Source organism: Hypanus sabinus, chromosome X1 (assembly GCF_030144855.1).
Source record: "Hypanus sabinus isolate sHypSab1 chromosome X1, sHypSab1.hap1, whole genome shotgun sequence".
Taxonomy (NCBI): domain Eukaryota; kingdom Metazoa; phylum Chordata; class Chondrichthyes; order Myliobatiformes; family Dasyatidae; genus Hypanus; species Hypanus sabinus.
Window position 1 is genome coordinate 34,010,495 of NC_082738.1, and position 121,896 is coordinate 34,132,390.

Below are 121,896 nucleotides of genomic sequence, written 5' to 3' on the forward strand. Positions count from 1 at the left end.
CTCCCACCACCCCTGGCTGGGCATTCCACGCATGCATTGTGTAAACAAAAAGACTTGCCTCTGACATCCTGCTGATACTTTTCTCCAATCAACGTATAGTTATGACCAGTCGTATCAGCAACTTCCAGCTTGAGGACAAGTCTCTGGCATCCACTATGCCTCTTTATTATAAAACCATAAAACATTACAGCACAAAAACAAGCCTTTTGGCCCTTCTTGTCTGTGCCGAACTAATTTTCTGCCTAGTCCCACTGACCTGCACCTGGACCATATCCCTCCATACACCTCTCATTCATGCACCTGTCCAAGTTTTTCTTAAATGTTAAAAGTGAGCCTGCATTTCTGGCAGCTCATTCCACACTCCCACCACACTCTGTGTGAAGATGACCCCCACTAATGTTCCCCTTAAACTTTTCCCCTTTCACCCTTAACCCATGACCTCTGTTTTTTTTTCTCCCCTAGCCTCAGTGGAAAAAGCCTGCTTGCATTCACTCTATCTATACCCATCATAATTTTATATACCTCTATTAAATCTCCCCCCATGCTTCTATGCAACAGGGAATAAAGTCCTAACCTATTCAACCTTTCTCTGTAACTCAGTTTCTCAAGTCCCAGCAAAATCCTTTTAAACCTTCTCTGCACTCTTTCAACCTTATTAATACCCTTCCTGTAATCTGGTGACCAAAACTGCACACAATACTCCAAATTCGGTCTCACCAATGTCTTATACAACCTCACCATAACATTCCAACTCTTATACTCAATACTTTGATTTATAAAGGCCAATGTACCAAAAGCTCTCTTTACTACCCTATCTACCTGTGATGCCACTTTTAGGGAATTTTGTATCTGTATTCCCAGATCCCTCTGTTATACTGCACTTCTCAGTGCCCTACCATTTACCTTGTATGTTCTACCTTGGTTTTTCCTTCCAAAGTGCAATACCTCACATTTGTCTGTATTAAACTCCATCTGCCATTTTTCACCCCATTTTCCAGCTGGTCCAAATCCCTCTGCAAACTTTGAAAACCTTCCTCACTGTCCACTACACCTCCAATCTTTGTATCATCAGCAAATTTGCTGATCAAATTTACCACATTATCATCCAGATCATTGATATAGATGACAAATAACCCAGCATTGATCCCTGTGGCACACCACTAGTCACAGGCCTCCACTCAGAGAAGCAATCCTCCACTGTCACTCTCTGACTTCTCCCATTGAGCCAATGTCTAATCCAATTTACTACCTCACCATGTATACCTAGTGACTGAACCTTCCTCACTAACCTCCCTTGCAGGACTTTGTCAAAGGCCTTACTGAAGTCCATGTAGATAACATCCACTGCCTTCCCTTCATCCATTATCTTAAAGACCTCCAAGTTACATTTTATCCACCTTCACTCCAAAGAGAAAAGCCTGAACTCTCTCTATAATTTTGTTCTATTTTCAATCATTTTGGAGCAGTCTCTTTCAAAATGATTGTGTGCAACTATATATGAACTGTTGAAACACAATGACATCATTGAAAGTTGTGCATCTGGTTGCCAGAGGCTGATTATCCTGTTATATCCACTTCTCTTTGGAGAATGAGTTTACAAGTCTGATTGTTCTGGACTTCACCTTTACTTTGCCAGGATTCCTCTGAAGCAGTGATATGAGGCAGCTGTGACCATAAGATCCACAGGAAAACTACACCACCACAGCAAATTACTGCAACTAACTTGCTCAATGGTGCATGTTAATATCAACGTCTGCTTCATCCTCAAAAGCTTACAGCAAATGCAGTGCTGTAGGGGAGGCAGAAGTTGATGGCAAGCATAGCATAGTCAAAGGAGAGGAACTGAGGAGCTTTAGTACAGGGCCAGGGTAGACGTAAGGGGCTGTGGTACGGGGGTGGGCAGTAACACGGGGGAGGGCAGTGACAAGGTCTTCATTCTGCATTGGACTCCGTCTTGCACACAGATTGAGCCTTTGCCATCCCCAGCGGAGTTGCAGAGATTGTCAGACTTGTGGAACCGACCATCAGTCCTCAACTTCCAGAGTTCTGCTTGAATTTTGTGCTTTGATCTTTGATGTCAACTGCAGCACACACTGAGAAATGTGGACCCTCGATGTCGAGGCTTCAAACCCCCATACCTAGTGATGTATTGAACTTTATGCACCTTGCCCACACAGAGTTCAATTTTGGAGTTTGCCGTCGACTCACCAATCTGAGATGGCGGGGGGTGGGGGGGCATCAGCCTTCAACGTCACCGGTTGGCCTGCCCATCACCCACTATCCATTGTCACACATCCACCTCAGTGGCCTGACCTTAACATCTTCATATCCCTGTCCTGAAAATAACTTGACCTCTAACTCCACTCTCTGTATCCAAAATCATCCCTGCAAAGCTAAAATCAACTAAAAAACAACTGAGTCTGGTTCTTGACCGAGACCACAGCTCAACGCCATCTTGACCAGATATCCAGGTTTTTGAGACAGGGCAGAGGTGTTTCACCAGGTTGATTCCAGAAATGATGAATTTGCCCATGAGAAGAGATTGAGTCACCTGGGACTGTACTCACTGGAAATCAGAAGAATGAGTGGAGATCTGATATAAACATCGAACTATAAAAGAGGATAGCTAAGATTGAGGCAGGGAAATTATTTGTACTGGTAAGTGTGACTAGGCAGATATAGCCTCAAGATTCGGGGGAATAGATTTAGGATGGAGATGAGGAAAAATGGGTTTCCCAGAGAGTAGTCAATCTGTGGAATTCTCTGCCCAGGGAAGCAGTAGAGACTAACCTCATTAAATATATTTAAGACACAGTTAGATAGATTTTTGTAGAGATGGTTAATTAATAGTTATGGGGAAAAGACAGGGTGGTGAAGCTGATCTTACTGAATCATGTCAGATCAGCATTGATCCTATTGAACGGAGGAGCAGACTTGACAGGCCAGATGGCCAACTCTTGCTCCTGTTACTGATGTTCTTGCATGTAGAATATAGTGCAATAGCTATAGAGAAATTGCAGTGCAGGCATACAATAAGGTCCAAGATCATAACAAGGCACTGTAATTGTGAGATCAAGTGTCCATCTCATGGCAGAGCTGGTACAATAATAGGAAGGTTTTGAAGGATGTGGGCCAAACACAGACAATGGGACTAGCTCAGGAGAACAATTTGTTCAGTATGATTCGTTGGGCCAAAGTGCCTCTTTCTGGGCTGTATAACTCTATAACACACACACACTATATCCATCCTCGGGGTTCCTCATGGAAGTGGTTAGACAGCTGTGAACCCAGACCACAAGGAAGAGAAGGATAACCATCAGAGAGGGAGGTGTCAATATTCACCAGGTGGGTTTAGAGCTGGACACAGCCCGAACTGCTTACCAAAGCATCCACATCAAACTGAGTGGCAGATAGCAAAATACCGGCAAAGCAAAAATAAGAATCAAATCAAGTTTAAATGTTATTATTGGGAATCATACACATTAAACAGCAGATCAAATTTCTTTGGAGAGCATATCAATCAGTTGAACACAAGATCATTGATTAATAATTTTTTTTGTAATTTCTTACACATCTATCCAAGCATGTTACAATAAGAGGAACAAAAGTGATATTATGAATAATTGTGTACCACATCCCTTTGAATTTGCACTTAATATCACAGTGAGATACACTGATCACAGAGTGTATCAGAGAGTTACAGTGTTGGGTGTGTCAGTGTTACAGTGTGGGGTGTATCAGTGAGGGATGTCGGGTGTGTAGGTGTTACAGGTAGGAGTGTAGGGTGTCAGTGGGGTGTGCAGGGTGTACCAGTGCGGATTGGGTACAGTGTTGGAAGCTGATAAGGGAATTGTTTCAAACTACAGTCCTTCCTTTGGTGGAGAATTTTGGATAGTTCACCTGCGCGCCACAGTTCCTGAAGAGACGTTGGATTGCATAGCAGGAGAGAAAGTTCAAAAGAAGTGATTTGGGAAAGCGTGAACACATTCTGTGTGCCACAGTTCCCAAGGAGGCACTGGATTGTGCATAATTAAGTCATTGTGTGAGTGGGCCAGTGTTAGAGGGGGGAGTCCAGGCCTTGGTGAATAGAGGTGAAGGCCAAAGGAAGATTATTTTTGTTTACTTTTTCTTTCATTATTGCACAGATAGAGCATAAGGAGTGCCAGGCAGGATAGCTGAATGCTGCTCTTGTGGGATTTGGGAAGGCCTCTGACGACTATACCTGCAAGAAGTGCATCTATCTGCAGCTTCTAACAGACTGTGTTAAGGAATTGGAGCTCGGGCTGGATAAACTCCAGATTGGGAGACTGAGTGGTTGATAGATAGAGAAGTATTTACCCCAGTGTGCAGGACACAGGTAACTGGGTGACCATCAAGAGGGGCAAAGGGGATAGGCAGCCAGTACAGAGTACCTCTGTGGCCATTCCCCTCAACAACAGGTTTACTGGTGTGGGGAGGGGATGACCTAGCAGAGGAAAGCCACAGCAGTCAGGTTTCAAGCACTGTCTGGCTCTGTGGCTCAGAAGGGAAGGAGGGAGAAGAGATGAGCTGTAGTGACAGGGGATTCATTGGTTATGGGAACAGCCAGGAGGTTCTGTGGATGAGAACGAGATTCCCGGATGGTATATTGCCTCTCAGGTGCCAAGGTCTGAGACATCTCAGACTGTTTACGGCATTCTTAAGTGGGAGGGTGAGCAGCCAGAGGTCGTGGTCCATGTCGGTACCAATGACAGAGGTAAGAAAGGTGACGAGATTCTGTAAAGTGAATTCAGGGTGTTAAGGACTAACTTAAAGGACAGGACCTCCAGGGTTGTGATCTCAGAATTGCCACGAGCTTGGCCAAAAATAGGAAGATCATACAGTTTAGCACATAACTAAGGAGATGGTGAGGGAGGGAGGGCTTCAGATTGTGGAATGGTTGTGGGGAAAGATGTTGTTAAGCCTTCATTCAAAGTTGGGAATCAAAAGGTTAAGCATGGTAGGACTGAAATTCTCAGCTGTCTATGTTTCAAGGCAAGGAGTATTGTAGGAAAGGCAGATGAGCTTAGGACATGGGTCGGAATTATGATATTGTAGCCATTAGTGAGACTTGGTTTCAGGAGGGACAGGACTGACAGCTCAATATTCCGGGGTTTCGTTGTTTTAGATGTGATAGAGTGGGACAGATTAAAGAGGGAAGGATGGCATTACTAGTCAAGACAGACTGGATAGCTCATCTACTGAGGCTTTATGGGTTTGACTGAAGAATAAGAAAGGTATGACCACGTTAATGGGATTATATTATAGGCCACCCAACAGTCCATGGGATTTTGAGGAGCAAATTTGTTGAGAGATCACAGACTGTTGCAAGAAACATAAGGGTGTGGTAGTAGGTGATTTTAACTTCGCACATATTGACTGGGATTCCCATACTGCAAAAGGACTAGATGGGAAAGAGTTTGTCAAATGTGTTCAGGAAAGTTTCCTTAATCAGTACATAAAAGTCCCAACTAGAAAGAGTGCGATACGAGATCTGTTAGGGAATGAGACAGGGCAGGTGACAGAAGTTTGTGTAGGGGAACACTTTGCATCTAGTGATCATAATGCCATTAGTTTCAGGGTAATTATGGAAAAGGATAGGTCTAGTCCATGGGTTGAGATTGTAAATTGGAGGAAAAACAATTTGATGGTATCAAAAAGGATCTGGCAAGTGTGGATTGGGATAGTTTGCTTTCTGGCACAGGTGTACCTAGTAGGTGGGAGACCTTCAAGAGTGAAATTTAGAGAATACTGTACATAGTTTGTATGTGCCTGTCAGAGTAAAAGGCAAGGATGACAGGTTTAGGAAACAACCTTGTTTTTGAAGATATATTGAGGCCCTGGTTAAGAAAAAGGTGGTACAGACAGGAAGGAACAAATGAGGTACTTGAGGAGTAAAGGAATTGCAAGAGGACACATAATAAGGGCTAAAAGAAGACAGGTTGCTCTAGCAGACAAGGTGAAGGAGAATCTCAAGACCTTCTACAGATATATCAAGAGCAAAAGGATTGTAAGGCACAAAATTGGCTCTCTGAAAAATTAGTGTGGTTACTATTCATGCCGAAAGAGATAGGGGAGATCTTAAATGGATTTTTTGCATCTGTATTTACTCATGAAATGGACACAAAGACTGTAGAACTGAGGCAAAGCAGCAGTGAGGTCATGGACCTCATATAGATTACACAGGAGGAGGAGTTTGCTGTCTTGAGGCAAATTAGCTGGATAAATCCCCAGGACCTGACGAGATGGACTTGCATGGTGAGCGGTAGGGCACTGAGGAGTGTGGTAGAACAGAGGGACCTGGGAATACAGATCAATAATTCTTTGAAGGTGGCATCACAGGTAGATAGGGTCATAAAGAAAGCTTTTAGCAAATTGATTTTCATATATCAAAGGATGCAGTACAAGAGTTCGGATGCTATGTTCAAGTTGTATAAGATGTTGGTGAGGTCTAATTTGGAGTATTGGTCTATTGGAGTATTGCAATTTTGGTCACCTATCTTTAGGAAAGATATAAATAAGATTGAAAGAATGTGGAGAACATTTACAAGGATGTTGTCAGGACTTGAGGATCTGTGTTTATAAGGGAAGTTTGAATAGGTTAGGACTTTACTCCCTAGAACATAAGAGAATGAGGGGAGATTTGACAGAAGAATACAGAATTATGAAGGGTATAGATAGGCTTTTTCCACTGAGATTGGGTGAGACTACAACTACAGGTCATGGGTTAAGGGTGAAAGGTAAAATGTTTAAGGGGAACATGAGGGGGAATTTCATCACTGAGAGGGTGTGAGAGTGTGGAACAAGCTGCCAGCACAAGTGGTACATCTAGGTTGTGATTTTAACATTTAAGAGAAATTTGGATGGATGCATGGATGGGAGGGATATGGAGGGCTATGGTCCAAGTCTGGGTTGATGGACTAGGCAGATTACCAGTTTGGCATGGACTAGATGGGCCATAGGATCTGTTTCTGTGCTATACCTCATGTGTGAATGTTTCAAGAAATCCAGAAGAGACCGTAGTGGGTGTTAGTATTTTTTGATCCTGTATTACAATTCCTCAGTCATTATCAGGGGCAGACCTTCCCATGTCCACACCAAGGTTTTGGAGTAACAACAACTCAACAGAGGGTATGCTGCATCTTTGAAACAAGTACTGCTGGAGTTTAGCTGGAGAAACATGAAAATCTGTCCAAAGTATATAGCTGCGATACTCTACTTGTAAGAAACAGCTCGAAGACATTCTGTTTGTTTTTGAACCTCATTTCCATGCCTGTTGACTGTAAACTATTAAGAACCGATGTTGATGAGAAGTCGGTCCTCAAACAAAGCAATGCACAGCATGACTCCAGCTCCCAGCAGGAAGCCCAGGTTCTGTCTGACAAAATGTGTGAGATAACTGTATTGTCTTGTGTTCGATTGTCCATGCAGTATTTCAGGAAGCTGAAAGAAAGATGGAGTGATCATCAGCAGAGCTGCAATCTACACCCCACGGGGGTCACAAAGGAACAGGAGGGAGTCACAAACTATGGGGAGCAAAATCGGGCAATTTGGCCTATCAAGTCTACTCTGCCACTCAGTCATGGCTGACTGGAATGTGTCACCATAAACGGGATTTGAACCTGTGTGGGGAGTCCCCACTGGATTTTGAGCACAACACACTAATCACTGGGCCACATTGACAGACTCAACAGGCCATCCAATCAAAACTGCCCCCAAACAGGTCGTCGGCCTGAAACGTTCATTCAGTTTCTCCCCCTCATGGAGGCTGGTTGACCTGTTGAGCATTCCCTGCCATCCTTGTATTTGTTCTGGATTTCTAGCATCTGCAGTAGTATCCATGCACAGGCAGTCCTGGGTTATGCAAGGATTTTGCTGCTGAGGACTGCCTGTAAACTGATATCTCTGCAAGTCTACCACCCTTCCACCTATCGCCTCCCAGCCCCTGACATCATCCCCATTCTCCATCTACCTATCACCCTACTCCATCACCTGGATCCACCTCTTACTTCCAAACTCCTGACATCATTCTCATTCTTCACTCCTCTCTTATCTGCCTATTGCACCTCACCTGGATCGATCCATCACCTCATAGCTCCTGACATTATTCCAACTCTATCCCCTCCCTTATCTGCCTATGATTCTCCACGTGCATCACCTGGATCCACCTATCACCTTCCCTCCATCTTTTAATACCGGCTACCTCCATCTACTCTTTCAGTCCAAATGAAGGGTTTTGGCCCGAAACGTCAACTGGCCATTTCCCTCCACAGTTGCTGTATTCCATGCCTGATCATTTTGTCAACCCCATTCTCCTGCCTTCTCCTTATAACCCCTCACCAGTCAAGGACCTATCAATCTCTGCCTTAAATACACCATTCAGTACTGATGCACCATCAATAACTTTGAGACGTGGTTTAAGGTAGGCTTTTATTGGCTGGAAGAAAGTACAAGCAGCAAGTGACCATCACACAACATCCTGGAGACTGAGGAAGGGTCTGTGGCTCCAATCGTCTTTATACCGGGGTCTGTGGGAGGAGCCACAGGAGCAGTCAGCCGGGGGGGGGGGGGGGGGCGTGTCCAGACAGGTATATGTAGTTCACCACAAGTACATTATTATTACTAACTTGAAAAATGCTTTAAAGATGTATGGGAGAATTTGTGAAAGTTCAGGTTTCCATAAGTCAGGCCATTCATAACCCAGGGTGCACCTTATTACACATTCACTAATGAGGCCAAACTATCCTGAGGCACCTCAGAGGAGTGTTTCAAACAAACTTCAGCATTTAGACACCTAGGACAAAAGACCAAAGGAGCCGACCCCTCTGCTAGTCTCAAGGATCTTGATCTGAAACATGGACTGTTCATTTCCCTCATGAAACACAGCTTGACCCACTATGTTGCTCCAGCAGTTACTGGTCAGTTACTGCACTGTCTGTGGGAGCTTGCTGTATTTACTCATCCAATAACAGTGACAACTCCTCAAAAGTTCTTCCATTCCTTTGGTTTCAAGGATCTAGATGGCATTGCTTAAACAGAAAGTTGTACTTTTACATTCCCCGTAGATATTTTAGTTAGAAAGGAGAGTGACTCACCATGTCAACCAAAGCAACATAAAGGAACATCCCTGCGGTGCTTGCGAAGATCCAGGGGGTTACATTGTCTGTGTACTGTCCAGCAGCAATTCCAAGCACCATGCCCAAGTAACTGAGGACAGCAGATACCAGGTTAAATTTCACTGCCTGTCTCATTTTAACCCCTGCCTTCATTAACACAGCAAAGTCACCTGCAATAGACAAACAGGTTCAACAGTGGATGGAGGGGAACTTCCACAGAAATCTAAACAGTCTATTTGTCTTTAACCATTTGTCAGAAACATAACAGTACTACTGTATAAAACTTTGGTTAGGTCACATTTGGAATGTTGTGTGCAGTTTTGGTCACCCCATTACAAGAAAAAGGTGTGGGGGCTTTGGAGAGGGTGCAGAAGAGATTCACCAGGATGCTGCCAGGATTAGAGGGCATGAGCTAGAAGGAGAGGTTGGACAAACTTGAGTTGTTTTCTCTGGAGCAGCGAAGGCTGAGAGGAGACCTGAGAGAGGTTTATAAGATTATGAGAAGCACAGATAAAGTAGACAGATTCTTTTCCCAGGGACAAAATGTCTAATACTAGAAGCCACAGCTCTCATAATCTTATAAAGCAGGAAGATTATGAACATCTTTGCCAACAGGAGAAACATCCAAACTTTTAGATTGGAGTAATGGAGGAAGGTACTGCATTTATGGAAAGAGGTTAAACAAGTTGTGACATTTTTCATTGGCGTGTAGGAGAATGAGGGAGATGGACAGAAAAAGGCAAAGGATGGAGAACAGGCAAAGATGGGTGTGCACAGCCAGACAGCAGGGCAAAGGAAGAAGGGATATCAATATTTCACGAGAGCCACCCACAGACATCAACTCACCCAGCTCATGGGGTAGTTCATGGCAGAACACAGCAATGGTGGTACTGAATCCGCCTGGAATTCCTGTGGAAAATGCTGCCCCTGTTGGTGAGAATGAATCAAGTTAACGTTGCTGATACTCCTAGTCAGCACCTTGCCTCCTCACTGGAAGGAGTGCAAGGGAGACTAATGAGGATGCTGCCAGGCTTTGAGGAGGCCGGGATTTTATTTCTTGGAGCGTAGGAGGCTGAGGAGTGACCTTACAGAGGTGTATAAAATCAGAGATGGGCCACAAACAGTCCTTTGTCCTCCCAGGGTAGGGGGAAATAAAAACTGGAAGACTTATGTTTAGGGTGAGGGGAAAGATTTAATAGGATGGTCCATATATGGAACAAGCAGCCAGAGGAAGTAGATGAGGCAGGTATGTTAACAATAGTTAAAAGACACTGGGACAACTACATATATTTATTTATTAGAAATACAGCACAGTAAAAGGCCCTACTGGCCAATTACACCCATGTGATCAATTAACCTACTAAACCGAATGCCTTTAGAATGTGGGACAAAACCCACGTAGTCATGGGGTGAACATACAAACACCTTACAGACAGCACCAGAATTGAACCCAGGTTGCTGGTACTGCAATAGTGTTATTGCCAATTGCTATGCTAGCATAGGCCCCAATGAATTGGAAGGGTGCAGACAGATACAGCCTCTTTCAGTGCTGTGTGACTCTATGATAAATACAAGGATAGGAAAGATTTAAAGGGATATGGGCCAAACATGGGCAAATGGGAATCTTGGCTGGCATGGATCAGTTGGGCTCTTTCCATGCTGTATTACTTTATGACTATTTTAGTACCTAAATTACCAGCAACTGCTCTCATCATCTCAGAAGAGTAGGTGTTAGAAAGTAAAGAAGTACAGTTACCTGTTGATGGGTATCACAAAGAGTCAGTTGGTGTGACCCACACTTGGTGCTGATGGGTGTCAGTGTTGCAATGTAAGAGGGACAGTGCTGGGTAAAGTACTGAGGGTGAGTGGCAGTGTCAGAGTGACACCCTCTCACAGGAGAAGTACTTTTATTACCTTGTTCATGTCTGTTTTTTCTTGGGGCACAGCCTTACATAAGCATTGTGAATCACAAGGTTTCCTAGCTCCCACCAGAGCTTCATCACTTACCAATCGCCAGTCCGTCAGTGAAGTTGTGCATGCCATCTCCCATCATCACCATCCAAGCAATATCCACTATGCCAGAGCTCCGTAGGCCTTCCAGATGATGGGAATGTCCGTGCTCATGTTCCCGCTCAGGTTCCAGCTCCTCTGATCCCCATGTTTCAGCCGAAGGATCGTCAGAGAGCTCACTGCAGGGCTCTTTGTCGATTTTACTGGTAGGTTGGTGAGTGAAGGGTCCACTGGATGCATTTTCCACCTGATCCAGTTCAGTTCTTTTGCAAGACTCTGAATATTCAAAGTCACTTAATGAATCTTTCAGTTAGTATAAGTTCAACTATACCACAAGGGCAGCTTACACACATGACAAACCAGCACACCCCACCCCCAACTCTGAACCAAATGAACAAGTAGGCAACCAGCTTGCCAGGTATTAAGATAAATTTAAATCTGAAACTGTATGAATTTTATCATCCAAAGGCTATCAGGGGATATAGAGTTTAGCCATGTGACTGGTAAAGCATGATTAAGGTGGTGAACATCCTCCTCCAGTTCCTCGGGCCTTGTGCAGTTTAAAAGAAAAGATTTTTAAGAATAGCTTTATTTGTCACATGTACATCAAAAGTTACAAAGAAATGTGTCTTTGTGCCAACAATCAACACCCAGTCTGCTGGAGGGGCTCAGTGTGAGGTGGGGGAGGAACTGTCAATATTGGGTCAAGAACCTGCCTCTGGACTGAGAGTGGAGAGGGAAGATAGCTAGCAAAAAGCAGAGAGGGGTTGTCGTGGGACAGGGGCCTGATGTGATTGGTGGAATAGAGAGGGGAGCAGAAACCTACTTGTCATCTCTGACTCCCCTTGTCCATCAATTATGTCAGACCCCTATCCCAGCACTGCTCCTCTCCTCTTTACACCAGCCATCTCCCTTCTGCAGCCTACATCCCGATACAGGGTCTTGACCCGAAGCATTGACAGTTTCTCTCTCCCTCGTTCCTTCAGAAGACTGGGTGTTGCTCCCAAGATAATCAGGGAGGTTTCCACCCCTGAGGAGGGCCCCCTCTCATCCTTCTGCCTTCTCCCACAAAGGTGTCCCCATCCATGTGGCCGCCAGCTTTGATCTTCAGCCTGTGTCCTGCGGCTTTAATGGGTGGACAGCCTCCTGACAGATCTCCTTCATCCAGGTTGGTCCATGAGCTCTGGCTAGGCTTGCAGGACAATTAATCCCTTTCTTCTTGTGTGGGGAGGTACCTCTACCCCCTTCCCCAAACAATAGTGCCCAGTAGAAGCCAAAGTCTGCGAGCCTAATTACCTTGGGCAGGTCTTAAGCAACGAAGTTCAATGTTGGTTGGAACGTCCATCTCGAGGCCAGCCTGTTCCTTCTGCCGCCCTTTGCCTGGTGGCTGAGGGATGGAAAGATTAAGTTGATATAAAATGGAAAGATAGCAGAGTCTGATTACAATTGGCACTGCTGCCAATCTGCGATCAGTTCCAGTCTCATATACAACATAGAACATAGAGCAGTACAGCACAGGACAGGTCCTTCACCTCACAATGTTGTAATTCAGCCCCTCAGAATCAGAATCAGGTTTAATATCACTGGCATATGCTGTGAAAGTTGTTGTTTTGAGGCAGCAGTGCACTGCAATATATAATTATTTTAAAACTATAAATTACGTCAAGAAGTATATGTATAAAATTAAGTTTAAAAAGCAGTGCAAAAAGAGGAAAAAGTAGTGAAGTCGTGTTCATGGGTTCAATGTCCATTCAGAAATCTGGTGGTGGAGGGGAAGAAGCTGTTCCTGAATCATTGAGTGCATGTCTTCATGCTCCTGTACCTCCTCCTTGATGGTAGCAATGAGAAGAGGGCGTGTCCTTTGTGATGTGGGTTAATGATGGAAGCCACCTTTTGACGGTGTGCTGGATGCTGGGAAGGCTAGTGCCCATGATGTAACTGGCTGAGTTTACAAGTTTCTGCAGCTGTTTCTGATCCTGTGCAGTGGCCCCTCCACAGAACGCTTTCCACAGTACACCTGTAGGTCTTTGTGAGTGCTGTTGGTGACCTCTCCTCAAACTCCTAATGAAGTATAGCTGCTGTCTCTTTGTAAATGCAATTACTTTGTAATTGCATCAAGATGTTGGGCCCAGGATAGATCGTCAGAGATGTTGACACCCAGGAACTTGAAACTGCTCACCCTTTCCACTATGTGTTCCTTCAACTCTTCCTGAAGTCCACAATCAATTGCTTGGTCTTACTGACAGTGAGTGCAAGGTTGTTGCTGTGACACTAATTAAACTAATCCCTTCTGCCTACGCAAAGTTCACATCACATCCTTCCATTTTCTGCACATTCATGTGCTTATCTGCTAAACACCTCTCTCGTATCTGCCTCCATCACCATTCCTGGCAGCACATTCCAGATACCCACCTCTCACTGTGTGTGTGTGGGGGGAAGGGGTGAACTTGCCTTGCACATCTCCTTTGAATTTACCCCTCTAAACCTAAATTTATGTCCTCTAGTACTAGACATTTTGACCCTGGGGTAAAGATACCAGTTGTTTGCTCCGTCTAAGCTTCTCATAATCTTAAGCACCTCAACCAGATCTCCCCTCAGCCTCCGCTGCTCCAGAGAAAACAGCCCAAGTTTGTCCAGCCTCTCCTTGTAGCTCACGCTCTCTAATCCAGGCAGCATCCTGGTGAGTCTCTTAAGCATTCTCTGCAAAGCCTCAACATCCTTCCAATAATGGGTGACTGAAATTGAATATGATGCTCTAAATGTAGCCTAAATAGAGTTTTATAAAGCTGCAACATAACTTCTTGGCTCTTGAGCTCTGCCTCAACTAATAAGGGCAAGAATGTTGTATGCTGCAGGAGGTGATCTCCCAGGTCCCTTCCAAGTGTGAGCAGCTAGACTTTTAGGTTGGAGAAAGGAGGGGGTAATATATCCAAATATTGGTTCCATGATGAGCTGAAGGGCTTGCATTGTGCTGGCAATATTGTTCTATGTATCCAGTCTATCATTAGTGCTACTTTAAAAATTCTATCATTAGCTGGCACCCAAATAATCCCTCCTCACTGCCAGGGTTCTGACCTGACCAAGAGCCCCAACCCTCATAGCACTGACCTCACCATGACTACAGGCACCAGGAGAGTGGAGAAGCATGGAGTAGGCAACTGTTTATGTTGGATTACAAAGTGGACCGAGCGCAGGAGCCGAAGCAGAACCAGACCTTGCTGATATTTATACTCTGTTTAAATAACTCTAGTAGCTCACAAGATTAAATAACAACACCTAGATAACAGTACAGTGCTGGACAGGGCATTCACCCTATAATGTGATGCCAATTTGTACTAAATGTCCTCCTGGGTATCATCTACAGTACATCCCTCCATTCCTTTCATATATCAAACTCCACCTCACTGCCTGATTCCACTGCCGCCTTGGTAACACATCCAGGTACCTACCACTCTCTACTTAAAAAAAACAAACTGTCAAATTTCCTGATTCCACTCCCACCCCTGGTGACCTAATCCAGGTCCCGACCACTCCCTACTTAAAAAAAAATTGCCCTTCCCATCTAACCTTAAAAGCATTTCCATCTGGTGTTTGCGATTTCTACCTTGTGGAAAAGATTCTGTCTGACTACTCGATCTATGCCTCACATAATTTTAAATTTTCCCCTCAGCTTTTGCATCTCCAGAGAAAATAACCTCTCCTTATCGCTCACGCCCTCTAATCCAGGCCAAATCCCAGTGAACCTCTTCTGCACGCTCTCCAAAGCCTCCATGTCCTAAAAATACCTCTTTAAAAGGCATTTGGACAGTAATGTGAATTGGAAAGGTAAGAGGAATATGGGCTGAGTTAGTTGGGCTGAAGGACTTGTTTCCATGTTGTAGTATCCATGTCATTTCAGTTGCTAAGATAACCAAGATTAGTACTTTTGCAACTGGCTAATTTTCTTTCTGTTTCGTTAGCTTTAGATGCTTTAAACTATGTTGAAAATCTTGTTGGCTTCTGAGCAGAAGGAAGAAAGGCAGCTGTTCAGCTACTTCCCAATATTACCATAGAAGAGAAAAGAAACAAATTCCTAAAAACTGTCAGAGGGAAGGACACCAAGACTAACAGATGGCCAGTTGGCTAGATAATGGAGTACAGTAAGTGCGATAACGTGGAGCACAGAATCAGAACTGGGTTTGTTATCACCGTTTTGTATGATGTGAAATGTGTTGTTTTGTGGCATCCTTTCTTTCAACAGCAAGCAAAAACCTAAAAATCAGTAGGTAGTGTTGTAGGTATTGAAGATGGTTATCAGAATTTAAGTGGGCCCTTGACCAGCTGGGTAAGTGGGCTAAGAAATGGCAACTGAAGTTTAATTTGGTTAAGAGCAAGGTGTTGCATTTTGGGATGATAAACCAGAGTTGGACCTTCATGGTGAATAGTAGGTCCCCAGGGAGTGTTATAGAACAGAAGAATCGAGGAATACAGGCATATGATTCTCTGAAAGTGGAGTCACAGACAGACAGGGTGGTGAAGGAGACGTTTGGCATGTTGGCTTTCCTCATTCAGGGCATTGAATCCAGAAGTTGGCTGTTACATTGCAGTTGTTCAAGATATTATAACACTGAACAGTACAACACAGGCCCTTTGGCCCACAAAGTTATGCCAACCTACAGTATATAAACCTACTCTGTGATCAATCTAACACCTTGCCCATTACCCTCCATTTTTCTTGCATCTATTAACTGTTTCTAATGTATCAGCCTCAACCACCATTCCCAGCAGTGCACTCTAGACATTTGGTGCTCTCTGTGTTTATATTAAAAAAAAACTACCTCTGACATGTCCCCTAAAACTTTCCTCCACTCACCTTAAATCAGTATTCTCTAGTAATAGCCATTGCTGCCCTGGGAAAAGGGCATGGACTATCCACTCTATCTATGCCTTTTATACACATCTATCAAGTTGCCCCTCATCCTCCTTTGCTCCAAAGAGACTAGCACTAGCTCACTCAACCTTTCCACATAAGTCATTAGTGTGGACACATCTAGAGTATTGTATTTAGGTTTGGTCACCTGGAGGAAAGATGGCATTAAGCTGGAAAAAGTGCAGAGAAAAATAATGAGCTGCCAGGAATTAAGGATCTGAATTATGGAAATAGGTTGAGCAGTTTGGAACTTTGCTCATTTGTTTAGGAATATGAAGGAATAGAATCACGGGGGAGAATGTGCACAGTCTTTTTACCCAGTTTGGCAATCAAGAACTAGAGGATAAATGCTTATGGTGAGAGGGGAAGAAAGTAAATAAGAACCTTTTCACCCAGAGAGTGGCCAATATATAGAACAAGCTGCCACAAGAAGTGGTTGAGGCAGGTACATTTAAAAGACACTTGGATAAGTACATAGACAGGAAAGGTTTAGTAAGTTGCAGTAAATAAATAGTGCAAAAGGAGGAATAATGAGGTAGTGTTCATGGGTTCGTGGACCATTCAGAAATCTGATGGCAGAGGGGAAGAAGCTGTTCCTAAAATATTCAGTGTGGGCATTCAGGCTCCTGTAGCATTTCCCCAGCAATAGTAATGAGAAGAGGGCATGTCCTGGACAGTGAGGGTCCCTGTTGATGGATGCCACCTTCTTGAGGTACGACCTCTTGAGGATGTCCTCGATGTTGGGGAGGTTTGTGCCTGTGATGGAGCTGACTGGGTCTACAACCCTCTGCAGTCTCTTGCAATCCTCTGCATTGGAGACTCCACACCAGACGGTGATGCACCCAGTCAGAATGCTCTCCATCATACTTCTAGAGAAATGAAGTACAGCCACTGGCATGCTCTCTTAGTGAGTGTATCAATGGGCCGGGCCCAGGATAGATCCTCTGAGAAGTTGATGCATCCACAGATGCTTTCCCAGGCAGAAAGTCACTGATCAGAATTTTCACTCCAGGCACTTTGTCCTCTTGTAGTACCACAACTAGAGATGTCCCATGGAGATAATCTGAACCTGGGTCTGCACCTCTGTGGCACAAGGAGGAGTTTCACTAATGCCGAGAGCAAAAGGTATAGAGTTTTACTAAAGCAATGAGCTATTTTTTCCTTTTTAAAATATATTCATAGAGCAATAGACATGGATACAGGCTCTTTGACACGAGTCGATTTTCTGTGTGCGTGCAAGCCTTTCGTTGAACCACACATGTGGAGGGATAGGTTAGTAGATTTGCTGATAACACAAAGGTTGGGTGTGTTGTGGATAGTGTGGAACACTGTCAGAGGTTACAGCGGGATATTGATAGTATGCAAAACTGGGCTGAGAAGTGGAAGATGGAGTTCAACCCAGATAAGTGTGAGGTGGTTCATTTTGGTAGGTCAAATATGATGGCAGAATATCGTATTAATGGTAAAACTCTTGGCAGTGTGGAGGATCAGAGGGATCTTGGGGTCCGAGTCCATAGGACACTCAAAGCAGCTGCGCCGGTTGACTCTGTGGTTAAAAAAGCATATGGTGTATTGGCCTTCATCAAATGTGGGATTGAGTTTAGGAGCAGAGAGGTAATGTTGCAGCTATATAGGACCCTGGTCAGACCCCACTGTGCTCAGTTCTGGTCGCCTCACTACAGGAAGGATGTGTAAACCACAGAAAGGGTGCAGAGGAGATTTACAAGGATGTTGCCTGGATTGGGGAGCATGCCTTATGAGAATAGGTTGAGTGAACGGCCTTTTCTCCTTGGAGTTGGGGAGGATGAGAGGTGACCTGATAGAGGTGTGTAAGATGATGACAGGCATTGACTGTGTGGATAGTCAGAGGCTTTTTCCCAGGGCTGAAATGGCTAGCACAAGAGGGCACTGTTTTAAGGTGCTTAGAAGTAGGTAGAGGAGATGTCAGGGGTAAGTTTTTTTCTGCAGAAAGTGGTGAGTGTGTGGAATGGGCTGCCGGCGACAGTGGTGGAAGCAGATACAATAGGGTCTTTTAAGAGACTCCTGGATATGTATGTTGAGCTCAGAAAAACAGAGGTCTATGGGTAACCCTAGGTAATTTCTAAGGCAAGGACATGATCGGCATAGCATTGTGGGCCGAAGGGCTTGTATTGTGCTGTAGGTTTTCTATGTTTCTACACGCTTGTGAAGTGTTTGCAATATGTCAGGTAGAATTTCTCCTAGCCTGGTTATTTTGCCACTTACCTTCACCCGTCTGCTGCAGTTCCTGGACAAACGCAGGAGGCTCTCAATGAGGAAGAGAAGGTAGATGCCCCCCAATGCAGAGAGACCTTTCCAGAGAGAGTCCTTACCATCCAGGAGTGGGTGGCTGTCTGCGTTATGCGAGCCCTTGTGCCTGTGATCCTGAGCCTGAACAGAAAGACAAGGGAGGGACAGGTCTTCACACTTGGCTCGAGTGGCAACACTCAGCTCCTTTGCATTACCAATACAGACCTTGAAGGGCTACACAATGATTGCCCTCCTCCTCTTTAGCTCCTTTTGAGGACACATAGTTATCACGTCACAGGCCCTTCAAGTCCATCCACCCATTTACACTCATCCTACACCTATTGCATTTTATTCTCTCACTATCCCATACCTCACCTACACACCAGAGCAATTTCCAGTGGCCAATTAAGCCACAAACATCTGCTCCCCACCCGTTAGAAGGAAGACCTTCTTCTGGTTGAACAAGATACTTGGGAGTACTGTACTCAGTTCTGGTCGCCCTGCTATGGGAAATATGCCGTTAAACTGGAAGGAGTGCAGACGAGATTTACAAAGATGTGGATGGGACTCGAGAAACTGAGTTACAGAGAGAGGTTGGCTAGGTTGGGATTTTATTCACTGGATCACAAGAGATTGAGTGGTGATCTTATAGAGGAGCATAAAACCATGAGGGCACAAATAGGGAGGGTGAATGTGCACAGACTTTTCGCCAGGATTAGGGAATCAAGAACTAAAGAGTACCGGTTTAAGGTGAGAGGGGAGAGTGAATAGGAACTTGAGAGGCAACTTTTTCACCCAGAGGGAGGTCAGTGTTTGGAAACAGTATATTGCCAGAGGAAGTAGTTGAGGCAGATACATTAACAACAGTTAAAAGATACATGGATAGGAAAGGATTGGGAGGGATATGGGACTGGCTGAGGTGGAGTTTTGTTTGGTTGTAGGACCTGAGAAACAGAATGTCTTCCTCTATCCCTGTGTCATGGGTTGAAGGGGGCTGCATGTCTTCCACCCAGGATGAATGAATCACAGCCAGTCAGTCATACTTACATGAGGTATCAGGTGAAGCAGAGCATCTGCAGAGAGTGTGCCAACTGCCAGCGCCACCAGGAAGGGGAGGAGTGCTTTGTAGAAGGAGTGGCTGAGAAAGGGAATAATAGCAATGGCCACAAGTGACATCAGGCTGATCAGAGTAATGGCAACAAAGCCCCAGAGCCACACTGTAAGAAGGGGGAAAACAGAAGTCAACACCTTTCAAACTACACCAACTGCATTGCTAAGTTGCTGAGACTCGAAGGACTGAGCTACGGAGAGAGGTTGAGCAGGTTGGGACTCTATTCACTAGAGTGTAGGAGACTGAGGGGGTGACCTCACAGAGGTGTATAAAATCACAAGGGGCATCGATAGGGTGAATATGCACAGTCTTTATCCTCAAGGTTAGGGCATCAGAAACTTGAGGGCACTAGATTTAAGGTGAGAGCAGAGAGATTTAATAGGAACCTGAGGGGCAACTTTTCACCCAGAAGATGGTGGATGTATGGAAGTGATTGCGCAAGGTACATTAACAACGTTAAAAGGCACATGGACAAGTACATGGATAGGAAAAGTCTAGAGGGCCAAATACAGGCAAACAGGAACAGATGGGAATGTGTTATGCTTGTACCGGAGTAAGAGGGGCATGGGTCCTGCACACACACAAACTGAGCCTCGCTTAGGGACAGCCTCCCTGTACTGTCCTTTCTCTCTAACTGTAACTCTTCATTCTCTACTCTGTTATGTGGTGAAATGATCTGTATGGAAGACAAGTTTTTCACTGTACCTCTACAATTGTGACAATGATAAACTAATTTACTAAAGTACTTGAATGGGAAATGCATAACAACAGTATGTAAAGGTGTGGACACTAAGTATTTTTGGGAACATTTGTTGAAGACGACACTGGTTTAATCTCCTGGTGTGGTCCTGGGTTTGTGCTTCACACCAGTTTGTTTTCTCTGAGCCCTCAAAAGTTCATTTGAGGGCAGGATTACACGACAGTGTCTGGTAAAATGTGAACACAAGTGGGTACACAAATCCAGGTCTTTTCTCCTGCTCAGGGGTATGTGAGATTTCTAAGCTCAACTACACCTGAGGAATCAATTACACATTTAAGGGGAGCTGGTCACGCGAGATCCAGAAGTATGCGGGGAGGGAAATAGAACACAAGGAGGAAAGGGTCTAGAATGGGAACACAGATGTGGCACATGCTCACCTGATTTAGAGAGCTTGCCATCCTGCTGAATCTCCAGCGAATCGTGATGGTGGATGCAGACTCGACTCTCGATCTGGTAGAGCAGGGCTGGGCAGATGTAAGAGAACTGCTTTGGAGTGATTTCATGAATGGTGCTCATCCCAAAGTTGACCAGGAGCTGGCTCACATTCAAACACTACCACATCAAAATAAATATTGCCCATCAGAATTCAACCCACAGCATTTCATTTGCACAGTGTCCCGTTGCCAACAAGCTTGGGCTCAGAATCAGATGAAGGGTTCTGACCTGAAACATTGACTGTCCATTTCACTCTGCAGCTGCTGCCTGACCCACTGAGTTTCTCCAGCACCTTTTGTATTGCTAATGGACATCTAAGTACATCCACCATCTCCAAGTCATTATCGACAGCATGTGATACTTCTTCATAGAAGAAATTGGTCAAACATGAATTCCCATTCACATTGCCCATGTTGACTCAGCCTCATTGCCTTTATCTTCCCTAAATATCCTGCATTAATGATAGTTTCTAACATTTATCCCTACAGTAGGTGTATGATGTTTAACAAGTTAGTTAAGAAAACAACTGAAGTTGGGCTTCTGACAGAAATTGTGGGGCAGGTGACCAAACAATTGGTCAATAAAGGGAATTCCAGAATGCAGAGCCTAAACAACTGAAGACACAGGGACAATATAGGAATCACAGGAAGGGTTTTAAGGCTTTGGAGAAGGAGCAGAAGAGGTTCACCAGGATACTGCCTGAAATAAAGGAGAGGTTGGACAAACTGAATCATTTTCTCTGGGGAGATCTGGTAGAAGTTTATAAGATTATGGGAGGCATAGATAAGAGAAGATAACTGGAATCTTTGTCCCCAGGTTGAAATATCTAATCTGTGCGTCTCTGTGTTCTGTTACAAAAAAAAAATGGGGATAACCAAGAGACAGGAACTCACAGGTCATAGAGGGTTTTAGCGTCTTACAAAGATTACAAGAGACCAAGAGGTGGGGGGAATCAAAAACATATTAAGCTCTGCCTTAAATAATTTGCTGTCCACAACCCTCCATGCCAAAGAATTCCATGGGTTCACCACCCTCTGGCTGAATAAATTCTTCCTCCTCACAGTTCTAAAGGGACATTCCTTCATTCTGAGGTTCTGCTCTCTCTTCCTAGACTCTCTCACTATTAAAAACATCCATTTGGACAGTAATGTGCAGTTTTGGTCATCCTGTTATAGGAACAACATGGTTAAACTGGAAAAAGTGCAGAGAAGATCGATGAGGATGTTGCCAGGACTAGAGGATCTGAGTTATAGGGAGAGGTTGGCCAGGCTAGATAACATAGTTTCCTTGGAATGTAGGAGAATGAGGGGGAAACCTTGTAGAAATGGTTAAAATTATGAATAAGGCAGTGGAGACCAAAATCAGAGGTAATAGGTTTAGGGTGAGAGGCAAAAGATTTAAAGGGAACCTGAGGAGAAATTTTTTTCCCCTACTCAGAGTGTGGTGAGTATATGGAACAAGCTGCCAGAGTAAGTGGCTAAAGGAAGTATAATACCATCATTTGAGAAGCATTTAAAATAGTAGATGGAGGGATATGAGCCCAATGCAGGAAATTGAGACCAGCTGCATGGTCAGTATGGACTGGTTGGACCGAAGAGCCTGTATCTGTACTGTATTGCTCCGTTACTCTCTGTGACATTGACAATACCTGTAGGAATTCAGATGTTAAACATTGAATATTGAGCATCTTGAGACTCACATTTCCATGTAGGTGGTTGTACTTTGAGTGATTAAAGATGCTGTCCTTGACAGATGAGGAGGGGGGCCCTGTCACATCTGCCAGGCTCCTTGATACTTTCCCTCTGCGCCGCTCCAGTCTCTCCCCTCTGTGCCTGCCTTCCCATGGGTTTCGCAGTGCATGGTGTCTACCTGGAGCAGGAAGCAAGCCCTTGTTCTGCGTTCTGTCCGCTGACCTGCAGCGTAGAGGTCAAAGGGAAAACAAAGCCAAGTCAGCCATATGCGTTCTGTCCAGAGAATTCGAAGAGGTTTGTGTACTCCCCAGTGCTGGGTGGAAAACTTTGGCTCAAGGTCAAATTTGGTTGACTTTATTGTAATGTGCACAGGTCCATATATGTACATGCCCAATGAAAAACTTACTTAGAACAGCACCATAGGCACAGAGCATCAGATAAACAGAGTTCATGAAAAACATAAATTAAACATAAATTGTTCACAATTTTTTACAAGAAAGAACACAATTAGAACAAAACAAATCAAAGTCCAATCTAGTGCAAAGTGATCAAAATGGTGTTTGGTGTTGATGTGGTGATCAGGGTTGTGCCGGTCGGTTCAGGAACCGAATGGTTGAAGGGAAGTAGCTGTTCCTGAACCTGGTGATGTGGGACTTCAGGCTCCTGTACCTCCTGCCCGATGGGAGCTGTGAGAAGATGGGATGGCCCAGATGGTGGGGATCTCTGATGATGGGCGTTGCCTTCTTGAGGCAGCACCTCCTGTAGACACTACCCATGGTGGGGAGGGATGTGTCTATGATGTATTGGGCAGAGTCCACAACTCTCTGCAGCTTCTTGCATTCCTGTGCATCACAGGTTCCATCAAATCTCCCAGCTGACTTAAAACTGGGGTAGCAAAGCTGCTGTTACAGCTGCTAAGGATATCCCCTGGCCCTGTGGAAGAAACAGCAGCTGTTTCCAGCTGTGGTTGCTACAATAAGATCACCACCCACTCCCTGCCAGTGGGACATGCACAGCTGTCAATGGCAGTCAAGGGTTCTGCTCAAGCCCATTGGCTGCCCTTCCTCTGGGGTTATGTTCATGCCCATGTGCCCCTTGGAGAACTATTGTCACTTCAGCAACTCTTCTTGCACAACTTCCGACTGCACTATAATCTTTGCACCATTTGTGCTTGGTGCAGTATTTATTGTTTTTATTTTATTACTACGATCATGTTGTTTTCTCTGGGAGCTGCATGTGATCAGGGAATTTCATTGCAACCTGGTGTGTAGGCCAATAAACTAATCTGAAACTGAGACTAATCTCACATTAATCCCTTTTTGTTCTCCCCACACTCCCAGCAACCCATCACAAATTCTACCACAAATCTGCATTTTACAGAAACCAAATACGCACCAACCCACACGCCTTTTGGATGTGGGAGGAAACCCAAATGTGGGCCTAACAGATTGATGCACACCAACGGCTCTACTTCATGATGAGTTTGAGGAGATTTGGTCCATTACCAAAGACTCTTGCAAATTTCTACAGATGTAGGCTCCCATCACAAGAGACTGCAGAGTGTTGTAGACTCAGCCAGCTCCATCACAGGCACAAACCTCCCCAACATCGAGGACATCCTCAAGACGCGGTGCCTCAAGAAGGCAGCATCAATGGTGAAGTACCCTCACCATCCTCTTTGCAGGACTACCATCACAGAATAGGTACAGGAGCCTGAAGACCCATACTCAATGATCTAGGAACAGCTTCTTCCCCTCCACCATCAGATTTCTGAACAGTCCATGAACACGTGAACACTAGCTCATCATTCCTATTTTTTTGCACTATTTATTTATTTTGTAATTTATAGCAATTGTCTTTGCACTGTACTGCTGCTGCAAAAACAACAAATTTAATGTCATCCAGCCTCACCTTAAATGTGCTCTCTGGTTTTGGACACCTATGTTATGGGCAAAATATTACCTATACTAACAATATCTCTCAAAATCTTGTGTTCATCCATCAGGTTCCCCCTCAGCCTCTTCTGCTTCGAGGAACACAAACCAAGCTTATCCAGTCTCTCCTCATAACTGAAACAATCCATTCTAGGCAACACCCTGAAGAATCTGTACTGCACCCTCTCCCCAGCTGCAATGTCCTTCCTATCGTGGGGCGACCAGAACTTTATGCAATACTCCAGATATGTCCTAACCAGAGTTTTATAAAGTTGCAACATAACCTCCTGACTTTTGAACTCAGTGCCTCGACTAATAAAAGCAAGTATTCCGTAAGCCTTCTTAACCACCTTGTTGACCCGTGTAGCCACTTCAAGGAGCTATGAACTTGAATCTCATAAACTATAAACTTTATCAGGATTAAATTAGATGAACAGTAGGGTGGGGGGGATAAGTTTGCAGATGCCACAAAGATTGGTGGCATTGTGTATAGTGAAAATTGCCAAAGGATACAGCAAGATATAGATTAGTTGCAAGTGTGAGTTGAGTTTAATCTGGTTGAGTGTGAGGTGTTTAACTTCAGAAGGTCAAATGTAAAGGTAAAACACACACTTAACAGTAGACCCTAAACAGCATTGATGAACAGAGGGATCTTGGAGTCCAGGTTCATGGCTCTATGAGAGTGGCTGAACAGGTTGATAGGGTGCAAAAGAAGGTGTGTGGCATGCTTACCTTCATTAGTCAAGGCACTGAGTTCGAGAGCCAGGCGGTTATGTTGCAACTTTATAAAACTCTGTTTAGGTCACACTTAGAGTATCAAATCCAAATCTGGTTGCTTCATTACAGGAAGGGTGTGGGGGCTTTGGAGAGGGTGCAGAAGAAGTTTACCAGGATGCTGCCTGGATTAGAGGGTGTGAGTGATAAGGAGATGTTAGACAAACTGGGAATGTTTCCTCTAGAGTGGCAGAGGCTGAGAGTAGGCATACGCGAGGTATAGAGTAGACAGCCTTTATCTACTGACCAGGGTTGAAATGTGAAGTACTAGAGGGCGTGTGTTTAAGGTGAGAAGGTGAATGTTCAAAGGAGATGTGGGGGTCAAGTTTTTTGTTTTTTTTACACAGAGAGTGGTGGGTGCCTGGAATGCACAGCCAGGGATGGTGGTGGAGGCGGATAGCATAGGAGTGTCTAAGGGACTCCTAGGTAAACACATGAATATGCAGAAAAGGGAGGGAGATGATTAATGTGTGGGGGTGAGGGATTAGATCAATTAGTAGTCATTTTGGTTTAATTAGTTTGGCACAACATTGTGTGCCAAAGGTCAAATTCATGTGCTGTACTGTACTGTTCTCAGTTCTGAAGTCCATCTTCCCATTTTACCAACTCATCAATATTGTCTAGTAACTTCAGGCTAACCTGATCACTATCAATATAGCCTCTAATTTCCTGTTGGCAGCAGAAAGCAAACACAATAAGCAGAAATTGCACAATAAAAAAAAACAAAACACAGTAACTATAAATATAAAAGCAATCCTAAAAGTACTATGTACAAGCAACTGTTCTATACATGTATATAAAGTAATGCTAGCTGATGTGTATGTAGTGGTGGTGAGGTTACTGGGTGGAGGTGTTGATCAGCCTGACAGCTTGGGGGAGATAACAGTTTTTGAGTCTGGTGGTCCCAGCGTGGATGTGACGCACCCTCCTCCCTGATCGGAGTGGGACAGACAGTTCATGAGCAAGGTGGGTGGATCCTTCATGATATCGCTGACTTTTTCCCGGCACCTTTCTGTATACATGTCCTTGATGGCAGGTAGGGTGGTGCCGGTGATACATTGGGGGGGTTTCACTACCCATTGTAGAGCCCTCCTGTCGGCTGCACTACTGTTTCCATACCATGCAGTGATACAGCTTGTTAGGATGCTCTCCACTGCACATCTGGAGAAGGTCTGGAGTACTTATGTGCATAGTCCAGCTCTCTTCAGCCTCCTCAGAAGATCAATGTACTGTGCACAACAAACAGGGAAGGTCCCAGCATTGATCTCTGTGGAACTTCCCCTTTCCCTCCATGGATGCTGCATGGCCTGTTGAGTCCCTGCAGTAGCTCATTGTTTGCTTTATAAGTCCCACCCTTCAAGTCAAAGTCAAAGTAATTTGTTATCAAAATACTTATGTTACCATATACTACCTTGAGATTCATTTTCTTGCAGGCATTCATAGGAAAATTAAGAAATATAATAGTATTTATAAAAAACTATACACAAATACAAACAACCAACATGCAAAAGATGACAAATTGTGAAAATAATTAAATTAATAATACTGAGAACATGAGTTGTGGAGTCTTTGAAAGTGAGTCCGCAGGCTATGGAATCAGGTCAGAGTTGTGCAGGTGCAGTTATCCACGCTGGTTCAGGAGCCTGATGGTTGAAGGGTAGCAACTGTTCCTGAACCTGGTGGTGTGGGACCTAAGGCTCCTGTACCTTCTCCTGCCCGATGGTAGTAGCAAGAAGAGAGCATGGCCTGGATGGTGAGGGTCCTTGATGATGGATGCTGCTTTTCTGTGGCACCACTCCTTGATGTACTCAATGGTGGTAACACTGGTAACACTAAGGAATTTAAAGTTACTGACCTTCTCACCTCCAATCCCCTAATGAGGACTGGCTCATGGACCTCTGGCTTCTTTCTCCTGTAGTTGATAAACAGCTCTTTGGTTTTGCTGACGTTGAGTGACTTTAACACTGATGTGACCCCAGCTGGGGAAGTTGCAATTCCAAAATATTATAACCATACCACTCTGTTATTTATGTACACCTCTGCTCCTGCATCTCCAGTTATCATTAGACTCATAGTAGATCCCCAGCAAATACATTGCCTTTGCTTTGTTTCTAAGCTCTACCTATACAGCCTCATTGAAAGACCATTGACCCATTCCTGTAGTAACATACTTCCTGATCGATATTCAAAGTCTATTACATGCAAAGTACACGTATGCACAGGCACACAACATTCACAAGTAGAAACTAAGCATAAATTATAAGCAATTTTTACAAGAAAGAACATGATTAAAACAAAAAAAAACATGAAATCCCATTTTAGTGCAAAATGACTAGAGTGGTTGTAATGTTGCTGTACTGAGGTGGTGATCAGGGTTGTGCCGGTTGGTTCAGGAACTGAATGTTTGAAGGGAAGTAGCTGTTCCTGAACCTGGTGGTGTGGGACTTCAGGCTTCTGTACCTCCTGCCCGATGGGAGCTGTGAGAAGATGGGATGGCCCGGATGGTGGGGATCTCTGATGATGGACGTTGCCTTCTTGAGGCAGCACCTCCATTAGACACTACCCATGGTGGGGAGGGAATATGCCCAAAACATATTTGCAATGCCATCTCCTACTTCATAACCCCCCCACTTTCATGTAGCCTGAAACATGGACAGTTGATGTTTTGGGTTGAGATCCTTTATCTGGACTGGAAAGAAAGAGGGGGAGATAGCCGATATAGAATGCTGGGAAAACTTGCCCCAATAACCCCAGGTCTTTCTCCTTCCCCAAACTGCTGCATCTGCCCATCACTCCCACACTCCTCCCACTGTTTCCCATCCCTACTTCCCTCCTCTAAATTCCATAGTCCACTGTCCCCTATCAGATTCCATCTTCTTCAGCCCTTTGTCATTTCCACCTGTCACCTCACAACTTCTGACATCAATCCCACACTCCCTCTCCCTGAGCAGCCTACTGCCCCTCTCATCTGGATTTACACATCATCTCTCTGCTTCTCACAACCTTCCCTCCCTGATCTGCCTACCAACCACTACTCTCACCAGGATCCACCTTTCACCTCCCAGCTTCTTATATCATTCCCACTCTCCCACTTGTAACCCCAAAACATTAAATTAATTGAAATGAAAACGAGCCAAGAGAGAAACGTGTCTACTTCATCTTTTACTTTAAGCGAGATGCGTACTTTACACGTGGTAACATCATGACATATGCAATGTATGTAATTTTACATATAACCATAATGAGCTATTAACAACAAATAATGCTTAATCAAACAATCTATTTACATTACTCAAATATTACTGAAATATTAAATACACAACACTCTGTGCTTAGCTATAAACTCAAACTAAACAATATACATACACTGTATACTATATAAAACAACAATTATACAGACATCCACAGCATAGTAAATGTTAAATTGCTACATTCAGACAAAGATTTAATCACTGTGGAGGATTTCTTACTCCTGGGGGAGATAGCTCTGCTTGGCAGGTGAGACTTGCCAAAGAACAAAGAATGCTTAATCAAACAATATATTTACAAGGTTACTCAAATATTACTGAAATATTAAATACACAGCACCACTCTCTCATCTCCCTATCACCTGGCCTCCTCACTTGGATCCACCTATCACTTTGCTCCACCCCTTCCCCTTCTCTTTCCAGTCGTAATGAAGGGTCTTGGTCCAAAGCATTGCCTGTTCATTTCCGTCCACAAATGCTGCCTGACCTGCTGAGTTCCTCTGGCTCCTTTGTGTCTAATCAGTTGGAAGTTTTGTTGATTGACAGATAAATGTTTGCCCTAGGCCACTAAGGATAACTGCACTGCCCTCCAACCCACAACCACCTCCTCTTCAGCACCGTGCCACTGGATGCTTTATAACAACCTAGGAGACAAGATAGAGCCTTGGTTTAGGATGACACAAGAACTTTGACTTTGCACGCTCCCTCCAGTGCCACAGAGTTCCCTCACTTCTGCTCTCTGGGGCTCCCAAGAAGGAGTTTACTTGCCTCCAGAGGTGGTTTTAAACTCCTTTATAGACGAGAGTGCTGCCACATCAAATCCATGTTCCACTTTGGCACTTTGTAAGTTGGATCTGAACAATGGGTGGGACACAGAACGTAGAACTGAGTGGCACAGGAACAGTCTCTTAAACCCCCCCCCCCCCCCCCGGAAGCACATTCTAGGCACTCATCACCCTCTGTTTAAAAAAACTTGCCCTACGTATCTCTTTTAAACTTTCCTCTCTCACCTTAAATGAATGCCCCCAGATATTAGACATTTCCACCCTGGGGGAGAAAGATACCGGCTGCCTACTCTGTCTATGCCTCAAAATAATTTTATAAACTTCTCTCAGGTCCCATCTCAGTCTCAGAAAAAAGAACCCAAGTTTGTCCACAGCACGTGTCGTTCAAGCCAGGCAGTATCCTGGTAAACCTCCTCTTGCACCCTCTCTAAAGTCCCCACACCCTTCCTGTAATGTGGTGACCAGAACTGAATGCAATACCCCAGATGAGGCCTGACCAGAGATTTATAAGGCTTTATAAAAACTCCATCTCCTCGAGTGAGATCCCACCAGCAAATTGGAAAGGAAAATCTCTTTGAACTTATTCACTTGGAAGCAGTGAAATCGGCAGCAGCAGCAAGCCAACAACATCATTGCACCCACCAGCCTCCAATTGGTCCTTGCTTTTGAAAAATTATAGCAATCACATGTACTGGGATACAGTGAAAAGCTTGTCTTCCACACTGTTCACACAGATCAAATCGTTACACAGTGTATCGACTTAAAACAAGGTAAAGCAATAATAGAATGTAGAATAAAGTGTAACAGTTACAGAGAAAGTGTCAGAATCAGGTTTATTATCAATAATAATTGTTGCTTTGCGGCAAGAGTGATAAAAATTATTCTGTTCCAAGAGTAAATTTATAAACAGTGCGAAAGAGGAATAGTTAGGTTGTGTCTGTGGACTGTTCAGAGATCTGATGGCATTATTCCTATAATGCTGCATGTCAAAAGGCTTGTTTTACTCACCCCAATGTGGAGGTCTTGGCTGAGGCACCCGCAGAGATGTCTGGGAGGCGGCCCAACAGGCTGTGGCCCTGGCTCCCACTGGCCGGCATGGGGAGATGTTCCAGAGTGGTGTGGCTGTGCACGTGCTTGTTCTCTTGCAGCTCCAGCACATCCAGGTGCGAGACATGGTTGTGGCCAAGGTCTTCATGCTGGATCTCCACCACCTGCACCTCGCCCAGGCCCAGGTTGGTGAGCAGCTTGCGAAGGCCCTCGAACGACAGTCTCCCATTCTCCCCGTAGAGCCTGAAGAGCTGCATCAGGTAGTACTGCTGCTCTGTCACGGCACTGTGGATCGCGGTCCATTCCTTGCTTGGCGGACTGTGCTGACTGGCGTTGAATTCCACTTCCAGCATCTCCCCCTGCTTGTGGCCAGATTCCGTCTGTGCTTGACAGTACGACCCGTAGCCTGCCCAAACAGCCAGTAACCCAGTAAGAAATGCAGTCAGGACCCCACACCTCATCCTTCCACCGTCACCTAAGGAAAGCAAAAAGGGAAAGAAAAGCTCGTGTTTCTCCGGCACCTCTCACCACTTTGTCCCGAGGCCATTTGTCCAGGCGAAGCTTCTGCCCAAATGAACTGCCTGCCCCTCTTCTGGGGTTATGTCTGTGCTCGTTTGTTCCTGGAGAAGGAGTACACTGTGTCCACAGCTATGGTGGGGGATTTCTAGGACCATTGGGCACCTCAGGGACTTGAGTGCGTTCTGGATCATGGTGAGTGTCACAGTTTGAAATTGTGAATAGCGTGCATCACAAAGTACTGTAACATTGAATAAACCACCTTAAGAAAAGTAGAAAAAAAACTTTGTCCTATTAGAGTCACAGAGTAATGCAGCATGGATACAGGCCTTTCAGCCCAACTAGCCCATGCCCACCCAGCTAGTCCCTGTGTTCAGCCTGTATCCCTCTGTGTACCTCTCCAAGTGTTTCTTAAATGACACCATTGTACCTGCCTCAACCACTCCCTCTGGCACCTCGTTTCATAGACTCACCACCTTCTGCCCCTCAGACCCTCTAGTCCTGACAACATCCTCGTAAATCTTTTCTGGACTCTTTTCCGTTTAGCCACGAATTTCCTGAATTGTAGGACCAAAACTCCTCACAGTACTCTAAGTGTGGCCTCACTTGGCGAGCTGCATCAATACCACAGAATACAGAGTGTGGCTGCACAGTACAGGCTCTTCTGCTCACAATATTGTCCTGAATATTTAAACTACTCTACGATCAATTTAACCTTTTCCTTCCACACAGCCCATAACCCTTCATTTTGCTTACATCCATGTGCCTATCTAAGAGTCCCTTATATGTCCCAAATGTCTTGTCCCAACTCCTACACTTAATGCCCTCACTTTTTCACCACCCCGTCTACCCGTGATGCACTTTCAATGAACTATGAGGTTCCTTTGTTTCAATACCCTTGCTAATGCCATTCCATTCATAGCCCTACAGTGCTCTCACAGTTGCTGTTACAAGGAGACATAAGACCACAAGACATAGGAGCAGAATTAGGCCATTCAGTCCATCAAGTCACTCCACCATTTCATCATGGCTGATCCATTTTCTCTCTCAGCCCCAATACCCTGCCTTCTCCCTGTGTTCCTTCATGTCCTGATTAATGAAGAATCTATCAACCTCTGCCTTAAATATACCCAGTGACCTGGCCTCCTGTGGCAACGAATTCCACCAACTCACCACCCTCTGGGTAAAGAAATTCCTCCTCATCTCTGTTCTAAATGGATGTCCCTCTATTCTGAGGCTGTGCCCTCTGGTTCTAGACTCACCCACACCACAGGAAACATCCTCTCCACATCCACTCTATTTAGGCATTTCAATATTTGATATGTTTCAATGACATCTCCCCTCATTCCTCTCATTCCAGGGAGTATAGGCTCAGAGACATTATCAGTCCTCATATGTTAACCCTTTCATTCCTGGAATCATGCCCCTCCTTTGAACCCTCTTCAATGTCATCACATCCTTTCTTAGATAAGGGGCCCAAAACTGCTCTCAATACTCTAAGTGAGACCTCACCAGTGCCTTTATAAAGCCTCAACATTACATCCTTGCTTTTATATTCTAGTCCCCTCAAAATGAATGCTAACATTGCATTTGCCTTCCTCACTGACTCAACCTGCAAGTTAACCTTTAGTGAAACCACATCTTTGCCCATTCTCTTAAACTATCTAAGTTCTTCTGCAGCCTCCTCATAACTACCTGCCCTCCACCTATCTTCATATCATCTGCAAACTTTGCAACAAAACCCTAAATTCTGTCATCCAAATTATTAACACACAATGTAAATATAATACTAACCCCTGCAGAAGAACTGGGAAACACAACAGTTACTGTGCACATAACAAGCTCCTGAAAGAGATAAGCTGATAATGGCCTCTTAATAAATAAATACTGACTGCAGGACACAGGGGAGAATTCCCTTTTTCTTCATTTGAAAGATTGGTCACCTAATCTATGCCCCTTATGATTTTATACACCTCTTTGAGATCACATTCAGTGTCCTATGCACCAAGAAGTAAAATGCCCAGCCTTTCTGACTTCCTCATATAACTCACCCTCTTGAGTCCTGACCACAATCTTTTCTGAAATCTTTCCAGTTTAATATTTTTCCTATAACAGGATGACCAAAATTACACACAATACATCACAAACAGCCTCACAAACATCTTATACAACTGCAACATAACCACCCAGTTTCTTTATTTGGTACCCTGTCTGATGAAGACCAGCGTGTCTAAAGCCTTCTTCACCACCTTGTTCGACTGCGATCCCACTTTAAGTTAACAATGGTGTTAGTTTTTGAAGACTCCATGGAAATGTATCCCAATATAATGTTCAGTGGGGAAGGGAGGGGGGCAGTATTGGGTTGTTATGTTGAAGTTGCCCAGGATGTTGATGAGGCCAGATTTAGAGTATTGTATTCAGTCCTGGACACCTGCCTATAGGAAATATATCAATAAAATTGAAAGAGTCCAGAGGAATTTTATAGGGATGTTACCAGGACTTGAGGACTTGACTTAGTGGGAAAGGTGGACTAGGTTAGGACTGTATTCCCTGGAGCACAGGAGAAAGAGATGAGATCTTATACAGCTATACAAAATAACTGTATGAGACCAAGAGATAGGGTGAATGTATGCAAGCTTTTTCTCTTTAGGTTGGGTGGGACTAGAACTGCAGGATATAGGTGTAGGGTGAAAGGTGAAATATTTAAAAGGAATACGAAGGGGAACTCCTTCACTCAGAGGGTGGTGTGGGTGTGGAACAAGCTGCCAGCAAATGTGGTAGATGTGGGTTCAACTGCAACATTTAAGAGAAGTTTGGACAGGTATGGAGAGAGGTATGGAGGTCACAGGTGCAGGTAGAGGGATTAGGCAGATTACCAGTTTGACATAGATTAGAGGGCCAAAGGGCCTGGTTGTGTGCTCTATGAGCCTATGACTCAGACCCACTGAGGATTAGGGAACATATCCAAGTCAGGACAGTGTGTTCATCCTTGGGTATGAAGGGTTATGCCTGACCCCCCCCCCCCCACCCCTCCTATTTTTCTGCTCTTGCCACTAACAGTTGTATGACAGGAAAAGTCAAGGATTGTTTTGAGGGAGCTGATTGAATGAATGTGGGGAATTTACAAGCAGGATCAGTCATTTAGTCTCTTGAGCTCACTCCCCTATTCAGTAGGATCACAGTGACATTTTGCCTCAAGTCGGCCCCTCCTGATCTCTTCCTTTCCTTCATACCCAAGGATTAGCACACTGTCCTGACTTGGATATGTTCCCTTATCCTCAGTGGGTCTGAGTCACAGACTCGTAGAGCACACAACCAGATACAGGCCTAATGGGGGCAATTGGGGTTGATGGAGATGGACAAAAAGGGGCAGCATGGATAATGATGGGCAGTAAGGCCTGTTTCTGTGCCGTATGACTGCTACCACAAAACAACAAATGTCACAGCATACTGTATGTCAGTGATAATAAACCTGATTCTCATTCTGAGAGATTATCACACACTCTGGGTGGAAAACTTACCCCCTCAGGGACCCCTCTCACCTTGAACCTACAGCCTCTTGTTTTTGATAGCCTTACCCTGGGAAAAAGGTTCTGACAATCAATGTCTGTTTCCTTATATTCTTCCATCAGTTGTCCTGTCCTATACTGTATGGGTTCATGGACTGTTCAGAAACCTGATAGTGGAGGGGAAGAAGTAGTTCTTAAAACACTAAGCGTGGGTCTTCAGTCTCCTGTACCTCCTCCCTGATGGTAGTAATGAGAAGAGGGCATGACGCAGGAGGTGAGGGTCCTTAGTGATGGATACTGCTTTGGGGCATGACCTCTTGAAGATATTCTGGATGGTGGGGAGGTTTGTGCCTGTGATGGAGTGAAGTGGGGATGCACCCAGTCAGAATGTACATCTGTAGAAATCTGCAAGAGTCTCTGGTGACATTCCAAATCTCTCCACACTTCTAACGAAGCAGAGCCGCTGGTGTGCCTTTTTTACGATTGCATCAAAGTATTGGGCTCAGGATTGATCCTCTGAGATGCTGACATCCCAGAACTTGAAGCTTCTCAAGCTTCCCGCCATTGATCCCTCAATGAGGTCTGGTGTGTGTTTTCCCGAATTCCCCTTCCAGAAGTCCACAAACAATTCCTTGGTCTTGCTGACGCAGTGTGTGAGGTCATTGTTGCAATACCACTCAACCAGCCAGTCTGTCTCGCTAAAATCAGATGCACTTTCTGTGTTTGAGGCGCATTTAGACAGACACTTAAATAGGCAAGGTGTAGAAGGATACAGGCCTAATGGGGGCAACTGGGATTGGTGGAGATGGACAAAAAGGGGCAGCATGGATATGATGGGCATCAAGGCCTGTTTCTGTGCCGTATGATTCTATGAAGTTGAGTGCTTTTGATTCTTTGCACAATGCGGTGGGGCGGTTTGCGCTGAGGATTTGCAGCTTTGCCATTTTCTCATTTGCATCAATATACCAACTGTGCCATCCTTGCAACAAAATGTACAACGCAAACGAGGTGCAATCGCCATTTTAAGAGCTGTAAGGAGATTGCTTGCAATAACCGACCTTTGATGTTTGTAGCCAGTAATTGGGAACAGCCTTTGGTGTTATGAAAAGACTATTGTTTACGGCAGGGAAGCAATTTCATCAGGTCAACTCTGAACAAAGTGCTTTGTCAAAAGTGTTGTAAACTCCCCAGAAAGATAAAGAGCATGTTGGCACTGCAGTCCTTTCTCACCACGTGCACCAAAAACATCTCAGCTCGGACTGCATTTTTAAACCTGAGCGAGGAGCTTCTGTCAAGGTAGAGGTTGTTTGAGAAATTGTTAGAGGCTCTGTTACCCACATGTGGAGATGCGTTCAGTGGGATATGGATGCACAGAACTTAGTACAGCACAGGACGGGACCTTCAGCCTGCCACATTGTGCTGAACTAATCAGTCTAAACCCTCTTTCCCACACACTGACCGCATCTGTCCCTTCTCTATAAATTCATGTCCCTGTGTAAGAAGCCCTCAAACGCTCCAATGATATTAGCCTCCAGACACCCCCCCCACCCTTTGTATAATTAAAACCTGCCCCGCACATCCTCGCTGTACTTTCCCACTCTCACCTTAAATATCTGCCCTCTATTGCATTGACCTTTCCATCCCGGGAAAAATCGTTCATTATTTATTTAACAATTCAGCGCAGAGTCAAACCACACCACCCCAACAACCCCTGACAAACTCGATTAACCCTAACCTAATCAACAGACAATTAACCTACCTGTTACGTTCCTATAAAAGACTGTAGGAGCTTCAACCTAAGACCCTAGTTTCAGATTGAACAATATCACTTTCAAACTCAATGCCAGATCTAAAACAACCATTTCTTTAATTGGCTCCACAACATATCCATCTAGAAAACTATCTTGGATTCCTCCCATGAAGTTGTACACTATTAGTGCTGATCTGACATGGCCACTCTATGTAGATTATGCCTCCCCATGGCTAACCAGGTATGACCCACTGATCTGATTGAGTTCTTCAAGGTGGTGCTGAAAGTGATTGAAAAAGGTAGATTTTAGTCAGGCATTCAACAAGGCATGGTAGGTTCATCCGGAATATTGGGATGGGATTGGCATTGGGAAAATTGGCATCCTTGGTGACTTCGCTGATTGGATCCAAACTGGCTTGCCCATAGAGGGCTCTGGTAGATGGCTCTTATTCTGAGTGGAGGTGTTCCACACGGATCTCTGTATGATTTGCATGAAAATGTGGAATGGACAGAGTATCTTTGTCCTGTTTGTGTGTATGAGGGAGTGGGAAAGGGGTTTGTTTCGCTGCTGTTGTCTTGTTTTGTTCTGTTGTTACTGCTGCTTATGTCATTCTGCTGAACATTGTGGGTATGCTATGTTGACTCTGGAATGTGTGGCGATACTTGTCGGCTGCCCTCAACATATCCTTGGGTTGGTTGTTAACGCATTAGATAAGTATGAATCTGAATGGGGATCACTAGCCTGCAGTGCTTGATGGTAGATCACTACATGGAGACCTATCCCTTTACAACCCAGCAAGGAAATCTGTAGGCATTCTGCAATTGGCCTGTGTGTCGCTGTAGACCCAGTCATCATTCAGTGAGTGAAATCTGCTGGAAAATTAATCATGTCTGCAAACTGAGCGGAGGCAGCTTGACCCTGATCACGCATCACTTCGGAAGCAGAATCAGGTTTATTATCACTGACACATGTGAAATTTGTTCCTGATGAAGTCCAATGAAGGGTCTCGGCCCGAAATGTCGATTCTTTACTCCTCTCCATAGATGCCACCTGACCTGCTGAGTTCCTCTGGATTTCTAGCATCTGCAGAATCTCCTGAGTTTGAGAAATTAATTGTTTTGAGGCTGCAGTACAGTGCAAGACAGAAGAATTGTTGTAAGTCACAAAAAGAAATAAATAGCGCAAAAGTAAATAGGACTAGTGAGGCCATGGTCATGGGTTCATGGACCATTCAGGGATCCAATAGTGGAGGGGAAGAAGCTGTTCCTGAAAAGTTGTGTGTGTTTTCAGGCTCCTGTACCTCCTCCCTGATGGTAGTAATGAGAAGAGGACATGCCACGGGGGGTGGGTGAGGGTCTTTAATAATGGATGCTGCCTTTTTGAGGCACCACCTCTTGCAGATGTTCTCGAGGATTGGAAGGGGTGTGCCCGTGATGGAGATGGCTTTTTTTTTGATTCTGTGTGTTGGAGCTTCCACACCAGGCTGAGATGCAATCAGTCAGAAAGCCCACCCCCTCCAAGTACCTATCCAAATGCTTCTTAAATATTGCAGTTGTAGCTACTTTGACCACTTCCAGGTACTCACTGTCCTCTGTGCAAAGAAGTTACCTCTTGGGTCTCTTTTAAATCTCTCCCCTCTTGCATCTGTGCAATTTTACTTCTTTGCACTGTTCTGCTGCCTCAAAACAACAAATTTCACATAATCTATGCCAGTGATAATAAATCTGTTTCTGATTCTGATCAGAGCTCAGCTCTGTAACAGAGTTAAGGTGTGCTTTATATTCATCCTTGTAATTTAGAGGACATAGTGGGTCTTTGGACGAGTGTTATAGGACAAAAGTGAAGGAGTTAGAGAGGGTCTTGAAAAGATTGATGGGAATGGTCCCTGGAATCAGTTAGAGATTGGAGAGACTGTGGATATCTTCTTTTGAGAAGCCTGGGGAGAGATTTGATGAAACTATATAAATTGATGAGGACTGTGCAGTTAGCACAATGCTTACAGTACTAGTGACCTGGGTTCAATTCCTGCAGCTGTCTGTAAGAAATTTGTACGTTCTCCCCGTTGCCACATGGGTTTCCTCCAGGTGCTCTGGTTTCCTCCCACAGTCCAAAGACAGGTTGATAGGTTAATTGTCCTGTGATTAGGCTCAGGTTAAATCGGGGGATTGTTGGGTCAGGAGGGCCTATTCTGCACTGTATCGCAATCAATCAATCAATCAATAATGACCTGATAGAGGATCATGAGGGGCATAGAGAGTGTGTGAACGCATAGTCTTTTCCCCAGGAAGTCTGGTGATAAAAACAAGACAGTACAGCTTTGAGATCGGAAGTGAGAGATTTAATAGGGACATCAGGGGCAGGTGGTGCGGATTTGGAATGAGCTGCCAGAAACAGTGCTTGAGGCGGTCACATTAGGGACGTTTAAAAGCTACCTAGATTAGTACATGGAGAGAAGAGACTCAGAGGGCTATTTGCCAGTTGAGGGTAGGTGGGACTAGCCCCCAGGGCAACACAGTCAGCATGGATGAGTTGGGCCGAGGGGCCTGTCTCTGTGCTGTATGACTCTGAGACTCTGGATCTGAATAGAGGAAAGTGTGAGACTGTCCCACGAGTGGGGGGGGGGGGGGGTCAAAGGTATACAATAGACTGAAGGAGAATTATAGGTGGTGTGAAGAAGGACTTTTTACCCAGTTCATAAAACTCCAGAGAAAGTGCTCCGGGACTAGGGCCAGTGAATTACTCTGGTAGACAACCAGCACAGTCACAATGAGCTGAATGGCCTCTTTCTATGCTGTGACCATTCCCTAATTCCTTACATTTATCACGGCGCTGTTTGTGGTGCAGGACACCCTCAAGTGCTTCCAGGCCAGTGGGGGTACTTTTTGGAAGTGTAGACGATCTGAGGGGAAACTCCAATGGCAGCTTCAGGAACACAGTCTGAGTCCTGACCCCAAGAGAGGCAGCAAATCGCTAACTTGCCATAAGGTTGTTGTTTCATAACTTGATCCAGACCACAAAACTCTGGTCAGGCCATATCTGGAGTGTTGAGTACAGTTCTGGACACCCCATTACAGGAAGGGTGTGGAGGCTTTGGAGAGGGTGCAGAAGAGACTCACCAGGATGCTGCCTGGGTTAGAGAGCTTGAGCTAGAAGGAGAGGCTGGACAAACCCAGGTTGCTTTCCCTGGAGCCGGAGAGGCTGAGGGGAGATCTGATGGAGGTTTATAAGATTACGAGAGGCACAGGTAGAGTAGACATTGGTATCTATTTCCCCAGTGTTGAAATATCTAACACTAGAGGGCATACATTTAAAGTGAGAGGGGGTAAGTTCAAAGGAGATGTGTGGGGCAAGTTTTTTTAATACTGAGAGTGATGGGTGTCTGGAATGTGCTGCCAGGGTGATAGTGGAGGCAGATGGGAATAGGCTTTTAAAAGACACGTGGATGTGCAGGGAACGGAGGGAAATGGAGATTGTGCAGGCAAGGAGAGATTAGACATTTACTTAATAGTTCAGCACGGACATGGTGGGCCGAAGGGCCCGATCCTGCGCTTTTCTGTTCAGGTTAGTAATGAAGGAATGACACACATCTGGACGAGCTGCCTCTTTACAAGCTGTGCTCTTCCCAGCGGTTTTATACACGATCGCAGGTATCCCTCGGTGTTCGTACTGAATGCTGCGCGGCTCCCGACTGCAACAGGCGCCGAGACAACCCTGGAAAACAACCCCCCACCCCCCCCCCCCGCCTCCCAGTTCCTAAAGCCGTGTGCCCCGGGAGTTTTGCGGACCCCACTGCCGAAAGCAAGGGGACACCCCGGCAGAGGTACACACAAAGGCTGCTGTCCAATTGACCTCAGACCCGCCGATTCTCACAATTAAGTCACATGAACCATCGACTTTGCCTGTAACTTTAACAATCCCACCCGCTCCCTTCTAAGATAGCACCTTAAACTTTAGATTTAGAGGGAAACAACTGGAAAGGACCGGAGAGCAGGGGGAGTTGTAAACTATTGCAAAAGTGGTTTTACCTGCTGCTTTTTCTGATTACCCGCGACCCGGAATCTCCAGAACGACTCGAGTCTGAGAGGCGAGATCACCAATCACTCCTGGAAGGCGGTGGTTTCCACTCCCCCCTCCCCCGGAGCGCTCTCGTTAAAAAAAAAGGTGCAAACGCCCACGATGGAAGCCTCTCCTTCAGGCTGCGTCTGCGGGCTGAGGAAGAAAGCGATTTCTTGGCGGTGATTGCCAATAAGGTGCAAGAACATAAAAGGTAGATTGTGAGGTCAAGAGTCCAGCTGATGGTATAGCGAACTACTTAATAGTCTTATAACAGTGGGGTAGAAGCTGTCTCTGAGCCTGGTGATGTGTGCTTTCAGGCTTTTGTATCTTCCACTCGATGGGAGGGTTGGAGAAGAGAGAATGTCCGGGATGGGTATGACAGAGTCCATGGAGGGGTGGCTAGTTTCTGTGTCCACAACTCTCTGCAGTTTCTACCGGTCACAGGTAGAGCAGTTGCTGTACCAAGCAGTGATGCATCCAGATTGGATACTTTCTATGGTGGATTGGTAAAAATTGGGACGGATTCACTCCTAGGGACTGCAGCACCAGTGGGGAGGACTAAGAAGGTATGGTGAAGGGAGGCCAGGGAACACTTACAGGACTGCCTTGAGTTGGCGGACTGGACGGTGTTCGGGGATTCATCTTTGAGTCTGAATGAATATGACACAGTTTTCACCAACTTCATCAAGACCTGTGTGGATGAGTGTGTGCCTTTGAGAACATACCGGACATACCCACACCAAAAGCCATGGATCAATCAGAGGATTCATAGTCTGCTGAGGGCTAGATCTGTGGCATTCAAGACTGGTGATCCAAAACTATACGACCTATGGAAGGCTATTTTAAGGGTGAGAAAACAATTCCAATTGATGGTCGAGACGGAATCACTCAGACTTGGATCACCTGGACAATGGCAATACCTATGTCAGACTGCTGTTTATTGATTACAGCTCAGCATTCAACACTGTCATACCCTCAGTACTAACCAACAAGCTCCAAAACCTGGACCTCTGTACCTCTCTCTGCAACTGGATCTTCACCTTCCTCACTGGGAGACCACAGTCAGTGTGGATCGGAAGTAACATCTCCTCCTCAATGACAGTCAACACTAGCACACCTCTGGCAGGATGTGTGCTTACCCAGTGCTCTACTCTCTCAACACCCATGACTGTGTGGCTAGGAATAGAGCTCAAATACCATCTCTAAATTTGCCAGAGACAGAACTATTGTTGGCAGAATTTCAGATGGTGACTTCAGGAAGGGAAAATTGAGTGAATAAATACCAGTCCTCATTGAGGGATCAGAAGTGGAAAGGGTGAGCAGTTTCAAGTTGCTGGGTGTTATTGTATGTGAAGATCTACCCTGGGCCCAACATATTGATGCAATTACAAAGAAGGCACACAAGCAGCTAAACTTCATTACGAGTTTGAGGAGATTTGGCATGTCACCAAAGACACTTGCAAATTTCTACAGATATACTGTGGAAAGCATTCTAACTGGTTGCATGACTGTCTGGTATGGAGGGGCCACTGCACAGGATCAAAATAGCTGCAGAAAATTGTAAACTCTGCCAGCTCCATCATGGGCACAAGCCTTCCCAGCACTGTGGACATCTTTAAAAAGCAATGCCTCAAAAAGACAGCATCTATTACTAAAAACCCCCACCACTCAGGACATGCCCTCTTTGCTACCATCAAAGAGGAGGTACAGGTGTCTGAAGACACTCATTCAACTTTTCAGGAATGGCTTCTTCCCCTCTGCCATCAGATTTCTGAATGGACAATGGACCCATGAACACTACCACTACTTTTATCTCTTCTCTTTTTGCACTATTTATTTGATACATTTAAAATATATACTTATTGTAATTTATGTATTTTTATAATCATGTATTGTAATGTACTGCTGCCACAAAATAACAAATTTCATGGCATATGCCAATGATATCAAACCTAATTCTGAACTTGCTACACAACAGAAATTCCCAAGGTAGGGAATATCAGAGGAAGATTCTTTAAGCAAATGCTGATTATGTAGGCACACAAGGAAGAGTGCAGATGTTGGAATGGAACACATATTCCTATGGAGGGAAATGAACATTCGATGTTTTGGGTGGAGACCATTCATGAGGACTGGAAAGAAAGAGGCAGAAGCCCGGATAAAAGGATGGAGTACAAGCTGGCAGGTGATAGCTGGATCCAGGTGAGGGGGGAAGGTAGGTAGGTGGGGGACAGGCGGAAAAATAGGAATGATGAGAGAAGTTGGAGCTGATTAGTGGAAGAGTCAAAGGGGTGAAGAAGATGGAACCATAGAGTAAAAGGAAGGGGTGAAACACAGGTCATGAGAGCAGATGAGGGGTAAGAGAAGGAGTAATGCAGCCAGAGGGCTAATTTTCATTTGGTTATCTGTTATCAGATTACAGGAGACCGTTCAATAGCCTTATAGCAATGGGATAGAAGCCCCCTCCCATTGGACAGAAGATACAAAAGCCTGAAAGCATGTACCACCAGGCTCGAGGACAGCTTCTACCCTGCTGGTATCAGACTATTCAAAGTGCGGTGCATGGCCATAAGAAGTAGATTATGAGGTCAGAAGTCCATCTTATTGTACAAGGGCTCAATTGAAGTGGGGTAGAAGCTTTCCTTCAGCCTGGTGATACATCTCTTGGGCTTTTGTATTTTTTGTCCGATGGGAGGGAGGAGAAAGGTGCCCCATATTTTGTCCCTTCTCGATCAGTACGTGGAGCTGTATAACACAGGAACAGGCCCTTCAGCCTACCGTTTCTGATGTGAAGTTTGTTGTTATGCGGCAGTAATGTGGTGCAAAGACATAAACTGACTATAAATTACAAAAATAAAGGACTAGTGCAAAAGAAGGAATAGTGAGACAGTGTTCATGGACTGTTCAGAAATCTGATGGGGAGGGGGAAGAAGCTGTTCCTGAATCATTGAGTGTGTGCCTTCCCGATGGTCGTAATAAGAAGAGGGCATGGCCTGGATATCCGTGCCAAACACATGCCAAATTAAACTGCGCACTGCAGATTGTCAACAATCATTGTAAGCAGCTACTTTCTCAGATGGACATGAAACATCTCACACTCAGTACTTTGAAAAAAGGAGTAAATAGGTTCTTCCCAGTGTTTTGACGTCAGTATCCACCCCTCAGTCCCCTATCACCTGCCAGCTCTTGAGTGACCACTTCCTCCACCTCTTTAGACTGGATAACTCCCCTCTTTGTTTCCAGTCCTGATGAAGGGTTTTGACCTGAATGTTGACTGACGACATCTCCCTCCAGAGATGCTATCTGACTCATTGAGTTTTCCAGTGTCCTCTGTGTGTTACTTCAGATTTCTAGCATTCATAGGCTCTTGTGACTGCACTAAAGACTAATGTGGCCATTGGTGTTCACGAGGCCTTGTTGTGTGCAAATTGGCTGTGTGTTTCCTACATTAGGACAGTCACTGCACTACAGTAATACTTCACTGAGTGGCCATGCAAGGTTTTCTTTCTTAATTCCTACTACTATGTGCCCCACTTCCTACGTGCTGCTGTCCCTCAGTATTTCTTCCACTTCTGCTCGACAGTGTGGCATTCTCATGGCCTTGTACTGAATAGCTATCCGGATTTTGCATTCAAGTCTCTGGAGGAGGACTTGAACCCACAAACTTTTCACTGACAGGTAAGTGTGTGACCAATGAGTTGGGTTGAACAGGCAGATGTGGTTCTGTTATCCAGTTGATCCAATTATAACAGACTCTTCTGGTTTTTTTTTTGTAGGGTCTCTGTTGTACTGTTGTGATCTGTGAAGTCGAATAGCAATAGAGCAGATGTACATGCTGATGTGTCTGATGCTTAACAGGAGATAATTTGTTGTCAGCTCTTGTGGTAAATACTCAACTATAGACCAACTGATGAACTATAAATTGTTCTGTTGCAAAGAAACAATTTTGAAGGTACAGTATCATTAAGTGAAGCATTTTCTGATCTTCCTAACCTGGATTACAGGGAAATGATTTACACCTCTTGTTTGAATACTGTAATTGGAATTAGAATTGGTTTATTATTGTCACGTGTACCAAAAAAGATTGTGAAAAGCTTGTTCATACTGTTTGTACAGATCAGATCATTATACAATGTATTGATACAAAATCAGGTAAAGCAATAACAGTGTCACAGCTACAGAGAAAGTGCAATGCGGGTAAACAATAAGATGCAAGGTCATAATGATGTAGATTGTGAGGTCAATAGTCCAATTTATTGTACTAGGGAACCATTCAGTAGTTTTATAATACCGGGATAGAACCAGTCCTTGAGCCTGATGGGAGGGGGGAGAAGAGAGAATGTCTGGGGTGGGTGGGGTCTTTGATTATTCTGTCTGTTTCACTGAGGCAGTGAGAAGTGTAGACAGAGTCCATGGAGGGGAGGCTGGTTCCTGTGATGTGCTGAGTTGTGTCCACAACTCTCCCCAGTTTCTTGTGGTTACGGGCAGAGCGGTTGCCATAACAAGCTGTGAAGCATCCAGACGGGATGCTTTCTATGGTGAATTGATAAACATTGGTGAGGGTCGAGAGAGGCATGTAAAATTTCTTTAGCCTCTTGGCCATGATGTCTACGTGGCTGTACCAACACAGGTGGATGTTCACACCTCTGAACTTGAAGCTCTCAACTTGATTAGACAGGAGAATGTGCCCTGCTTCCCCTTCCTGAAGTCCAAGAAAGCTATTTTGTTTTGCTGACATTGAGGGAAAGGTTGTTGTCATGAAACATGGGACTAAGCTCTCTATCTCCTTTCTGTCCTCCAGCTCATAGTTATTTGAAATGCAGCTCAATGTGATGGTATCATCTGCAAACGTGTAGATGGAGTTAGAGGAGAATCTGGCCACATAATCCGTGAGCGTGAAGGAGTTTAGGAGGGGTCGTGGAGCTTCAGCTTTCCAATTTGGCATGTTGCTGCCTCTATTTACTGATTTTGCAGTCTACAGGAAATGAAGGATCCAGTTGCAGAGGGAGGTGTTGACCAGAGTTTGGAATTATAGTATTGAAGGCAGAACTGTAGTCAATAAACAATAGTCTAACATAGGTGTCTTTACTCTTCAGATGCTCCAGAGATGAGTGTAGGGCCAGAGAGATGGTGTCTGCTGTAGAACTGTTACAACAGTAGCCAAATTGCGCAGGATCAAGGTATAACAACATAGTTATGTATATACAAAAAATTCTAAGTAGTTATTATATACTAATTGTGTTATTTTCCTGCAAATTAAATATTGATTCTTAACTGGTTGCACTGGTGTGATTAATCCTCTGAGTCATTAATCCTTTCGAACCCAGGACATGGAACAGTGTTGTATGAGAACAGGCCCTTCGGCCCACGATGCCATGCCAAACTGATTAAACTAGTAATTAATCCCTTCTGCCCACATAACGACCATATCCCTCCATTCTCTGCCTATTTAAGAGCCTGTTAAATACCTTTGTCACATTTGCCTCCACCACCACCCTTGGCAGCACATTCCAGGCACCCAACTCTCTCTGTGTAAAAAAAACTTGACTCACACATCTCCTTTGAACTTTAGGCTGGATAAATATATTATAGTATATTGTTATAAGTATTATTTACAAACTATCCACCTTGACAATAACCCAAATGCAAAAGAATAGAATGAAACATGGGATTAAATCTGTGCCTACAGTGCTGTGAGCATTTAATTGTAACAGATGTAATCTGCCACAAGAGAAAGACTATGCTCATAATTTCACGAGCAAAACATTGCAATGCTGAAAATGTGAAATCTAACAGAAAGTACTGTGCAGATTAGTCAGTAAAGTTACTGTTTCAGTTTGTTACACTCTGCAGACATTGGCTGAGCTACTTAGTATTTCCAGCACGTATTGCCACTCTTTATCAATAAATCTAACATGTTTCTTCCCCTCCCTTTCACTGTTGTCCTTGTCTTAGGAAGTTGTTAGCATTCATTTTGAGAGGACTAGAATATAAAAGTAAGGATGTAATGCTGATGCTTAATAAGGTGTTGGCCAGACTGCATTTGGAATATTCTGAACAGTTTTGGGCCCTGTATCTGGGGGAAGGATGTGCTGTCTCTGGAGAGGCTCCAGAGGAGGTTCACAAGAATAATCCTGGGAGCGAAAGGCTTAAACTATGTGGAGCGTTTGATGTCTCTGGGCCTGTACTCGATGGGGTTCAGAAGGATCTCATTGAGACCTACCAGAAAGAGTGGCTACCAGGTGGAGAGCCAAGACACTGGGTAGATTGAAGGCAAAGTTTGATAGGTTCTAGTTTGGTAAGGGGGTCAAGGGTAACAGAAATCAGCTAGAGTAGACTCAATGGGCCACATGGCCTAAATTTGTTCCCATGTCCTTTGGTCTAAGATCAGGTTACAGTTCCATCATCACAAGGTCCAACTTTTCATGCAAGCAACCAATCATCATGTGAGAGAAGTGGTAGGGTATTTGACTAAAAGGATGATCACAGCTGATGTATTCATGATCACCTTTGTGCATGTGATGTCTATAATATGTTGTAATCCAGTTGCCATCAATGTCCTCCAGTGGCTGAGTGGGATGTGAAGATGACTATCCTCTATGACAATGCCTCATTGTTGATCTCACAACGATGACCTGATATTTTATGTAATTTCTATTAAACACTGAGGAATGTCTCGCTGAGAGCAGCAGCTCAGTGTGGCCGTTTCTTCTGCAAAGCAACCCTCAATTACTTAGCTCAGAACAGACCAGGTACCTGAGCAAGGGCCATGGCTGAGGCCAAGACCTTCCAGGTTTGTGTATCCCAGTGTCACCTTGGACTTTGTCTGCAGCAAAGTGAGCATTCAGGGTCATCCATGCACCCCCTTGAATGTAGTAATGTATCTGCCTTTCAATCAGATCTTGGCTAATCTGTGACCCAAGATTTACCTGCCTAAACTCTGTAAGATAACTAAACAAAACCCATCATATCAGGAAGCACCAAATGACCTTTAGTCTAGACAGCTTTCTGTGGGGGAGAACTCCAGCTTCAAACTACCCTTTGTCAAAAGTGCTTCTTGACATCACCCCTGAATAAGCTGGTTCTAAATTCAATTATACAGTATGCTCTGACACAAATGTGTCAAAGCATATACTGCTACCTCAGTAAAACAGCCAGAATAATCAAAGGCCCCACTCAACCCCCCCCCCACCCCTTTATCAGGCATAAGATACAAAAGCCTTAAAGTAAATACCATCACACTCAAGGACAGCATCCATTCACTTTCGGGGACTCTGCAGCTCATGTTTTCAGTATTATTTCTTTGTTTTTTTTAACTATTTGCACGATTTGTTATGTGTGATTTTTCATGGATTCCACTGTATTTCTTTATTTTTGTGTTAGTGCCTGCAAGAAAATTAATCAAGGTTGTATATGGTATACATACTTTGATAATAAATTTACTTTGAACTTTCCTCCAGCATTTTGTGTGTTGCTCTAGGTTTCCAGCATCTGCAGAATCTCTTGTGTTTAGGTGAACCTCTGTCTCTCCTCTCTTTCCCCCATCCTTCTTTTGCTCTGTTGAACTTGCAGCATATTTAGTATCTCGAAATGTTTCATTTCAGTCTTCAAGCCAAGTTACACCAACTGTCCTTCTGATTAATCTTTAAAGACCGGTATCATTGTCACAGTGCATTTTTACCAAAACATTTTGTGTCAAAGTGGTCATTTGAATATTTTTAATCTTGCCTTGTCCTTTGCCTCATCAATTGGATCTACCAGGAGCAACAACAAGGCACTGGAGTTATTCAATGATCCCTTTGTGAAAGCAGATTGATGTTGAAGTTTCAATCCACAGGTGGATCCAAGTACATCTTGCGATAAACAAGGAAGGGCACAAACTCATCCCAATCACCAATCACATAACCTGCCTGTTATGACAAATTACATCAAGTCACAGAGTTAATAGAACACAGAACTAGGCCCTTCGGCCCAACTGGTCTATACTGACCAAGACTCTTATCCAGCCTTGTCCCATTCGCCTGCGCTTGGCTCATACCCCTCTAAACCAGGGGTTACCAACCTGGGGTCCGTGGACCCCTTGCTTAATGGTATTGGTTCATGGCATAAAAAAGGTTGGGAACCCTTGCTCTAAACATTTCCTATTCATGTTCTTGTCCAAGGGTCTTCTACCTAAATTGGAGGTGCAGTATAGAAATGGGCCCTTTTGTGCCAATGTTTATGCTTCACATGAGCCTCCTCAATCCCCACCCATCCATTCTCCTAAAAGTATTAATCCATCCTCCCCTTAAATATATCAATGCTTTTGGCCTCAGCCACTTCACACAGGATCAATACTGGCATTCTCAATACTGTCTGAGTAAATGTTGAAAAGTGCAGGAATTGTGGCTGAATCCTTTCTAATAGGTGGTGAGGAAAGCATGCTTGCCAACTCAGTTCTTGTTGAGTTATTCTTTAACCTAATATATTGTATCACATGCTTACTTCATTGAAACATTAGCTCTGTGTAATTGAGGTTCATAGGTTACAGATACAAAAACAACATGTAAACACAATGACTGCCTACATTTAATCAGTGTTCCAAAAAGTTTCACAATCAGGACTGAGTTTGGTACGAAACTCCACATGCAATACTGAACTGCGCAGCTGAGGAAGGCAGCAGCATCGATAAATCCCATGCAGAGTGAGCCAATTTCATCCGGGTACTGTCATGTTGAAATGGTTCAGTTGTCCTCCTTTGCTTCACATTAAGTATGGTAAATTGGTTTATTATTGTCACAATTAGCAAAGTCCAGTGGAAAACTTTGTTTTGCATCCCATCTACACAGATCATTTTACCACATCAGTACATTGAGGTAGTACAAGGGGAAGTAATAACAGAATGGAGTGTCACAGTTACAGAGAAAGTACAGTGTAGGCAGACAATAAGATGCAAGAGCACGACAAGGTAGACTGTGAGGCTAAGAGTTAATCTGATTGTACTAGCTAATAGGGAATAATCTAATAACAGTGGGTTGAAGCTGTCCTTGAGCCTGGTGGTTCAGGCTTTCAGGCTTTTACTTCTGCCCGATGGGAGAGGGGAGAGGAGAGAATGCCTGGGCCAGGTGGGGTCTTCGATGATGCTGGCTGCTTTACCGAGTCAGCGGGAAGTGTAGACAGAGTCCATAAAGGGGAGGCTGGCGCTGAGTTGTATCCACAACTCTGCAGATTTTTGCAGTCGCAGGTAGAGTAGTTGCTAAACCAAACCATGATACATCCAGATACAATGCCTTCTATGGTGTATCTATAAAAATTGGTGACGGCCACCAGGGACATACCAGATTTAGAGAAGGGCAATCAGTGAATCAAGCTGTGGTTCTGTGGGCAGCACACTCCATTGAGTTAGGAGATTATACGATAAAACCTAAGATATAGGAGCAGAATTAGGCCATTTGTCCCATCAAGTCTGCTCTGTCACTTCATCGTGCGATCAAGTCCTATTGCTGTGTACTAACCGTCTGTCATGTTTTGTACATTCCATCTCCAACTGAGGGGAAAGGCTTCATATAAATGCAGCCCCCACCCCTGATATCTCCCTCCTGGCTACTGTAAACAAGACCTGAGTCAATGCCAAATAGGTTAATATTGTTCTGAACCAGGATAAAAACCCTCCCCTCCTAAATTGTCCTCCTCTCACTACTAGTGCTGCCTTATTTGAAAAGCTGATATACAGGATGAGCTTAATCATAAGCAGCGGCTACTTGGGGTACAGACATCCATGGCACAAAACCCTGTAATAACTAAATAAATCCCACATGGATTCAGGCAGAATTTCCCTCAAGTGCTGGAAGTGGTTTTGATTACAGCATACAATCTTGAGTATTGACCTTGAAAAAATATATTTGAAACAAATAAAAATTCAGGAAGTCAGGGGTTTAAATCCCATTTTCTGAAATGGGGAGACACAAGTCCAGGCTGCTTCTCCAGTACTGAACTGAGGGAAAGATTGTACAAGGGAAGTGCTGCCCACTCATTTTGTAATAAATTTTATAAACTGGTTTATTGTTGCCACAAGTGTTGAGGTTCAGTGAAAAAGTTGTTTTGCATGGCATCTATACAGATCATTTCACCGCATTAGTGCACTGAAGTAGTTCAAAGGAAAAGAATAACAGAATGCAGAACAAAGTGTTACAGTTACAGAGAAAGTGCAGTGCAGGCAGACAATAAGATGCAGACCATAACAAGGTAGATTGTGAGGTCAAGAGTCCATGTTATTGTAGAAGGGGACCATTCAATAGTCTTATAGCAATGGGATAGAAAATGTTCTTGAGCCTGGAGGTATAGTATATGCCTTCAGACTTTTGTATATTCTGCCCAGTGGAAAAGGAGAGGAATGAGAATGCCTGGGGTTTAATCTATCCTTGTTCACAACCAGCTGAGTGCAGCCTCAGTCTAAAATGCTTAAAGATTACCTTTATTTGTCACATGTACATTGAAACATAGTGAAATGCATTTGCATCAAATCAAGTCAGTGAGGATTGTGCTGAGCAGCCTGTAAATGTACTTTGTTTCTTAAAGAACAGCATCCAACATTTACTTACCACGAGACTAAGACGCTAATGTTATGACCCATAAACTTGTACCTACTTCTACTGCTGTGCTTCCATCTTTACCCTATTCTGTAAATTTATTTGATTCTTGGGATTCCAGGTTTGTTGTACAAAGAACGATTAAGCAAACTAGATTTGCACTCCCTTGGGTTTAGCGAGATGAGATGCAATCTCAATGAAACATATAAAATTCATATGAGGCTTGACATATGCAAGGATAATATTTTCCTTGGAATCTAGAAAAGGGTCAAGACAGAGATGCAGGGGCCCTGGCAGAGGTACTTAAAATGTCCTTGTACACGGGTGAACTGCCCAAGGATTATGGGATAGCTAATGTTGTTCCATTGTTCAAGAAGGGGTCCAAAAATAAACCGGGAAATTATAGGCCAGTGAGCCTGACATCAGTAGTGGGTATGTTATTGGAAGGTATTATAAGGGACCGGATATACAATGGGTAGACAAATCCTGATTTGGGATAGTTAACATAACTTCTGTGTGTGGTAGGTTGTGTCCAACTAATCTTAAAAGATTATGAAGGAAAGACAGTGGATGTTGTCTAGATGGACTTTAACAAGGCCTTTGACAAAGTCCCACATGGGAGGTTAGTGAAGAGGTTCAGTCACTCAGTATTCAGGATGAGGTAGTAGGTTGGATTAGACATTGGTTTTGCGGGAAAGCCAGAGTGGCAGTAAATGGTTGTCTCTCTGACTGGAGGCCTGTGAATAGTGTTGTGCCGCAGGGATTGGTGCTGGGTCCATCGTTGTTTATCTATAAATCTATATAGATTTTCACATTTTTTATCTCTCTCTCTGCCCCAAACACACACACAAAACATTTAATGAAACATTTAAAGAGGTTTAAAAGAAGCATTTATTAACAGTATTTGTGGAAAAACAGTGCAAAATGGTGAGGTGTATTCAATATACAAGCAATTGATTGTACCTCACAAATTACACAGTATTCATCTGTGTAATCAATCCCATTAACTGATGTTATTGCCGAATGCATGAATATTTTTAAAAAATTAGTGCCTGCAGTATTTGTTAGCTACTAAGCAACAGAGATGAATTTCCACTGACTAGCAGATTTGAACTTTACAGTGAGATGCTGATCTCCTGCAATATCAGATTATTACCACTGTGTGGCAATGACACGTCATTTGTCCTACTTCATGCAGTGATTGCAGTCTGGAAATAGACCTAAATGTAGAACATCCCTGAAGGAACAAACAAATTGAAAAAAAAATTGTCCTATTTCTTATGGGCCTCACTTATTCCTCAGCCTATTTCCCCTTGAACTGAGTGGCTTGCTAACCCATTTCCAAAGACAGTCAAGGCAGAGGCCCTTTGCACTTCTGATCCCCCAATGAGGACCGTCTCATGGACCTCTGGTTTCATTCTGCTGAAGTCAATAATCAGCTCCTTGGTTTTGTTGACATTGAGTGAGAGGTTGTTGTTGTGGCATCACTCAGCCAGATTTTCAATCCCCTTCCAGTATGCTACTTCATCACCACCTTTGATTCAGCCTACGGCAGTGGGGTCATCAGCAAACCTGAATATGGCATTGGTGCTGTGCTTGGTCACACAGTTGTAAGTGTAAAGGAAGTACAGCAGGGGGCTAAGCACACAGCCTTGTTGTGCACCTGTGCTCATAGAGATCGTGGAGATGATGTGGCCAACCTGAACTGACTGGAGGCCTGCAAGTGAGGAAATCGAGGATCCAAAGTTCAAAGTAAAGTTATTATTAAAGTACGTATTCAACCTTGAGATTCATTTTCTTGTGGGCAATTACAATAAGTACAAGAAACACAACAGAATCACTGAAAGACTGTACCCAACAGGATGGCCAAAAACCAATTTTCCAAAAAAAAACTGTGCAAATACAAAAAGAAAGAATAAAATAAATGAATAAGTAATAAATGTCGAGATCATGAGATGAAGAGTCCTTGAAAGTGAGTCCATAGGTTATGGGAACAGTTCAGTGATGGGACAAGTGAAGTTATCCCCTTTGATTCAAAAACCTAATGTTTGAGGGGTAATAACTGTCCTGAACTAGTGGTGTAGGTGCTGAGGCTCCTGAACCTTCTTCCTGATGGCAGTAGTGAGAAGAGAGCACAGCCTGGACGTTCAGGGCCCTTGAAGATGGATGCTGCCGGTGGGGAGGGCGTTACCCACGGTGGACTGGGTTGTATCCACTACGTTTTGTAGGATTCTCCATACAGGGGCATTGGTGTTTCCATACCTGGCAGTGGTGCAACCAGTCAGTATATTCTCCACTGCACATCTATAGAAGTTTGTCAAGATTTTAGATCTTGACAAACTTCTAAGAAAATTAGAGGTGCTGTTGTGTCTTCTTTGTATTGGCACTTACTTGCTGGGTCCAGGACAGATCCTCTGAAATGATAACACCAAGGTTGCTGACCCTCTCCCCCCCGATGAGGACTGGCTTATGGACCTCTGATTTCTTCCTCTTGAAATCAATAATCTGCTTCTTGGTCTTGCTGACATTGAGTGAGAGGTTACTGCTGAGTCACCACTCAACCAATACCTCCAGTTACACAAGGAGGTATTGAAGCCTAGGTATTGAAGTTTATTAATGGTTTTAAGGGGACAATAGTATTGAATGCCAAGGCTCTTGAACCAGAGGGGATAACTTTACTCACCCCATCAATGAACTGTTCCCACAACCTTTGGACTCACTTTCAAGGACTAAACAAATCAGTTTCCCGATGTTTATTAGTTATTCATTTATTATGGTGTATTTTTTTCTTGTTTTGTACATTTGTATTTACACAGTTGTTTGTCCTGTTGAAGGCAGTCTTTCATTGATTCTATTGTGTTTCATGTATCTACTGTGAATGGCTACAAGACAATGAATCTCAGGGTTTATATGGTAACGTACATGTACTTTGAACTTTGAATTCAATCCGACTGGTGGGTCCAAAGTCACATACAGGGTAAGGGCAGCACCCCCAAAGTCATCAGTGAACGTGAAGGGTTTTTATTTAAAATAACAATCCCATGGTTTTGTGGTCACCATGACAGATTTTTAAAAGTTATAATTTAACTTGTTTCTTAAGCTTGAATTTAAATTCACTATCTGGCATGGGATTTGAACTCACAGCTCTGGTTAAGTAGTCCAGTAACAGAGCCACAGCACTTTTAAATTCTTGATTAATGATGATTTTGACTTAAAAAAAACCATTAGGAAGATACCAGGTTCAGATCCTCATTCTGCAGTGTGTAAATAGATCTCACTGCTACCATAGTAGAGGTGTGGAAGAAGATTCTTCAGGGTGGGAGAATCACCCAGTAACCTAAACAGCATGTGGGGGTAGGACCAGACATGGTCACATTTAGTGTCAGAGGTTTTCATATTTGCTTTGAAGTAGAAAAGTGGCCCTGCAATTCTTGCAGAATTGACATTGATGGTAATAAAACCATCTCCTGAATTTATCTGCTGCCACCAGGCATTTCTTTGACAATGCAAGGCAACTCCTTTACCAACCTGCAAAACATAACTGGCATTTCTATTGTGCTTTTCACAACTTGAGAACATCCCGAAGAGCTTTCAAGCCAATGAAATGCTACTGACTTACAGTCACTGAATCGCAGCATGAGAGAGACCTGATTGTCTGTTTTAGTGATTTTGGTGAGGTATAAATGTTGGCTCCAGGACAACAATTTACAAAATTATAAAAAGCACAGCATTCTACTTCTATAGTTACCCCAAAAAATTAAGGGACTGAGAGGTCAGGGTTTTATACAGAGCTCCTACTCTGGCTTGTGTAAAATTGTTTCCACTGTTGGCACTTTAAAAGTCAAAAAAGCAATGCATGTTCTGAAAGGACTCATTCAGTTACAGAACACAAATACTACAGGTGGAAACCATACACAATGGCACATAGGAAGCATTGAGAAGTTTACTGAGATAGGAAACATAGTTGTTCATTCAATGTACTCATGGCCAAGTGGGAATATATACCATTATCAGCAATATGCTCAAATGTACAAAATATACTAGTAGGCCACAGATGATATACTGTGTACATTTCTTATCACTACAATATAGAAAGGATGCAACAGGACCGTAGAGTGTGTGAGACTTATGAGAACATGCCACTGTAGATGAAATGACTAAGGTTATTTTCTACAGAACAGAGGAGAGATTTGATTTGAGCTGTCTTCAACTACCGAGGGTTTATTTCCTTAGCAGGGATATTGGTAACCAAAGGAATATGAATATAAAAGAATTAGTAGGATTACAAGGCAACCAAAGATTTGTTTCTCCACTCAGAGGGTGGTGGTCTGTATCTCATTGCCTTGCAGGGCAACATAGAACTTGGAATAGGCAGCACAAGACAGGTCCTTCGGCCATTATATTTTGCTGAATTAATTAAGCCAATAACTCCAAATTACTCTAATTCCTCTTCCCCACACGCTGACTACATCCCTCCCTTCTCTGCATATTCATGTGCTTAGATAAGAGTCTCCTATGCTATTGGCCTCCACCACCACCCATGTTAGTATATTCTAGGCCTCACCACAATTTAAAGATACCCGGATGAGCTTGTGAGAAGCCATAGCCTATAGGACACCAGATGAAACAGTATAGGAAATGGGTCAACTGAATACCTTCCACACTTCAGCTGGTAGAGATAATTTCTGTGTTGTGTACTGCAACTTCTACCATTTTATCACTTGCATTAAGGCAGTACCTTTCACAAAACCCTGAAGAGTTTTACAGCCAATTAAGCACTCTTCAAACATTCTTATTTGCCACCAGATACAGCAGTCAATTTGCACACAGGAAGGTCCAACAAACAGTAATGCAGTAGTGAATCAGATTATTTTTGACTATGATCTTGGTTTGAAGAATAAATATAGCACCCAGGATCTTTTATATCCATCAACAGAGCAGACGATGTCTCTGTTTTACATTGCACCTGAAAGATGACTCCCCCAAATGTGCAGCCAGTCCTCAGTACTCTGCTGGGAAAATCACTTTGGATTCTGTGCTCTAGATTGTGACATGGGGCCTTCTGACTCAGTGAGATCGCTTCCCCGTGAACCACATCAGAACAGCAAGGGCACTTTCTTTTAAATAAAGTAACCCAGAAAACCTACAAAAGCTAAACATCGTTGGTGCTGGAAATCTGAAGAAGAAACAGAAAATGCTGGTAATAACTAAGGTCAGGCAGCATTGGCAGGCTCCTCAGGTTTGCATGCTCAGTCCACTGCTGTTCACTCTGCTGACCCATGACTGTGCTGCAACACACAGCTCAAACCATATCATCAAGTTCACCGATGACACAACCGTGGTGGGTCTCATCAGCAAGAACGATGAGTCAGTTTACAGAGAGGAGGTGCAGTGGCTAACAGACTGGTGCAGAGCCAACACCCTGTCTCTGAATGTGAACAAAAAAGAAATGGTTGTTGACTTCAGGAGGGCACAGAGTGACCACTCCCCGCTGAACATATACGGCTCCTTGGTAGCGATCGTAAAGAGCGGTGTTCACCTGACGGAGAATCTCACCTAGTCCCTCAACACCAGCTCCATAGCAAAGAAAGCCCAGCAGCATCTCTACTTTTTGTGAAGGCTGAGGAAAGTCCATCTCCCACCTCCCATGCTCATCACATTCTACAGGGGTTGTATTGAGAGCATCCTGAGCAGCTGCATCACTGCCTGGTTCGGAAATTGCACCAACTCAGATCGCAAGACCCTACAGCGGATAGTGAGGTCAGCTGAGAAGATCATCGGGGTCTCTCTTCCAGCCATCACGGACATTTACACTACACGCTGCATCCGCAAAGGAAACAGCATTATGAAGGACCCCATGCACCCCTCATACAATCTATTCTCCTCCCGCCATCTGGGAAAAGGCTCCAAAGCATTCAGGCCCTCACGACCAGACCATGTAACAGTTTCTTCCCCCAAGCTATCAGACTCCTCAGTACCCGAAGCCTGGACTGACACCTTGCCCTACTGTCCTGTTTATTATTTATTGTAATGCCTCCACTGTTTTTGTGAACTTTATGCAGTCCAGTGTAGGTCTGTAGTCTAGTGCAGCTTTCTCTGTGTTTTTTTTATTACATAGTTCAGTCTAGTTTTTTGTACTGTGTCATGTAACACCACGGTCCTGAAAAACATTATCTCATTTTTACTATGCACTGTACCAGCAGTTATGGTCGAAATGACAATAAAAGTTGACTTGACTAAACATTAAAGCTGGGAAAAGGTTGCGATAAAACAAGCTTTAGGTTGGAGAGAAAAGGGAAGGGATTGAAAGAATGAAGGTAATGCCTCTGATATAATGGAGACTGAATGACTCTAATGTTGGTGGTGCTGACAGAGAGAGTGGAGAGCTCTAAATAGGAGACAATTGAAATCTGGAGTTTCTGGTAAAGGGGAAGAAGATTAAATAAAAACCAAATATGATAGAAATGGGAAATGCAAGGCTGGATTTAAATGTTGATTTATGAAGGCTATATATAATGTGCCAAGTCTCAAGATGAGATTGAAGTGTATGAGACTGAGAGGCAATCTTGTAGAGGTGTATAAAATCATGAGAGGAGTAGATTGGTCTTTTTCCCAGGGTTGGGAAAATCATGAACTTGAGAGTATTACTTTCAGGAAAGAGGGGAAAGCTTGAATAGGAACCCAAGGAGTAACTTAAAGTGTTATATCAGTGTGGAATGAACTATCAGAGGAAGTGGTTGAGGCAGGTTCTATAACATTTAAAAGACAGCTGGACAGGTACATGGATCAAGGTTTAGGTTATGGGCCAAACACTGGCAAATGGGACTAGCTTGGATGGGGCACCTTGAATGGCAATTGTAGTTGAGCCGAAGAGCTTGTTTTCATGTCGTGTGACTCAATGACATGCTGTTCCTCAAGCCTGCACTATTCAACCAAAACTCAGCATATAGGACCAAAGCTCTGAGTGGGAGTCATCACCCCATCACAAACTAGCTCCTTTATTCCCTCCTTTCTTTCTCTGCAGCTTAATTTTTACTTGTTCTGCTTGACCTGAACCATTGCCTGTTTCTGCTGTTCTTACTTCAGGGATCATCAATTTTTGGTCCATCTCATACTCGTTCAAATAAATGAGAAGAGGGGTCTTTGTACCATTAATTGCAAGGAAATTAAATCTATTATCATTTTATAAATATACAATAGAAAAGCAAGTTGGAGGAATTAGGGACATGGTTTCTTAGGCATTGTGTATTATCACAGTACATGTCCCCTATTTTAACACTAGTTACAGTGGCCTAGACTCCAGGGCAGAGTGTAAGCCACACTCAGACTTCTGGAGCTTATTTTAAAGCCAGTATTTTACTGTAGACTTGTTCTGAAGTTCTCTGTTCCAAGTGAGTTGATAAACCACTAGTATTGGACTAGTTCCCAAACTTTGATGATTAAATCTCGACATCACCTCCATCTAGATTGGGCACAACTAAATGATCTAGAGCAATGTACTAACTCAAAGGGTTTAAATGTAATTCAAACTACACAGAGTTCAACAACAGTAACAGAAATGCTGGAAACACAAAGGGCTTTTGACCTGAAGCATTAATTTTGTTTCTCTTTCTGTAGATGCTGCATAACCTGCAAAGTGTTGCCAGCATATTGTTTTTTATTTCAGATTTCCAGTATCCACATATTTTCATTTATAGAGAATTCAAGGCATGGCTGTGGAAAAAAAAGCATGGCAAAAAATCATTTGGACTGCACTTGGAATATCCTCAAGAACGAGAGTGGAACTTAGTCTCAAAAATCTGAATACAGAGAATAAATTACTACTTGACTCAGTAATCTGATGCTTTAAGAAACATACACACCAAATACCAGAATTGAGCAGCACAGAAACAGACCATTATGACATTTCATCCTGACTAGGATGCCTATCAACACTATGCCTATTTACTCACATTAGGTCTACATCCCTCGATTGCTTTCCTAACAACATACCTATCCAAATGCCTTTTAAGCATTGTAATTGTACCGGCTGCACCTCCTCCCTTGACAGCTCAATCCATATAACCACCACCCTCTGTATGGAGAAACTTGCTACACAGATCTGAGCTTCTAACTATTACTTCCATTGTCCCCATTAGCTCATTTTGTTCCACCTTAACATAGATATTTCCTTTGTTCTACTCAATTCCCTCCCTCACCCTCTTTGCCAACATAGGCAAACTCATTTTCTCTCTTTTCCAATTCTGATGAAGGGGTTCCAATTTGGAACATCAGCTCTGGTTCCCTTTCCACAGATGCCACTTGGTCTTCTGAGTGTTTCCAACATTTTCTGTTTTATTTAAGAAAATTAGCAATGCGAGTAAAGAGCTTTGATAAATGAAGCAAAATTTTTAAAAAAACTGGTCACAATCCTTGTGTGTACGTCACTCAAGTATCATTCTTGGGAACAAGGCAAGAAGAGCCTGTTCTTGTTGGATGTTCTGTTATGAGGAGTTGTTTAGTGGATGCCAGGTACTCACCTGTAGGAAGAGATGGTGTGGGAAAGAAACTAGATCCCTGGCATGCCCAAGAGTAGCTGCACCAGACAGCACTAGAAAAGTCCCAAGGCCATTTCCAAATGCAGACAGAGGTTAACAAATGTCTTCCACGCCCTTTAGCAGCAATTGCCCAGGGTAGCTATTGGATCATCGGGGTCTCTTTCCCCGCCATTACAAACATTTACACTACACACTGCATCCGCAAGGCAAACAGCATTATGAAGGACCCCATGCACCCCTCATATAAACTCTTCTCCCTCCTGCCATCTGGGAAAAGGCACCAAAGCATTCGGACTCTCACAACCAAACTATGTAACAGTTTCTTCCCCCAAGCTATCAGACTCCTCAATACCCAGAGTCTGGACTGATACCAACTTACTGCCCTCTACTGTGCCTATTGTCTTGTTATTTATTGTAATGCCTGCACTGTTTTGTGTACTTCATGCAGTCCTGGGTAGGTCTGTAGTCTAGTGTAGCTTTTTTCCTGTATTGTTTTTACGTAGTTCAGTATAGTTATTGTACTGTTTCATATAGCACCATGGTCCTGAAAAACAATGTCTCGTTTTTACTGTCGAAATGACAATAAAAAGTGACTTGATTTGACTTGAGTGTGAAGGAGATACTGAACAAATATCAGTTTACATTTGGAGGATCAAGCTTAGCTGCAATGCACTGATCAAAGAAGCCACAGAAATCCACTGTTACAACATACATAATTATATATGGTCTTTAATATGACAGATCATCCCAAGGATCTTTGCAGGAGCATTATCAAATAAACTTTGAAACTGGGCCACAAGGAGATAATAAGGAAGGCCTCCTGCTTAAAAGACCACAATTCTACTTGCAGCTGCTGGTCTTCACTCGCTTTGCTTGGAAGTTCTGAACTTTCACCCAGTTATAGTGGGAATCCTAACATCCACTCAGCTGATTTGCTGATCCTGGGGAACTTACTTTGTTGTTCGACGTGCAAATCTCTGCAGCTTCCCCAGGAATTTGATGGGAAATTTCCCTGTCAAGCCTGCATGCTGTTCACCTGACGTAAACTATTAATGGGAAAAAATTGCTATAGTCAAAAGTTCATTTAAATTGAACTGATGTAAGTGCATTTCATTACGTGTGTTCTGGTTTATTTAAGGGTTAATCATGTTAATCATTTTTAAACCGTATTTTAAACAGTTGAACGTTTTTCAAACATTTGTTAAATTTACGAACATACTTTACATATAGCAAAGACTAAATTCAACTGCGAACCCCAAAGTTGGAATTGGAAATGCATGGAATCAGAGTGCTGTCAGAATAGGTTACAGACACAGGGAAAGGGGAAGGCGGTGGAGGGATTTGAAAAGCAGAATCAGAGTGGTAACTATCAAGGCTTTGCTGAGTAAGGAACCAGTGTAGTTAGCAACAAGGTGATAGATGGAGCTTGATGTAAGTTAGGAAATGGGCAACAGTTTTGTAGGTTTCATTTACAAAGGAGTAATCTTGGGAGGCTCCTTCGAAACATGCACAATATTAGTGATGGGGAAGATGCTGGAGTCTATAGTGAAGGATGTAATAACAGAACACCTTAAAGAAAAAAATTGGATTGGGTAGAGTCATCATGAATATATGAAAGGAAAGTCATGATTAACTAATCTGCTGGAGATCTTCAAGGATGTGACTACTGATAGAAAAGGTAACAGGGGTGGGGTGGGGGATGGGAAGGGAACCAGAAGATGTGGTGTATAGGTATCTCCTGTGTTAGGAGGGATGAGAATGCACTATTTCGAGAAGACATTTTTTTTTACTATTTTCCATAACACAAAGCTGCATCATCTGTGCACGCATCACGAACCACAAGTGTGGAAAAAAATGTTGTACTTATTGACTTCTCTAAACAAACCCCCCCCCCCCCCCCATACACACACACAAACTCCACAAGAGTAAATTTTATCCCATATCCCAAATTTTCAGGTAATGATTTGTGAACTTCAACAAGGATGAGTTTCCATAACCCAAACAGCTATAACGTGGGGATTGCCTGTACAGTAGATACTGGTTAATTGGGCCATTGGTTAATTGGAGCAGTCTCTTTTTCGGGACAACTCTGAAAGAACAAAAGCTAATGGAGTAAATAGTCTAGATTTAATTTGTTTATTTGGGATACTATGCCACTTAACGGCAACAAGAGGCCAATGCCAAACAGTTTCTAACTAGTATCAGTCATGTGAACTTGTGTGGCCGTTAGACACAACACTGTACCCCCAAGTGAACAGTTTTTATATAGCATCAATTGCATGTGCTTGTGTTAAAAAAGCAGTAACTTTTGTCACTGATAGTTGGCAAGAAGTAAGCAATAAGACAAACCAGAATTGTTTTACTCACTGCAGTTTCAAGCACTCAGGCTTGGAGTTGCTACTATCAGCCAGAGTGAAAAATGCAACAATTTCACTACTTCAAAAAGTTAGAAACTATGAAGAATTTGAAGGTATCGATAATCATCCTGAATGCTACAATAAAAATGAAAATTTGGAGGATGTAATCATCAACAGCATTGTATGAAGGCAGTCCCATTACCTCCACTAGGTGTCTGTGCTGATGTTGTTCATTTACAGTCAATCAAACAAATTTAACACGGATGAATTCCTCTGTCAATAACTACTAGGAATGAATACACAGTTTTATAGTATTGTAGTAGTATTGGTTTTGTATTTTATTTAAATACATTATTTGTTCCTCAGCTTGTCTCTTTTATACCTTTTTAACTATTTCCACAAAACTTCAGCTAACAGGGGCAGGTGCTTAATTGAACCAAAATGTACTGGTCCTGATGTATCCCAATTAACCAGAATCCACTGTATTCAGATTTTTAGGCTTTCACAGGTTGGTGATAGGTCAGAGCAAATGGAATTGGGGGTTATACAATGGCATGAATTGGAAATTATTTATCAAACAGCAAACAGAGTTCGGATAAAAGGATTGTTTGTGACTGTACTTGGGCACTGCAGAAATCAGTACTCTGGCCTCAGCAATGATAATTTATCTGAAATAACTAAGTGTCACAATTCCCAGTTTGCTGACAATACTAAACTATTTGGGATTGTGATGAGGGAGGAAGGACATAAAGAAGCTTCAAGAGGAAAAGGATAAGTTAGATGAGTAAATGGGCAGAAATATGGGAGATGTAAGATAATGTGAAAAAGTGCAAGGTTGTCCACATGGGAGCACAAAACAGAAAATCAGAGTATTATCTTGAAACAGCGAGATATGTATTGTTGACCTCCAAAGGATCAGATATCCTTGTACACAATTCAATAATTAGCATGCATGTGAAATGAGCGACTTAGTAAGGTAAATGTTTTTTTTTGATATTTTTTACAAGAAGATTGGAGAATAGGAGGAAAATTGCCCTACAGCAGGGGCCCTGGTGAGACTGCACTGTATTATTTTGGTCTCAGTTGGTTGTTGGGCTAAATCACCCTGGCATAGACAACATGTTCAGATCAACTAAAAACTCTACCTTTTTAAATCTCTGAGTAATGGCAAATTCACTCTATCTAATACTGGGCCTTCTGCATTCCTATTAATCCATGTTAGTCACCAGTTAAAGCTTGGGATCACTAGAAGAGGACATACACACAAATAGAAGGAGGAAGACATTTGTCCACAATACAGTGACCATTGGTAATTGGTTTTAAGATCAGCCATCAACCCTCACAAAAGCTTTATCTCATCAATTTGATCTAAATAGCTTTAAATTGTCAGATGCTCTACCCCCATTGAAAGTATTTTAAAAGAATAAAAATTATTCATGTGCAGTTAAACAATGGGATGGAAATATAAGGAGCGTAAAACGGGTTATGATAGGATTTGTATATTAAAAAAATGTGGGTGATGGTCAGTGCGACCCGATGAAGGGCCTGTTTCCACACTGGATCTCTCTAAACAAGACCATTTGGTAGGGGAGAGGAGTGGCAGACTACGTCACCTTGCTGCCTGTCATGCATCCAGTGTCTTGAGGTGTTCATTTTTGAGGAGCCTAGGGAGAAGGGTTTGATATACTTTGCTAAAAGAATACCATTTTTATACAGTTGACAGATTATCAAAAAGAGAGCAAAAGAAAAGGTCAGAGGTTCCAAGAACAAAAATCAGCGTTTTGGTACCCGCCGTGGATCTCTTCCATTGCTAAGAGTGGTGGTTGCTGGGGTGGAGGTGGATGTGGCCACTGCCTGGTTATTTCCTGGGCCACGTCCATTGCCTCTTCCAGCTGCTGCTCCCGCTGGCGGCTGGTGATTCGAGTTGCCTGGGGAAGCTCCAGTTGTGACAGCAGTGTTCAGATTCTCATTACCTGGAGCAACAGGAACAAGGAACAAAACCCAATGACAACAGCATATCAATAGAGCTAGTTTCCTTTTATGGGCAATTCAGGAAACCTTCTCTAGTCACATCACCCTGAATCAGAATCAGGTTTAACATCACTGACATATGTCGTGAAATATGTTGTTTTGCGGCAGCAGTACATTGCAATACATTAAAAATACTATAAGTTACAACAAGGAATATATATTTTTTAAAAATTAAATTAAACAAGTAGTGCAAGAGAGCAAAAATAGTGAGGTAGTATTTATAGGTTGGTTCATTGTCCATTCAGAAATCTGATGGTGGAGGGGTAGAAGCTATTCCTACAACATTAAGCGTGTGTTTTCAGGCTCCTGTACCTCCTCCCTGATGATAGTAATAAGAAGAAAGCAAGTCCTAGGTGATGGGGGTCCTTAATGATGCAAGCCACCATTGAAGACATCATCAATGCTGGGGAGGGTAGTGCCCATGATGGAGCCAGCCTAGTTTATAAACATCTGCAGCTTTTTCTGATCCTGTGCATGGGCTCCTCCATACCACAGTGATGCAACCAGTTAGAATGCTCTCTGCAGTACATCTGTAGAAATTCGTTGGAGTCTTTGGTGACATACCAAATCTCCTCAAACTCCTAATGAAATACAGCTGCTGCCATGCCCTCTTCATAATTGCATCAATATGTTGGGCCCAGGATAGATCTTCAGAGATGTTGACACCCAGGAATTTGAAACTGCTCACCCTTTCCACTGCTGATCTCTCAGTGAGGACTGGTGTGTGTTCCCTCAACTTCCCCTTCCTGAAGCCCACAATCAATTCCTTGGTCTTATTGACATTGAGTGCAAGGTTGTTGTTGTGACACCACTCAACCAGCTGACCTATCTCACTCCTGTACGCGTCCCAACCACCATCTGAGATTCTATCAACAACAGTTGTGTCATCAGTAAATTTAAAGGTGGTGTTTGAGTTGTGCCTGTCATGGGTGTAGAGAGAGTAAAATGGTGAGCTAAGCACCCATCCCTGAGCTGCCTCGGTGTTGTCAGTGAGGCAGAGATGTTATTTCCGATCTGCACTGACTGGTCTTCCAATGAGGAAGTTAAGGATCCAGTTGCAGAGGAATATTTTTGCAGGTTTTGAAGCTTGTATGATGGGATGCCCAACAAACTCATCTGTGCTTAACTGCCCACCAAAGTGAGACAGGCACTATATTTGATCTTCTGGCTATCCTCCCTGGTTGAGTTACAGCCTCTTGGTAAAGGTCCATGGTTCTTCTGCTCAGTGCCTTCTCCCTTAGTAGGGGGCAACTCCAAGACAAAATAGAGCAGAACTTAAGAACTATTTGCACAGACTGCAGCCTGCTAATCAATCTTTCTGTCCACATCCAGTTGTGAATGTCAGGACAATTACACAGCAGGCTGCTCCAAAAACATGATCATCTTCAACAATAGGGCAGTGCAGCTTGTGAATGTTGAAGACAAGGCTGAAGCAGGCAGTTTCAACCTGCTAGATGTCTCAATCATCGTAGAAGCCTATCTTCGTCCAATTCCATCTGTTCCACATGATAACAGCAAACAAATGAGAGCACAAGATCGAGGGGAGGTATTCCAGTACTATTACAACATACCATTTCACAACCCCTCAGCAAATGAGCCAGCACACTCCCACATGTCACAAGACCTAGACAACATATAGGCACAGGCTGAAAAGTGGCAAACGACATTCAGGCCACACAAGAACCAGACAACAGAGATTTTTACTAACTTCACTCATTGTTTGGGGTCCCTCAAAATCCTCCTGGGGATCACCACTAACTAATAAGTCAAATGGAACTATTGCAGATATAATGGCTACAACAGCAGTTCTGATGTCATGCTGTCATAGATGTGCCCAGCTGCCAAACTCTTGTGGTTTATACTAGGAACATAAAAAGTTTTACTGTAGCTTGACCTCATTCTTCCAGAATTATTCCAGTAAAGGTCCACACAGGTTATAAGCAGCACAGTCTTACACACTGCATCTGACACTTGCAGGACACAGGGTGTTGCCTGCACTTGGGGGTGTGATTTACAAAGAATGCTGTGTACACTAGGACTTTATTCCCTGGAGCATAGGAGATTGAGGGGTGACCTAGAAAACATAGGGTGTATAAGATCATGAGGGGCACAGACAGGGTGAAAGGACATAGCCTTCCGCCCCCTCCTCAAGAGGGTGCGCTATAAACAAGGTGGTGTAGGTTTAAGATCAGAGGCAAGAGCTGCTAGAAATAGTAGTTGAGTCAGCCACATTAGAAATGCTTAAAAGGCACCTAGATAAGTACATGGATAGGAGAGGTTTAACGGGCCAAACACAGCAGGTCTGACTTTGATGCTGGACAACACAGTCATCATGGACCAGTTGGGCAGGTCTGTTTCTTTGCTGCATGACTCTATAACTCTATTGCCTGGGACCTGGTCCCTTTTCCCCAAGAGATCAAATAAATAGTTACAAACTGGTTAATTGCAGAAAGGTTCAGTCAGATGCGAAGAGCTGAATGCTTTTGCAGCTGGATCTTCATCCCATCAACAAGAGCAGGGCATCTGAAGAGAGTTGCATTCATCTTTTGCCATACCTTACATCCCAGAACGTTTTGCAATGTTTTGCGTACTTTTGCAGCCACTCATGTGATGTAGAAAACACAGCAGCCAATTTGCACAGAGCAAGCTTGCACAGACACCAATGTAATAATGACCACAGAACATTTTTTAAGATGTTAGCTGAGGCAATTTTGCAAGTAAGCTATCAAAGTTTGCATTCACTTTTGGCAGAATTACTTTAAATAGTCACAGGGGAGTGCAGGAATACATCACTGAGCTATGCCAACAATTAGAGAAATCAGTGATGGTAAACATGTGTTGTGCCTGCTGGAAAGAAAGAATTGGCCACATGCTCAGGACATCCCAAAAGGTTTCACAACCAACAAAGGTTTTCTTTTTGAAATGCAGTCATTTATTGTAGTGCTGGAAACACAGCAGCCAATTTGCGCATAGCAATTTCTAATAAACAATACTGTAACGATAACCGTATTATATGTTTCCAAAGAGGTTTATTGACAGATGAATATTGGACCCAGAAAACCTAGAAGAACTACCCTGACTCTCAAAATAGGGCCAAGGGATCATTTACACCAACCTTGAAGAGCATACTGGGCCTTAGTTCAGTACTTCATCCAAGACAGTACAGTATCCTGGGCATTGTCACTCCAACAGAAACCTCAGAACATTTCAGTGTCTTTGTTTCTCATTGCACAAAGGAATTTCTTCCTAAGTTCCAGGATTAGTGGTGCCAGTCATGTGGATTACTGTGGGTCCTTTAATGAAAGTACTTACCGGTACTAACACAGGGAGTTGAAGGCGCTGGACTAGCTGTTGAAGAACTTTGTTCAGATGGAGTCTTAAAAAGAAAGAAAAAAAGTGGTCATGTTTAGTTGGCTCAACTATCCATAAACTATTCAAATTTACTCCATTCCTCTTCCGTGACACTTCTACTTCTGCTTCTACTGACTCCCCCAAACAAAAAAAAAAACTCTCCCCATGTAGAAATCCTGACAAAACAAACAACAATCCTGACAATACTGGTCTGGAAAAGACCAGTAGATCCATTAGGGTTAACTCCAAATGACAATGAAAGTAGTGTTAGTAAATAAGTTGCTTCCTAGCCCCAACTCATACCACTCACCAGTTATGCAGCAGTCCCAACCTCAAATGGCTCCAAACACAGATTGTCATTTGATTGTGCAAAACTATTGGATTCTCTCAATGCTAGGTCAAGGTGAGCTGCTCCTTAAACTGCTTCAAAACCAATGTCCAAATTGCTGAGGGACAGTCATGTTGCCCAGCAATTCTCAATTCCTCCCCCCCCCCCGACAAGCTTACCTCCAAAAATCTAACATGTTCTACCACCAGCACACTCAGTCCTAGTGAAAGGGTCACAGTATGCACCTGATGGTATAAATCTGCTACTCTAGTACATCAGTAAGTCTGTCCACTTCAGTAGACTGCACTTAAGCTCAGTGCCTCTAGACTGGGAAAATCTCCAATCCAAGAGGCAGGGAATTGAGTGTGTGGAGAAGGTAAGGGTTCAGACTTAACTGTGACACCTTCATTGGTAAAGTAGCCTATCCACACACTCACCAAAGTTAGAAGACTGGCCCCAGTGTCCAGGGATTAGGAGGGGTGTAGTCATTCGAGGCATTGATTGACTCCACCTTCTGTTGAAACTATGGGCACGTGACTGTCAGACAATAAAAGTCTTGGGATCTCTGCTCCTTGTGTGGTTAAAAAGGAGAATAGTGGCACTTAAGGACCTGTAGCCCAGCAAAAAGCCAACAGCTTCAATAGAAATGGAAATAATTATCCTGGAAAAGCCATGGTAATGGCCACTTGGATAGAAAACTAGAGGACTGACACCCATCCACAGAAATTCCACCTCCATATAGTACTGGGGAAATGTAAAATGGCATTAAATTCAAACAGCATAATCCTCCAGAGAGAGACATGAGACTACAGATGCTGAAATCTGGAGCAACAAATAATCTTCCAAAGGAACTCAGCAGGTTGAGCAGCATCTTTGGTGGGGGAGGGGGAAGGTATCTTCAAAGCAACTGACTTACCAGTTTGTTCTGTGACAGCGGTTGAGCCATGTACTCAGGATTTGGGTCGCTGAAATTCGGCACTTCTGAATACTGCATACAAAATCTAAAAGAGAATACAAGCATTTGAGTTTTTGTATGTCTGCACAGTTCACAGCTACTATCAATCTGTTAGGTAAATTTCAGTCAACACATTACTTGGGAGTATTACACGGGCAACAGTAAATGGATCTGACAAGACAAGTATCGGAAACAAGGCTTTCTGCCCCCACCAAGCTGGGCACAAATAGTGCAAAGGATCTTTTGAAATGGAATAGGGGATCTCTCCTTTACTCCTCGCTGTTATTTATCCTTAACAGCACCAAAAGTATTTTTGCTTGGTTTTATCAATTTCCTTTTGAAAGTTTCTATTGAATCTGCCCCTCCCTCTCACAAAGCCCCTCACTGAAATCTCTCCCTTTCCTGTGAACAGATGGCACCGCCTCACAACAATAATCAAGATCAGGAACAAGAAACACTCACTTCTAATCCCTCAGTGAGCTCCGCATTGAAGCTTCAATACATGGCAGTCCATAAAACCATACCAGAATCAGGACATTTGACCCATTGAGTCTGCTCCACCATTCTATCATGGCTGATTTATTATTCCTCTCAATCCCATTCTCCTGCCTTTTCTCATAACCTTTGATCCCCTGACTAATCAAGAACCTATCAACCTCCACTTTAAATATGCGCAATGACTTGGCTGCCACAGCCATCTGTAGCAATGAATTCCACAGATTCAACACCCTCTGGTGAAAGAAATTCCTCCTCATCTCCATTGAGAGGCATTGATCGTGTGGATAGTCAGAGGCTTTTCCCCAGGGCTGAAATTGCTAGCACGAGAGGGCACAGTTTTAAGGTGCTTGGAAGTAGGTACAGAGGAGATGTCAGGGGTAAGTTTTTTTATGTAGGGAGTGGTGAGTATGTGGAATGGGCTGCTGGCAGTGGTGGAGGTGAATACAATAGGGTCTCTTAAGAGACTCCTGGATAGGTACATGGAGCTTAGAAAAATAGAGGGCTATGGGTAGCCTTAGGTAATTTCTAAAGTAAGTATGTGTTCGGCACAGCATTGTGAGCCGAAAGGCCTGTATTGTGCTGTAGTTTTTCTGTGTTCTAAAAGGACATCCTTCTATTCTAAGGCTGGGCTCTCTGACCCTATACTCCCCCAGTACAGGAAGCATCCTCTCCACATCCACTCTATTAAGGCCTTTTAATATTCAGAAGGTTTCAATGAGATCCCCTCTTGCTCTCCTAAACTCCAATGAGTACAGACCCAGAACCATCAAACACCCTTTCACTCCCAGGATCATTCTTGTGAATCTCCTTTGCACCCTCTCCAATGTCAGCACATACTTTCTTAGATAACAGCCCCGAACTGCTCACAATACTGCATGTGTCTGACTGATCCCTTATAAAGCCTCAGCATTACATCCTTGCTTTTATATTCATCCTCTTGAAATGAATGCTAACATTGCATTTGCCTTCCTTACTACTGACTCAAATTAACTTTTAGGGAATTCTGCACAAGGGCTCCCAAGTCCCTTTGCACCTCTGATTTATGAATTTGCCTCCTGTTTATTTCTTCTACCAAAGTGCATGACCATACACTTCCTGACACTGTATTCCATCCACCACTTCTTTGCTCATTCTCCTAATTTGTCCAAGTCCTTCTGAAGACTCCCTGCTTTCTCAACACTACCTACACCCCCCCACCCCAACTATCTTTGTATCATCTGCAAACTCGGCCACAAAGTCTTCTGGAATTTCTCCAACTTTACCCAGACTATCCGATTAGAGAGAATCAATTGGAAGAGTGCGGCGAGAATCTGAGCTTAAAGCAGCTTCTTTACTGTTTCCACTTTGAAGGCAAAGAACTTACTCTCCTACTTTCTGAAGGTCACCTCCTCTCCCTGTGTAAAGTGTCAGGCATCCTTTCCAGATTGAAGCATATCTGTAAATATAACATGGTCATGTTAGAAATAATCCGACACAACAGGATGAGGCAATACAAAGATCTCTACACAGAGGACATGAGCTATAAAGAGAGGTTAGACAAACTTTGGTTGTTTTCTCTGAAGTAGCAGAAGCTGAGGGGAGATCAGATAGAGATTTATAGATTATGAGAGGCATAGATCAAGTAAATACAAAGTATCTTTTTCTTCAGGGTTGAAGAGGGCATGCATAAGAGGGGAGACAATTTCAGGGATACTGGAAGATATTACAGTAATCCTGCAGGAGTTACCCATTGAAGGAGGAGAAAATTAGCAGGATTTAAGCAAGACATAAGAGGCTTCAGATGCTGAAATCTGGAGCGACGCATAATCTGCTGGAGGAACTCAGGAGAGTTGAACAGCATCTGTGGGGGGGGGGGGAGGGGGGGGAGAAAAATTGCCAACATCTCACGTCAAAACCCTGATACAGAATTTCAGTCTGAGTCGACAATACTTTCTTCTCCTCCGCAGATGCTGCTCAACCTCCTAAGTTCCTCCAGCAGATTGTGTGTTGAGCATTATTTAGCCATTGTTTGCATTCATATAAGTACAGCAGTATTTGCTCTAATTTAATCAGTTGTGTTAAATTAAGTGAGTTTACCCTCTGGTCAGTCGGATAATGTCTCCAGCCTGAATCAGACTTCCCACATCATCCCAAACAGATATATTGATGCTGCCGGTTTTATCAGCGACTTTGCACGTCCTGACTTCGTGCCCATCCTTTGTTTTTGTCACTCGACCTATAGAAAGGGAAACACAATGATGAACTACTTGACAAAGTTCACCCAGGGACTTAAAAGACATGCCAGGGAAGCTTTCCCCCCACTCAGGCTTCCTGTTATACCAGTTCACTTGGAAAATGAGTAGTCAACATAGACTTACAAAAGGTATTTCATAATTGTCTAGCCCATTGAAGTTCTTTGAGCATCTAGAGGAGATGAGGGGAAGCCAGTGGATGTGGTTGGTGTTTCTGGATTTTCAGAATGCTATTGATAAAGGTCCCATATGGAAGTTTGGTGAATATGGCCGGGATTGAATTTAAGTTAGCAGTACAATTCAAGGAATGAGGAATAAACTCAAGTTAGTTGGCTATAATTTGCAGAGTATCACAAGGATTGGTGCTTAAACCAGCACAATCTATAATAAATGGCTTTGTTGAAGGGACTGAATATAATATTTTCAAGACATAAGAGATGTGCAGATGCTGGAAATCCAGAGCAACACACACAGAATGCTGGAGGAACTTGGGTCAGGGAAATGAATAAACAGATGACGTTGCAGGTCGAAACCCTTCTTCAGGACTGGAAAGCGGGGTGGGGGGGGGAAGATACCTCAATAAGGAGGGGCAGGGAAAGGAGAACAAGCTGGAAGGTGATGGGTGAAACCAGGTGGGTGGGAAAGGTAAAGGGCTGGAGAAAAAGGAATCTGATTGGAAAGGAGAGTGGAGAGGAGAGAGGCCAGAGTAGGGAATAGAAGATGGAAGGGGGAGGAGGAAAGAAAAAAATTAGAAAAAAATTAATAGAAGGAGAAATTGATGTTTGTCCATCAGGATGGTGGATACCTATACAGAATATCATGGCCTCATCATGGCAGAAGAGAAGGCCATGAACTAACATATCAAAACAGGAATGGGGATAGAAATTAAAATGGTTGGCCACCAGGAAATACTGTTTTTGGTGGATTGAGCAGAGGTACTTGAGAAACTGGCCCCCCAATTTACATCAAGTCTCACCAATGTAGAGCAGGCCGCATCAGGAGCATCAGATACAATACAAAGAGACCTCAGCACTCAAATTAGTAACTCAGTCCTCGAGTATCGTCGACCAGAAAAAGGCCTATGTCTGTTGTTTCCCAGAAGTCAGCCAATTTTCTTTCCATGCCAGTATGCCACATCTTACACTTTGAGCTTTTAACATTCTGAAAGAACTTTGAGATGACATGGTCAAACTACAGTATGCTTGTGGGCAACGGCATAGCAGATGAAGTAGTTTGTGGAAAAAAAGTGCTATGTATTTTTGAAAAGATGAACAATTGGGAAATATTGATGTTCAAAAGGATCTTGGTGACCTTGTACACCGGCCACTGAAAACAAATATGCATGTAGCAGGCAATTAAGAAGGCAGATAATGTGTTGGCTTCAATCACAATGGGATTCAAGTAAAGATGCCCTTGACAACAGCAGATCTAGAATACTGCATACATTGCTGGTCTCTTTAGCTTATGAAAAAGATATGCTATAAAGATGCACCTGATTCCTAGCTTGTCATATGAGGGGAGATTGAGTAGGCTGGACCTCTTGAATTTCAAAGAATGAGAGGCAACTTCATGAAAATAGTTTTAATTATCAGAGTAGAGGAAGGACATTCCCTTGGATAAAGAGTCTAGAACTCAGGGACAGCCTCAAAATAAAGGATAGGACAACAATACTGAAATGGAAGGGGAGGGAAAATTACTTCACTCAAAGGCTGTGAGTCTTTGGAATTTTTCCACCAAAAAGGCAGCAGAGGCATTGACTGTGTGAGTGTACTGATTGACTGCAAAACAGCTCAATAGGATTTCTGGAGAGCAAAAGAGTCAAGGGATAGGGCAGGAAAATGGAGAGGCTAAACTTTGTGGAACAACAGAGCAGTTTCAATGGAACAAGTAACCTACTCCTACTCCCATTTTTTATGGGATGGACCATTTTCAGCTGGGGATCTTTTATCTGTCACAAGACCACCATCAATATCAGTAGAAAATGAGACATCTGAAGAAATAGGATTTGGAATAGCACAGTGCCAGACTCTTAAAAAACACGTGTTTAATCAATCTCACTCATTCATATTAGGAAGCCATCTACTACTAACATAGTATCCAAACGTGTCATTAATACTACAATCCAGTTAATCCTAAATGGCTCCTTTGGCCAAATTGGAATGATATTGGAGCAGAGACACAGATTGAGGACGTCAATCTCGGCACGAATCAGCGAATTCTGGATGAAAGGTTCACATGACAAGGACAGGACTGGATTGTGTTCTCGGATGGGGTGAAATACAGAATGCTTTCTTCACTCACCTATCTCCAGGACAATGAAGAGAAGGTTGAGATTTTTTAAACCAGCTTTGATATCCTTAACGTAAGTGTCGCTTGACATCCCACCTTCACATAGGGGCAATCAATTACTCTAAAGCTACAAACTTGAGCCAACAAGTTGGAGGGATCAGGCTTACAACACATACAAATCACTGGTTGGACTTGCAGGATCCGAATACTCCCTGTCTCCCACAAAATAAACCCACAATCCCTGACTCCAAGGCTTCCTTAAACACTACATCCCACCCTTCCTTCTTCCCTCACCGACAACATCAACCCAAACGCCTTCTCGCTGGAAACTACGGTTTTCCTTCAAACGTCTCCCGGAACTACCTCTGACGAGAAGACCCTTTGGCCAATCAGAGACCGCCTTCCAGTTTAGCGCTTAAGCGCTGCCTTCAACTAGTAGGGGCGGGATATCCGCCTGCTGGCGCCGTCCGGACGTCGATGAACTCTCGCAGGAGGCAGGTGGGAGGGATCGGCAACGTTAAAGGTTTCATGTGCTTTGTTATAGAAACTGGAAAGATTAAGAGTGCCAGGCCGTTTCCGAACAACGAACGCCCGACTTATGGACATGCCTACATACGATCAAGCTCTAGAATGTTTTAAATTAAAAACTGTGACGTATGTACCTGCATTCTTACCTACAAAGCGTAGAACCAGTTTCTTCTCTCTCTGTTCACTATTAGTAATTATTCTTACGTGCTGTTGATGTGTGTTACAGTTGTGTTGGGTATGGTTTTCACAATGATTTTTGTGTGTTTTCCATCTTGGGAACAAAATGAAGATGGAACCGGTTCCCTACCTAGGGACATTCTTGTAGAAGAGGTGGCAAGTACCCAGTGTATTCAAATAAAAGTAGCATGAAATTAAAATGTTGTAAATAAATTCAGATTATGCAAAAACAGAATATGCTGGAAATATTCCGTTGGTCAAACAGCGTCCATATTGGAACCCTTTTTGGTTCAAGGGCAGAAATGTTAAAGTGGGAAAATGGGTGTTTGACTTGCAGTGGGCGAGAGAAGGAGAGAACAGATGAAACAGCTGTAAAAGTTGTCAAAGTAATAATTACTTGGAAACTCGATGTTGCCCTTATTCTATTGAACACATCCATTCAGCCCACAAGGATGACCCACGAGTTCCAGTCGCTTTAATTCCTTGCGGCATCCCCATTCTGACCTCAACGACTTTGGACTCCTACATTGCCCAAAGAAACCTCTAGAAACAACACCTCATCATTGATTGGGCTACGTTGAAGCTACTAAATTGAACAATTTCAGCTCTTTTTTTTCTTGCCTCCTTACAGATGTGGCTGGACCTCTGGTTCAATTTTCATTTGTCTTTTACTTCTCCAGCTGATTAGTTTGAAAGTAATTGTTACCTTGATGATTTTGTTTGCATCCTCTTGCAGATGTTCTCTCTGCTCTCTTTACCCATTCCTTCCCTTTACAAATTAATACTCTTATTTTTCTCACTTTTCCCATTTTAATGAAAGAACCTAGATCTGAAACTTCAACTCTATTTCTGTCTACAGATGTTGCCTGATCTAATGCATGCTTCTAGCATTATGTTCTTATTTCAGCATCCAGTTGTCTGAATCAGAGTCAGGTTTAATATCACTGGTATATGTCATGAAATTTGTTGGTTTGCAGTAGCAGTACAGTGCAATACATTAAAAAAACTATAAATTACAATAAGAAATATATATTCAAAATAAATAAGTAGTGCAAAAATCGTCTTGATGAAGGGTCTTGGCCCAAAACGTCTGTACTCTTTTCCATAGATACTGCCTGACCGCTAGCATTTTGTGTGTGTTGCAAAAATAGTGCAGTAGTATTCATGGGTTAGTTCATTGTCTGTTCAGAAATCTGATCGTGGAGGGGAAGAAGCTATTCCCAACACACTGAGTGTGTGTCTTCTGGCTCCTGTATCTTCTCTCTGATGATAGCAATGAGAAGAGAGCACACTCTGGGTGATTGGGGGGGGGGGTCATGAATGATGGATACCACGTTTTTGAAGCATCGACTTTTGAAGATGTCCTCGATGCTGGGGTGGCTAGTTTCCATGATAGAGCCAGCTGAGTTTGCAAGCCTCTGCAGCTTTTTCCAACCCTGAGCAGTGGCCCCTCCATACCAGATTGTGATGTCATCATTTAGAATGCTCTCCATGGTACATCTGCAGAAATTTGTTAGTCTTTGGTGACAAAGCAAATCTCCTCAAACTCCTGATGAAATATTGCTGCTGTTGTGCTTCTTTGTAATTACATCAATATATTGGACCCAGGATAAATCTTCAGAGATGTTGACACACAGGAACTTGAAACTGTTCACCTGTTCCACTGCTGATCCCTCAATGAGGACTGATGTGTGTTCCTGAAGTCCACAATCAATTCCTTGGTCTTGTGTTGAGTGCCACCAATTTCATCTTCATTTCATATAGTGCCTTGATTGTCTCAGAGCTTAGATTGTTTTATGCAGTAAGTATCAAAGGACTTCACAGAAGCCATAAAGGAACACAATTTGATATTGGGGAGGTGACTAAAAGCTTAGTCCGAGAGATTGGTTTTCACGAGCCTCTTGAAGGAGAGATGCAAAATGTTTTAGTCAGAGTTCAGGTTCTTGGCAGCTAAAGGTGCAACCGGCAAGTGCAAAGTTGAGTAGGTTGATGATTGGGAAGTCCAATTTACAGCAGTGTAGGGGCTGGCGGGGTTGCAGAGAAACAGGGGTGTAGGGTTTTGGGGGGGGGGTTATGGAGATGGGAGTATATGGACTGGAGGAGTTTACAGAGATAAGGGAAGGATGTAGAGGATGGAGGAATTTACAGAGCTAGGGTGTAGGAGCTGGGCAGGCCAGAAGAGATCAGGCAAGGAGTTCAAAACATAGAAAAGATTGTTAAAAATCCAGGAGCTGATAAAACAGGAGCCATCCTAGTTTTGGGAATAAGGGGCTTGATGAGTAGGTACAGGATCAATACTTCTCTGGTTTCGGATCTAGAACTAGAGGTCACTGTTATAAAATAGCAGATCAGATATTCTAAAGATATAATTTGTGCTTAATGTTCAGAATTCTCTACCCAAGAGGGAAGTGAGTATATTCAAGATAGAGATTGATAGATTCTTATAAGGGAATAAAGGGACATGGAAATCATGCATGTCGGGTGCACATGAGCTCTGGCAGGGTTTGCAGACTAGCACTTCCTACAAGGCAAGAGCTAACATCTGTGTCACTTCCAGATGAGAATGCTACCTTTTATACACACTTTGAAAAAGGGAATAAAGCTACACCTGTGCAAATCCCTGCAGCTTCTGGCAACCCTGTGATATCTGTCTCAAGAATCTAACTTCAGAACATCTTTCCCTCTTGAAAGAATCCTCACAAGACATCAGGTACTGATGATGCACCTGGTGGGGCTCTGAAAACCTGTGCCAACCAACTGTTGGGAGTGTTCAGGGACATCTTCAATCTCTCACTGCTGCAGTAGGAGGTTCCCACCTGCTTCAAAAGGGCAACAGTCATACCGGTGCTAAGAAGAGCAGGGTGACCGCAATGATTATTGCCCTGTTCCACTCACATCACATACTGGCACCATGGTAGAGTAGCGGTTAGCATGACGCCTTTACAGCTCGGGGCATTCCGGAGCTCAGAGTTCAAATCTGGTGCTTTTCTGTAAAGAGTCTCTGTACGTCCTCCCCGTGGAATGCGTGGGTTTTCCCTGGGTGCTCTGGTCTCCTCCCACAGTCCAAACACGTACCAGGTCGGTTAACTGTTCTTTGGAAATTGTGACTAGGTTGGGGTTAATTGGGGTTGTCAGGTTGCTGAGGTGTCATGGGCTATTGAAGGGCCTACTTCATGCTGTATTGTTAAATAATAAAATAATATACTGTAATGAAGTGCTTTGAGAGGTTGGTCATGGCTGGAATAAACTGCATAAGCAAGGATTTGGAACCACTGCAATTTCATATTGCCTCAATAGGTCTACAGCACTTGCCCTTGGATCACCTGGACAGCAGCTCAGGGTTCAACACAATCATAACCTCAGTTCCAATCAACAAGCTCCAAAACCTGAGCCTCTGTACATCTCGCTGCAACTGGATCTTCAACTTCCCCACCAGGAGACCACACTCAGTGCAGATTGGTAATAGCATCTCCTTGCTGACAATCAACACTGATGCATCTCAAGGATGTGTGCTTAGCCTGCTGCTCTAATCTCTACATGCATGATTGTGTGGCTAGGCACAGCCCAAATGTCTATAAATTTCTGATGACACAACTGTTGTTGACAGAATTTCAGATGATGACAAGCAACAACAACCTTGCACTCAACATCAGTAATACCAAGGAACTGCTTGTGGACTTCAGGAAGGGGAGTCTTCATTGAGGGATCAGAAATGGAAAGGGTGAGCAGTTTCAAGTTCATGGTTGTCAACATTTCGGATGATCTATCCTGGGCCCAACATATTGTTGCAATTACAAAGAAGGCATGTCAGCAGCTATATTTCATTAGGAGTTTGAGGAGATTTGCTATGTCACTAAAGACTCTTAACAAATTTCTACAGCTGTATGTGGAAAGTATTCTAGCTGGTTGCATCACCATCTGGTGTGGAGGGGCCACTGCACAGGATTGGAAAAAGCTGCAGAAAGTTGTAAATTCAGCCAGCTCCATCATGGGCAACATCAAGGACATCTTCAAAGGCAATGCCTCAAGAAGGTGGCGTCCAACATTAAGGACCCCCATCACCCGGGACACGCCCTCTTCTTATTACTACCATCAGAGAGGAGGTAGAGGAGCCTGAAGATGCATAGCCAACATTTTAGGAACAGCTTCTTCCCCTCTGCCATCAGATTTCTGAACGAACAGACAACGAACCAACTCATGAACACTATCTCAATATTTTTGCTCTCTTACACAGCTTAACTAATTTAATTTATATATATTATTTATATTATTGTAATTTGTAGTTTTTAATATCTGTGTTGCACTGTAGTGCTGCCATGAAACAAGTTTCACAACATATGCCAGTGATATTAAAGCTGATTCTGATTGTGATTCTGCTGAATATCACAAGTCTCCTTTCAATCACTTTATATAATCTATTCAGATTTCCACATTGGTAGTAATGTCAACAGCTATTGCCCATCCCTAATTGCTTGTGAGAAGTTGGTGTTGAGCTGCAATGCTCCTAGTAACGGTGCTCCAGGGACGGTATTCCAAGATTTAAGCTCAGCAATGATAAAGAACCAGTGATATATTTCTAACATGGGACAGTGTAAGACTCAGAGGGGAACCTGTGGTGTTTTCCTTGCACCTGCTGTCCATGTTCTCCTGGACAGGAGAGGTAGGGGTTTTGGGAGGGGCTGTTAGAGTAGCCCAGGTGAGTGACTGGTGGGTTCTACAGATGGTGCACTCTGCAGTCAATATATGCTGATGGGGGGGATGGGATACTGATTGAGTAACTACTTTGTCCTGGTCGGTGTCAGACCTCTTGTGGTGTTGGAGCCACACTCACAGGCAAGTGGAGAGTGTTCCATCACATTCCTAACTTGTGACGGGTGGGAAGTCCTTGAGCCCTCAGGAGGTCAGTCATTTGGTTCAGGATACACAACTTCTGACTCTCAGATCCATGGTCTCAACCCATGATGTTGACTGTCCATTTCCATGTACAGATGCTGCCTGACCTGCTGAATCCTCCTACGGCTTGGATTTTACTCTGGGTTCCAGCGTCTGCAGGTTTTTTTTTTCTGCCTCCTTACTTCTGATGTGCTCTTGTAGCTTCAGAATCAGGCTGGTTCACTTGAGTTTCTGGTGACTCATGATCACACTGACTGTCAAGGGTAGGTGGTTAGACACTGTCTAGTCATTGCCCATGCACTTTTGTGGCAGGTTGGACTTTAATTCATTAGGACCATAGGAGACTGAGAGGTGACCTTTATGGAGGTGTATAAAATCATGAGGGGCATTGAGAGGGTAATCGCATTCAGTCTTTTCCCTAGGGTTGGAGAATAAAGAGCTAGAGACCATGGGTTTAAGGTGAGATCTAGTAAGAACTTTTTCACCCAGAGGATGGTCCATATACTCATTGAGCTGCTAGAGGAAGTGGTTAGGCAGGTACATTAAGAACATGTAAAAGAAACTGATGGATAACTCATCACTGGCACCAGCCTATGGATATACAATCAATCTATGTATATAAGCTATCTTGTGTGTTTATATTTGTTATGTTTTTATCATTATTATGTTCTTTTGTGTTTTATTTTATGCTGCATTGGATCTGGAGTACCAATTATTTTGTTTCTTTTGCGCTTGTATACAGGTAATGACATTAAACAATCTTCGATATTGTTAAGAAAGGTTTAGAAGGATGTGGGCCAAACAGAGGCAGATAGATGGGAATTAGTTTAGATAGCCATCTTGGTCGGCATGGGCCAGTTAGGCTGATGGGCCTTTTTCCATGCTGTAATACTCTGAATATCACTTATCAGTCCATGTCTGAATGTGGTTTATATTTTGTTATGTTCTGTTGCATGGATTGATTCACTAGTGAGAAGCAGTGCATTAATATTGTGCAATCTTCAGTTAGCATTCCATTTTCTAGCCTTATGATGGAAGGTTGAAGCAACTGAAAATGGTTGGTGCCTCTGAGGATCTCCTGTAGTGATATCCCATGGCTGTGATAGTTGACATCAGACAACCATAACCACAGGAGTGTTTTCTCTTTGTTGCCCTCTGCCCTCAATTTTACTAATGCTCCTTGATGCCACATTTGGTCAAATGCTGCACTGATGTCAAGTGCACTCACTCTTGCCTCATCTCTGGAATTAAGTTTGTTAGCCCATATTTTAAAGGCAAAACCCAAACTTGGCAACAAGTAAGTACTGCTTGATAGCACTGTCAATAACACTTTGACATCTGACATCACATTGCTGACATCTGTTCAAGTTCCACCTCAATTACATAAGTGCAGGTTCTTTTTTTTCTTTTGCTTGCTGGATGTCATGGCAAACTGAAATGGCAAATCATGGTATCATTGTCAAGTGAAATATAATATAGAACAGTATAGCATGGGACAGGCCATTGAGCCAACAATGTTGTGCCAATCTTGATGCCAATTTATACTAAATGTTCTCCTCCTGTGTATCATCCATATCCCTCCATTCTCTTCATATTCATGTTTATTAACCCTGCCTTCAAATTCAACCTTGCAGATTGAACTCCATTTGCCACTTCTCAGCCCAACTTTGCATCCTATCCATGTCCCGTTGTAATCCTCGACAACTTCACACTATCTGCAAAACCAGCACACTTGGTGTCACAAACGAGAAAATCTGCAGATGTTCGAAATCCAAACACCACCCAAGCGTCACCATGCTTCTGATGCCAACATAGCATGCTCACAACTTGCTCACCCTAATCCTAACCATCTTGGGGAGATGGAAGGAAACCGGAGCACCCAAAGGAAACCCATGTAGTCACAGGGGAGCGTACAAACTCCCTACAGACAGTGGTGGGAATCAAACTTTGATCGATGATCACTGGCACTGTAAAGTGATTGTACATAGAAAGCCTACAGCACAATACAGGCCCTTCAGCCCACAAAGCTGTGCCAAACATGTCCTTACCTGAGAAATTGCCTACGGTTACCAATACCCCTCTATTTTTCTGAGCTCCCATGTACCTATCCAGGAGTCTCTTAAAAGACCCTGTCATATCCGCCTCCACCACCATCGTCGGTAGCCCATTCCATGCACTCACCACTCTCTGTGTCTTTTTTAAAAAAAAACCAACTTACCCCCGATATCTCCTCTGTACCTACTTCCAAGCGCCTTAAAACTGTGCCCTCTCGTGCTAGCCATTTCAGCCCAGGGAAAAAGCCTCTGACTATCCACATGATGAATGCCTCTCATCATCTTGTACATCTCTATCAGGTCACCTCTCATCCTACATACCTCAAAGGAGAAAAGTCCAAATTCACTCAACCTGTTCTCATAAGGCATGCTCCCCAATCCAGGCAAAGTCCTTGTAGATCTCCTCTGCACCCTTTCTATGGTTTCTACAACCTTCCTGTAGTGAGGCAACCAGAACTGAGCACAGTACTCCAAGTGGAGTCTGACCAGGGTCCTATATAGACAATAGGTGCAGAAGTAGACTATTCGGCCTTTCGAGCCTGCACCGCCATTTTGAGATCATGGCTGATCATCTACTATCAATACCCGGTTCCTGCCTTGTCCCCATATCCCTTGATTCCCCTATCCATAAGATATCTATCTAGCTCCTTCTTGAAAGCATCCAGAGAATTGGCCTCCACTGCCTTCCGAGGCAGTGCATTCCAGACCCCCCACAACTCTCTGGGAGAAGAAGTTTTTCCTTAACTCTGTCCTAAATGACCTACCCCTTATTCTCAAACCATGCCCTCTGGTACTGGACTCTCCCAGCATCTGGAACATATTTCCTGCCTCTATCTTGTCCAATCCCTTAATAATCTTATATGTTTCAATCAGATCCCCTCGCATTCTCCTTAATTCCAGCGTGTACAATCCCAGTCTCTCTAACCTCTCTGCATAAGACAGTCCAGACATCCCAGGAATTAACCTCATGAATCTACACTGCACTTTCTGTACAGCCAGGATGTCCTTCCTTAACCCTGGAGACCAAAACTGAACACAATACTCCAGGTGTGGTCTCACCAGTGCTCTGTACAAATGCAAGAGGATTTCCTTGCTCTTGTACTAAATTCCCTTTGTAATAAAGGCCAACATTCCATTAGCCTTCTTCACTGCCTGCTGCACTTGCTCATTCACCTTCAGTGACTGATGAACAAGGACTCCTAGATCTCTTTGTATTTCTCCCTTACCTAACTCTACACCGTTCAGATAATAATCTGCCTTCCTGTTCTTACTCCCAAAGTGGATAACCTCACACTTATTCACATTAAATGTCATTTGCCAAGTATCTGCCCACTCACCCAGCCTATCCAAGTCACCCTGAATTCTCCTAACATCCTCATCACATGTCACACTGCCACCCAGCTTAGTATCATCAGCAAATTTGCTGATGTTATTCTCAATGCCTTCATCTAAATCATTTACGTAAATTGTAAACAGCTGTGGTACCAATACCGAGCCCTGTGGCACCCCACTAGTCACCACCTGCCAATCCGAGAAACACCCATTCACCGCTACTCTTTGCTTTCTATCTGCCAACTAGTTTTCTATCCATGCCAATGTCTTCCCCCGATGCCCTGAGGTTTGATTTTACCCACCAATCTCCTATGTGGGACCTTATCAAATGCAACATTACCTCTTGGCTCCTAAACTCAATCCCATGATTGATGAAAGCCAACACACCGTATGTTTTCTTAACCACAGAGTCAACCTGCGCAGCAGCTTTGAGTGTCCTATGGAGTCAGACCCCAAGATCCCTCTGATCCTCCACACTGCCAAGAGTCTTACCATTAATATTATATTCTGCCATCATATTTGACCTACCAAAATGAACCACCTCACACTTAACTGGGTTGAACTCCATCTACTACTACTCAGCCCAGTTTTGCATCCTATCAATGTCCCACGGTGACTCTGACAGCCCTCCACACTATCCACAACACACCCAACCTTTGTTTCATCAACAAATTTACTAACCCATCCCTCCACTTCCTCATCCAGGTCATTTATGAAAATCACCAAGAGTAAGGGTCCCAGAACAGATCCCTGAGGCACGTCACTGGTCACTGACCTCATGCAGAATATGACCCATCTACAACCACTCTTTGCTTTCTGTGGGCAAGTCAGTTCTGGATCCACAAAGCAATGTCCCCTTGGATCTCATGCCTCCTTACTTTCTCAATAAGCCTTGCATAGGGTACCTTATCAAATGCCTTGCTGAAATCCACATACATTATATCTACTGCTCTACCTTCATCGATGTGTTTAGTTACATCCTCAAAGTTCATTTAGGCTCGTAAGGCATGACCTGCCTTTGACAAAGCCATGCTGACTATTCCTAATCATATTATGCCTCTCCAAATGTTCATAAATCCTGCCTCTCAGGATCTTCATCAATTTACCAACCACTGAAGTAAGACTCACTGGTCTATAATTTCCTGGGCTATCTCTACTCCCTTTTTTTGAATAAGGGAACAACACCTGCAACCCTCCAATCCTTCAGAACCTCTCCCATCCCCATTGATGATGCAAAGGTCATTGTCAGAGGCTCAACAATCACCTCCCTCGCCTCCCACAGTAGCCTGGGGTATATCTCATCTGGTGATGCTTTCCAAAAGCTCCAGCACATCCTCCTCCTTAATGTCTATATTCTCAAGCTTTTCAATCCACTGTAAGTCATCCCTACAATCACCAAGATCCTTTTCCGTAGTGAATACTGAAGTAAAGTACTCATTAGGTATCTCTGCTATCTCCTCTGGTTCCATACACACTTCTCCATTGTCACACTTGATTGGTTCTATTCTCTCACGTCTTATCCTCTTGCTCTTCACATACTTGTAGAATGCCTTGGGGGTTTTCCTTAATCCTGCTCACCAAGGCCTTCTCATGGCCCCTTCTGGCTCTCCTAATTTCATTCTTCAGCTCCTTCCTGCTAGCCTTATAACCTTCTAGATCTCTATCATTACCTAGTTTTTTTTAACCTTTCGTAAGCTTTTCTTTTCTTCTTGACTAGATTTACAACAGTCTTTATACACCACGGTTCCTGTACCCTACCATCCTTTCCGTCTCATTGGAACGTACCAATAGAGAACTGCACGCAAATATCCCCTGAACATTTGCCACATTTCTTCCGTACATTTCCCTGAGAACATCTGTTTCCAATTTATGCTTTCAAGTTCCTGCCTGATAGCATCGTATTTCCCCTTACTCAAATTAAACGCTTTCCTAACTTGCCTTGTTCCTATCCCTCTCCAATGCTATGTATGGTAAAGGAGATAGAATTGTGATCACCATCTGTAAAGTGTTCTCCCAGTGAGATCTGACACCTGACTAGGTTCATTTCCCAATACCAAATCAAGTACAGCTTCTCCTCTTGAAGCTAATCTACATATTGTGTCAAGAAATCTTCCTGAACACACCTAACAAACTCCACCCCATCTAAACCCCTTGCTCTAGGGACAAGCCGATTGATATTTGGGAAATTAAAATCTCCCACCACAACAATCCTGTTATTATTACACCTTTCTAGTATCTGTCTCCCTATCTGCTCCTTGGTGTCCCGGTTACTATTGGGTGGTCGATATTTAAAAAAAAAACACCCAGTAGAGTTATTGACCCCTTCTTGTTTCTAACTTCCACCCACAGAGACTCTGTAGACAATCCGTCCCTGACTTCCTCCTTTTCTGCAGCTGTGACACTATCTTTGATCAGCAGTGCCACGCCTCCACCTCTTTTGCCTTCCTCCCTGTTCTTTCTGAAACATCTAATGCCTGGTATTCGAAGAAACCATTCCTGCCCCTGAGCCATACAAGTCTCCGTCATGGCCACAACATCATAGATCCAAGTACTGATCCACACTCTAAGCTCATCTGCTTTGTTCATGATGCTTCTTGCATTAAAATAGACACATCTCAAACCATTGGTTTGAGAGCATCCCTTCTCTATCACCTGCCTATCCTCCCTTTCGCACTGTCTCCAAGCTTTCTCTATTCGTGAGCTAACAACCCCTTCCTCCATCTCTTCAGTTCAGTTTCCACCCCCCAAGCAATTACAGTTTAAACTTTCCCCAATAGCCTTCGCAAACCTCCCTGCCAGGATATTTTTCCCCGGCATTCAAGTGCAACCCATCCTTTTTGTACAGGTCACACCTGCCCCAAAAGAGGTCCCAATGATCCAGAAATCTAACTCCTGCCCTCTGCTCCAATCCCTCAGCCACGCATTTATCCTCCACCTCATTCTATTCCTATACTCACTGTCAGTGAGTGCAGTGTATTCGTAGCGAACCTTACTGTATTCCATGCCCATTCATTTCCCCGCTTTACCTCACCCCTTCACCTGTGATGTACGAATCTCTTTGTTATTACTACCACCCCCATAATACCACCACCCTCTTTCTTCCACATCTCCCCTCGTCTCTCATTTTCACCTCACAGATTTCCTAACACTGCGAGTACTCATAGTCACAAATATAATCTTATCATCAGTTGTGTAGGCGTGATGTATTAGCAGGAACATAATGTGAAATGTTCAACCAACATTCTAGAATCAACTAAGCTTTATGCTCAGTTTGTGATTACATATTAGCTCATTAGTATTGTCATAGCACAGTAATGTCCTCGAGCACAAATGACATAATAGAAATATTCCTTCATCATTTAGTCAGATGAATTCCACTTAATGGGTCATGTGATTTGAATCTGGTATCTGTCAATGTTATGTAAATCCTTAAAATAATTTTAATGTTTTGATTTTCCCCCCTCCAGATCTGTAATTTTAATTCTCTTATAAATTTCAATAGAAATTAATGATCAGGTGTTCCACCACAGTGTGAGTAGCTGTGAATCAGAAGGCAGTGGGTTCAGCTTCCACTCTGGAACATAGAGAACAAAACTGCTGCCTGACCACTGAAGTAGTCCTGCACTCTCTGAAGTGGGCACAAAATATCCCATAGTGTTGTTTTGTAAGAAGAAATGGAATTGCATCTTGGTGTCCAGAAAAATATTTATGCTTCATTCAACATTGCAAAAGTTCAGCATGTCTTGTCACAATGACATTGCTGCTGGTGGAATCTTGCTCTGCACACGTTGGCTACCTCATTTCCTGCATTACAACAGTGACTGTATTTCAAAAGTGTTTCTTTGAGTGCAGATCACTTTAAGATACCCTAAGAAATACATGAAAAGTCCTGGGGGAGGGGGAGTTCTGGGGTAACTAGTTAATTTTATTTCCAAATTTTAGTCACATTGAAAAAATTTGTCCTTTGTGTTTCTGATGTTTCCTTACTTTTCAAAATTCATATTTGTTGATTCTCTTCCACATATTGCACAAGGAACCAAGATATGGGATTTGTGTGCCTGAGATTGCAGTGTCATTAGGCACTTCGTGAGGGCCAATAAAAAGAATTTGAGGGGGACTAATACCCTTGCGGGTGGATTTACTGGAACTGTTGGGGAGGATTTAAACTAGTCTGGCAGGGGGATGGGTTTAAACCAGAGTGATAGGTCAGAGGATGGAGCAGTTGGTGTACAGGTAGATGCAGCATGTAGAGAGACTGTGAGGAAGGGTAGGCAGTTGGTAGGGCAAAAGTTACAGTCAGTGGGGATCGGTTGGTGTGTCTATTTTAATGCAAAAGGTATCAGGACCAAGGGTGATGAACTTAGAGCATGAGTCAGTACATGAAACTATGATGTGGCTGTTATGAGGGAGCATGACTTTAAGATGATTGGAGATAAGTATAGGAGGGATGTCAGTGGTAAGTTTTTTTTAAACATAGAGAGTGGTGGTATGTGGAACATGCTGCCAGGAGTGATGGTAGATGCAGATATGTTGGCAGCCTTTAAGAAACTCTTAGACATGTGGATGATAGAAAAATGGAGGGCTATGGGGAAGGAAGGATTAGCTTGATCTTAGAGTAAGTTAAAACGTCAGCACAGTGTCGTGGGCTGAAGGGTCTCTGCTGTACTCTGACTCATTTACCTGATTCTTGGGGACAATCAAACTGAACAACTCTAAACTGGAAAGGGTGGGGTAACTGAACTTCTCTGCTATAAGATGTGTGATTCTCTAAAATTGGATGGCAGACATCTCCCAGTCTCTACCGAACTAACAGGAGTCACCTGCTACTCATTTCAAATGCATCACCTGCAGCCTATTTAAACCCAACTCTCTCCACATTCTTTGTTCACTCATCAAACCAGCCATCCTCAACCAGTTCCTCCTAGCCTTCAGTTACCTTGGTTTAAGTATCTGTTCTCTCTTGTTTTGTGGCTCCTGGTGGCCTGTTATTTTGTAATTTATTAGTAAAATGTTGTTTACTGCTAAATTGTCTTCCCTGTCTGCTTTTGGCTCAAACCTCCTCTATTCCTGACAATAATGTGACCTTGAAATTGAAACTTTTCTTAGCTCTGTGGTGTTTTCTGTTTTTATTTCAGAGCTTTAGAAACATTAGGTCTGAACAGAGGTTAATTGGAGCTAAACAATATACAATCCAATGGATATGGTGGCAGCCCATGAGCGCAGGACAAATATTTTTGATTCTTTTGTTAATCATTCAGACACAAAAATGTTCAGATGATAAGTCATGGGCTTGAAATACTGACTGCATTTCATTCTTCCCCTTGTGCATGCTCAACCTGTAAGCCCCCCCCCCCCCCCCAAACATATACAGTAATAGCTTTTATTTCTAAGAGGGTGGCATGGAAGTGTATACACTTGAGAATTAATATATTTATGAAGAGGTATCCTAGTTTGATGTCTTCTCGTTTGTCATCTGTTGACTCCCCAGTATAAAGTAATTACCCCCTTTTTTTTGTTACTATCTATATGACTTCTGTTTCAGTTCTCTCCATCCCAATGACGTGCAGGATTGGTGGTTAATTGGCCACTGTGAATTTGGCATCGATGGAAAATATGTGAAGATAAACTGGGATTTGTGTGAGTTCGGTGTAAATGTCTGCTTGATGGTCGTTGTGGATTCAGTGGGCAGTAGGGCCTGTTTCTGTGCTGTGTGAGACCTGAACCTGATGATTATATATCTGACCCAGTGTAGTCCTGTGATCCGTTGAGTCAACATGACGTTTTCAGCATTTCAGATTTCTAAAGCCTACCCTATTTTGTTTTAGTGAAACCAATACAATGTAATTCAAATCATTAATTGTATCCTGTATTGCTTCATGGTCAACAATGCTTGTTGCTACCCTCAAATCCTTTTGTGCATGCACTCAAATCCTTTTGTTCCCCAGACCTGGAATACCTGGTGCTGCTGTGCAGATCCTACTGGCTGCCTGGGGAGTTCACGGCTGTTATCATCACAGCGGTGTACATTCCACTGCAGGCTGATACTGACCTGGCTCTCAAGGAACTGTATGAGACCACCAACACGCTGGAGACTGCACACCCAGAGGCTGCCTTCTTTGTTGCTGGTAACATAATCGAGCGTCGCTGACAAAAGTCTCTCCAAAGTTTTGTCAGCACATCCAGGTGAGCACTCATGGAGATGAGACACATGACCACTGTTACACTCCCTTCCACAATGCTTATAAAGCTCTCCGTTGCCCAGCTTTTGGAAAATCAGATCACTCTTTGATCCTGCTTTTGCTGACGTACAGGCAAAAGCTGAAACAAGAGGTGGCCATAGTTAAAACTGTCCGCTGTTGGTCTGACCAATCGGTCTCCATGCTGCAGGACTGTTTTGATGACGTCGACTGGAATGTCTTCCAAGTTCACTGATGGAGTCATGTGCTTCATCCGGAAGTGCATCGACAGTGTTGTCCCCCCAAGAAGTCGGTCAGGGTCTTCCCAAATCAGAAACTCTGGATCAATAGTTCTGTGCGAGCAGCACTTACCGCACAACATCGAGCTTACATTGCCGGCAATCAGCAGGAGCTCAGGAAAAGGAACTACAATCTACAGAAAGCTATCAAGGCTGCAAAACAACAATATAGGGACAAGATTGAGTCAAGATTCACAACAAATAGCACACATGACTTGTGGTTGCATACCATTACAGACTTCAAAGACAAACGTTGTAGTGCCGCCAACATCGCGGCCTCTCTCCCAGATAAGCTCAATCGCTTTTATGCTCGGTTCGATGTTGCTAACTCTGAGGAAAGCCACCGCTACAACCTGCAACCTGCTCATTTCTGAGGCTGAGGTATGCAGATGTTTCCAACAAGTGGACGGTCGCAAGGCTGCGGGACCGGATGACATCCCAGGGTGAGTACTCAGGATGTGTGCAGCACAACTAGCAGGTGTGTTCACTGACATTTTTAATCTTTCCCTCTCCCAGTGTAGAGTGCTCTCCTGCTTCAAATTATCCACCATTGTCCCTGTACCAAAAAAGATCAAGGTAACATGCCTGAACGACTGGCGTCCTGTCGCACTCACCTTAATAATAAGCAAATACTTTGAAAGGCTGGTCAAGGATTACACCTGCAGCTTGCTCCCACCCAAACTGGCCCTCTACAATTCGCTTACCGACACAACCGATTGACAGACAACGTGATAGCCACTGCACTACATACTGTCCATGCACATCTGGAGAAGAAGGATGCTTATGTGAGAATGGTGTTCTTGGACTACAGTTCAGCATTCAACACCATAATTCCCTCCAGGCTCAACAAGAAGCTCAGAGACCTTGGCCCTGACCCTGTCTTGTGCAGCTGGATCCTGGACTTCCTGTCAGATCGCTGGCAGGTGGTAAGAGTGGGCTCTCTCACCTCCACCCCTCTGACTCTCAACACAGGAGCCTATCAGGACTGTGTACTAAGTCCCCTCCTTTACTACCTGTATACCCATGACTGTACCGGCACCCACCTCTCCAATCTGCTAATTAAATTTGCCGACGACACTACATTGATTGGCCTAATCTCAAACAATAATGAGGTGGCCTACAGGGAAGAAGGCATCTCTCTGACACAGTGGTGTCAAGAAAACAACCTCTCCCTCAATGTTGCAAAAACAAAGGAGCTGGTTATGGATTACAGGAAGAGTGGAGATGGGCCAACTCCTACTGACATCAATGGATCTGGGATTGAGAAGGTAAACGGCTTTAAGTTCCTCAGCGTCCACATCATTGAGGACCTCACGTGGTCTTTACACACCGGCTGTGTGGTGAAAAAGGCACAACAGCGCCTCTTTCACCTCAGACGGTTGAAGAGGTTTGGTATGGGCCCCCAAATCCTAAGAACTTTCTACAGGGGCACAATTGAGAGCATCCTGATTGGCTGCGTCACTACCTGGTATGGGAACTTCCCTCAATTGCAGGACTCTGCAGAGAGTGGTGTGGACAGCCCAGCGCATCTGTAGATGGGAACTTTCCACTATTCAGGACATTTACAAAGACAGGTGTGTAAAAGGGCCTGAAGGATCACTGGGGACCCGAGTCACCCCAACCACAAACTGTTTCAGCTGCTACCATCTGGGAAATGGTACAGCAGCATAAAATCCAGGACCAACAGGCTCCTGGACAGCTTCTTCCACCAGGCCATCAGACTGATGAACTCACACTGATTTGAGTGTATTTCTATGTTACATTGACTGTTCTATTTATTATAAATTAGTATGATTGCACATTGCTTATTTAGATGGAGATGTAACCTAAATATTTTTACTCCTCATGTATGTGAAGGATGTAAGAAATAAAGTCAATTCAATTCAATATTGTGCTAGGATGAGAATTGGATAAAATCTAAACAGTTCTTTATTTCTTTATTATGGATTTGCATCCAATGCATAGTACATCAGAGATCAATTTTGTCTTTACAATAAGATACAAAATAACCTGAAACTCTAATTGAAACTGGACGGTTGGGATGACACATGCGGCTCTTGAGTGACTGTCGTTTTAAAGTGCACGTCACGAGTTGTATGAGAAATCATTCATTTCACATCGCCACTTCCCGCCTAAGCTGTTGCCACAGAGATCTGAGTTTCGTCAACGTTTTAGAAATATGTCGTGCCCCGTCTTGCCTGTAATGGGATCCTCATGTAGTCTAGTTGCCTTTGTTTAGTCAGACATGCATTACTTGATGGCCGGGCAAATACAGGTATTTGTTATTGTAGAGCGCCTCTGCTCCATCCGCTAAAAGCGGAGCTTTCCCAGTGGCCAAACATTTTAATTTTGATTCCCATTCCGGCATCAGGGTGGAGGAGCAACGCCTTATATTCCATTTAGGTAGCCTCCAACCTGATGGAATGAATATCTATTTCTCTGTCCGGTTTTGTTTTTAAAAAAAGTTTCCCTCCCCATCCCCTCTTCTATTCCTCACACTAGCCTCTTACCACTTCTCATCTGCCTATCATCTCTCCCTGGGTCCCCTCCTCCTTGTGGTCCATTCTTCTCTCCTATTAGATTCCTGTTTCTCCAGCCCTTTTCCTACCTACCTGGTTTCTCCTATCATCCAGCTAGTCTCCTTCTCTCTCTCTTCTTCTTCCCCCACCCACCCCCATTCTGGCGTCTTCCCCCTTCCTCTCCAGTCCTGAAGAGGGGTCTCGGCCCAAAACGGCAACTGTTTATTCATTTCCATAGATGCTGTCTGACCTGCTGCGTTCCTCCTGTATCTGTAGATTTTTCCGTGTTTTTAAATTCAATTGGTTACTGTGGCTGGTATTTTATTTAAGGTCAATGAAGGCGAAGGACTGATTTGCTAATTGACTTGCCAGTGGGCGGTATCAGTGACGATATTGTAAAAGTCTATTGGTTAATTTGAATATCACTCGAAGTTTAGGTTCGTGATTGACGGGAAGGCATGTCAATCAGTGGAGGCGCTGTTCGCGTGTGTAAAGATGGGAGCGGAGGATGACGTTGAAAGGTTATGTGCGTTTTAGATAAATCTTAATATTAAAACAATTGCTCACGCGATTTGGACTTACGGCTGTCCAACTGCTGATGGATGTTTGGTAAGTGTGTTCATCTGCGGCTTTTGAAGTAATTTTACCCCGCCGACGGCGAGGTAGTCGACGGCCGTGAGGGCGTATGATATCCGCTGTAGGTAGTAGGAAAAACCGCGGTCTAAAATGGGCCTACAAATAAAGTATTTTTTTTTGAAAAAGAAGCGGGGCGTGAAAATAGATTAGATGTTTAGTGAAAAGTCTGAATGTCAGCTTATAGAACTAAACCTTAGTTTACCAGGTATTTCGTTCTCTCAAAATAGACAGGTATTCCCTATTTTCTGATGATAATTTAGCAGTTTAACAGGCTTTTGTACCCTTTTTTTCCCCACAACCAGCATCCCTTGCCACTTTAAAAAAACTGATTTGAGAGTTTTTCTCTACCCACGTTATCTGTAGATGTATTGGTTGTATTGTTAAATACTTAGAGCAGCGTTTCCTCCATCCTTGTTCAAGAGCGGGGACTGCTCAAAGCAAAACGTGATGTCTGGGGGTTTTAAAGATACCAAGCATTGTAATTACCGGAAGAATATTGCTGCTCTTAGCCTTTGGTGCCATTTTAATATATTTCCCTTTTGTGAAGTGGATACATTTTTGGTGTAGTAAGCTGATTGATGTCATAAATTCTGTCTGGATAACTTGGATATATCCTCTATTAGCATTCAGCAAGAGAAACACCATTGTGGTTGGCCATGTGTTAATCTTTAAAATTTGTACCTGTAACTATCAAGCCTATATTTGCCGACTGAATGTGTAGGGAATGTATCCCAACAGTAGCTAATTTTCCTTTTTCAAATAATTGTTTGTTTCAAAAGGAATTAATTTATTCTACAATCAAGTAGCTATTTATCAGTATTTGTTTGAATGTCAGATTATATTCTTTTGTTTCTTCCCTTGTGTTTGATATTTGTCTCCAGTACTTTTTGTTTTTGTAGTTTGACTGTTCTGTTTTATAATTTGACTTATATTTTGAAAGCATAACACTACTTGCAGACAAGCTTGTGGTTATGCAGGAATACGAGTCATAATGTTATATGAGTAGATGACTGCTTAGTGACTGAATAATTATCAGCAAGCTAATGTGGATGAGTTATGATCAAGACGATTGTTACGCAGTTTATGCCCATGATGGCACTTGTGAGAAGGTTGCTGTAAATATTATCTTTTTTTAAAAACATTTAGTTGACTTTCCTTTCAGAGTATGCTGTCTGTTGTTGCATCTGCAAAACTACAGGAAGTTTTCATAACCTTGTAATATTTTTATTCCACTTCCCACACAATTATCCTTCCTGTGTTTTGGCTGATATTGTCAAGTGGCTTGTTTTTTTAAACTTGGAGCCTTTCCCTTCAAATGCACCTCAACTATAACACCAGTTTTCACGCCCTGTGGGGATGTAAAGCCCCCACACATCTTTCTGTCAGTTACCCCACATCCTAACATCTCTTGTAACAATCATCTGCTGGAGGAACTCAGCAGGTTTAGTATCTGTGTGGGGGTGGGGGGGAAGGAACTACAGACATCTTGGGTTAAAACCCTGCATCAAGAGCATAGTGGAGGATCCTCTGTCTCTCAGCCCCCTTGGCCAGCTGAATTCCTCCAGCAAATTGTTGCTCAATGTTCCAACATTTGTAGTCTCTTGTGTCTCCTGTTTAAGCTCCTCTAACAAGATGCAGCTTTCCCCCTCTTCTGTTTTGCTGAACATTTTCACCTGTCTGTTACTCCTCCTTGACGGTCTTAAAATACCCTTGGTTGTATTTGGAAGTGATGTTCTCCATTGTTATAATTTGATTTCCTCACTAACCTCCCAACCTTTCTGTAGTGCTTATTCTGGTTTAACATGCCAGTGCCCCTCCTGTGTCTAACTACATGGAGCTGCCCTCCTGTAGTTCCATTCCTATCATTCCCTAATGGAGCTTAGATGTCAACAACAGGGATAACTCTTCTAGATGTTGCATCATGCACGGCACATAACATAGCGGCTAGTGTAACACTTCACAATGTCAGAGATCAGAATTCAATTCCCGCTGCTGTCTGTAAGGGGTTGGTACGTTCTCCCAGTGACCACGTAGGTTTTCTCCCACAGTCCAAAGATGTACGGGTTAGAGTTGTGAGTCTGTTCTGTTGGTACCGGAAGCACAGTGACATTTGTTGACTGTCTCAGCACCTCCTCGGACAATGTTGGCCATTGTTGCAAATGATGCATTTCACTGTATCTTTCAATGTACATGTGACATAAAGCTAATCTTCGTAAATCTTCATCTCTTATTGCTTCCAGAGCTGCTCTGATCCATCCTTGGCCTCTTCCTCATTTACTTGCTATCTGTTTGGATCATCTCTCGTGTTAAATGCAGAGATCATCCATCTCCACCTCTTTATCCCCTGACTAACTTTGGGCTGTCAGAGTACCTATTGGGCATCAATGTTTGATTCATTCACCTCTTCCTTCTCTTTGATGTCATCTTTGCCTTCCATCACATTGTTAGTTTGCTACTAACTCCATCCACACCTCTGGAAATTCCAGGGGCAGTTAGTCGATTCCTAATCTAAGCATGCCAAGAGCTGAGTCTTAAATCTTTGTACCCTGCATCACAAGCGTCACTTCCATCTGCAGTGATACCTGATGCTGACTACCATTTATATTTTTTGTGGGGTTATAAAAATTATTTCTTGCCATGCCTTCCACCCCTCCCAGTTTTGCATCCCTGTTCAGGATTTAATCAAGAATGACTTGGCAGAATCATCCTACTGTGACATTGATGTTTGTTTAACTAAAGTTCCTATTCTTGTGTTGTTTTCTCTTTTGTGCATGTACTTTTCTGCTAGTGACATAATTGGATACACCAGAAAATTCTATGGCAGTAATATACATTGAAGATAAAGAACATTGTGGGCATGCTATATTAGTGTTGGAATGTGGAACAACTTTTGTGGATTTGGCTCCTGAGAGCTCTACCCTAAGACATACAGTTGCAAGAAAAAGTTTGCTAACCCTTTGCAATTACCAGGTTTCCTGCATTAATTACTCAAAATATGGGCTCATCTTCATCTCAGTCACAATAGTAGACAAACACAATCTGCCTGAACTAATAATACACAAACAATTGTACTTATCAGTCTTTACTGAACACATTGTTTAATCATTCACAGTCAAGGCTGGAAAAAGCATGTGGACCCTTTTTCAATAACTGGTAAAATCTCCTTTAGCAGCAGTAACCTCTGTCAAACATTTCTTGTAGCTGCTGATCAGACTTGCACAATGGCAAAGGAGAATTTTAGACCACTCCTCCATACAAAGCTATTTCAGTTCATCATTACTCCTGGGATACCTTGCATGAACAGCCCTCTTCAGGTCATGCTACAGCAACTTAGTTGGGTTAAGGTCTGGACTCTGATGTGGCCATTCCAAAACACACATTTTCTTCTTTTTAACCTATTCTGTTGTTGATTTACTGTTGTATTTCGGATCATTGTCTTGTTGTGTTATCCAACTTCTATAAGCTTCAGGTTACAGACTGCTTCCCTGACATTCTTCTGTAAAATGTCTTGATGCAGTTTTGAATTCAATGTTCCCTCAATGCAAGCTGTCCAGGCCCTGAGGCAGCAAAGCAGCCCCAAACCATGATGCTCCTTCCACCATGCTTCACAGTTGGGATGGTGTGCAGTGCCCTTTTTCCTCTAAACATAGCAGTGTGCATTTCTGCCAAAGAGTTTTAACTTTTGTCTCATCTGTTCACAGAACATTGTCCCAGAAGCATTGTAGAACATCTAGGTGGTCTTTTACAAACTTGAGACATGCAGCAATATTTTTTGGGGAACAGTGGTTTCCTCGGTGGTGTCCTTTCATGAACACCATTCTTGTTCACTGTGTTTCTTATAGTGAACATATGAATAGAGACTTTAGTTCTAGAGATTTCTGCAGGTCTTTTGCTGTAACCCTGGGGTTCTTTTTCATCTCCTTCAACATTGCACATTATGCTTTTGGTGCGATCTTTGCAGGATGCCCACTCCTAGGGAGAATAGCAACAATACTGAGTTTCCTCAATTTGTAGACTATTTCTCTTGCTGTGGGCTGATGAACACTCAGGTCTATAGAAATGCTTTTGTAGCCTTTTCCAGCTTCATGCATCTCTACAATTCATCTAAGGCCCTCTGAAAGTTTTGATCTAGGCATGGTGCACATAAAGAGATCTTTCTTGCGAAGAGCAGGCTCATTCAGTAACCTGACGTTGTGTCTTTTTTTAGGGCAGGGCACCTCTACAACCCACACCTCCAAACTCATCTCATTAACTGGAGCACCTGACTCCAAATAGCTTTGTAGAAGGCATTACTCCAGAGGTTCACAGACTTTTTAGACCCTAGACTGATTGTTTAAATGGTGTACTCAGTATTGATGCGAAGTACAATTGTTTATGTGTTATTAGTTCAGGCATATTGTGTTTTGTCTATTATTGACTGAAATGAAGATCAGACCACATTTTATGAGTAATTAATGCAGAAAGCCAAGTAATTGCAAAGAGTTAACAAATTTTTTATTGCAACTGTAAGGTGTTTATTTTTTAGTAGGCTGTAACTAAAAACAGTACAAGCTGGAGGAGTGCTAAATTAAGAGCCAATGTACATAGATTTTGTTTGGCTCGGCTGTTCTGTTTTGGTGTTTATGCTCCATGCCATAACTATCTCCTGTAGTTCTTCCATGTTTGTCCAGCTTTCCTTAAAAAGTATCTTTGTTTTCCTCGGCCACTCCCTATTGGAAAAAATTTCACATTCTGGCTTGTCTCTGGGGAAATAAATTTCCATGGATTTCTTTATCTGAATCTTTTAAGATTACAAAATGGTTTAGTCCAGTGTAGACAGAATGCAATCCAATCTTTGCTGAGTTAGGCCATTTTGTAATCTTAAGAACTTCATGAGGTGTTCTGTTTCTTGTTTTTGGAGCAATGAACACCATTGTGCAATCTTTTTTGTTTGCAGTTTATTGGTTTTGATATCTTTTGTTGAACATTTAAAGCTCTTATGTGTGAGCTGTCAATGTCAGGAAGTTAGAATTTAAGTATTTCATTTACTCTGTTTAGAGGCTCTTTAATGCATAGTTTTTTTAAAAAACTAGATCTAGGCAAATTACTGTTTCTATTGAGAAGAATAAGCATTGTATTGGCTTTCACAAGCTGCTGTCTTTTGCATTCTGGTTTATCATTGGAGTTTGTAGTAAAATCGCTTAGCACAAAATAATTTTTCTTTTGGTTGAAGTAATTTGCTAATTTTTTTTTACCACCTGTTTGGCAGAGTATTAATTCTGTGGTTTGATTTGTGCATGTATGCATTTGTTATTGAGGGGGACTTTAAGTGGAGCATAAACACTAGAACAGATCAGCTGAGCCAAACAAAAGTACCCTTTTGGGAATGGAAACATTTAAATCCACAGTGCCAGCCTTTTTTGGTTCTACACTCTTTTTCTCTCCCCCCCACCCCAATCAGCTCTCTCCTGTGACTCGAGTTATGTGTGGACCTCTCGTATTAACAACTGTGCCATCAGCTGCTTGGATCTTGTTTACTGTTCCTTCTCTAAATCTCTCTGATACTCTGCCTGTACAAGGCCCTTGTTTTTTTTAAAAAACCCTGCTTTTACCAGTGCACCGTCTTGTCACCTCTGAATTAAGATGTTTTCAAGTTACCTGATTTGCATTAAGCTATCCCTGCAAGCGTAAGTGCTACACCTGTCCCTACACCTCCTCTCTTACCACCATTCAGGGCCCCAAACAGCCATTCCAGGTGAGGCAACACTTCACTTGTGAGTCTGTTGGGGTCGTCGATTGGATCTGGTGCTCCTGGTGTGGCCTCCTCTACATTGGCAAGACCCAATGCAGGTTGGGGGACCGCTTCATCAAGCACCTCCGCTCCGTCCGCCACAACAGACAGGATCTCCCAGTTGCCACCCACTTCAACTCTCCTTCACATTCCCATTCGGATATGTCCATACATGGCCTCCTCTACTGCCATGATGAGGCCAAACTCAGGTTGGAGGAGCAACACCTCATACACCGTCTGGGTAGTCTCCAGCCCCTTGGTATGAACATCGAATTCTCCAACTTCTGGTAATTCCTTCCCTCTCCCTTCCCCCATCCCACCTTCACTCTGCCTCCTCTTCTAGCTGCCTATCACCTCTCATGATTCTGCCGCCTTCTACTACCCATAGTGCTTTCCCCTTACATTTCTTCTTCACCTCACCTTTCCTGCCTATCCCCTCCCTACTTCCCCTCCCCCACCCCTTGATCTTTCCTCTGATTGGTTTTTCACCTGGCACCTACCAGCCTTCTTCCCACCCTCCCCCCACCTTCTTTATAGGGCCCCTGCCCCCTCTTCCTTCAGTCCTGATGAAGGGCCTCGGCCTAAAACGTTGACCGTTCATTTCCATGGATGTTGCCCGACCTGCTAAGTTCCTCCAGCGTGTTGTACGTGTAAGCTTTCATCTCATTCTTGGATTGTTGTTGGTTTCAATATGCTTTCTGATTTTTTTATTCTGATCTTAAACCAGTAGAAATGAGAGAAGGAAAAAGGGAGTAAGCAAGTACATATGTGGCAGACCCATCAGGATTTGGGCAACGAGATCAATTCAGAGCTGTATTGAATGGTAAATGTCTTTTGTGTGAAGCTGAGTAAACAGGAGTGGATACTGGACAAAATTTTGCTTGTTGACGGAAAGTGCCAGCCTAACGAGTATAATTGACCAGTGACTAAACCAAGCTGGGCTGCAGCTCTCTGATCTGACCTGTGATCAGTTTCAGACCACACACCTGCACTGTCACCAGATTGCCTGCTTTTAACTTCTGTAGCATCATCTGACTCCAGGACTCCTTCAGCTTGTCTGTTGCTGAAATTCCAAATATATTTAGATCTTAATTATCCAATGCACTTCGTGTTCTACCCTTTGTAACCTCCTTCAGATCTCTAGGAACCCATGCTGTAGTTCACACTAAGTAAGATTTTGAATGGAATTGCTTACTTAGAGTAGAGGATAGAGGCTGAATGGAAATTAAATCAAAAAGTATAAAATTATAGAAAAGGTAAATGGGAAAGACTTGTTTGATCAATAACCAAGGGCTGTAGATTTGAGGTAAACCATTTTTCATCCAGTGCTGGTGGGAAATCATAGGTAGAAAACCACAGTTTTTTTTAAAAAAGTACCTGGATGAGTGCTTTGTGTTACAGCTGATGGGATGTAGGTTCAAGTGAGATCCGCTTAGATTGGATATTTTATTTTGGGTGGGGGGGGGGAGCTGGTGAGAGAACAACTGGCTTGAACACATTGACCAAATTTCTATAATTTCACCCTGAGATGATGGGCGAGGAGAGTTGAGGGGGTGTGGAAATAATGCAGAGGATTGAAAATGATGACTGATCTTCCAAGTGTTTGAGTTGTTGCCAGCATAGTGAAAGAATTGAGAGGTGCTGATGAGATTAGAGCGCAGTGTAATCAGGTTCATATAGTTTCTGATGTGCTTTTATTTGATTGATCCGGTTAGGCAAAATAGATATGAGAGATGGGTAGCATAGATAACCTGAGACTGGTGAAGAATGGCAGCATGATCAACACGTTGTAAAGGATGAAGAGATTTTTGTAATCACACCACAGCTGATTTGTTCTGAAGCAGTTTCAAAACCAGATTAAAGAAGTGAAGACATTGAGATGAGGGAAACATGATTTCCCATAGATTTTGGAGAGGAGATGGAGTGTGGATAGACAAATGGCTTTTGTACAAGGTACATTGACGTACTTTGTAACGAATGGGAGAAGTTGGTGCTTGCAACAGGTAACAGTTTAGTGAGAATGTGCTTACAGAAGCAGAAGGTTGTTCTTGTGAGCAAGATGTACTTAAAGAGTGCAGGGCCTTGATTAGTGGGATGAGGGCAAGCAGCCAGGATAATCTAGTTCTTATTGGGGATAAGTATATTAATGTTATGAATATGATTATTTCGAAATGCTGCAATGATTCCTCATCGGGTGGGAACTGGTGTTTGCTTGGGCAGGGTTGACTATTTCAAGGGATAAATAAACTTGAGTCAGTGGTGAATAATACAATGAAGTGGTAATGATGGTGCCAATAAGGGGCGGCTCATTGCATGCATCTCTGGGGATCATCAAATATTCCCATTCAAAATGACTACTGCTGAAATCCAGTCACAGCCATGGGCACTAACAGCATTGTTTTAAGACGTTTTAAAAAATATATATTAATATTCAATTCAACTGATCCCTGACTGCAGACTTGGGTCATAAGTGCAGTTCTCCCTTTAGGAAAAAGGAAGCGAGGAAAGCACTACATCTGGGCTGCAAGTAAGATTGAAATGCAGAGACTTTAGGACCGCACTCTCTGCTGTCCTTCTGGGGAATGTATAGTCTCTGGAAAATTGAAGACCTCAAGAGCAAGATTGTTGTACCAGAGAGACATCAGGAAATGTGTCCTTTGTTTCACGGAAACGTGGTTTACTCTTGCCATTTTGGATGCAGTGCTGAAGATCAATGGCTTTTCCATTCTCTGCTGTACTTGTGCTCCTACTGTGTAGGCAGAGACTCAAGACTGCAGCACCAGTGGTGACAATCAAGGAAGTCAGAGGAGTGCTTACAGAACTGTTTTGAATCAGTGAACTGGACAATATCCAGGGATTCATCTTTGAATTTGAATAAATATGGTACAGTTGTCACTGGCCTCATCAAGACCTGTGTGGATGAGTGTGTGACTTTGAGAACATACCTGACATACCCACACCAAAAGTCATGGATGAATCAGGAGATTCATAGTCTGCTGAGGGCTGTATCTGTGGTATTCAAGACTGGTGATCCAGAACTACAGTACTGTGCAAATATCTTCGAGCAAAGGATATTGGGAATGGCAAGGGTGGAGCGACATGGGAGAGGTGGCAAAGAAGGAGTATGGGGGTGGGGGCACGAGGTGTGACACAGTTGCAGGAACCCCCAGCCCTGAGACACCAGGCAAGTTCGTTTGATTCCAAACAATTGGTTTATTGATCATTACAGAATGTCTTTCTAGTGCGTCTCCTCTCCCTTCCCCTTTTTTTCAACCTTGATTCCCCTCTCCCTGCCCCCTTCCCACTCAGTCCGCAACAGAGACCCATATCAGAATCAGATTTATCATCGCTCTTATATGTTTTGAAATTTGTTTTTGTTTTGTTTTGTATATGACAGCAGTACAGTGCAATATATAAAATTAGAGTACTGTGCAAAAGTACTGTTTTGTCCCCCTATTTCTGTGAATCTTGATTTAAAAAAAACGGATTCCCAAAGAGAAATTACAAGCATGTATTTTACCGTACTTCTGTTATGAATCCATCTGATTGTCTGGTCAATGATAAGATAAAGTTTATGGTATGCTTGAAACCTCCAATCCTCTGAGTCTCAAAAAGTTTGGGTGTGGTTGACAAAGGTGTAAAGCATGGTGGCAGGTGGCACCTTTGGGATTCTTGGAAATGTTAACTACTGTCAGAAAAGGTAAAGGATAGTGTACTGGATTCTTTTGTTTGAAAGGGGAATGAATATGTTTTCAGTAAAACTGGAAATGAATGTTGCTGACCTTGTTTAGTTTTGGGACATTGTCCATTGTGTATCTTGCAGATGTGGAGAGAGCAGTTGAAGGAATAGTGTTCCAATGTGAAGTGCCTCAAGAAGATGTGTCTTATTTCTTTAGAAAGTCAAAGGTATAATGAGATAAAGTAATGTTAAAGCTTTTATTAACATATTTAAAAGTAACTGTTTCCCCCAAATTAAAGTAAGCTTTCAGCTGTGGAAATGCATTGGGATTTGGACAGTGTTGGTTTGAGGCCATCACTTTTGGTTGGCTTTTCTTGGGAAACTAAAAATTCCAATTTTATATGAAAGGAATGACACAAAAACTAGAAAAAAAAATCAGAAATAAAACAGAAAATGCTGAACGCACTGAGCAGGTCAGGCTGCATCTGTGGAAAGAAAGTGTTAATGTATCAGGTCAAAAATTATGCAGCTGAGTGTTTCTAGCATTTTTATTTCATTTCATGGGAAGATTTGTTTTAATATTATCAAACAAGCAGGATAGCATTTTCATTGTTGGAAGGCTAGTGAGCTAGTGGTAGGGAGGGAGGTTTTTTTGATTGAGAAAGTTGCCATATTGCAGGAACCACAAGTAGGAGGAAGAAGATTAGATTAGCCTTGACATGTATTGTTGTTGCTGTTTGGATTAATGTAAACCATACTCTTTCCTGAGCCAAGGAGCTCTCTCTCACTCTTGTTCTGAGTAGGTTTGCATATAGGTGGGCTGATAAGACCATAGCTTGCATGTTCAAAATGGCCTGACCCCATATTTGGAGCCGAGTGTGGCAAGACAAGGATGATGATTCACTAGGGCTTTTTATGGAGCTTTCCATCTTAATTTTTGAAACAAGCTCAGGAAATATTGCACAATATCTTTATGAACTGAGGAGAAAAAAGAAAGTGTAGAATTATAATAGCTTATACACATTACTAAAATTTTGATCCTTTGACACTGTTACTGTCTGTGGTATTTTTTTAAATTTACTGCCTCAGTCTGATTATTATGTCCACAGTTCTTATAAAAGGTAGGGATTGAGTGGGGTAAAATGTACTTTGTCCAATTCCAGATTCTTCCCTCAATCTCCTGAGAATGCTGCATGCTTTCTGTAGTGCTTATTCATGTAGTTTCTTATTTTTCACTTGTGTTAATCCTGTTTGCTATTTACATTTTTGTATTTACTGTTCTAGCTTTCTGGAATAAAGACTAATGTAATTTTTTTTAATGTGTTGCCTCTATACTAGGCAAAATATTCACATTTTTGCTAGCTGCTATCTTATATTAAAGTCAATCATTATGATAAACTGCTTTCAGTGTCACAAAAAGCACAACAGAAAATCATGATTTTATGTCAGGAATAACTGGAGAAAATCAAAATACTTTTGAGATGCTGTTGATGCTTGTTCTCTTAGTTCCAGTTAGCTTACACACTGGGTGGTAGAAAAATGAAACGGAGGAATTTTCTTGCAGCAGGGACTGTTAAAGGGAGCTTTAAAAGTTTTAAATTTATTCCAGATGGCTCAATGTTGCAAGGGGTCTGAATAAACTATATAAACTGCTTCCATTGACAGGAGGTTTGGTGACCTATAGGATGTAGATTTAAAATATTTGGCAAATTAACCAAGGAGAAGTATTCTTGTATTGAATGCTTTCTGAAAGGGTAGTGGAAGCGGGTTCAAGAGGAGCTTTGTGGAGAATGATTGAGAGTAAATGCATGTCTGTGTGATCGGAGGGATTACTAATTGGAAGTATTTTCTAAAGCAGTCCATAGAATGATAGCCAACTTTGCTGCAAGATTTTGTGATTTGCCCAAATAATCAATTGTAGAGGTGTGCTGAAATCCTTTGAACTGGTCTTGGTGGAGTCAATGCTTGTCTCATTTCAGTGACTGAGCTCAAAAGCTTCAGGCTGACTGATGCTCCAGTGTAAAACTGAGGGCACATTGGGATGCTTTCTGTGTGGATGTTCAAGGCCCCCCTTCCCCACTGCTATTTTGAAGAACATCCAGTGCAGTTTTCTGGTCATAGACATAATTACTGAAGTGGGTTATCTAGTCACGTCCACATTGTGGTACGCAAGATCTTGCTGTGTGGAAAATGACTGTTACATTTCATGCAAAAGGACTTCATTGTCGGTAAAATGCATTAGAGATCCCAAAAAAGATATGAAAAACACAGTTATTTGAAGCTGTTGAAAGGTCTTGACTTGAAACATTGACTGCCCATTTCCCTCTGTGCCTAAGTCACTGAGTTCCTCCAGCATTTTGTGTGTTGTTCTAAATTCTAGCATCAGTAGTTTCTTGTCTACAATGTTTTATGATTCTCATTTGGAGCATTTGCTGGTATTGAGGGTGAATTATTTAAATGAAAGCTGAATACAAGTCTAAAATGGCAAATAACCTGAAGTGGAAGTGAAAAGATCCTTGCTGCAGTGATCCCTCTGTAGTGTTGAGCTAAATGATACTCAAGTCCTCCATTAAAGGAATTGGTATCCCAAAAATAGTTTCATCTTGTGCTGGTTGATAAACATTGTAGCTAACAACTTTGCATTCCACAAACTATTCTGTATTTTTGTTAAACTGAATATTTGCCTGGCATCCTTGATTTCTCTCTATCTTATGCTTTTTGAGTATTGGTAATTCTGGCCAGGTTGCCTTGTATCATCAAAAAATTACCCCTCAAAAAGTACAAAACTCTTATTGCAAGGCCTTTGTTATACATCCCTGAGCTTAATCTGGTCCACCCCATTTTGTAAAGCTTTGCCTTCTGAAGGAGGGGAAACTTGATTTACTATAATTATAGTTTGAATGTGTCAAATTTTATGGTTGGAGTTGTTTAAGACTCGTTGACACAATTTCAAAGAAAGTGTGTAAGCGAGTGGTCTGGCATGTTCCATTAATGCCTTTGTAATGATTTTTTCCCCAATGCAGTCAGAGGATATTTTCTCATTGTTTTTCTTTGTAACCCATGGAGAGTGATGCCAGTGGAATTTTACCCTTTTGTTCCTTACTTCCTTTACTGTACAAAGATAAGTCAGAAGAAAAACTTTTTGTTTGGGACAAGAATTGGAAAAATATAGCTCTTGAAGCAATATGACTAGGAGGGAATATTTACTTCACTTAAATTCATCTTCAGTCTCTGGCATGCTTCCAGTTTAGGATATATATCTACCGTTGTGAGGCTTGCTGCATAAGCTGCCTTTCTCTTTTGACCCTGTTCTAGTTAGGCAGATCAGCATCAAGACCAAGCTTTTAATGTAACTGAGCTTCGGTCTCAAAAGGAGCTTTGTACAAATTTTCCAAGAGTCTTTGGAAATGGTAAGATGCAGTGCAAGTGTTTCATATACCTCTTGTTGCATTTTTTTTTAAAGTTAGGTTTTACTGTGATCATTTAAAGAAAAACACTAATGACAAATAAACAATGTCTTGTAGTTTTTCTTTCACCAGAAACTCTTGAGCTTGTTGCAGTATGAGCCATGGGGTATGATGTTAATCGGTTTCAGGGCGAAGTGGATGAAGATTTGATTTGTCCAATCTGCAGTGGTGTTTTGGAAGAACCTGTACAGGTAAGTAAACGTGGCTATTTGGGGGGGGTGGGGGGGCTGTGGTGTTGGGGTTGGTTATGAAGAGGCCCCTCAGATGGTCTGGATACCCAGAGATCTGGCATTAGCAAACTATGCAGTTGTGCAGTAGCTCGCAATAGAGCCTGATCGTGCTTGTGGTTGAAAATAATGCTCCACTGTGAATCTTATTCCAATAGAGCACATTGGATTGCTTGTATTTGTTTCTGACTTGTTTTTTGTTTTTGTTTTTTGTATTTGTTTTTTGGTGGGGGGGTGGTGGATGTTTGTGGGAGCTTTAGCTGTGAGTAGGGAAGTGCTGCCCATCAAGCTATTGATGCAGATTCTGAATGACTGCAGTTGTGTTGCGTCAGAAATCTGCCCGGTCAGGAGATAAGGCATGCTTTCTGTGTTGCATCGCTGCGTAGGATCTCTTGGCTGAGCAGAGGAAGTTTTAAATAGAAATAAAGGGCTCTGCAAAATTCAAATCTGAGATGGGGAAAGCTGCCAAAAAAGATTTTTTTTCAAGCTTCAGAAAAGAATAGGCAAGTTAACTTTTTAACTCTGTTAAAACTAGACCATTCTCTATGGCAGGGCTTCCCGACCTTTTTTTTATGCCAAGGATCCCTACCATTAACTGAGGGGTCCGTGGACTCAAGGTTGGGAGCCCCTGCTCTATGGTTTCTCCATAGCAGCTGTTCATATTGTATGATATTGTGTAGTACGCAGCAATGTTATCAAATGTTGCATTATGTTGAATATAGTGGCAACTGTGACACCTTGAAGTAATGGGGCACCTTAAAGCGGACGATTCAGTGGATGGATGAGTCCTGTAAGCTAACAGTCTCTCTGGTTTGAACCCTTGGCAACATTAGAGATGCTATAGTTTGCCCCTAGAAAGGGGATGGTAGGTCAGAATTATTTCTTCTGGTCTCAAGCCCTTTATATCTGTCAGCAGTGCATTCAGTGTCCTGTGTTATTGCTTTCTAGTTGTCAAAAAAAATTGCTAATAAATTCTGCTTGTTGAACCATACCAATATTGACTGTTTATATATACTGCCAGTGTAATAGCAGACCCCAAAAGGGTTTGGTCTTTTGAATTGTCAACCAGTTTTTAAGAGTCCAACATTCAACTTAACAGCTTAAGTCCTGGGAAATTTTTTTAGCCTATTTTCACTCATTAAATATAAATATATCCTTAATAATTGATCCGTAAGAGCACTGATGGAGTGTAGCTGATAGAAGCAGTTTGAAGGATTTTGTATATATTTTAATATGCTAAGTTGGTGGGAAGGCATTGAAATAAACACTGTCAATGGGGAGAAATTTGGTGTGCTAAATCTCTTTCCAGATCATGAACTGATACTGCAATAGTTAATATTACACAGGAGCTCCTAATTATTCCAAGCTTATTGATAGTATGTTTTCGAAAGCACGCTTGTGGAATAGTAGTGATGTTACTATTCAAGTACATGCCATGAAGTGGCTTTTTATCAACAGCAGGAATAAATACAATAAAGCAGTAATAATCGTATTTGGATTCCAGGAGCTACAGGCAGGTTGGAATGAATTTGCTTAAGGTATTACATGGTCATAGTGATTTGCCGTGAAAATAATTAATTCTAGTTACAAGTACAGCTTTAAGAGAATGCAGTTAATGTAAAAGCATTAGTTGGATTGTGATGTACTGACTGAAATGTGAGAACAGCTAGCTATTCTTTGCAGAGAGGAAGTTTTATAATGTTCCCAGGTAAGAAACTTGATGTCCTTTTCTTTCTCCCTTCCTTTGTTTTTCTCTCCTCCAACACCCCCCACCCTGACTCAATTGATGTCATTCTTGCTCTCAAGCTCTTCACTTTGTAGAGCACCACTTTGAAAGCCAGGGTTAACACTTTATAAACTAGTTGAGGAATAATAATCCTTAGATTTCATTTGCTCAGTGCTAGATGAGCTTTTCTGGAGTCTGCATCATGAAGATGAGGAAGCTGGTGGGACTTGAATTTCTCTGTTTAGTCTTTTGCATTCCATTTTTTTTTGGAGCCATACTGCATTGTCCTGTATAAATGTAATTTTAATGAGCAAATTAGTACACTATCTTCTAGTCTATATTGATTTAATCCAAATAAACAGTGCATTTGATATTGTCTTTCAAAAGATTGCAAAAGCCTCTGAGGAAATCTAGTATTTTCAGGCTGACTGCATCATTTAAAGTTGGCTGCTTGACAATGCTGCGGGCTGTCTCCCCTTTTTAACCTTGAATTTGATTAGGGAGAGGTGAAAACTTTAATATTATTTCCATACCCATGAGGAAATTTGTGTGGGTGGGTTGGATACCTTCCAGGCATTTGGTGTAGGTAACCTACTTTTATTTGTATCCTGTAAACTTACAGCCATGTATATTTGCGGTCGTAGGTCTGTTTTGAATAGAGCCCAAGAGCTTTCAAATTGGATCAACACAAATTAGATTTTCAAGTGATGTATGCTGGTTCTTGTTATTCACTTGCTGTCTCTCTACTTTCCTTCCAGGCTCCACACTGTGAGCATGCATTTTGCAATGCCTGTATCACTCAGTGGTTCTCCCAACAGCAAACCTGTCCAGTGGATCGCAGTGTTGTTACTCTAGCCCACCTCCGACCTGTTCCCCGCATCATGCGGAACATGCTATCCAAATTGCAGATCACGTGTGACAACGCTAGCTTCGGCTGCACAGCCGTGGTGCGGCTCGACCAGCTGACTTCTCACCTTAATGATTGTGAGCACAATCCGAAGCGACCTGTGACGTGTGAGCAGGGATGTGGGTGAGTTGTAGTTCTGAGTAAAATTCAAGTACCTGGTGGATTCTAAGCTGTATAGAGAGAAGTTGCTGGCTTTCATCTCTGGTTTGTGATGAGGTGCTATTACCTTTGGTGAAGAGTAGAGTAAAAGACTGGGTATGTTGGCTGGCACGTGAAAGATGGCAGCATTTTTTGGAGGTGTTAAATGGCCACCCTTTATGTTTTTGGATGGATGCCAAGTGTCCATTTTGAAAGGGAGCAGAGGAGATGTGCCTAGCCTCCAGGCCAATATTCACCCCTTAATTTGTTTTTTTTTAAGTTAAAAGATTTTGGTTATCACATTATAAGCAAACTCTCCTGAACAGCACAAGTTCAGTTTCTTTACATTAGAGCTCTGTTTACACTATAAAAATACTTCATTAGCTGTCAAGTGCTTTTGGGCTAATATGAGATTGCTAAGGAAATGCCACTTTTGTTCAGATGAATTCCCTTTTCAATTTTAATCTAGTCTTTTCTACAAATGCAGGTGACTAATGCTGTCTATTAAGAGAAATAGATAGAGTGGACAGCCAGCGCCTCTTCCCCAGGGCACCACTGCTCAGTACAAGAGTACATGACTTTAAGTTAAGGGGAGGGAAGTTCAAGGGGGATTTTAGAGGAAGGTTTTTCACTCAGAGTGGTTGGTGCGTGGAATGCACTGCCTGAGTCAGTGGTGGAAGCAGACACACTAGTGAAGTTTAAGAGACCACTAGATAAGTATATGGAGGAATTTAAGGTGGGGGGGTTATATGTGAGGCAGAGTTTGAGGGTCAGCACAACATTGTGGGCTGAAGGGCCTGTAATGTGCTGTACTGTTCTATGTTCTAAGTGTAGTATTTGTTGAAATGCCCTGGGGCAATGAGGTGGTCACCAACGGGACTGGGCAACCATGTCAGCTGACACTGATCTTCCAGGCCCTACATTCATTAGCAGGGCAGAAAATCCATTGTGCCTTGATGATACTTAAGAGTTTTGGAGTAAGTGCACCAGCTTAAGAAGGACCAGTTAAAATTTGAAGTGCAGCTCTTAAAAGTATCTCCAGAAGAAAGTTGAGCCAAATCTTTGCTGACTCCAAGCTGTCACGGTGTTTTAATTTCCAACATTAAAGCCACTAAGCCATATTTGCATCTACAATAATAGGATGGGATGTAAATATTTAATGAAGTACACTTTGAAATTCATTGAAAAGCCACACTGCAATTGTAGTTGAAACTGGGGTCTGGAGTGCTCAGGGCTTGTATTAGTGCTGTGATTCTTAATTGAGTTTATGATATTCATGGGGGGGGGGGAGGAGACATGGGCTTAATGATTTAACCTAATTCCCATTTAAAAGCCTCGTTGAAGATTTTTAATTTATGAAGTGAAGTATTCAGTCAACAAGCTATCCGTAAAACAACCTATTCAAGCACCCTCTGTGGCTTCATTTCTCCAATAAAGTGCCACAGACGGTCGATAGACCTGCGGCTAATCTCCACCTTCAAATGTCAAGGCTGCGGGTACTATGCATTTTAATAACATCTCAACAGAAGGTGAAAGTTAATGCCACTGCTCAGGGATTAAGAATCTGCACTATACCACCTAGTTAAACTCTTTCCAATCTAAGTAATCTGGAGTCAGCAAAACCCACAAAATGAACAATCCAGATCACTCAAACATTGGTTAACAAATACAGGAAAGGTCGATCATGGGAGTTACTTGGACCCCGCTTCCCATGAAACTATAAAAATTCAGTGCAATGACTAATGAAAATGAGAAGTCCTCATTTTGTAAAATGTAAACCAATTACGCGTGGGCTGTGGGTTTCCTTGGAGCTCCTACCCCACCGCTGTAACTCAGTGGTGTGGAGGGTTATGGTCCAGGTGCTGGTAGATGGGACTAGGTTGAAACCGGGCTGGCATGGACTAGATGAACCAAAGGACCTGTGCATGTGCTGTTTTACTCTGATTGTTGTGGATGGGTAATTTTGAGGGCAAAAAAAAACAAAACAAAACCCTGGACAAATCAATGGAAACAAATTCTGTAATCTTCTCTTGGTTGACATATCTTCCTTATCCCAAATAATCAGTTAAGTTTCTGGGTATGTATTCTGATCAGTACTCTTTTTTGGTAGCAAAATTTAATGCTCTTACTGTTAACTACTGTTACTGTTAGTGGGTCTGAGCTAAACGGTCATGGGTTTGTTCAGGACTTTGGCCAATTGGGCAATGCAGAGCTGGGCTATCAGTGCTGCCTGACTTTTCAAACATAGAAGATCCCATAGTTTCGAGGCCAATAATTATTCCATTATGCGTGCAAGAGCAAAATGGTCATTGTCATATGCTGTTCGTGCATTTTAAAAAAAAATCTAGCCGGATTGGAAATGCTCTGTAATTGGTTTGGAACCTTACAGTTCAGTCTTAAGTGAGCCTGGTTTGCTCTTTTGACAAGTTTTATTTTTCTCTCCTTTCAGATTAGAAATGCCCAAAGATGAGCTACCAAACCACAACTGTATCAAACATCTTCGCACCATGGTACTTCAGCAACAAGGGAAAATTGCAGAGCTGGAGAAGACTTCAGCGGAGCATAAACATCAGCTGGCAGAGCAGGTGGGTGCTTGCTGTCTTGTGAATGACAAAGTGCTAAGCTATACTGAGGGCTTGTATTTTCTAAATTGCAGACCTTTTGTACTGCACCTCAGTGACTGACCTCAATTACTGTGCAAATTACTTTCTCCTTTTCTCTTCCTCTTTATTCTTTTGCTCCCAGGATGTTTATATAAATAGCTCTATATCCCTCCTCTGAGATACAGTCACCACCATTTAAAAGTTTCATTTAAATGGGCAGTTACTTGTATCAGCCAAATCACAAAAATAAATAGCAACTACTTCCAATTTCACTGTCTCCTAAGCCTTTATTTTGGGCAGGAGCAGCTGTGCTTGTACACACGTACAAGTGACATACATGTATGCATGCTTTTATTTTTCTAACTGCAATTGTCCCATCAACCCAAAATATATAACCCTAGTGGTTCTTCATTTGATAATTAAGCTGTTTGGTGATTTATCTAATGGTGAGATTAAAGTACATCAGCAGATGAACTCACCCACATGTTGATCTGCAGCTGTGATATTTGTAATGATCCCCATTTACATCTCAGCAGATGGATGAACTCTGAATTTGAGTGGACTCCAGTTTAGGGTCGCATTTACTTTGCAACATTGGCAGCTGCAAGGGACCAATGCACTTTGCATCAATGCTGTAGGAGAAACCCAGGCAGAGCACAATCTAACTTGAGCAAATTAGATGGAGTTCCCTCAGAGGAGGCTTCATTGGGAATTCAACAATAAACCTGTTCAAATGAATAATGTTCTAGCCAGTACAGTTTGCTCTCCTTACTGAAGGAGTTATAATTGACCTGTGACACACATAGTGGAGCATTATATGCAACAGATGCTTTGCAGCATGGTAATCTCTTGTGAGGAGGGTTTATGTGGCTTCTCATTAGCGAGGGAGTCATAAATCACGCGCATTATAGTACCCCAAATCTTAAGGAGCTCAAATCAAATTCCAATGACTCCATCACAATTAGAAAGAATTATTCAATCTATATTGATTGGAATAACTAGATTTTTTCTCATGTTTTCTTGTAATGATTTTGCTCCAGATTTTCAGTGAATCCAACATTCTTGTAACACCACTGTATTATGCCAGCCATCACTTACAATAGGCAAAGTTCACTTTGCATGAAAGCACCTGTTATAACTGGCAATGACTGATTCTAAACTGGCTATTGAAATCTTTTAATAAAAAGAGCAACTTCCTTTTCTAACTCCACCCGATGAACTTGCAAGATAGAATCATATTGTTTTGTATGGTACTCCATTATTCAGCCCTGGAAGGACTGGTGTTCAGACTCCAGCCAGGCTGCTGCTAAGGGGCCTGTATTTTATAATGGGACTTTTGGACTAGGTAAGGGTACAATTCTTGACTGCTATCATTCAACTTTGACAAAACCAGTGCATGGAAATAGGGAGAAAGTCTTGATGTCAGTGCAAATTGATTTTGCAACAAGTTGCCATCTTTTAAAGGACTGGGGATATGTTTGGAGTGTGTGATTATGACTTGCATATTCTGACAACACTATTAGCCAATGAGTTGGAAGTAGGATGGGACATGTGAGTGGGATAGCAACAAACAAAAACAATTCTTTGGAAACCAGAGTCTATTTATTTTCTATGCCATGGATCAATACTGTTAAGCAAAGGGTCTGTGGACCCCTGGTTGGGAACCCCTGATTTAGGTGTAGGAATTGGGCCTTTCAGCCCATCAAGTTTGCTGTGCCATCCAGTTGTGGTTTTTCCAACCCAATTCTCCCATCTTCTCCCTGTAACCTTTAACCTATTTTCATAAGACATGCTCCTTAATCTAGGCAGCATCCTGTAAATCTCTAAGCTTCTACATCGTTTCTATAATGAGGCAACCAGAAGTGAACACAATATTCCAAGTGTAGTGTAACCAGAGTTTTCTAGAGCTGCAACATTACCTTACAGCTCTTGAACTCAATTCCCAACTAATGAAGACCAACACATCATATACTTTAACTAACCTATCAACTTGTGTGGCAGCTTTGAGGGATATTTGGGAGTGGAGCCCAAGATCCTTCTGTTCCAGACTACTAAGAATCCTGTATACTGCCATCAAGTTTGACTTTCCAAAGTATATTACTTAACACTTTTCTTGATTAAACTCCATCTACCACTTCTCAGCCCAGCTCTGCATCCTGTCAATGTCCCATTATAACCTGTGACAACCTTCCACAACCCCACTGACCTCCGTGCCATCCGCAAACTTACTAACCCACATTTCCACTTCCTCATCAGTTATTTATAAAAATTGCAAAGAGCAGGGGTCCCAGAACAGATTCCTGCAGAAAACCACTGGTCACCGACCTCCAAGCAGAATACACTCCCATCTACAACCATCCTCTGCTTTCTTCCTGAATCCATACAGCCAAGTTTTCATGTGTCCTATGCTTCCTGACTTTCTGAATGAGTCTACCATGGGGAGCCTTGTTGAACAACTTACATCTATGTACACTATATCCACTGCTCTACCTTTATCAATGGGTTTTTGGATTTTATACATCCTTGTGGGGTGGGGGGGGGGGGGGGGGGAGTCAATCAGGCTCGTGAGCCACGATCTGCCCCTCACGAAACCATGCTGACTATTTCTATATCAGACAATCCTTATCCAAATGCTGCTAAATTCCCTCTAAGAAGCCTTTCCACTAGTTAGCTCAGCACTGACATAAGGCTGACTGGTCTATAATTTCTAGGATTATTCCTATTGCCTTTCTTGAACAAAGGAATAAAATTTGCTGCCCTCAAATCTTCTTGTACTTCTACTATAGCTAGTGAGAACACAAATCCTGAGATCATTCTTGTGGACCTCTTCTGGAACCTCTCCAGGACCAGCTCATCTTTCTATAGATACAGGGTCCAAAATTGCTTACAAAATGCAGTCTAACCAACTCCGTAAAGTCACAGTATATCCTTTTTGTGTATTAGTCCTCTCAAAATGAATGCTGATATTGTATTTGTCACCTTTACTACTGACTTAACCTGTAAGTTAAGCCAGCTGGTGGTGTAGTGGCATCCACACCTGACTTCAAGGCGAGTGGTCCCGGATTTGAGTCCAGCTGGCTCCTGTCATGCTTTCCATCTGTGCTGGAAACTCGGCCTTGTTTATTAAAAAAGACAAAATATTAAAGAAACGGCAAGGTTTCTGCCTGATATGCCACAAGGTGTGGAGAGGAATTTTAAAAATTTGCAAATTAACCTTAAAGGAAATCTGAACCATGACTGATTTTTGAATTTTCTCCTTATTTAGAAAATAGTCAACACCTTTATTCTTCTTACTATAGTGCATAATCCCACACTTCCCAACATTATTCCATCTGTCTCTTCTTTGCCCACCCTCCCAAATAAAATTATTTTTGTTGGAAATGAGAAAATCTCCAGATGCTGGAAATCTGAGTAACACACCCGAAATATCGACTACTTTTTCTTTTCCCCCATAGATGCTGCCTGGTCTGCTGAGTTCCTTCAGCATTTTGTGTGTGTTATTTTTGTTGGAAATTGTCAATAAAGACAGGTTAATTTCTCGAGAAGTTCAGTGAGGAACAATTGGATGCAAATGGTTTTACCCAAATCTTGGTTGCTTGCATTAATGCAGCCTTGATAGATGGAATTGTTTAATGATCTCCACTTAGGCTAGAGGTATATGTAGCAGTTTGCATTGAAGCAGACTGTTAAAATAAAGAATGAGCAATCATTTGAGTGCTGTACATTTGATCTGGAAGGTGTTGCAAATGTAGAAGTCACTAGCACTGTGGCTGAGAAATCATGTGCGTGCAAGGGGAAACCACATAAATATGTAAGGGTGAGAGAAACAGCAAGATAAATGCAATAAGAGCAGGAGGCCTGTATGAAATATAAACATCAACAGAGACCAGTTCCATTAATAATCTGTTCACATGTTTGTCAATATCCAAGGGGGGGGGGGGGTGGCGGTGCGCGGGAGATGTACTTCGTTCAATCCTCTTTGCTGAAAAGTGCATCATTAAAGAAAATTTAAAATATTAAAAAGCTGGAGATTCCTAGCAACTTCGTCAGCATCTGAAAATAGGCTATTGACTCATTTACGAACTCTGTGTGTATGTGTTTCCTTGCTTTACAGAAACGAGACATTCAACTTTTGAAAGCGTACATGAGGGCTATCCGCAGTGCAAACCCAAACCTACAGAACTTGGAGGAAACCATTGAGTACAATGAGATCCTAGAGTACGTTTCAGTTCAGTTTCTTGTCAATTTTCCTTGTGCCTTGGACCATTTTATTATCAACTATTTCCAGTTCTCTGCTGGGGGCTCAGTCACTCTGAGATGTATGAGAAAGATGAGCCTTCAAGTCAATTTCAGGAACATTTTGTTCTGTGAATACTGTAGGTAGTTATTTTTAATTTAAACTTTATCTGAGTTTAAGGTAGTGAAGCAAGGATTCCTTCCAGAATAGCGATGTTGGTAGGATAATGAATTGTTGCAGTGTAACTACAATAATATATAAAGCAATCACCAGGTGGCTTAATAGCTTGGATGGCTCTTCCTTATCTCTAACTCAAAGTTAAGTCCCACCACAAAAATGAGTGCTCTCTAAACTAATGCTCCAGTGCTGCACAATTGATGTTGTGATGTTTCCGGTGAGACAGAGTCAGTCAGGTGGATGCAAGAGATCCCTTGATACTATATTGGAAAAAAGGGGACCTTGTCTTGCTTCACTTGCCAATGATGAACATTACCAAAACAGATTCTGCTTGTCATTGCTTTGCACTTATGAGATCTTGTTGCGTGCAAATTGGCTCCTCTGTAGTGAGTGCACTTCAAAACTATTTCATTGGCTGTAAACTATTTTGGGCCATCCCAAGGTTCTGACTGGCGCTATAGAAATGCAATTTCCCAAGATGTGCACATGAGGTCTGGTCAGGCAATTAATGCAGTACTGAAGGTGGCAGAGCTGTCTGTGGTTTGATTCTGTGAAAGGGGGATTAAGCTGAGTCCCTGCCTGCCTCCTCCCAGGAGGAGGTAGAGGTATCACAGCTGTGTTGGAGCAGGCAATTTCTTCCTGCTGCCGTAGGCCTGATATTTGCCATATGACCAACATCTTTACTTGTTCATTCTCATGTGCCATTTGTGGGAATTTGCTGCATCCAGTAGATTCCTGCATATCCTCTGTTATAATAACTGTATTTTTAAGAAAGAAATTAAGTACAAATGACTGTACAATGCCTTGAGGTGCCCTGTGGTCATAAAGGTGCTATATAAATGCATGGTCTTTTCAATGTCTGAATTTGGCTTCTGTCTTTATAATACAGAACGATGACCATTTTAGAATTTTCTTCAATGAACCTTTTATGCCTATGGCTGGATGTGCATGAATGAAATGACGTGGGTGCTTGTTCTTGTGTATTTAGAAGTTAAACTGCCTTTTTAGTATTTCAGTATTGAAGAGCCTTGGTACTGCTGTTCTCTCTGAAGGCTGACTGGTCTCTTAATGACTCCAAAAGGTTACCAGAGTAAATTCAGTGCCAAGTTATTTTGGCTCTCTGATGTCATCCAATAAACCTATAATCTATCATCAAAAATAACACATTCAGAATGCAGAATGTTTTGTTATCAAGGCCATTTTTTGTCACCTAAAGTAGGTCACTCCTTGGCTTCAATTTAGTGAGTTCAGCAAGTTGGATGAGGAATTAATCATTCAACCTGAGTGCATATTTTAAGTGAAGGTTTCAACTAGGTATTATTTCATTATGTTTAGATGTATATGTGATAAGTAAACTTGAATCTTAATCCAAGAAGATGTATTATAATAGAACAAACAATTTAAAAAATGAATATTAAAACAGAAGACTGCTCTGAACTGGTACCGCCACTAATGAAAAGCATTTATCTGGTATCCCCTTTCAGTTGAAATGTTTAAACAGTGGCCTTGTTTAATCTCAGCTCTGTCAGAATGGTGTCATGGGATCTTTATAGAATGTTCCCATTTTCTGTCCAAGTTTGTTCTCTCCTAGAAAACCTAAGAATGCCTTGCCTTTTACTGATTGAGTGAGCTTCTTTCCCTTTAGAGCAGTGATGGTCAAAAAAAGATTGAATGCTTAAAGTAATCTGAGCATTAAGACCTCACAAATGAGCTTTCTTCAGTAGAGATATTGAGTGGGCAAGCACAGATTCATCATTTGGTAGAAGAGCCAAACGAGATGTGAAGGAATGTTTTCACAGCTGAATGATCATAATCTGGAATCCATTGTTTGAAAGGGTGGTGGAAGCAGATTCAATTGCAGCTTTTTAGAAAGGAATTGGATGATTAGTTGAAAGGGAAAATTTGCAGTACTCTGGGGAATAAGACTTACTGGTGTGCTTTTGCTGAATGGTGCCAAAAATGGTGTGAATCTTTAAAGAGAAACATCATCAAGTAACTTTACCATTATCTGTGCGCAAATTGGCAGCTGCATTTCCTCCATTGCAACAGTGACCTTGCTTTCAAAAAGTGCTTCATTGGCTGCTTAGTAGTTGTGAATGGCGCTATATAAACACAAGTTCCAAGATGCTTAAAATCTATAAAAATAGGTTTCTTTTCTGCATCCTTAGTGATCAAAGGAAAGTCCATGCTGAATGCCAGTAGTTTGGTCATGGTCTTTCTAATCCATGACTTGTTATTCACTCTTGTTTACTTCTCAGGTATTTTAAGGGACTTTTTATTATGCAGCTTCCTACCTGGTGAGGATGTGAAGGTGCAAGAGAAACTTATCTGTTGTTTATCTGACTTGCAGAGCTTTAATTGATTATAATTTTGTTAGCCTGTTTTGTTAAATAAAACATGAATGGTATCTTCTGTATTATAGGTGGGTCAATTCATTGCAACCTGCTAGAGTTACCCGATGGGGTGGGATGATCTCCACCCCTGATGCAGTTCTCCAAGCAGTCATTAAGCGGTCTCTCATTGACAGTGGGTGTCCAATGTCTATAGTCAATGATCTCATCGAAAATGCACATGAGAGGAACTGGCCTCAGGGTCTGGCCACACTAGAGACTCGCCAAATGAACCGCAGGTTCTACGAGAACTATGTAGCTAAACGAATCCCAGGGAAGCAAGCTGTAGTGGTGATGGCATGCGAGAACCAACACATGGGAGAGGACATGATCATGGAGCCTGGTCTGGTAATGATCTTTGCTCATGGAGTGGAGGAAATCTTTTAAAGCAGAGCAATTTCCTCTCTGAATTGAAGTTTCTACTATAAGAAGAAAGCAGGACTTTGACTTGCCCTCTGGAATATCTTCGGCAAGCAGACTTGGACATGAACAAAGGCTTAATGCCAAACTGCATTATGGGTTATTTGATCACCGCCTTTGCAACTCCAGAACTAGCTTAAGGAATGGGTTTGCAGCTCACAGAACCTTGGTTCCAACCTTATGTATTTATTCATCCACAATTTCAAAACGAAGTACAATCCTGATGCCCATTCCAGATGCCACATAAGAATACTAACGTTTGTGGTGCCTGCAGTGGTTTGTGTTGTGCTTTAATATCTTATTGGTAGTTTTCCCCTTTTCAAGTAGAAAATGGTAATGGACAATTTTTTGTAGTACAGGCTGTTAACACAGTAAACAATGCAAAAAGGGTTTTTGTGAACAGCTTTGAGGGGTAAACTACAATGAGGTTTCTGTAAGAGCAGAGCTCATAAGCAAACTATAGAGATAAATATTGTATGCACTACATGGCTTAATATCCACTAAATCTTAAAGGCCGATTTGCTGAAATGTGTTTTGTATTTGGGCATAAAATATTTTAAAAAATTATGCAAAACCTAAGAGACAACACGTGAAGTAAACTTTAATACCTGCAACCAATTCAATTATATGATGGGTGATTTCTTAAATTCACAAGGCAGGGGCAGAAAGATGCAGAAATGTACACTTCTGTAAGGCAAGTTGGTTGTAGTCCTATTTTTTTGTTCTATGTTGAGACTCTGCCAACGTTTAATCACTTTAACCTAAATCCTGCTTTTCTGGATTTAACAAATTAGATTAAATTCAAGTCAATATCTAAATGGAGTTCTGTGCAAAAATGGCCAAAATTGGAGTGAGGTATATTCAGTGAGCAGGAACAAAAAAGGAAGAGTGTTCATGCTTTTAAAATCCCACAGGTATTTTGTTTCTCACATAACTAGAAAGCCATCCTGATTGAGATGTTATGTAGAAATATCTGATTAAGTGAGCCTGTATGTGATGCTCTATATTCATGTAAACTGCATAATTTACCCAGCTGCTTTATCACATGGGTAGGAATTGCACGTATGATTGCAGGACTCCCAAGTCAGAATGAAGGCTGAGCTAGTATAGGATTCCAAAAATATATAATGACTGAAGATAGCTTTGAAAGCTTGAATTTTTAAAAATGTGTACATCAAATATTATATTAACTTGACTTCAGTGCAACTGAATGAGCTAGGTACCAGTACATTGGTAGCTGTACCTAAAACAAAGATGTTATTTGACAGTGACTTCAAAGGTAAGGGGGTTGTCATTCCTCCCCCAAGTTAAATTTGAATCAGAGCAGCTAAGAATGACTGTCAGTGGCAACGACTCTTAAAACATAGTGTTTTTTGAATTGACTTTCTGGGGAGGGAGATGTGCAGAAGAAAAAGTGCTGTGAACCAATAAATTATCTAGAATTTGTGTATATGTATTTTAAATAAAATCTTGCCATTTGTTTTATCCATAGAATAGGACCGAGGGAGTTGAAGCACAAACTCCTAGTTTTCCCGCCAAACCATACAAATGTGCAAAACCTTTTAGCTACTGTTAGGACTTTGACATGAGTCTGTGGTATCAATTCACTTCTGGGTAGATTTTAGATTTTCTGAATCTGAACTAATCTTCATCAAAGCTCCTTGTGTTGTGTCCCTTTCAGACAAATCTATTGTGTGAGTCTTGAATGTATATCATTTTTGAGCATTGTGCATATAAGATGTTACATTTGTTCCAAGAGGGTGAAAATTAGGTGGCTTAAGTTTCTTGAGGGATTTAAATCCTTTCATTGCTTGAAGAACATGAAAGGAAAACACTTTTAAACCCTTTTTTCTATTTTTTTTTGCACCTGAAGAATTTTGTAACTTCTGTTGAAGGATCTACCACTGTCACCATGGACTCACTGAGATCTGACATTAATAAACACTTGGCTTACAGAAATCTGAACTTCCTTTTGGGGGGGAGGGTTGAGCTTAGTTTTTGTCTAATTCTGGTTTTAATTATCAGATAAATACTTTGTCTTACATTATTTAAAGAAAGTTTAATTTTGGATGGCTGAAAATACAGGCCTGTGTATCAAAGTATGCAGTAAGTAAAGTGGTCATGCTTCTGCCATTCCCTTATTCTTGACCAATCTTGCTTTCCTTTGATCCTGTCTTGAAGTGATTTTCTGCTCTATCTGAGAGCTTTGCATCTTGGGTCTGGTGTCGCATGTCCTGTTTTGAATGTTTCAGTCCCATGTGCGCAAGGTTACCCAGCTCACTAATGGAAGATTTTGAAGGGGGAGGGGTTGTGGAGAAAGCAAACCTCCTGTTCTTGGGCAGAAAATTACACCTAGAAATATTTCCCTGCTTTAGTGTCTTCTATACATCCCCTTTACCTAGAATTGCATTATTTGCTTTGCTTTACAATCAAGGGCCTTTGAATAAAATCTCTCAGTGTTACCTACAACAAACTATGGTAGTGTGAATTGTGTGGGAATGTGCTTGCCTTTCAATATTCTGGAAGGTGGAATACCAAATTATCCCTCTGTACTTGATTACAGTGGGCTTCTTCTGGTTTGAGAGCATTCCAACAATTTTCAACATCACTTATCAGTGTGGGTTGCTGCTAGAAAGTTGTCAGAAGCAAAAGGCTTTTACTCCACAACAGCAGAAGAATTCTGGAGTCAATTGTAATTCTAACTGCTGTACCACCTAAAATTTAGCAAATTCTGTTTCGAACAAGATTTAAACACTTGGTCACATTATCTGGCTAGGTCATGCCACATGGGTAACAGCCACCTTCTAGTCAACCTCTTGGACCAATCTAATTGTCTTTTCATGTGTTCAATTATCCATTTAAAAATATCAGTATATTTCATTATTTGGCTCCACAGAGGAGGAAATCCCTTTTTAAACCACACTTGAAACGTAATATAAAAAACCAAATTTTAGCAAAGTAATTAGATGTGATGCAAAAGTTTTTTAAAAAAAGACCATTCCATTAGTCTTAACGGCTGTATGGTGCTGGTTATGCAGTAGTGGATTTAAATAGTTATCTATTAGATACTGTACATGGGAAGATAAATGGTATTACAAACTGTTTCCTTGCAGCAAAAGATAAAATGAGCAATCGTGTATGAAGTATTTTTTGTGTTGCTCTGGCAAACAATTCATGCTTTGTTTTAATTTTATAAAAATGTGTATTGTCTGTCTGTGTGTGTGCCTTTTTTAAAGTGGACCTCTTGAGTACACCAGTTATTTTGTGACTTGAAGTGTTTGAAGTCCAGAATTGTCACCTGTAGCTGATTAGTTGTGTTGTACTTTGAAAAGCTGTGGCACATGGTATTAATGAACAGAACACTTTTTTTTTTAATATAAATTATCTGGAAATAAACTCCATAGTATACACATCAGTGTTCTTGTCTTTTTTTTCTTTCCACTTTGCATCATGCATGTGCCCCTTAAGCTGCCTGTCAATCTTAGTTTCTTTAATTCTCACGGTGGACTTGAAGCAAGGTTCATGCACTTCCTGCCACAGTGGCACAGGCCAATCAACTTCATACATAACCACTGATTAATTTACAACGTGCTTGTGCAAAAACATTGATTTATGCAGAATGTTCAAAGTACATTTGACACAGAACTTGGGGGGGGGGGGGGGGGAGAATCCAAATGGAACTCTTATTGGATTTACTGCATGTAAAATTCTTTACCCAAGAAAGTGGAAATATCGATTATCAGTCATATCAGTAGCGGAAGAAATTGTACATGATGTTTTAGAGCTTCCATTTAATGACATGCATTGGTTTAATGTATCTTGATGCAATGTGGCCAATGTCAGTGCAATCAGCACAAAAGTACACAACCCTGAGCGCTAACTGATTTTGCCGCAATTTATTTTTGCAATCCCTTTTTCTCTGGTTCTCAAAAATGTGCGCCATTGCAAACTGTCAGAATACATGATTTGTCACTGGAGCTTCTACTGATTTATTGTGGGCATTCAAGACAGCTCGAAGCTGGGACTTTTAGGTGTAATGTTATTTCAAGTTGTTTCAAGACTATTGACAATGTTATTAGTGAATAAATTGGAGGTGGGTCTTGCAAAGTCCACCAGAGGCTAAACAAATACAGTTTGCACAAACCAATTCACAAGCAGAGGAAAAAAAACTACACCTAAGTTTTCCACATCCAAAAAAAAGTAACTTTTCTTAAGAACTGGTGGGCGATAGTTACTATTCTGGTTGTCGAGGAACAATCCAATTTTGCATGGCAACTCTAAGAAAATATAAAACTTCACACATTTTAGCTAGGTTGAACCAGGGCAGACAGACAGACATACTTTATAGATCCCAAGGGAAATTGGGTTTCGTTACAGTTGCACCAACCAAGAATAGAGTAGAAATATAGCAAAATAAAACCAGAAATAAATAATAAGTAAATTATTCCAAGTGGAAAT

At 42.6% G+C, this 121,896-nt stretch overlaps 3 protein-coding genes across 9 annotated transcripts in view; 1 reads left to right on the plus strand and 2 right to left on the minus strand.

Moving 5' to 3' along the window:
* Nucleotides 1-41,290, minus strand: part of slc39a5 (solute carrier family 39 member 5) — a 52,104-nt gene extending 10,814 nt beyond the window's left edge. The window contains exons 1-11 of one of the 2 annotated variants that reach the window (XM_059956304.1): nucleotides 39,908-41,290; nucleotides 30,068-30,581; nucleotides 22,327-22,540; nucleotides 20,570-20,744; nucleotides 19,369-19,538; nucleotides 18,298-18,462; nucleotides 12,441-12,531; nucleotides 11,142-11,420; nucleotides 9,981-10,061; nucleotides 9,114-9,304; nucleotides 3,467-7,461 (exon numbers count right to left, since the gene is read on the minus strand). In XM_059956304.1, coding sequence (XP_059812287.1) covers nucleotides 7,309-7,461; nucleotides 9,114-9,304; nucleotides 9,981-10,061; nucleotides 11,142-11,420; nucleotides 12,441-12,531; nucleotides 18,298-18,462; nucleotides 19,369-19,538; nucleotides 20,570-20,744; nucleotides 22,327-22,540; nucleotides 30,068-30,567 — 2,019 coding nt within the window. In that variant the 5' untranslated portion in view covers nucleotides 30,568-30,581; nucleotides 39,908-41,290 and the 3' untranslated portion in view covers nucleotides 3,467-7,308. Of the gene's footprint in view, nucleotides 1-3,466; nucleotides 7,462-9,113; nucleotides 9,305-9,980; nucleotides 10,062-11,141; nucleotides 11,421-12,440; nucleotides 12,532-18,297; nucleotides 18,463-19,368; nucleotides 19,539-20,569; nucleotides 20,745-22,326; nucleotides 22,541-30,067; nucleotides 30,582-39,907 lie in introns of those variants that run through there. The other variant, XM_059956305.1, reaches the window with a different exon arrangement.
* Nucleotides 41,291-59,739: 18,449 nt separating this feature from the next.
* Nucleotides 59,740-73,437, minus strand: LOC132384793 (SOSS complex subunit B2-like). 2 transcript variants are annotated; one of them, XM_059956300.1, is made up of 7 exons: nucleotides 73,096-73,437; nucleotides 70,640-70,778; nucleotides 69,927-69,998; nucleotides 68,027-68,111; nucleotides 66,744-66,807; nucleotides 63,189-63,373; nucleotides 59,740-60,089 (listed from the first exon to the last, which is right to left on the minus strand). In XM_059956300.1, exons 1-7 carry the CDS (start codon nucleotides 73,172-73,174, stop codon nucleotides 59,994-59,996), a joined length of 720 nt encoding a protein of 239 aa, XP_059812283.1. In that variant the 5' UTR covers nucleotides 73,175-73,437; the 3' UTR covers nucleotides 59,740-59,993. The 2 variants fall into 2 exon arrangements, with proteins under 2 accessions (XP_059812283.1, XP_059812284.1); XM_059956301.1 differs by lacking the exon at nucleotides 59,740-60,089 and having other exon boundaries at nucleotides 60,717-63,373.
* A 107-nt stretch (nucleotides 73,438-73,544) lies between these two features.
* rnf41 (ring finger protein 41) lies at nucleotides 73,545-120,846 on the plus strand. 5 transcript variants are annotated; one of them, XM_059956310.1, is made up of 7 exons: nucleotides 91,533-91,670; nucleotides 99,956-100,651; nucleotides 104,671-104,804; nucleotides 107,325-107,596; nucleotides 110,061-110,196; nucleotides 114,329-114,432; nucleotides 117,051-120,846. In XM_059956310.1, the coding sequence occupies exons 3-7, from the start codon at nucleotides 104,715-104,717 to the stop codon at nucleotides 117,403-117,405; spliced, it is 957 nt and encodes a 318-aa protein (XP_059812293.1). In that variant the 5' UTR covers nucleotides 91,533-91,670; nucleotides 99,956-100,651; nucleotides 104,671-104,714; the 3' UTR covers nucleotides 117,406-120,846. The 5 variants fall into 5 exon arrangements, with proteins under 5 accessions (XP_059812292.1, XP_059812295.1, XP_059812290.1 ...); XM_059956309.1 differs by lacking the exons at nucleotides 91,533-91,670; nucleotides 99,956-100,651 and adding an exon at nucleotides 73,545-73,737; XM_059956312.1 differs by lacking the exons at nucleotides 91,533-91,670; nucleotides 99,956-100,651 and adding an exon at nucleotides 73,545-73,737 and having other exon boundaries at nucleotides 104,686-104,804.
* The last annotated feature ends 1,050 nt before the right edge of the window (nucleotides 120,847-121,896 follow it).

Bases quoted from the DNA above. Each gene is read 5' to 3' on its own strand.
- LOC132384793 (XM_059956300.1), bottom strand. From the start codon at position 73,174: ATGTCAAGCGACACTTACGTTAAGGATATCAAAGCTGGTTTAAAAAAT. The intron at 69,999-70,639 runs GTAAACTCACTT...TTATATTTACAG, and splicing joins ATTATCCGACTGACCAGAGG to ATATGCTTCAATCTGGAAAG. The intron at 68,112-69,926 runs GTAAGTTCTTTG...ATTCTCTTTTAG, and splicing joins GACCTTCAGAAAGTAGGAGA to ATTTTGTATGCAGTATTCAG.
- rnf41 (XM_059956309.1), top strand. From the start codon at position 104,715: ATGGGGTATGATGTTAATCGGTTTCAGGGCGAAGTGGATGAAGATTTG. The intron at 107,597-110,060 runs GTGAGTTGTAGT...CTCTCCTTTCAG, and splicing joins ACGTGTGAGCAGGGATGTGG to ATTAGAAATGCCCAAAGATG. The intron at 114,433-117,050 runs GTACGTTTCAGT...TCTGTATTATAG, and splicing joins GAGTACAATGAGATCCTAGA to GTGGGTCAATTCATTGCAAC.